Consider the following 144179-nt stretch of genomic DNA (forward strand, 5'->3'; position numbering starts at 1 on the left):
ATCCTAAAAATATTTTTTTTGTGAATAACAATTTGTCATCGGGCGACAAAAAGCACGGTTAACATTCAACCCGTTGCATGATTTGACCTTCGAAAATGTCCATCAAGCAAATGGGCATGGACATATTTCGTTAGTCGAATGAACAAGTGCAACAATTGGTTAAATGATCTCTTACTGTTTTGATTGATCAGAGAGCTTCCCAACCTACGATATATAAGGCTGATCTCCAAAGGACAATCAGTAGGAGACAGATAGACATCGGCTCCGCAACATAATTTTTCCACATGTGCTCGGAGAAAAACAATACTCTTCGAAAATAGTTTGTTGCAATATATGTCTATTCTGGCTGCGAAGTTACACTCCTCTCGGGCCCAAAACTCGAAAGCATATGGAATCTGAAGTTGGCTTGAAATGTACACCCAAATCATTTTATAACCAAAATGAAGTTTTCTACATTTCTCAATGGAAGCTATTTTAATATATCATTGTCTGTGAAAACATTGTATAAATGAATTTAGGAACGTTTTGTTATGTATTTAACTTTATTGTTAATAAGCAGAATATATTTTTGTGCCGATTACTGAGCATATTGACACGATTGAAAAAAATACAAGATAAAATGGATATTTTGTAGCAATATTCACGAATCGCCCTTATGTGTGTAGCTTAATCCACATAGCATGAGTACATTGATAAGTAAAAAATGACGTCATTTTTTAAAAATAACACTGATATGCTATAGAAAAGTAAATATGATATATTGAAGGAAAACACATATTATTAAATACTGATATCATATGTACAAGTCAACTAGAATTTTATAATGAGATTTTGACAATTGTGAATTGCAATGAATAAATAAATACATAATAGTTTTAGTAACAAAAATAAACTGTGTGATTAAAATTGAAAACATACGGATGAAATGTGCAGATCGGGAAATAAAATTGAAAAAATGAGTAAATCGTTAGTCAGTTGAAGCAATGATTAGTAAGAATTGTGACGTCACATTGCGTATGGAATTGCCGATGAATTCGTCAAGCGGTCCTCTCAATGGAAAATGGGCGTTGTCTTAATTTACGCAACTTAAACGAAAATCAAAATATGTAATCGGTGGCTTTTAGGCTTGGACATATTTTACATACCTGTTGGTAAGGATTCATGTCGAAGATGCGGCGGTAAAGCGGACGCTAGTGAGAACCGGGTTAGCGCAAAGCACGTCAGCAATGCAAGGGCAACGGCGATACAGTGCTGCCAGTTAAAAAAATGCACTCGTACATATGCCTAGCAAGATTTGGACAAGTATTGGTGACAAATATAATACAGTGAACATGTGAAATTACACGTTCAGTTATTTTTTCCTTGTATAATTTAATTTGTTGAGGAATATATTTTGTTTATTTATATATAATACATATTTAACTTAAAAATATGATACCAGTTTTGGAATCACTCTTCAGGTTCAATATCTATATAATATAATATTACACCAATTGTTTTATTGATTACAAAATTACACAACATGATAATAATTTATAATAAGAATATAAAACATTATAATTTTTAATTCAATTTCCAACGTATGGTCACCTTATGTTTTCATATCGGTCTAAACAAATCCGCGGAAAATATGCATGCGTACACGCACCCTTATTTCCAACACACAATGATGAGCGTTGATATTTTAGATGGACTATATATTGTTTTGCTTGCTTTCAAATATGTAAATTGAATACTTAAAAAATATATAGTACTTGTTAATTATATCGACACCACGCTCAAAAAACACCTATGAAAGTGGCCAACAACATTTTGGTACACGTTTTAAAGATTTATTCCTTAATAATTTTAATTCATTCTATTCGAGCACCTTTTTATTTTTACCGATAAATAAATTTATTATGATCATTATGGTACTTTGCTGTTATCGGATATTAAATTTATTCTAAAAAAATATTTTTTTATATCTTCATACATTTTATTTATTTATATACATCACTGCTCTGATCGACGCTTATGGTGTTGGAAATTTAGGCGCAGGGGTAGCGACGGGTGGTAATTATACACAGATTGAGCCGCTGCAGTAGTATTTTATTGATGATTAACGGTTTGTTTACATGGTTTACAAAGTACGGGGCGCGCGTCCGAATCGCCTGAAGATTGCCAGTTGAGGTAACCGTCACGCCAGTGCTACTCAAGTGCCGACCAGTTTTGGCCATAACAAATCTAAATGTAGATCGGCCCCCATAGAAATAACAAAAAAAAATATAGTTTGTGTGATATAGTTATATGCAACTAATTTACCTGTCATTTTAAAAAATAGAAATGTGATTTGATTTGAAATCACGATATATTATTGAATAAATTGAATATTCGTTGCATATCCTTTTTTTGAAGGAGGAGAGGCCTCACGCTTTCTTCTTGCGTAGCGTCATGCACTCGCCAGAGCCGGCACTGGTTTTGGCCCAAATCCAACTGCGATCCTCTCCCGGTCGCGACGCTGCACTTGCCATTCTTAGGCTCGACCTCTTACCTGGGTTGTCGCGAGCGACAGCTGTAGTCAGATAAATTATCGTTAAGCTGCTGACGGTCTTAAACACCCGAAACATTAATGGAGAGAAAGAATGGGAAGTTGGAATATGGGAAGAGGAGAGCTAGAACACAGTCGTTCTATGCTCAGCTTGGGATTTTTACATAAAATAAATAATTACTAGAACACTACAGTAAAGATACTTCGAAGGCCTCGCAGAACCTCTCAAAGCCCCAACTATTTCCCATCATATTGCTATTGCGGGAGTCCTAGTTTTTAAAGCAAAGACAGGATTTGAAATATATGTTAAAATATGATACGCTTGTATATTTTATATTTTCGTCGTTAAAGCTTTACGTGGCGTCCAGACGAAAGTTTAATATTTATGACGCATATTGGAGGTGGGATGATATTTGCCTTCCTTAGGGAGTATATTTTTTTAATATGGGTTGATAAAATAATTTTATCCTGTGGAGAAAATAAAAAGACGTACCGCGTTTTAGCCGCTGACCACTACCTCATCCATTACTGTGTGACTTCGCAGCCAAAATAGACGCCGGAGAAGCAAGTTGGCCACTCTGGCGATCGTTAACAAAGGGGTAGAAGAACAATAGTCTTTTGCGTAGGGTAAAACGCATTCTATATCACACATTTCTTACACACAAAAATACTAAAGTATTTTATAAGCGATTAACGTTTCGAGATGAGTGTGCTAATAGATGGCTCGTGAAATATTGACCATTAATAATGCAATTGTTAAGTCCTGGGATATCACTTCCATTGTTAGACCTTTCGAGACTTAGTTTATCTTTTCATGTGTTCGAAATGATCGTTAGAATAACTTCTAATTGAATTATGCAGATGGTTGTAACTCATACGGCATTTACCAGATATAACTATATTTTTTTTTGAAAAATATAAGTAAATTTGTAATTTTTATATGTATTTTACCTAAATTTTCACATCTATTGATAGTAAATATATACAATTTAATTTACGTAACTTTTCTGTATTATCCAAAGTAATTTTAAACACTTTTTCTATTTTTTTAAATTATATATTTGTAATTGATAACAAATAACATCGGTAAATTTTTCATCAGATAATTAAAAATTATTATTTGAACATTTCATCGTATCATCACATAAAAATGGATCTATATTTTTTTCTATTTCAATCGTCATACTTTTATATTGTAAATTTCATATCATGCAAATTTTATTATTTCTCTCTTATAAATTCAACTTAAAATATATTTTAATAACAAACACACTATAATAATATATAAAACAATTTAAAATTTACAAATAATACAGGGAGAGAAATAAAATTGCGGAACTCACAGCCAGCGAATCCAGAGAATAAAATATATTCTCCGGTTGCATTTATGAATTAAAAATGATTTATATGACGCTTTTTACAATATGAAAACGCACATACTTTGTGTAAATAAAATTCGCTTCACCTCGAGTTTCTACTTGATGTTTAATATCTACTCTAAGATATGATACTTTTTTTCATATTACATATTATATATAAGTATTTAATACTTTTTTAAATTTTATTTTGAAGAGACATAATTTTTCGCCACTATTAAAACTATTAAATACTACAATTTGACATAGTCAATATATGTAGATATATTATTTGTTAAAAATGTTTGTACAGATGTATCTCATATAAAATATCTTCCTCTATACATAATCACAACATATAGATATAGTTATTATTTTTCCATGTAATAATAAAACATAAATTAAAACAACATAGTATTATTGTAACGCTTTTTTGATTTTAAATTAAATTATAATATAATTAAAATTCTGTTTGGTTAGATTGTAAGCTCTTGTATTTTACAAAATTATATTATAATTTTATTTTTAATAATTTAAAATATAATATTATTTTATAATACAAGATAATAATATGAGAAAAACACAAATAGTTGATCTGTTCAATTTTAAGCTAATATTTCACTATTTATTGTTTATAATATTCAATTTGAGGTTATCGTAGAAGGCTACAAAAATCACTTCATTATTTTTGGTTTAAATTAGATCTATTGACTTAATTATTATTTTTTTATTCAATAAAATTATACTATTTCGTCCAAAGCGTTTTAGAAAAAAACTATTATAATATATTATTTTAAAATTGTACATATAAAAAACAATATTTACATATTATTATAATTACAGTATAAGGGTCGATTTTTTAATGGTGAATTCAGAAATGTATTATTGAAAATATTTTTATGAATTCTAATAGCTGTTGATTGACATTACATTTTATTTTATTTAATACCTAAATTCGACCCTGATTTAACGAGAATGTTTAACAAAACAACAGCAAAAAAACTTATATTATAATCAATCGTATTTTAATTCTTTATTTCGAATTATCTATGTTTTATGTATATATCTCTCTATTTTTATTATACAATATTAAATATTTTTAACGAGAATATTATGTTATAGTGTTATGTAATAATTTTATGGTTGAGCTACCATTTTATTTTAACGTTCATATACGAGAAATTTTATTAAAGGTAAATAGGTATTCTTTGGAAGAATGTTTATTAATGTATATATATTTTTTACAAATTATACTATGGCATTTGGATAACGAGAAGCGATAATTTGCTAAAGAAAATTTAATACCAAAAAATATTTGTTCATTAATTCAATTAAATGTATATTATTATTTAAAATATAAATCCAACCTTTTTTGAAATGCTTAAATAACAAGCAGTTTAGTGATATTCGTACACATAAATTATTACTCTAATTCTGTATGTACTATTATTGTTTTCTCACAGTCATGTAATTCTATTAGATCATTCAATAGTATTTATTTTTAAATAATCATCATATATGGCATAAATTTTTTTAGAAAATTATTTTTAAAAATCAGCTTAAAAAAATAAAATCGCTCAGCGAGAAATTTTTCTCTCTGTATTATCATAAAAATATAAAATTTAGTGTTATGCGAATAAAATAATAATTGTAACAATATTTTTCATGCTTTCTTTAATATATTTTTTATGTATGTAATCGCGCATTATAATGATTTATGAATTATAAATTATTTAGATTCATTGAAATAGGTATTATTAAAAATATAAAATTTAACGAAAATCAGTGATATGCATGATCCACTACGATTATAATTGAACGAAATTTTTCAAACTTTCTCAATCATTATTTTAGTTGAAATTCTTACTTATAAAGTTACACGCTCAACGTTAAAAACTATTATGTTAGAGAAACTATTTATTAATTTTAAGTTTTTTATGACCAACATAAAAAAACAGGCTGTGAAACAGGGCATTATTTTAATAAATTAAACATTTTAAAAATTGTCAATAAATTAGAATAACAGGGAAACTCTTTTAAGAGAATAATTTTAGGGGTTACCCTGTACTACAATATTTTTTTGTCTCCTCGGTAGCTTATCACAAATGCGCCATTAAATAAATATTAATTATAATGAACCGTTTTATATGTTAAAATGAACAGTCTTCCTCGAAACTCTATTGTTATAACTTATATAACATTTTTCAACAAGCACCAAATTTAATTACTTATACAATTCGATTTTCGGTTTGGATAGAAAACAATGAACGGGAATAATTTCACAATTTTTAATCCTGGTCTATTTTTAACGGTTAAATTAAATTTGGAACGAAGCCCGAGTACTTAACCGAAGAACATATTGGTCCAATATTTTTCTAATATGAATATACAGAACCGTGAAGGATTTCTGGCACTCATGGTAAAGTGAACTGAAATCACCATTTAATTGAAAATTACTTCAGTTATTTTTCCAATTATTTCTAATTATAAATTATCAATTTTATTATTACTGTTTAATATATAGCTTATTACTTTAAAAAAGAAATGCCTAATACGTTGAAATAATCTCAGGCTTATTAAAAGTTAACCGCTTTGAATACTTTTAATCGCGCATGCGGAGAAGATGTCCGGCCCATCTGAGGCGTTAAATTTCAATACAGATACTAGCATTATTTTTAGAATTTATCAAGAAAACTAATATCTTCAGTCAAGAATAAGTGGTTGGCACTTTACTGCCAATTTTGCCAATCCTCTACTCACGGTTCTGTTCATATATACATACAATAATTATTATTAACGAAATTTAGGTTCTGTTCGATACATGGATTTTGTGTTACATCGTTGAGATCAAGATTGCGCTTCAGCAGCTCAGTACTATCTCAGGTCGCGAGATTGTCTTCGATATTTTTTCATAAGTGCCACTGAATAATTGAACGACGCAATCCGTCCGATGACGCTCAACGCGGACAAAGCTTCTTTTGGCAGTAAAACTTTGTCACACCGTAGTAACACGGTCGATTTCCACGTACCGAACAGAATCTTCGTTATGTCAGCAAATCACTTCTTTGTCTCCAAACACGGCCGTGTCTGAGGACATGCTTTCCAGCCGCCTCTGGAAAGCCGTGGATCTCCTTCTTCTCCTGAAGCGAAGCAAATAGAACACGATTATGGAGCCTCCAGATAAAATGGCAGCGCAAAAAGCTGCCAAATATTGAGCGGGAAGCTGCATCAGGAAGGAGCAGTGGGTTAAGGCCTCGTCGTATCCCGAAGGGCAGTGTGATATTCCGTCGCACCACAACGAGGCGTTAATGCAGGCGTCCAGCTCGGGACATCTATATTTGCACTCTTCGCTCAGCGCGAAGAAAGTCGAGAAGGCGCTGTGTCCTCTGGAAGAAGTAAAAATAGAACTATCACCGCAAAAGGTTAGTCACTCATTAATCTAAAACTGTTTAAAATGATCCAAAAGCCGTGAAAGTCGTATAATATGCGATCTAATAAACGACGTTACGATGATTATAACATATTATAAGCATACTTCGCCGAAGTGATACGTCATCACAAAACCTACTAAATTTTACACAATATCATTCAAAATAAGAACCCAGAAAAAAAAATATCTTGGCAGAATAACCTCATTAACAATCCGCGACTTTTGGACTTGTACATAAATCTGAAATTCACCTTTTGGTCAACTCCAACCACGTAACTGTATAAGACCCCGTGTCTCTTCCGATGAATTCCACAGCTACACTCTTTGCTTTTTCCTGTCCCAGCTGATCTATAGCTGACATTGATGGTGTGAAGGCGAAGTCGAAGAAATTTCCACCGACCGACCAGCCTTCAGAGAACACTTCCACAATACTATGGCGGTGCTGTGACACTGGCGATGGACATACAACTATAGGCGGTAGTGTCCCAGGATATATGGCGATTCGATTGTGAGTCAGGCATAAGTTATTGTCCTCATGGAGTATCGTTATATTATTGGATAGATTGTACTCGTCTATCACCGGCTCTTTCATTTGGACACCTCTCATTTTCACGTACAGGTATCGACCGGACAACGGATCTATCAGCCATGGGTGATGCTCACAATTGATCTGAAACGATTAATCATTAATCTAAAAGGTTGACTACATACGTGAATTGTGCTGAGTTATCGATTATATGTTCAGTGGAATATTTTTTCCCCAACAAAAAGTTAAACGTGTTTCGTGTATAGAGGATGTAAACATCTATAGCGTGAAAATGGAACATTCCTAAGATTGTGTTTAGTAGCGAGGAGAGCTGTAAATGTGTGATTTTTTATCGTAAAGAATAATAAAAAACGTAATAAAAACACTGATATGAATGTAGATTATAAGATAAGGACATAGCATACATATATTATGTATATAAGAAACTAGATCTATTACGGTATCTTATTGTATACGCCAGTATGAATTTGTTAAGAAATTACACGGTTAAAACCGCTAACTATTATGTAACACTTTTGGATAGTTTTAAAGATGATTTCTTGTCTTCGATTGCGAAAATTTTTTTTTTTAACCATCAAGTTTATAAAAAAATCCGTCAAGTAAAGGCCGCTGGTACCGTTGGAATTTCTTTTAAATAAAATCTAATTTTAATTAAGAAAGATTTTTACTTCTTTACTTTTTCTTTAAGATTATTTTTTATGGAATCACGATTTTTTTTATTTTTTTTGTAGGGTAATTCTTAACGGAGTGATTTAAATTTTTTTTCCAGGACTTTTTTTACGAAGTTACGATTTTTCAGTTTTTATAATAGGCGCCATTTTAAAGTAAGATGGCGGATCACGCTGGCTAATGAACTTTTTACGAAGTCAAGAAAAAGTTTAATGTCAATATGTAAATTCTACGGCAGTAATCGCGTCCTCAAATTTTTAAAAATCAGGAAATATTGATGTTTTAGAATCAGATTAAAAATATGCTTTAGAGGAGCAGCGAGACTGTCTTTGCAACCCTTCAAAAATAAATTGGGAACCAAATCACTCCCAGAAAAATATGTAAATATGTTCTCTTCAAATAGTATATGTACGTGTTGATATATTTACACCTAAAATATTGGCATATTATTATAAAAAAATACTGAACTCATGAGATCTATTGATCTCATGAGTTCAGTATTTTTTTTCTCTTTTCTATTTTCTATTTTTCTTTTTTCTATTCTCCTCCAAAAATATTAAAAAAATTAAATGTAATTGTTACTCTCAATTAAGACATGTTTTTGAATCTTTGTTATAAATGTGTACTTACATCGTCAGGGGTGTCACTGGGTAAGCTGAGCACCACCTCGCCGCTGGCTCCGTTGCTCCTCTGTGGTTTGTTGCACATCGGTGATTTAATGAACTCGTATGTGGCCTCAAAGAAAATATTTTTAAAGTCGTCCAGCGCTGTCATGTTGGGAGCTTCGAATCTGACCTCCACTATATTTGCGTTGGATATGAACACGAACGGTAAGATTCCCGCGGGGGATGAGCACAAGCAGTCTCTGGGGAGAGCTGGTGTGCCAGGCCAAGGCACTTCGTAAATCTTCAATGCGGCTTTGGGCCTTCCCAGACATGCTAATCTCGAAGTTCTGGTGCTGTCTCTAGTGAGGCACCTACCGCTTTTGGTACCGGATGCTGTCAAGGAAGTTACGGTGATTTTGACCCTTTCGCCTCGTTGAGCTTCGAATCGATACACACAGCTGTAAAAATACTTTGTATGGATTACAAAGAACATTAATAAATAAAAAAAAATATGTTGACGTAATAAATTATTGCGGTACTTTACAGTATTGAAAAAGTAAGTATTATATGTAACAATAATTAAAAATAAATGACTGGTATATCTAGAATCTAGATACATCTCAATGGATATTGAAAAGGCGTTTGAAGACAACGGAATAATAGTAAATTCAAGAAATTTTGTTTTACTTCTTTATGGACTCGAGAGAAAGGCTATTAAAAGAACATGAATAATTTTTTTAAGATGGCAATGAAGAAGAATACACCGAATATTTTGAACAGTATCGAAAAGAACATTTCAGTTCTTTGGAAACATTGTCCTATATTCAGATTTAAGTGGAAGCAAGTTTGCATCCAGTTTAATTATAGTAATTGTTCTGGCTATGCTAAAATTTGCATATTTATTACTTGTTTAACAAAGTTCAGAGTATTTCTACGACTATACATTAATCACTAGGTTCTAAATCAGGCAAACGAAAATTATGTTATAGTGACTCTCATTGCAAATGATCTTATTCAAAACCGATGATCATTAGAGAACTTTTAAATGGTTTGTTATTAATCACTAGTTTACCCACAACAGCAATATTTTCTTGATTGATCATAGTATTTGGGTGACCGCTACGATCATCGCCTATAAGACTTGTTATGCCCCTTTTAAACCTGTTTTGATATATTCCTTCCATACAAAGAAAAGTATAGTTTTTTTGTGAATTATCTGCGTGCTTCAAAATTATTCAATTTTACTAGTATATCTAACATAAAACTAAACTAACGAGCACTCTTATCAAGTATGAATAATTACCTTAAATTTTTTGCACCTCCTCGGCCGTAAAGAAACACGTCTCTGGGGGCATTAAATCGTTGAGGTGGTTCAGTTGTAACGTCTGTGGATCTGCTGAAAAATCGACGCGAGCAATGTCCAGTTCCGTAGGCTTCGCCATCTTGCTGTAAATCGACGAATTCGTAGAGCGCTTTAAAGCTAACTGGTCTGAAAGAAATTAATAATATTAATTTTGAAAATACTTTAATCATAAATATATAAAATAAGCTTCAAATAGTACGTTTCTTTTTTTATGAATCATTTTGTATAACTAATTTTAATCCATTTTTTAATTTATTATTGTTATGGTTGTGTGGCAAAAATATATTTGGTATTACGATTAGCTAACTATTATTGCCTTTGTTAATTGTTAAGACCAAGTAAAACAATTAATGCCAAGAAAGGAGGTCAACGGATAACAAGAATACATATATTGTTCATTAACAATAAAAACATGGCAACGCATTTAGATAACCTGTATTAATTTAATTTAAATAAATAAATTAGTTAATATAAATAGTTACCTAATATTTTATACTATTTAATAAAAAAACATCGTTAAAGCGTTTGATTTAGTGAGAAACAAACATAATAACAAGCTTTGAGTATTATATTGTGGTATAGAAGATTCAACTATTGTACGTACATATATTATAACTTTGCAATCTGTTTCACAACAATACATAAAATACAATTTTCATTGACAAAAGCTGCGCGGGTACTCTTTTTATATCCTTGAGTGAATGTATATGGGCTTAACTTATGTAAGTATATGCTGTTTGTCATCAAATTTTATTTGTATAACGGTAGTTTCCACATTCCTAACAAATCTTCTAAATTGCTATAAACGGGAATATAAATGCTATCATTTTTTATATCAGAATGATGTTAGTGGGTTAATGTTGTAAGCATTGTAATTTTATATATTTGATTTGCTTTAGTTTGATAATATTGTTTCATGTGACATTTTGTTGAAGTATCATCGATTAAATATGAATGTAGGCACCTAATAAATATTCCACGTACATATAAATTCGTAATGTTTGTTCAGGTAATATCTTGACGTTACGACTTCTACATTCGAGTTGATACAAGATAAACACGATACGCTTTCGTACATATTAAAGGCGAGTGAGCGAGTCTAAAAGTCCTTCATTTTCCACATGCAAGTGTCCCTAAGCGACTTTATTCTGAAATCGTGAAATCTGGTTCGTTCTTTGGCTCTAATGATCACGCGATGTGTTTCTCACGTTGGTTTTAATGTTTTAGTATGGTGTGACATGCGACCGTTAGATGCGGTTTCAATACAAATAAAGTGTTGATCTAATTGCAACATAAAAAAAATATACAGGGTGTTAAAATAATAATAATAATGAAGCATTATTACATTTTTATAAGGTGAAGTTTTACCATACTATTGCTGCTCATATTTTAAAAACTGTAATGCTTAATTTAACCACTTATTCCGTAAAGGTTTGGGTAGCCGTTTGAAATCAATTTGATTTCTTCTGGTGAGTATGGCAATTTTTTTATAGCCCAACTCACCTAATGTTTGGATGGTTAATCGTGCAATATGTGACCGTACATTTTTGTGAAAGAGAATTGGACCTTTTCGATTGATTAGAGTCGGGACCAGAGGTCGCAGTTTTTATTGTATTTTTTCGTTACTATACATTAACTCTTATCTGTAATGGTTTCGATAGGATTAGAAAAATATTTTGTTGATTATAACAAACACATTCACCACACTTATTGGTATGATTTCAGTTTCGTGAAATAATTTGGGGTTTCACTATTGTCCAGCTATTGTACTTATTCATTTATGTGCTCGTAAAGGATCCACTTTTTTTGCACGTTCGAGAAATGGATTGCTTATGTTGCGTAAAATAATCGCAGTGATTTTGATCAGCGGCACCTATTTAGCAAGTTTTTTTTTATTTTCCTAGCCGTTTTAAGTAGCCAAGAACTGTTGAATTACTAGTAACAAACTTTTGTAAAAGTTCTCGAGGATTTGTCATCAGTATGAATTCGAGATATCTCAAAGGGTTAATTTGAATCTGATTCTTAATTTCCAAAGTTTTTGTGCCTATAACGAAATATTATATTTAATAACGGTTTTTAGGATAAAATAATTTACACGACTAATTAATTATGAACTATATTTTTATCATTGATATTTATGTTCGTAAATGAATTTGATTAAAGATAAGAATTTAACGTATTTTAAAATGTCTGACGAGTAAGTGGATGAAACAAAGTTTTAATTAAGCTTTTGGAACTTTAATTGGGAAATTGTGTCGTGAAGCAAAATTGCTTTCCAATTGAAAAAAATCTATTTTATTCACTTGCTTAAGTAAATACAAAACGGTACATTTAAAAGTACCTGTATTTATAATTAACTTTATAATTCCAGTTATTTAATGCCTGTAACGAATATCTTGATTAGAGTCTCGAAATAATAATTATGTTCCACAATGATAATCTTTAAATTTTCAGGTTTTGAAGCCGAAAAAGTGTGACTTTGCAGCCAAAAAAGATGATAACAGTTTATTTTATAAGCATATATAAATGACTACATATATAGAGAAATTTAAAAGCCTTTATAAGTCGATGGAGTTTAAATAGAAGATCTTGAAAGACATCTTCGCTGGCGTGTCGAGTTGTATTATTGTCAGTTGTGTTGTTTATATTCTTTCTTCTGTGTATCTTATCGCGTCTCTTCTCTGTGACCAAGAGTTACATATTTTAAAATGCTGGTTCGAAACAGCTCTGGCACAGATAAGAATGTTTGCGAGCTAATTATATTGCTTCTTAGACGCATCCACAATATGTGTTCACGTCTTAAAGTATATAGGTCTATATCAGGGTTCAGCAACCTATGACTCGCGGGTCACCAAATGACCCGTTTGATGATTTTAAGTGATCCATTTGAGTTTTGCAAATAGCATTTTTTAATATATGTACATGTGCCGGATTACGTGTTACGATGTTACAATCAGACCACCATGTATATGGTTGTTAGGAGCAAAAATATGTTTATGACCTGAATAGTCTTCTTTAATAGTCACATTTAAATTATTTTGACAGTCAAAAAAGTCAAAAAAGGTTGCTGAGACATGGTAAAAAAGGCCAATGGGCGATCGGTAACCGCAGGGTAAAATAACAATATTACAATATTATGCGAAGGGTAGAATGTATTGTCTAGTTTGCGCGCGAGTATATGTGATTGACGTCTCGGGACAGATGTGATATTTAATGGTAAATGCAAGTATTTATAATTATTAACGCAATTGTTTGGTCACGAGATCTCTTTTCCATCGTTGTTACTTTATATTCGAGACTTTTGATCTCTTTTTTGTTTGCTCGAAATCGTCGTTGAAATTACCTTTAAACTTTAAAAAATTGCGCAGTTTGTTTGTGACTCCTTACAAAATAATACATACATAGATGTCTCAAATAATTGAGTATTAAACGTTTTAAACTTTAAATAAATACAAATTTTCCTTTGAATTATTTCTACTGCTGAAAATACTAATTCAGACGCTGTTGCTGTGGGTTTTAATATAAGCTACGTGTTCTATAGTCATTTATTTAAGTTTTGCATATGGATAAATGATTCTTTACAATTAAAAAAATATAGTGTGAATTTTAGGAAAAATACAGTTTTTACACATGATACAGGTTACTCTTTTTCGAAATAAATTTAACTTGGTACGTTAAAAAAATAATGCCATAATAATTTACTTAAGACATACTTTGTATTGATTTTAAAGACATAAAAATTTAATATCAGTCATTAAGAATGTCCAAAGCAGCATAAAACTTGTAAATATAAGCAATTTTTAAAACAGCAGCAACTAAAAAGTATTTTGATTGCGATCATGGCTGTTTTAAATAACATAAAGATAAGAAGATAAATTTCGCAAAAATAAATCATAAAATTGTAGATACTGCAGCGATACATCAAGGGAAAATTTATTAGTTGCTTTTTTAAGATACATTGTACTTTTTGTAAAGATTTAGTTCTTACTTCTTTGTTAGAATTGGTGCAATATTTTCATAAATTATTTAACCACAATATGAATGAGTATTTGGATAAGTATTCAAATAACGAATAGTTTTTCGTATCACCCTATATTACTGCGTATTAGTATTTGAATAAATAGTACATACCTCAATGAAGTAGAATCGGCCAAACGTAGTTCTAATGTTACTGTATCACCAGTAGATAAAAAGCTTTCAGCAGCAGCACACGGTCTTGCACGTGGTCTGAGAATTGCATGCTCACACGCACGTGGCGCTTTAGCACGACAATATCGTGCCACTAAAGATGCATTTCCTGGTGGCTTTCCAACTGAAACTCCAGCTCTAGAAGCCTTCCATTTTTCTCGATCGCTACAATAGTTTACATAAGAATTATATAATGGTTTAAAAAATAGTTGCTTATAGTAGATCAGGTATGTACCAAAAAATGTCACTGCATCCAGGCGCTATTCTCAAAGGGCCGTCCCACACATTTAAATGACTAGCGCACACTTCTTCTTCTGGCAACAATGGACCCAGCGCCGAAGTCACGTGAAACTTTAAAACTGAGAGCCAAACTTTGAATCTCGGCGGAGGGTATGTAAAACCAGTCCTCCTCCAAGGATAAGGTGTGTTGGGTCTTATAGGACCCGCGTTAGTTGACAAAGAAGTGTCTATCCCTTGTAGATGATAAAGGCACGTAGTGTTCGGAGATAGCGAATGTTGAGGACTTTCTAAAACTCCTTTACCGATACCCCTGATCCAGAACTCACAAGCCCTCTTGTTTTTAGCATACGTCGGAGATTGTTGATCGACAAATTTTACTTCAACTTCTAATTGAAATCCGTGCAGGGTTTGTACTGGAGTTGGGTGCAAGAATGTCCCGTACGGCGATGTAGTAAATTCGACCAAAAGTTCTGGACCACTAGACACAGCTTCAGGAACTGCTTCTCCCCCACCGCAAAATTTTAATATCACAGGATCTCTTGTTGTATATCCATCGTATATGGTTACGTAATCTTGCACGTCGTCACATTCAGTCCATACTTTCAAAGTCCTGACGAAAGGCTGTTCTCTCTGTTGTTGCTGTTGTTGTGCCGGTGCATACAAAGCCGATTGACTTCTGATCGATATCAGTTGACCCTTTCTTTGTCTGACCGTAATAAGGGCGTGCTTACCAGGTGGCACCTCGTGTTGCCGGACTGCATAATAACAGGTGAGGTTCCTCGGGTACACTCCTGGGAAATTCGGAGATTGTAGGCGACATATCTTACGGTCGCAGTCGCTGAATATCCGAGAGCAGTACGTGCCGGATATCAGATCGCCAAGATAGTACTCCTGTCTGGGTGGCTCGGTTGCGGGGACGAAGTCGAAAGGGAAGCTGGTTACGTTGCTGCCGATCCTCTCGTACATAAAGAAATCGTTATCTGAAATATGAACATAGGTTACATAGGATGTTGAATATAAAAGTTTTATTATTAATACAATGGTATTTCCGAGTGCTTTATAGTAATCACTATAGGGCGATTTTACAATAGGGACACATTTTGTCTTCCTTTATTTCGCAAATGAGTCATTCAAAAGTAAAAATAGATATGGTCGGGCATTAAACATTACTGCTATTATTGTTTCGAAACAATTAGGAAAGCCTAAAGGTCGAAACTGTGGTATTAATTACCATTACTGGAACGTAACGAAAACGAGTTTTTCTCAAAAAACAACACTGGCGATGAAAAGAGGATTTATTACAAGAAATGGATATTTAATGTGATTGGAAGAGTATTGATTCCATATTTAACCGAACTGAAATAGGTCAAATTTTGCTAATATCAAGTGTAGTGTGTTCCACTAATACAATTTTTCGCCACACGTTTTTAAACAAATTTGGTTAAGAATGTTCCAACATATCTGGACTCATACATTACAGTGAATGTGTATTTTTTTAGTATATTAGCTTTTATGAAATGTGACGTACTACTGTCATTGAAACTCAATTTGATAGTTGCTTGAAAAATGCCAAATTAAATTTTTTTATTGAGATTTTTTTTGTTGAAAATTAAATTTGTACGAATATTTTGTATTTTTTTATACCACTGCATAAAAAAGGGCGGGTGTCATACGTTTGCAAATATGCATGCTTTCTTAAGAGTTTTTATGAAGGGTCGGAAGTATTTGAATGACAAAAAAATTAACGATTTTCTTAACTAAATGGTGATCTTTGGTATTGTAAGAATTAAATTAATAAATTAATTTATAGATAAGAAAAAATCGACAGATAGTCAATTCCACTTTAAATGGTATGTACTTTTTAAAAAGTTATTTCAAGAATAATGTGTGATAATGTACTCACTATATATGTTTAATAAAATAATAAATATTTTATCATTTTTGTATAGAAGTTATTTAGTATAAATAATATATTTAATATGCTTAAATAATAGTATATATATATACACACCAATGTTATAGGCAAAGTGCAAAATATTGAAAATGTATGCATTAACTAGGCAATCTATGCACTATCAAATCACTTCAGTTACAGTATATACAGAAGAATTTATGAACAATGTAACTAGTTATTTTACGCTCTCACTGTTCAGTGTTTGTGTTCATAATTTACTATCAATGCAAGGTAAATCTTGTTGCCAATTTATATAATACTTATTTTAATTAGATTAGTTGCAGGGATTTATTCTCACTAGTTAAAGCATACATTATCTTGTGAAAGTATACACGAAATTGAGCACTATGCGCACTTTATTTAAATATATCACTTGAACTGTAACATATATTAAAGTATATACAATATTATACTGTATTCATTTTAATTTAATACATTTATTTTTTTATTTATCAAAATTTCTTAGGAATCTTCAAAAAAATCGAGAAGTGAAAATGAGAACTTATATTTATCGAGAAATAATAACACAGAATGCCTAATCGTAATAAAAATTGTATAAAATATATTTTTGTTTAATAAGCCAAGATTTTGCAATGGTAAATTATACAAAAATATGTTTAGTAGAATAAATTTAACTGGTACTTTAGAAAATATTGCTATTATATAATATATAAATAAAACTTTATAGGAAAAAGCTAACGATACAACTAGTGTTTTTCATTTCTTGATATTTTATTTTTTTGAGAAATAGTAAATTGCTCTCAATTTCTTTAATATTATTGAGAAATTTGGACTTATGAAAAAATATATGCAGTAAACAGTATGTATTTATATTATTATAGTATATATTTTTGTAAATGGAAAATCTTTTTACCGATTTCATTTAAAACAAATTGGGGCAATATTTATGCATGCAAATAATATAGTAGTTGAAAATTAAAATATCAACGAACGATAAAAAAATTAAAACATTTATTAAAAAGTACGAGTACATAATCATAACTATGTTAATTTACTTTCGATATTATCATAATTCTAGATAAAAATATGTAATGTATGTTTAATAAACGGTCACTTTTCATCACATAATATTTTCTCTCGTATTTAAAAAAATACATCATCTTCTTGCATGATTTATAGCATATACATCGAAACATTGATACTTGTTTCATTTATCCGACAAACAAATCCTTGCCAAAGACTTAATATTATAATCCTTTTTAAGACATTGATCCTTACATTTCATATTTATTGTTGTCCGCCAAATGTTAAAAAAAGTTTAATCTTAATTCCTAGAGTCGGTAATACAACTTATATTGTTAAGCAATATTATCGGAGTGTTATTCGGAAATATCTGTACCTTTTCGTACTACCTGCTATGGATGCAGCTTTAAATTTAGCGTATTAAAAGCACCACTTGTTTTAAAATTTAGGTAGTTGTAAATCAATTAAAAATATTTGTATCAATTTATTTTTTAATAAAAAAAATTTTTTTACGAATTAAAAATCATTATTACAAATTCTAGTAGAGAAATTCTAAAATAGTAATTCTCAAGAAGAACACTTAATACAGCTAATATTAGCAATACATTTTAGATAAATATAAAACAACTTATTTTATATTTTTGTGACATACAAACGTATTGTTCTTATATAAATAGAGTGAAGCAAAACTTATGATTTTTTCTTCTTAATTTGTATTGCTCAAGATGGATATCGGAATTATTTTTATTAAACTAATCATTATTCTTAGGTTTCGATCAGATAGAATAATTTTTTTGAATTAATATTGAATAATATTTACTGAAAATGTGTCTTAGAGTCCATGGTCTATTAACGAAACTTTACATTCGGTATGTCTTACAAATTTCATAAATACCTGAGGCAGGTTGAGCACCTCCATATCGGACAGTCGCTAAATCTTTGCTGAGAGTCTTGTATTGTATTCTGAAGTCAAAATTGTAGCCAGATTGATCCTTCGAGAGGCGCAGGAGTCGAACAATGAGTGTGATGGAGCGCGTCTCGCTGTAGTAAACTGCCGGGCCCCAGGACGAACCACACCAAGAACCTCCCACGGGTGGTCTCCCAAGTTCACTTATTTGTAACGATCCATCGGGGCACCCTTCTACTGTGAAGGACATGAACCTCCCCAAAGTGAAGCTTTCCAAGGTTAACTGCAAAAAAAATACTTTTGAAAAAAAATATATGTATTATATTTTAAATAGAATTGATACTGGGATAGACATTTTTTATTAGATTGAAACCTTTAATTTTTAAGGGTGTTTCACTGAGTTGGCATTGTTCAACCGAAATCTTCACGCAAAAAAATTAATATAACAAACGACGCGATAAGTGCATTTCGCTGACAAAAAAAGTCTATCTAATAACTGATTGTTCAAGTAAATGCGATCGTTGTTTTTTCACTGAATGAATAAATTTGGGTCTACAAATAGTTTTATATATATATATTTATTTGCATATCTGTTTTGTATAAAGAACAATATTAAAATATCAAAGGCTGCAATATCAATACACTATTTAATTTAAAGCATTTTTGAAATATTACTGAAAGTCAGATTTGGAATCTCAGTGGTTGACATTAATACATATAAACATCCTGTTTTAGATGGATATTTTTGTCATTCGATTTCCAAAAAATATTATGCTGTTTAAACTTATTTATATTGTATAGAGTATCGATAAGGTATCTCGTTATTTATCAATCCATGATGTATACATTTGAAGGGTATCTGTGTTCGATGTGATTTATTTAGTACAACCCTTCGGTTCAGCTAAAGAAATATAACACCTATTGGATAGCATTAGGTGAACTTTCTTTCTGACTCAGCAATGTTAAATTTATAATAAGATCGGATAGGGGATCGCATATTCGAATCGTTTGGTCCTGAACGCTTGAATCAATCTTGTGTCAGCGTAAATTATGCGGGGTTGCACACTGCAGGGCTTTCAAGAGGGTTAAATCAATAGGATGTGTTATATAATATTTTTAGATGCTATGCTGTATAGAAGGGGTGAGTTATCCTTCACACTTCAAACCAATTTTTTTATTATTATTTTTAATTAGAAGCATCTAGATTAGCCAGAAACGCACAAGGTAAGTTGTGAGTGAAAGTATAAATATTTCATTAATGGTTTTAAATATTAGGTAATCCCAGAATTAATGTCGTTTTTTATTAAAACTCAAACTTATTTTTTTTTTTCAATTATTTAATATTTTTTTAATACAAAGTAATTTCTAGTGTTATCTACGACTCTTTGCCATCTTGTTACTAGATCTAAAATTCCTTATTCATTAAAGGCTTTTGGTTTAGATTCGAAGAACTCCGAAAGACCCGATTTCAGTTTTTGTCGAATTGTCGAATTTTTTGTTCCCTAATTGCGTTTCTAAAAAGCGAAATAAGTGAAAGTTGCTCGGTACCAAGTCCAGAGAATAGGGTGGATGCAATAAAACATCCCACCTAAGGTCCTGGATTTTTTTACGGGTAATATCGGCAACATGCGGCTGGGCGTTATCATGTTGAAGAATGACATTACTTTTATTCACAAGAGCAGGTCTAATTTTTTGTAACGTCGTATTTAATTTGTCCATCTGTTCACAATAGAGGGCTGCAGTAACAGTTTGCCCTTGTTTTAAAACATCATAATAAATTACACCTTTCGAATCCCACCACACACACAATAATGCTTTCCGAGGATTTAGTCCTGGTTTTGGTGTTGGAATAGGGGTTTGACCTCGATTTAACCATTGTTTCTATTTTTTTATATCATGATAAAGAACCCATTTTTCGTCTCTGGTGATAAAGTCATGGAGAAACGGGGTAAAATGTTGCTTTTCTTGCAGTATTTTGCATGTGTTGAGGCGTTGAGCTTTGTTGCGTCGGTGAGCGCGTGAGGAACCGAGATACCTTATTTTTTAACTTTTCGCAGTTTCTCAAGATAACGATGGGTGTTCGACCGTGATGTGCCGACTTTCTTCGATAATTCATCAATGGTCATAATCGGATTTGCTTCGATTTCCGCCTTTAGAGCTGGACTATCCACTAGACTGGGCCGTCCACTTCGAAGCTCGTCCTTCAATTTGAGATTGCCCGTTGGAAATTTTTTGAACCCACTTTGGCACTTTCTTTTTTCCAGTATATCATCGTAAATGTCATAAATGCATTCTGTTGCTTCTGTCGCAGTTTTTTTTTAATGAAACGAAAACAGCATACAGTTTCTTAAATGTGTTTCCGAAGGACACGTCTCTGCCATTGTTTGTAAATGGGGTAGAAAAGTTTTTTTTTGTTTAAAAGAAAGGCAAAGGATCACAGAAAAGAAAAAAATTACAACGCACGTCTTCACTGCTCATCGGACCCAAAAATACTAAGCCAAAGTTGCCTATTAAAAAAACGACATTAATTCCGGGATTACCTAATACATATCTTTATTATACATAGATATGTTTTATAAACAGTGATGCACTTATATATAGATTATTTAACTTGATTACGATCAGAATAAAAAAACAATGAAAAACTATATTCTTTGTAATATACAATGATATTTTTATGGAATATTTATTTAAATGGTGAAGCAAAGTGAATTTTTTAGATGAATTTCACCATAAGTATTTTTAATTTTAAGATATAGAAATGTACGTATATGTAAAAGTAAATAAAATACATTCACATTATACCAGTTAAATTACAGTGATTATACTAACATTATTATTAATTTATACTATTAATATACAGTGACTTAAAAGCGCCATGTAATAAATAACACAAAACTTATTCGTCTTTTTTATTATTCAATATCTTAACTCATTAAAACTTTTGACTACAAAGTGTCATTGCAAGAATTAGCTAATCATTTGCATATTCATCCGATTAATAAAACATATTTTGACGGTCTTAAATAATTAATAAATTGCTTAATAATATAAATTCTGATCTCACGGATACAATGGAATAAAAATGAAATCTTGAATATTCTTTTTGTATTAAATTATTATTTAAAGTAAAGAAAATGATTTTATATTTTACGACATGCTAGAAATACTCAGCAATTTAAGGTGAATGTATATTTATACGATAAAAAAGTGTTAAAAAACCCTTTTCGTACCTACATCCTTCAATAGTAAAGGTTCTAAGATATTGGACTAGTCCCGGGCAAAAAACTCGTTTGACGCTCATTGATTTTGTCATCATATAACACAATCTCTCTACCAAACCCTTAGCATTACTAATTTAGGATAAAATTTTATTAGAATGCAAATTTTGCGAAAAGCGAGCGAATCAAACGTTATGATAATACTACTTTACATTCGATGTTGTAAGGATTATCAATTCATTTATTAATAGCGGTTTCGATGCCGAATTATTCATACAAAGAGTCCAAAAAGGATCGGGATCCTCGTTTCCGTATGCATGACCACAGGGTCCACAAACCACAACGAGCTCAAACATCCCGGAGCTAAATGAGGTATTTAGAATAAAAAATTGTATATTTTATCATAATGTAATGCAGAAAAAAGTAAAAACTCACTTGAACGAGATCCCCTTGTAATCCTCCGCTGGCTGTTAAGGTCAGGTAACATATGTACGGAAGTCTTTCCTCTTTGGGGCGATGGAGTTCCAGATCGTAGGTCCTTCCCAAATCTCCATAATATGTCCTATTGCACGCTGTAATAGAGAAAAAGCATATTTTTTATGAATTTTATACACAAAAATGTTTCGTACAAGAATGAAATGTAGCGACGCTGATAAGGTGGAAATAAGAAAAGGGAACCGGATATTGAACGTGTCAATAAATGTGACACATTGACAGCTTTAAGGTACTTTTCTAAGGCAGAGATTGACGGTAAATGCCAATGAATACTCCATCACCGAAATATCTTTATTATTTGTATCAGTTGAATTTTTTTTAAATAATGTATTTTGTAGATTTTACAGTACGGAAGATTTATGTCACATATTTAAGATATGTGGAAGTATTGGATGGTTTAAAATCTATAGTTATTTATTCGTCCTTTACATTTTTATTCGATAATATAATTATAATTTTAATATAGCATGATACACAGTATGTACTACAATTTTTTTTATTCAGTAAATAATGATGGTTAGACAGATTCACTAAGGTATTCGATTTCATGATCTGATTCAGATATTAAAATATGCCCAACTAATCCATCATCGGTTATTACCTTATCAGTAAATAATTCTTCAATATTATTAATATTTAACCCTTTTCCACCCGATAATTTTGACAAATTAATAATTTGAGAAAATTCATTATTTCCGGATGTAACGATCACTTTTAGTCATATCTAAAAAAATATATTTAAAAAAAATACATTTTTCTTAACCGCGTTAAAGTGAACCGCGTAAATCGGGGAATGGGTGTATACTTTTTTTGTGGCAAAAAATTCCTTAAAACAGTTATATCAAAAGTGATATTTTATTATTAGATTTTTGAGCAATTTATTGTAGTGAATTTTAAACTTTAATTTATTTAGTATCTCACGCTTTAAAATGATAAAATTATACACTTTAGCATTACCAATGATATTCCAAGGGACTTACTACAGAATGCTCTACTTTTTCTATTTACAAAATCAATATTTCCTAAAATCTAATACACACAATGTAAAGATTTATAAATTAAGATAATAAAAACCAATACCTGATAATACTAAAATTAAATTAGAAAAAACATATCGGAAAAACAAGATTTTATATGGGAATAAACTAATGTTTTCGTTTGGAAAATGGTTTGGAAACAGCTTTTATTATATGCATTGCTTTTTTTAAATTATCTTTAATATTTATAATAATAGTTGCTAATTCATGGTTGTAATTAAAATATGACTCTTGTAGCGAAAAAAGTTTTTCGTAATCGATAGAAATCAAGAGCTTGAAAAGTGAATATATACACTGCGCTATTTTTGACACCATAATATACGATTTAAATGGTGTTTCGTATTGTAAACAACGATATTCCAACAAACCATTTTCTATTTTATAAAATATACATCGAATGTTACTTATTGAAAAATCAAATAAATAGGATTAAACTACCAGACGTCCTAGGAAAAAATTCCGTTTTTTTTTATTTAGATACACAGACATAGTTTTTCATTATTGCATTTTACCGAATGTACAAGTAGAATAGAATCGCACGGACGATATACAGCAAAGCTTTGTCCTACCGCGTAATACCACACTTTTTTTTTAATTCGCAGTCAAAGAGGAGGAAAAACATCAAAAGCCATTTTTTATAGCATTGTTTGCGAAAAAGGTCCTATCTGCGACCCACACACACTGCGAGCAAATATTCCGAATCGCAACGTTCATATTCGAAACGCATTGGGGTCCTTAATTTGAATCAAGATAGGACAAAGGGCTCGGCCTTGCTTGAATTTAACACTTAATATCGAATTTCTAAATTTTAACGTCGCCCCTGGGACTAGCAGGGGGCTTTACCAGAGATTTTATGACGTCAGATGGTCCAGCAACATAACGACGCTTATGACCTACATAATTCTGCAAAATTGTTTTCAAACTATACCGAGTATATTTATTATGTACAATATACACAATCAGATTTCGCTTTGGGCATGTTTAGTTAAATTATTAAATATTTGTGTTAAGTGGGTATGATTTTGTATATTATAATTGTAGTATAACATAATATAAATATTTTATTATAAAGGTATTTTTACAATAATGAAAAATACATTGGAACAATTATTTACGTTCATCTATAAATGTTGCTTTAATATTAACTATTTCTAATTGGCATAGTAAAATCATAAAGACATTTTATGTATAATAATAGTACACTAAAGAATGCATGATAAAAATCTGTTTTATTTTACAAAATACAACAATATATGTACGTATATCTCACGCGTCGTAACTAACTGTTCTTAAATATTTAGGATTTAATTAATAACCTTTAAGCTAAATTATATTTAAATAATAATTTTTATTTTCAATGGGTTGTACATATAGCTTAATGATTGGCAACCTGTTATTTTTTCAACAAATTAATATTAATAATGTTTAACGTTCTTATGAGACCGATATTAGAATATGATTGCGTTTTGAAAGGGTCCCATCAGGATGTAAAGAAAAGCTCACGTAAGTCACAAATAAGTCTCAAAAGGTAAACATAAAATAATTTAGGTCTATTGAAATCTCTCTTTTAACGTTTAATAAGCTTATTAATTCAAGTGGGCCAGAATGGAGGATATTTAATTCTTTAAGACAAAGTAGGGAACCGTAAGAAGAAAATGCTGGCACGTAAGCAATTTACAGGTGTTATAATTTTATAAGCCTATAAAGTATTCAAATTATTTTTGCTCCTCTTTTCTCTTTCAAAAATAAGAAAAAATCAAAGTTATGATTGAAAAAATAAAACAAGGTAAAATATTCAAACTTTGAAATGGCTAAAAATATTATTTCTCAGCAAAATAAATCAAAAATCTTCTTGCTTTCTTTACTTTTTATTGAAATAGTTTAATCAGATCATTTAGATATTTATTAATGTTAGAAATAATATCAAAGTAGTCACTTTACTATCATTAGCAATAACAAAAAACTCATTGTTCACAGTATTAATAACAAGGAAAAGATTGTTTTTGCTAATGTACTGGACATTACTTTCTGGATTTTTAATGCATAATATATAAGCCGAAAATAATATGAGTCTTGTAACAAATAAAATGAATTTTGCATCTTCACGCCCTTTAAGTAAAATAAAATTTATAGCATAATAGTTTATTTAAAAAAAGTGGTGAAATAATTAAATAAAAAACGAAAAGGTCAATGCTAAAATTATATTAGATATTTTTTATTCAATTATTAATAAATTTCTAAATTTATATTTTTTATTTTGTGGTCAAAAATAAATTAATTTGATTTTTGGACGTACTCAGGTATCAATGGCCAAAGCATGACTGACTTAAAACTTAAAATAAAAAACTACATTCATTTCGGGTTTACCTAATATATTGTATTTTTTTGTGTTTTGTAAATGATATTAAGATTTTTTATTTGTTTTATTTGGCATACATATTTACACTTAATAATTTACACAAGCTTAAAGAATCAATGAATTCAAAGATTTTAAGCATGAGAACATCATACACATCCATGATATATAGATCAAACCAAAATTATTTCAAGATCATTCGTTTTTGACATATTGTCTTCAATTAGAGATTTTCTTAAAAGCTGTTGACAATTACAGCATATCATTTAGCATAAAAAATAATTAAATATTTTTTCTTTCTTAAAAATAATTTTCTTCTTGAAAGAAAATATTTTTACAAACTCATTGTAACTTAACCTCAGGTTAGCTAACGAGCTTCTGCATAAAAAAAGTAAATATTGTTCCTCCAAGCCCTATTTATTTACATATTTTTGAAGTCCAGCTTAATTAAAACAACTATTTAAGCAATTTATAAATAAATTACTATAAAAACAATAGTTTTAACACGTGTTCATTTGAGAGTACGAAAAAGGGAGCATAGTCCGAGGGAAAGCAATAAAAAGTTTTATAGAAGGGAAAGTTTTCTGGGACAGCCGCGTTGACTCGCCGCTAATAAGTGTCGAAGGAAAATTCAATATTGAAACTGGGAGTCTTGGGGAATTTTAATTTGAATTTTCCGCTGCGTTGTTTCCGCTCAGTAAGCTTTTCCTACCTATTTGAGCTTTCACACATATTTTTCATATTTTGTATTGCTTTTATATATTTAAATATTGTATAACGTTAATAAAAATAAATATAAGAAAAACTAAAAATATTTTCATACATACAATAAATTTTGAACTAAAAGTTCATGACTTAATTTATATGTACAACATTATTTCGATATACAAAATCATATTCATATTTATAAATTGTAACAAAATATTGATCGTTTAGGAACTGCTTTTTTTTATTATTTTATACATACATACGTATGTTCAGAATTATGACCTTTTTAGCTAAAAACACATGTATAAGAGTGTGGTACCTGTTGAACCATTATTTACAAGTATCGTATCTGTTGACAAAATAATGGAAATTATATTATACTTTTAAGAGAGTTTCAACCACCTGCACAATTTGTTATAATTTGGAAGTCAAAGTCACTTCACTTCAGCATCAAAACCTGAAAGTTTATTCATAATGCACAAATAAATTTAAAAAGTATTGATCTGATTCTAAATTTTTACTGCTCGAATATTGTGTGTTTTGTGAAAACACATATGCGCAAATATCATTCGATAGTTTGTCCGACTATACTAGTTTATTTACTATTTTTATTTTTTTAAAAAGGTGCATGGAATTTCTAAATTAAAACATTAGGTGAATACACAAGATTAATTCGTGAATTTATGGTCAAAAACGACACCGCCGTGATGCCGCAGCCATGATATTGCTTTTGGATAACAATTTGTATGCTTTATTAAGATAAATTTTATGAAAATAAGTTAATATGTGAAATATAAATATAATATAAGGAGCTTGCAAAAATATTATTAATATATTTTTTTGCAAAAATTAATATTTTCATTTAATTTATCAAATTTAAAGTCTGTCTCATCTTTTCGAAAACCCATAATATAAAATATTATTTTTAGTCAAAATTCGTCCCGACAACGCCAAATGCCTACATCAACTCATTTAACATTCAGTTCGGCATTAAGGACTGCGTCATTCGCATAAATATTACACGCAGAGTGTGTATATAAAATTAAGCGATTAATTCCGTTTAAATGCCCGACTGAATAATTCACGCCCAAGTACATATATGCCCCGTTTCAAACAATGATTTATTTTACGCCATAAAGGTCGCATTTAATATTGTATTGTTTTCGAAATTTTTGAAGTGGGCGTGCGTGCGACGTTTCGAATAATGTGAACGCGCCCTTATCGCCCGACACCTTCTTTGGGTTAACAACCCATTTATGGCGGTGGTGAAATTGCCCACCGAATTATTGCAACGCTAAATAAAATTATGGGAATAACGACGGCGATACGAGAGAATTTCCAGAAGTGGTCCAGAAAATAATAAAAAAAGAGATAAAAAGTTTATTGGAGTGTCGTCTCTGAAGCGGGATGCTGCTGACTTGCTATGAGTATGATAATGTTATGTTGATGGAGATTTTTGTTCACATTAGAATGATTGTATTTATTTACAATGAACATATAACATTATATGAACTTTTTCAGTGGGACCGCCAATTACAGAAAAGTAGCTAGTTTTTTTGAAGTTACTGTTGGCCACTACAGCAGGTTAAGAACGGCAGTATTAAAAGCAATCTCAAATCCACGCAATATGTTTTTTGAAAGCGACGAAGCTTTTATTTATTTATGATTTATGTCGTGTACCTTGTAACTTATGCTGGTAAAAGGTTTCCCACTGTGGTGTCCCATTTTAACGAATAAACCTTTCTTTCTTAGACTTAATCTTAGTAATAGTTGTTATAAATAAATAAATAATTAAAATAGAAAGGGAACATTTAGAGAAAAGCTTAAAACTTTGTACAGAAAGAAAATTATGGTACTTATATAAATTTGAATTCAAGTGTAAATTTTAGTTGAATTGAATACGTATGTATTTATTTATTAACTCATTGCTTAAAAATAAAATAAAAAATGACAATTTGCTCCAAAAGTTTCTTTTAGATAAAAAGTATAGTGCTAGTTCCATTATAAAAAATTATACCACTTTCTTTTTATATTGTGTTGTATATAGACGTACATCTTTTACAATCTAAATAATACGCCTGATACTAGCAAGCTTTTTTATCTTTTGAATAGTGATTTTTTTTCAAAGGTAAACGATTATATACCGTAAAAGGCATTATGAAAAATATAACCGCCGATATGATAGCATTTTATTTGAACGCCCTTGAGACTGTTATAAAAACATTAAAATGAATAAATATCAAACATTTTTCGTGTTAAATAAATTACTTTTCATTCCATTGGACCATTCTGGGAATTAAATTGCCTTATATAATTGCGTCTATCGAAAAAAACGTATTATATAAGGTGATCTGTCCGTATATTTATTTTTTAATGCGCCCTACCCAAAAATATATATATATATACCCAAACATTAAATAAATTAATTAATAAATAATTATTCAAAACTAGTGGGTGGTAGCAGAATATTTTTTTTAAATATGTTTATTTCAATAACATAAATAATTTTACAGATAAACTAATTATATATACATGTTACTGGTTCATAACTATTTTCATGTTTACAAGTTGAAAATATGTTTATTAAATTTAAGCTGGAAATCCAAATATTGTCGCGAATTATATTATATAATATATGTAAATATCTAAAACGTTTTATTGATTATGATTAAATATTCTAATGGAGATTATAATTAATCAACATTAACTTGATTACATTTTGTATACGCGTCTTTAATATGAATTATAATTAACTTTGTGTGATTTATTAAACATATTTGATAATACAAATCTAGCTAGTTTTTTCATCTTAAAATAAGGTGTAAAATAATTTGCGTGACATTTTTGCGTCTAAAGATCAAAATTTCGAATAATGATTTTTTTATCTTATGAAATATAATCTGTTTCTATAATAAATATATTATGGCTTGACATTATATATAATACTATTTTGTGAGAAAAAAAAATACATTAACTGGTATTTTTTATTTACTACAACTTTTTAATCTTGCAAGTATATAAGTTAAACTGCCAATGCGTACAAATTACCCTTGAAACATTTTCGCTTGATTCGCGATATTGAACTTTTTTCGCTCGGTTATCAATCATCGTTCTTGTAGGCTTTGCGACATTTTTTTCTGGTGCGTCAAAAAAAAAAATGGTATCTGGGGCGAATAAGCTGACCGTTCGCATATGGCGACATTATTTAATTATTAATGACCGCGTCATTTTTTTCGGGCCCATCCGTACAAAAGGAGACAAAGGGCCGCGGTGCCTTAACGAGAATTAAAGCTCTCGTTTTACTCCCAGGGACATTATTACCGCAAACTCATAAACATAACGCATAAACGCTTTTGTATATCGTTCTCTTTGATCGCGGTTTCGTTCGCAAACGCTTTTTTTAACTGGTTTCGACACAGAGGCGAAATGGGAAACGACTCTTCTTTAAATTCAAAGAGACGCTTACCTTTGCATGCGGAAAGATTTCACCGTTTCGTTGAAGGCAGATTAAACTTTTGGCAGACGTTGAAAGTATAAGTAGAACATTAAATTACGTACAACTAGCAAAAAAAAAAACAACATAAAATTTTATATCTTTAATAGGCTAGATTTATTATAATGTCATATCTGTACAATACCTTTTTGTATTTATATTTTAAACAACAAAAAAATATTAAAAGCTGAAATTTTTGGCTTTATTAAACGATATTGTCCATTAAATTATTTTCATGAATTATAATAAAGTCCTTCTACCATTACAAATGTCGCATTAACTATTAGTAGCACATTCTAAAAAATCATCTAGTGTGTCACTAGTGAGTTCTTAGCAAAATAGAAAAACAGGAAAAATCTGTGAATAATAATTAATAGATATATTATATATCTGATGAAAATAGCTTTTACATAAGCAAATCTTTATTATCTATCTATATCGTACCATTAAAAACGAAGAGCAAAAAGTCACAGTATCCCACTTGATCCTCCACCTCTTTTAATGAAAAACCAAAGCTCACCTCAGCACGCGAGCTTAAAGCTGCGCTTAACACACCCCTAAAGTAAACTTATACACCACCTGAAATCGCTGACCAGGGAGAGCAAGCAGCACATCCCCTCTGTTTGCCTTCAGTTAACGCGAGTTTTCCAGTAGCGTACGTGATGAAGCCTAAATGAAATCCAGCCTCTGTGAATATACTTTCTTCGATCGCGGCCTTAATTGCTCACGTCGCAACGAAATTGGCGTTTGCAACTTTTAATTCGCTACCTACTTACTCGTGCTCACAGTGGAAATTAAATGTAAGGTTTAATTAGATGGAGGTTTTTTGGGACAATAAGAGAAATTATCAAAACGAATCAACTTTGTTTACACAAACTTAAAAGAGTGTATAAATATATATTTATATTAAAATGTTTTTAACCAAATAATGTACCATATTAAATATTTAAAGGTAGAACAATATACTTACACATGTTATATAATAATTATTAGTATGTAACATAACATACAAGTAATTAACTTTTAGATGACTTTTCAGCCTAAATTTATTAGATTATTTTAGCTATTTTACATTGGATCGGTATTTTAATCAATTTTTGCTCAGTATTTATATAGAATGATTAATATATGTGTATATTAATTGGTCAGTATTTCAATTATATGGTTTAATATGACAGATGCTTAGTGGTTATTATCAGTAATTATATTGTAATTAGTTTATTTTGACAGATGCATTGTAGTTATTACTAGCAATTATACAAAAAATAATTATTATTTACTACTAAGTTATAATTAGTTCATAATGTCTGATTTTGATTGCGGTTATTTATTTAGTAGCAAACTTTGAACATTATATAGTCCTTGACTTGATAAATTGCCAAAGGTTAAAAAATTCCGTAAGTCAAATTAAACTTACATTTCAGCAATTTTATTATTATATGGTTTATTTTAAAGAATGGGTGAGAATCAAAAATAGCTTTGAACTTGTTATGGCGTTCATGTAATATTGCATACAGTAATCATAAATTAAACGATATATGCATTTATTTAATAATTTTTTAGGATATTACATGTACAGCATATTTTGTCTGCTCTAGTTCTAAATTCCTGAAGTCGCAGAATCCATTAGCTGAATTCCACTATGCGAATTTATAGACAAGTTCTGGTAAGTGAACATTAAGAGAAAACATAAAGATTTTGAAGTTCGTTGATTGCATCGTGGTGTCTAAAGTCTGTGCGATATATATAAGCAGCTAAGGGTGCCTGGGTATTTTTCATTGTCGTGAATTTCACATAGTGCTACCAAAACGTCGGTGGTGGTTACAAAACCCTCCTTGTGTGTAAGTAATGGAAACGGCTTCAATGTGACGACCTACCCGCCACCCACATATTGTAGCCCATGGTATTTTCTTAAACGTTTTCACACCTTTTGCACGCTCAAAATGACATGAATAAAGTAATAAGCGTGAGAAAGTGTCATGGGAAAATGAAAAATTATATTAGGCCTATGTTTTCCGCATGGGTTTCATATTATATGATATTATGTTATAAAATAAGAATAATATCATAATATATTTATAAAGACTGAATAAAAAATATTCATGAAACTATTTTCAATAAGAATAGCTTTTATATATATTTTTCATGAAAAAATTATACATGCGATTTTCCTATCTTAGCAATGATAAATATCTATTTACAGAACCAACTATAATTTTAAAATATATAGTTTAAATGACGAAGCGCAACGTTAGTTATTATAATGACTTTTAAACGGCTTAAATTATATAATATCTCTTTTATAACTATATAAATATATTAAAAAAACAGATACACAATATTTCGGATAGTATATGAATTCATCAAAAAATGACAAAATCTAGCGCAAAGTTCATTCGGGAACTATAATTATTTTATGGAATACTTTGAAAACAACTGAACTACCCTCTCGGGGTAAGTAATATATGTATATATGTTACAGAAGTGTATTGTGATTCGGTTGTAATACATAATAGATCCATTATAAATTAGATAAATTAAATAACAATTTTTATAAATTTTTGGCAAGTTTGGTGATTTTTCAAGGTATGCTAATGGAATTATTAAATTTAGTAAGGTAGATCTTTATTTATCGTCTAAAAAACTTCTGACTAATCTCTGTCAAATATAAGGCTTTTAAAAACCATGGTTTTAGATGTTAAGCTTATAATGTTTTGCTTGCCGTGGAGTAGAGTACATGAAAAATCTCTAAAAAAGGCAAGCTTCAATGATTTGAAATTTAAAGTAAATTAAAAATAAGGCAACAAAATTTTAATTATTAAAAAATGCGTTCTAAAATAACCGATATGGTATTTTGTATGGTATTATATTTTACGGTTCTTTTGTCAGCGTTTTCGCAATTAAATTTGCCGAGGAATGCACACTTGCTTATTCGAGCGTGCTGTGGACTCATTATATTGCGTATATATATTTTTTCCAAAAGTTTTTTGTTCCTCCTGTACGGGTTTTTCTACTTGATCTTTTAATTATATCGTCAACAGTTTTTAAAAATTCTTTTGACAGCTAAATGTACTATATTGCGTTTTGTCAAGTAACCAGAACGACAGACGATAGAAATTGGTATTAGTCTCGAGCATTACACACAATATTTTAGTAACAATGGAAAAGAGATTTTGTGACCAAACAATTGCGTTAATATTTGTAAATATCAAACTACCTAATAACACATACATTCCGAGACGTGAATCACTCATAAGTACCGTTGAAAAAACTACCATTTGTTTGGAAAGGATGCGCGATAGATAATACGTTCTACCCGGCGCAAAATAGATCTTCCTTTTTTTACCCTATTACCGATCGCCATCTGAACCATTTATGTTTTAAGGGATGAAATTTTTTTATAAGTGTGTTGAACAATGGACGAAATTGCCCAGCAAATATCCTCATCTGCGATTTGCCAGAGCTGTATCGAATCAGTAATATTAAAGATGTTACACTTGGTCATATAAAGAGAGACGAGCAGAGAGGAGAGAAAAGACTTAATGGCTGCCTTGTCAAACAGCAGAGATTATGTGTTGATATTGCCTAGCAGATAATTTAAAAATATAATTTTTTAATTAGAATTTAATGCTTTTGCCTCAAATCATTAAAGAAATCTAATCTTAATATATTGCATATTGTCAAGTAACCAGAAGACTATGGAGATTGGTATAAGTTGCTGACTATTGACCTGAATTATTGTGTTTGAATATCATATGAACCTTACCGTTTTACTATTTTTATCGTGTCTGTGAAATTGCAATTAGTGATTATTATATAATTATAATTTCGATCTATTAACACAGATTATGTTTACTTAGATTTTTCTAATCTCACGGATGAATATCGTGATGATTAATTTAAATCAAGCTAGGTCGTATATATTAAAAATATTTTTTTTAATAAAAATACATATACGTATGTATTAAAAAATAGTAATAAGTCATAGTGTGAACGAACGGTAAGTAGAATATTTATTTATTTATATTAATTCAAGACAAAGAACATGAAATTCATCAAAAAATTGAATTGAATTAAAGAAGATCAAATAGTAGTAAAATGTATCTGTAATACAATTATACATAGTTTTCAGAATGATTTATGAATGTCTAAATATATTCCTTTATGATAAAGTGATAAAGGTATTGTTTTTTATATGATTTTGAATAGATAAATCAAGTACTATTAAAAAAAATATATAAATTATATCTTAGGCTTTTAAAGTTAACTTATAAAAATAAGTTTATGCAAAGAAATATGCTATTTTCATAATGAGTCGGTCTAGATTCTACCTGATTTTTAATCGATTTTAAAAAATAGATAACACTTTTAATGGTATAGTGATAAATAACATGATCATATTTTCAGACCTATTGGTATATATGTATAAACTTTCATCCACACGGATCACCCTTGTGTCAGTTTGACCCTTTGTCAGTCTGAAAGTCTTATTTTTATATTGTGACTAATTATATTTTCATCCCTGCAAACGACTCGCCCTTCGCTATCAGCCAGGGGCGTCTAACTCGTAAGAAAACAAAAAAATATCCAATACAAAATTTTATGGCGTTCGATAATTTTTTATTACTGAACATAACCGATCAAAAGGTCGGAGAGACTTTGCGCCGTAGAGTCGTTTATCTCTCCCGCGGTAATCTAGGCAGTTACCTCAACAGCTTCGCCCCAAAGAGCACAAGTGTCTTAGTGAGTAACGAAACCCTCGGGAGAACACTCGGCCCCTACACCGACGGTATGTTATCTTCCGTGGAAATTGTTAAAGTTTTATTATGATATGCAAATCGCCCGGGGGCGCTCGAGCCGACCCTGGCGGAGGCTTAAATACCACCCTGTACCTATGCTAATGGCAAATTTGAATGCCGTTAAACGCCTCTCGTTTTATATGTATGTATAGTTTTTTTCTATCACTCCGTCTCGAAAAGCACCGATGGCGATATACATATTTCAAGTTGACGCGTTAAGGTAGAATTAGTGATAGACTATTATCATAAAAATACTATTTAAGAGAAAATAGTTACATTTATATTAGTTACTAATAATGGACATTTAAAAATACTAATCAAATAACAAATTAATTATTTTGAATCTCATGTGCTTATGCTACATATGTAAGTAATGTTTATGTTTTAGGGAAAGTACAGCCTTATGGGGAAATTTAGAAAAGAATATTAGTTAAATAGGTATACTGAGTACCATAAATCACTATAAATATAATGCATATCAACGCCCAAAAAAAACACGTCAAATGTTTAACATAAGCTTTGAAAGCAGCTGAAATAATTCAGATTCTGCTGAGGACGACGGCAGTGCTTAACAAATTCCATCGCATACGGTAAATATTTGTCTCTTCAAGAGCAATTCAATTTTTCAATAACAATAAGCTTAAAATAATGTATTTAACAATCTACTTATAATGATGATCCAACTTTCACTAAAAAGTTTAATGTATATATAAAATATCTAGTAAAAATTAAATTAATAATATACAAAGTAATTTCAAACATTAATTTTCCTAATAATTTAACAATATGTTGTATTTCAATTAGTGTTGTTTATTACCTAATATTAAATGTAATATTATTGTTATTTTAAAAAAATAAATATAATATTATTATTATTATTTTAGAAATTTATAAGCAAACACTAAATAAGAGAATGAAACTCTTGGGAGATATAGAAGTATTATTAATAAAGTTAACCCACTAAAAAATTCATCTACATTTGCATAAGTTCATAAATAATAAAACATGTTTAATACCTAAAGGGGCTATATTGTTATCCTTATATATAATATTCCCCTTTTTTTTTTAATACGTTACATTGTATGGATATTTTATTGTTTTCAAAATAATAAATATGATATACGTAATTAGCTGAAAAGCTAATAATTTAAGTGAAAGAAAGTAAAAACAATAAATTTAGCGCTAGTTTTAGTAATTTCGCTGGAGATTGAATATGTGCTTGGGAATTTTGTGTTTATATGTAGTTTTAAAGTTTATTTTATTTTATACGAGATTAGTGTGGCTTAGCGATTTTTTTTTTCGATATTTTCTGGGATAAAAATGTTTTTTGATTGTTAGTATTTAAAGTTTTTAAGATAAGTGTAAAAAGGTTTATTAAATAATATTTTTTGGATGACTTGAAAATTAAAAAATAAGTAATAATGGTATTACTTCATAGCTAAAGATTGTTTTAAACGAACAATGTTTATTTTTTTAATTAATTTATTAAATGACGGTAGTAAAAGGATAACCGATAAAATATGTTGGATCATTATTGAGATTTTTTAATGAACGAATTAAATTTGTTATTAAATCTTCCATTGTAACCTGACAGGCGTAAGCCCAATGCGTTACAACGAGATAAATCTGTACCATATGAGCCAGTCAATCGAATATAATGAATACCTACAACTAGCCACCAAACTGAATGTCTGGGAATCGGTGACATCTACATTTTAATAATTATAAATTATTATCTGTAATACAATGTATAAGCAATAGATGTCACTGCAACTAGGCCGGTTTTTTTAAAAGCGTATTTTTTATTATAAATAAAAATTCGAGTGTTGAAACCGCAACCTTAGAGTTACTTGATAATTTAATGGATTACGAATGAATGAATAAATGGTCTAATTTTAATATCGAAATAAACATTTATATTTTTTAAATATAACATAAACAAAAAAAATATGTATTTGTATAGAAATATCGAACATACAAAAAAGGATGTAAATAATAATATTACGAAATAAAATTTATTACCAAAAAATTCATAAAAAAGTAACGTCTTTATCGTAAATGCGGAAATGTATTTATTCCCAAGTGGTCAGATTTTTACCCAGAATAATAAAAATAACAGGTTACTGCGAAAAATATTTTATAATTTACATATTTTAATTTTTAATACAAAATTGCATTACTTTATATCTATATTATTTTCAAGAATATAATATATTTAAATTTAAGCCTTGGAGTTAAATTGTTCGATTTATTCAGTGAAAAGCTTTTGTTAGAACTTATATAGTATCGGAGAACGAAAATATTTTAAAAAGTCGCCGCCGACAATGGAACGTTTTGAAACTTTTAAAATCTAAGTTTAACAAAGCGATTTCTCTCGGCATTCACTTAAAAACTCTTCTTAAAAATCGACTAAAAATTATATAATACACTAGCTTAGTGAGTGTATATTTCTTTGGAATTTTACATTTGAATTATGCTAATGCTCTTAAGAAATCGCGTTAGCGCAATCATCTTTCTTATTTTTTTTACATACTGATTCCACTTTAATAGCGTTTTGGTATATTGCCAAGGCATAAGAAAACTTTATGTCGACATATTATGCGATATGAATGACAACTTGAGCCTTTATTATTTACTCATTTATTATTCTCTCAATGGCCGTAAAACAAGGAACATTTTTCTTCAGAAAGAATTTTTAAAAATGCGCAAAAAAATCTCTGGAGAATTTACAAATATTAAGATTAAGATATTCCCTTCTAAGCGTTCATGGTTGGATATTGTATTATATTATGTTATACATAAAAATCGTTTTGTAAGGCAAATTTATTTTAAATTATAATTCAATCAAATTAATTCATTTTTACTAAAATAATAAACAAATTACTATCGTTAAGCATGATAATTAAATCAAGAGAAGCATCATAGTGTTTTTTATGACTAAATTTAATGTGAGCGAAATGTTCATACTATAATATGCTATTATATTATAGCATAAAGCTGGTTATAGCGAGTCCGAATATAACATCGTTTATATGGTTATGAAACGTAGCCGGAATTTAGGGTTAACATAAATTATGTCAACCCGAAATTCCTGCATAATCTTAAAATAGTATTAATCTCTCTAATAAAGACGAATGTGAGGTGTTGTGATATTTCATTTTATATAGTATATAATTATTCAAATTTAGGATTCAGATTTCTTTAAATTTGTAGTAACACTAAAATAATAATCAATAATATTTACACAGTTACCAGAAAATCCCTGAAAATCAAGCGAATGAGCAATCTTAATTCAAAAGCTGGGAGCACGGGGTAGATGGATGTGCATTACGTGACGAACATATTTTATCTTTAGCTATTATTAATCTTCCATTGCAGCATTACAGGCGCTAGCCCAATGTTATACAACGGGGTAAACACAATCAGAAACTACTAAATAATAGTGAGACACCAGACTAAAATAAAAGTAAATTTTATTAATATTAAACTTAGATTACTAATTACAATCGATAGGTGTTATCATGTACGACCTAGTTTGATTTTTTAAATTAATCACTATGATTTTCAAACGTGAGATTAGGAAAATCTATGAAAACATAATCTGTAATCATCGATCGGAATTAAAACAAAAAAAAGAATTACTAATTTTGATCTCCCAGACACAATAGAAATTAAAAAATACTTGAATCCATATGGGATTTAAATAAAATGGGTAAAACGCTAATTGGTCACCACTGGTTTATCGTAATGATTCATATATTTTATAGTCCCACTGTGGAACTTGTTACCTGTTGCTTTCAACTTAATATGGACAAACATTGTTTGACTTTTAGGTTCAGTTTTTTACAGACAATTTTTTAGAAATTGAAAGGATGATATTTATAATGTATAAATTAGTGAACCACCTTTATTAATTCATTTAAAAAAATTGCTAAGAATAATTGTTCAGCAATCGATGAACTATGGCAGAGACATAATTTCAGATTTTTACAGGGGAGGAGGGGGGGGGCAAAAATTAGGTAATCAGTGGTCGTTTATTTAATATTTCCATTTCATCATGATTCAAATTATTTCATTAAATGGCATGCATTTTTCTGGCCAAATTCAATGGGGCTTAAATTCAATGTCTGTTTATAATCCACGTCAAAATCAATAAAATCGTGCCGTCGCTGTCGAAGTGAAAACGAATCAGTTATTTAGCGTTTATATTAAGACTTTTTAAACAATATTACAACTTAAAATAAGAGAGAATCGAATGAAGCATATCTAAACTGGATTTTGACCAATGGAAGAGGGCAAAAAACAATTAGCATTTCTCAGAAATCAAAATTTCATATCAAAAGCAATAAAGTCGTGCCGTCGGTGTCGCAGTGAAGACGCTCGTTGACGTGAAATTTTGATTTCTGAGAAGTGATAATTGTTTTTGCGCTCTCCTATTGACGAAAATTCGGTTTGAATATACTTTGAAATCAGAAGATTTGATATCAGAAGTTCGTAGCAATATCGGTAAGAATATCTATTATATTTTTAAAACCAAGTGCAGACAAACTATGGAGTAATATGTGAGATGTCTATCTGTACTTTTTCTTCTGATTATTGTACACTGAGTCAGCTTAGTTTGCATTTTGGACTTGACCTAATGAATGTTCTAAAACTGTTATTAGTTTTAGAGTTTTTATTATCTTAGGTGTGGGTTAGGACAGTAAAAGGACGTTTCGCAACTGTCAAATTGAGTTTCATAAATATTTTAAAGCAGAATATTAGCGCTTATTAGTTAAATTAAATTTTTGTTAGTAGAAATATATATCTACTGGTAAAAATGTATTTGGACTGATTTACTGTAACATTTATACATCACATGTAAATAAATAATGATAATAAATATATATATCACTACATTTTGAAAAGTTAAGATCACATAATTTTACTAGCACCTGCCAGATATTTTTTAACTAGTATTCTTTCGGTGAAAATATATTCAGATATGATTTCACTGAAATGACATATTTAAAAAAATATTTTCGGGATAGATTCAAGGCTATTTTTTAAAGACTTTCTTTGAGGGTTAACCCGAGAATTTCTGGCTTAGAATTAGAGATGTCATTTCAGCTTTTTTGATATTTATTATTCATAAGGATTCATAGTATTTAATTAAATTACACGCAAGGGGACAAATACCATCTGTCCCATCCAAATAACATCCCTGCTATATGAACAATATCAAGAAGTACTTAGAGTTGCTTTATATGAAACCGAAGACTAGAACAAAACTTCAATTATAGTTTCACAATTATCGTGTAGACTTTTCATTTTAAGTTTCAAAATGTCAATAGCAATAGATAATACTCACGAGTGCAATGCCTGGGTTCATCAGAAGAGTCTCCGCAATCGTTGACGTTGTCGCAGTACCTGTTGACCGGAATACACCGCTTGTTTGAGCAGCCATATTCGGATATCTTGCATTTGGTGTCAACTGTAGCCTGTATCTGTACTGCCTCCGCTACCGGCGGGATGGGAGATGCTGCGCCCTGGACCAGTGGCAGGAGTGCCACAGCCAACAACACCCATTCGCACCCTGGAACACACAAAAAGGAAATGAGATGTGAGTTTAATATTTCATATTTACATTATTTCCTTCTCGAAAGGCAATATCTCTATGTCGCATGAGTCGACCATGAATCCTACGAAACAGAATATTTCATACTAAATATAATAATATATAATACGAGAGCATATACAAGTATATACGCTTGGAGGTGTGCTATAATGTGCAGATAAGTAAAAGCTCGTTCTTCCGAGTCCATTAAAGTATACGATGATAATATATCTAAGACATCCTTGTATGTCTGTACAGCCTTAAAATAGCAATTAGTAATTTTATAAAATTATTCATGGTTCTTGTAAGGTATTGTTATGACCAAGAAAATAGGTTAATGGCTTGTTAAGACCGAGTCAACTACAGATCTTTAAGGCCAAGAATTAAGGTTAAAGGGCAATGGCTATCAAGCGTGACAAAATTGGCATTATCCTTTCTAAACCCTCATATAAATGCTTATCGACGACATTGCCTTCGATTTCGTTGCCTTCGGAAGCCACCAGGTAAGCACTACATATATGTATATATATATATAACTTCTGTATTTCTTTCAGTTTATTAACGCGACATTCTACTTTTTTATTGTTTTGAAAAAAAATCATGAGCTTGTATATTATTAAAAAATCTCTAATTTTGTAACATATTCTTTATTACTATTATTTGAATAATTTGTTACTTGTATTTTAATAATTTAATGTAAATGTATCGCAATCAAGAAAAAGCTTCACGTTTAATGTTATTCTATGTCATTTTTTAAATAGTATATAAACATATCATAAATGTAATCTAAAGAGCAAATATAATTTTATTAGATTTATTGGGATTGATTGAGGGTATACATATTAGCAAAATATCTATATATGTATATAAACAGTTAATTAGTTTGGTAATAACACAAGCTTGCTAAGTATGAAGTAATACTAAAACAAATGTTTCTAAACTTACTTAAAATAATGAGAAAAAATATATACAGCACATCTGTATATTAACCTAACCACAATAATAGTAGATTAAATACTATCAATAAAAAACACTTATTTTAATACCGAAAAATATAATACAAAACCATATTAACCCCAATATTCTATAGAATCAGAGACTACGACAAGACATATTACATTGGGGGCGTAAATTAAATTTTCAGCAGCTTCATATCTATTTGTAAACATATAAATATATAAATCTTAAGATGAATAATTTAAAATTAAAACTAAAATATAGTATTTATTTGACTTTCCATTTCAATTTTTGATTTCTTAAACTTTTACTTCATATTTAAAATAAAATTATCTAAAAAAATTGCTTAAATATAATATTTTCTTTGTATTCTTAATTTTTAAATAAATATTCAGAAATCTACATAAGTATTGAAAATAATTAGAATATGGCACAGACCAAGAATTGTAAAAAATAGAATAACAACGACTGAAATTGCATCGCGAGTTCTTTGAACCTGTGTGTGTTCAAAAATGGCATTTCATAGTCAAACATATAGTACGAATTATGTTTAAGGGCTACATTTATTTATTATTTTTTTAAAATTAAGATCATCGTGACCTTAACAGGTTAGGCAAATACGCCATGATTATCAAAAATATAGTGAGAAGAAAAAATAATAATTTTTTTAAATAAAATAATATGAACTAGACCAGCTCCTCGTAGCTGACATTAAATATATCAATGTGCAATGCCAGCGTATTAACACTTAAAGCGCCGGAATCTGAAATTCGATCTCTAACAGACTCTTACTGACATCTTTGAATATTTTAGGGCACCAAAAAGATTAATTATATTTTAGATATTATATTCTTCTAACAGATGCCATTATTATAATTCTTTCCATACAAAATTAAATATTAAAAAAAATAGTGGTTTGATATTTTGTTAAAAAAATATTTTTGAATATCCTTATATTATATATTAACCTAAATCAGTGGTTTTTGTATTCTTAAGTTTTTGGCATTTTGTAAATGCCGACAAAAATTTGCATAAATTGAATATTTACGACCGAAAAGTTCCATATTAAGAAGCTGGATGACCGAATCAGCTAGTGCAGGCGTCCTAGCTTAACGGTCATTTGTACACTTTTAAATCATCTGCACCTAGAAAAAAACTTGAATTTAAAACTGTCGTCTTTATGACATTAATAAATAATACGAAGGTATAATAATAGACCCTTGAGGGACCCCCAAAAGGTATGAAATACTATTTCAACAATCGGCCGCCATATGTTACAAATTGTCTACGATCGCTCAAATAACTCGAGAATAACCGAGTTAAATCATCCGAGAAACTGAGGTTTGAATTTTTTTAATATTAAACTATGACAAACCTCGTCGAAGGCCTTCTTAAAAGTCGTATATACGACATTAAAATAACTACGATGTCAAAATTAACTTTAATGTATTAGCTTTAAAATGGTTTTGTTTCTGTGAAAAGAATTTGAATTGAGCTAAATGTAGTTAATCACATAAGAAAATGTAGTTTATCACAGTTGTAAATCCAAGTTAAATTGCAGGATAAATGCAATGGAGAAAACTGTGAATGAACATTTGTAAGACTAAATAAATCTATCATTTTATAAATATTCTTTAAATAATTTTCTCAAATTATTAGGGTTCACAATTTTAATTAAAGCTGTACATACATATATACTGTTTTCTTGTATATAAATCAACTAGAGATATACCCCCATTATGCATTAACTACTACTAATATTTTTAGCGAAGCACAGACAACTCCAATCTCCTTTAGGTACACCTTCGCAAAACGCTGGGACATAAACTCGTTCATAATTGATTTTCTTGTTCCGCGTTCTTGTTCATGAACGGTTCCAATTATATAAAATGTATGTTATGGTGCAGATGGAGAAAGTTTTTTTGTACTCAAAACCCATTACGATTCCGACGAACCGGCACGAGGGAAACGAGGGTTCGAAACTTTTCCGGAGAGTTTCAGCGGTAAATACTTCCCAAGGAGCCCCCAATCAATTTGTTAGTAACAATACGAATGTTACAATTCCCCTTCCAGAAACTTTGTCCGATCCCGCTGCTTAAGGCTGATAAAAAATAAATTATATTCGAAGGCCCTTCGGGTGTGAGAAAAGCACCTAAACAAAGACGCGTATTTACATTTTAATCCTTAATAAATTTTATAAACCTCCCATAAATGCTCGCTGGGTAGAAGTTTCTTCGTGTATCTTAAACCATGAAAGGGTTTATAGTCTTGGAAATAAAAGGAGCATTGCGGTATGTTATGTACAAAACGGTGTATCGTGTTTTGACTTAAGTGAAACGCGTTTACTGGGAACTCACACATGTTTCAAACTGATTAGGTAAATCTGATCAAATTGTTTAATATAGTTATAAATTGAGATATAGAAACATTTTTTAAATACAATGATAAGAACGATTTAGGTGATTTTTTTTTTTGCTGTAATAATGGTTTTAATTTATTTTGCTGTAGCCAAACTTCTTCAGATTTATTTATTTATTTATTTTATTAATTTATTTAGCTTAATAGCTAATCTTTACATCTAACAAATTTAGTAAACATATATAAAAATATATAAAAAATACATAACAGAAAGAAAAAATGAAAATATACAATAATAAAGTCTTAATATTATAATTTATTTCTATATGTACGAAGGTGTTTTTTTATTCCATTTATGAAACCCGTTATATTTTTGCTGTTTCGGATTTCTCTTGGAAGACTATTATATAAATCAAAACCTCCGTACATAATTCCCCTAGCCGTACTCGTTTTCTTATACTTAATTTTCTTTAAATTTTCTCTATTTCTAGTATTATATTTATGTACATCTTTATTTCTTATTAAATACTTATTAAAATATTTTGGTAATATATTATTTTCTAACTTATATATAAATACTAAAACATTCATACTCAATATTTCTTGAACATTCAACCATTCTAATCTATCAATCATACTTTTACAATTAGTTAATTTATTTTTATTTAAAATTACTCTCATTGCCCTATTTTGTAATTTTTGCAACATTTGTTTATCTAATTTATTTAACATATTTAATAGTGTTGCACAATAATTAAAATGGGGCAATATTATACTATTGTAAATTATTTTTTTTGTATTTATACTTAATATATTTCTTAATCTAGATAATAAACCTATTTTTCTACTAATTTTTTTTAATATGTAATTACAATGTTCTTTAAAATTTAATTTTGTATCAACAATTACTCCTAAATATTTTATATTATCCACTATTTCTATACTAGAGTTATTTATTACTATTTTGGTACTATTATCTAACACATTTTTATAATTAATAAACATACATTTAGTTTTATTCTCATTTAATTTAAGTACATTATTCTTTAACCATATTTCTAATATACTTAATTCATTATTTAAATTATTTACAATTTCTTTAATGTTATCACCTATGCAATAAAGATAAATAACCAACTGCATCACAATCATTGCCACGTGAACGTCGTGAAAGATAGTATCCCCAAATATCAATAGATTAAAAAATACGTTTTATTAAAATTTATACGGTTTGATCGACATTAACCTCAATCTTCATACGTACTAAGTATATATTACATGTTCACGTATAAAATATACCTGGCTCAGTCAAATTTAACGTATATGTGCATTAAATCAGAAGCAAGGATAATGTTTTGTATTATAAAAGAAAAAACTCACTTTTCGGCCTCAATTCAAAATTTTAAGATTTTACTACATTGTTTGTCTAGCTTAATCAATGTATTCTTCTAATTCTCAACACATTATGTATATATTTAATTTTCACAGTTATAACACACTTAGTTAATTTGCAATCCAATTATTTATATTTAGTCAAATGGAACAACACACATGATGAAAATTGTTTTCGCGTAACAAAATTTTATTATTATATAATAATTATTTAAAACGGTTGCCACGTTACTGTCGGCCATCTTGTTTTATCTCTGAATGCTTATTTTTTATTGTTCGACAACAAAAGAATAATAAACTGTTTGAAGTATCATTTAAATGCATTCTTTTACTTGAAAATAATAATTTATTGACAAAATTATATGAATTTTTACGATATTTGGCTGCAGTTTGTTGGTCTATTAAATTAGAATTAATGCGATATTTACACTTAATAATCTGCTGGTTAATAATAATAAGGGTCGATTTTTTTATTAAGAAAAATATTAGTCCATACTTTTGTTTGTACACATAAATTGCCCTAGAGCTTTCGTACCATTGAAGCCTAAATTTATACTTCAAATCGCCCCCCTACTTTATGCATGTATAAATCTTATCAAAGAAATAAACCAGCTAAATATTCAAGTCAGGTCATTTGTTTTGGGTGCTGTGTGCACAACGGCGAACAAAATTAAACCTTATATCACAAAGTATTTTCCAAGTATTTAACGTCAGCTTAGCGTCGGCCGGTATACTTAATAGATACTTGACCTCGGTGCTAAATACTTAAATGTTTAATACTGGAGCAATGCTAAAATCTATTTTCCCCTAACTAAAATTTTGTCTTAGCGCTGAAGAAATTTAGGGAGTATCTTATTATTATTTTTCAATTACGTAATAATGCGATTCTTTGTGATAAAGCGGTACAATAAATTACAAAGTAGGATTATATACTTGGTATACAAATTTGCCTTTATATTTTACTTTTATAGCTGCTTTCGACTGGCATAATTATTTTATAAACCTTTTGTTGGAACTTTAAACATATAATATAATTAATATAAATGTTATATTTATAGGTAAATTTATTGGTAATATTTGTTTTTAATGAATCGCTATAGTACGCAAAATACACAATACCAAAAATGGGACGAACATCAAAATCTTCCATGCAGTGGACCATGGATATAAATACTGAAACGTAAGTAACCATCATTTTCACCTAATATTTCTTCTTAGAGTTTTTCTCTGACACTTCTAGCTACATTTGAAGATTCACATCGGAGTTCAAGATATCTTTAAATCCCTTCAACTTGAACTACAATCACGAAGATTGCGGAAGCCGCCGCTTCTCTCTTTGCATCCATTGATCCAACTCAACGTCAGAAATCCAGAGCGAGCCCACTTCTGAAACATCTACAATTTACGGACGCATCCACGGACAACATGTTTCAATTGTTGCCCAATAAATCATCGTTGTCTTAACCAAATAAACACTCCTTGCCAAAAGGTTAGGAAAGTACATATTTTTTACCTGAACTAAAAATAAATGTAAATGCTGACAGATTTGATCGATTTCAACATATTATAATATTTACTGATATTCACAGTCTTGTTCTAGCTCACAATATTTTTTTATCGATCACAACCCTGTTAAATGGTTTTTAAATTTCGTATCTTAAGCTTGTCCAAATATTTTTTTAAGCGTCCTCTTGTACTATTTTTTCTGTGATTTCTTCTCTAAAATTATTAAGATTTCTTAAGAAACTGATAAATCGAGAATTCTCATATCTCGAAAAATTTGGTGATTTCTAAACATTATTATTTTGGTAAAAATTACATATGTACGAATATTTTAAAATGTTTTAGAATAGCTATTATTTTTTTAAATATGGGTGGTTCCGTGCTAGATGCTTAATAAGTATGTTAATAAGTATTTAATAAATAATTTGTTTTGCATGCATTTATTTTTAATCAAATTCTGTTTTAGTTTACTGGTTATATTTATGTCATATATGGGGTTTTATTTTTTATACAAGGTTGAATATACTACCCTGATTTATACCTGATATAATTTCAAACTGAGATATAGATCTATCATATTTTATATTTTGTTGAATTAAAAAACGTAAATATATGGTTTTAAAATTCACTAATAAAATAATTTTACGGTCTTTAAAAATAAAGAAAATCATATACTCTGATTTTCTATATTTGCACGCGTTCAATAAAATAAAAGTGTTACAAAATGAAAAAATGCCTAATTTTATTATATATTATTTTGGAAAGAGTTTTATAAGGCTTCAAAAATAAAAACCTTATGAATCGATCATAAATGTGCGCAGAATGCTGAGACTTTCGCAAAGAATTCGAATGAACACAGAATTCCAAACCCTTTCGTGTACAAATGCACTGGCTTAGTATTCAGAATAATAAATAACGGACGAGCGTTTTACAATGCCTTTTTTACACCGGGTGTTTTCAGAGAAAAAAAAATATACTTCGTTTCAGGACTCCCAATATCGCAAAACTGATATCATATCAAAATCATTATTTTTACAATTCAGAAAATCACATACGATGGATCGCCAGAGAAATCAATTTTTATATAAGAGGCGTGAAACCAAAGAGTGTAAATTTTTCTACAATCTAATTACTTTAAATATTTGAGGACTAGGTGTCGATATATCATATAAAGTCTAAAGACAAGACCTTGCATATTTTTTGTTATAATAAAAAGCAAGCAATTCAGATCGGTATTTTTTATTGATATCGTAATTTTAGATGATAAAATTTTATTTTTCTGCCGGTAACCAATACTTTATCGATACCTTATGTTGAATACACATGTACATATATACACAAACAGGTATAAAAAAATGTATTTAAAACTTATTGTTATTTAGGTGTGTATTGTTTATGTGGTATTTGTTGTATATTGTATGGTTTAGTATATTTATGAGATCACTTAAATATTGGAATAACATTATTATTAAAATTAAATTTTATATTTATATTTTTATAGTAATTTTATAATATTAATTTTATAATACTTTGCAATCAATTTATTGACCAATTTGTTGGGATATGTCTTTAGTCTTTCCTTAAATTTTTATTTTGTATTTTTCACTTTTTCCTAGACAATTTTCATTTTCAAGCCTTTGTAAAAAATAAAGTTTGAGACATTACGGAGCAACTACTAGCACTCTAAAGTTTTTTTTTATAACCTCTGGATTATGTTCGAGTTGTTTATTGCTCCTCAGAGTTGAATACCGTACATCTGAATTGGCTTAAGGATAGATTTGTATATTAACCGCTTATTATTCATTGTCAGTTTAGAGGTTTTGCCAATCAGCGAGTTATATCTTCTCAGTAGTCTATAGAACTATAGATAGAACTTTATAATTTCATATATATGTTAAGGCAGTGCTGCCTTTTTTATATTTTAATCTCATATCCCACTTTTTTTGTCAAAAGCTTGATTCATATTTAGGAAAGCAGCTGAGACATATTTCCTCTCTTGTAGATTTTCATTAATCTCTTTTTTGCCACTCAATGTATTTGTTCAATTGTGTCGTGTTCTTGAAAGCTGAATTAGTGGCTTTAGATTATCCCTCGTTTCTGTAGTATTGAATTTTTAACAAAATAAGCAATAAACGAATTGTACTGTAAGATTTCACGTCTTCTGGGATCATTCTTGGTTTTAGAATGAGGATAGCCTATGTCATCTTCCATTGTGTTTGAAAATATTGGAGTCATTTATTGCGTTAAAAATCTTAGTAATTTTTTTTATTCATTTTTTCGGTAGTTATTTAAGCATATTTTATGTCATTAAATTATGTCCAAGATCTTTTTAGAAGCTAAGGTCATTTTTAATTATAGAAATAACCTCTCTTATTTTTATTTTATTCAATGATAAGTCGAGTTGTTATGGTGCTTTCAGTAATCTAATTTTTTTCTTCTTTATTTTTTTAGAAAGGATGCTGGAAATCGTTTGTTAGGTGATCAATGAATGCAATAACTTTTTATTTGTTATTTTTTTAACATTTTGCATTTTCGAGTTTATTTATTATTATGTGTTTGATTTTTTTGTTGCTAAGAGGTAAAAATTTAATATTTTATTAATTACATAAATTTTGACATTCTATTTTAATTAATTACATCGATGTATTTGAACCCTAAATTAATATAAACTTCCTCATATAACCAGACAGAGGCTTTTGTATTTATTTTATATATCCATGTGATAAAACGTTTCTTTAAGTCATTATTTATCAAATAATAAAAGCTTTAGTATTTTCAATACATACTTTTAGTCTTAGTAAATTGAATTAGTAATAAATAAAATAATTATTTGAATAGAACATGTCAAATTAAAGTTGATAGCTAAATTTTTTTTATTTAGATCTTTATCTTATAGGTGAATGATCAAATAAAATTGAGATATATTTAGAATGTATTTTTTAAGAATATGCTGTGAAACAGTGTTAAATATGGTTCTGTAGAGACTATATAAATGTTTTAATATTGCATAATATTACTTACGGTTATTGTACGTGTACTCCATTTAAAACAATGGGTGAACAGACAATGTGCGAAATCTGCTTATGTTAATTTGCTTCATAATCTATATGTGAATTGTATACTAAGTTCTCACCGAAACGCGTGTGTTTCAACTTAAAGAGAAATATAAACAAAACATTCTCAGGCATACAGCCTCCGGAAATTTTCTCTCTATTCTACACTTTACCAGATGTAGTAGCAGAGGGGAAAAATAAAAAGCGAAACTTTTCTCCTTGAAAAGGTGTGCTGTGCTATTTACCGCCGAAGAACGCAAGAAAAAATAGGAGCAGAGTGAAAAAACGAGAAATACGAATTTGGACTTGAACTATCCGTCTTTCAGGTATACTTTTTATATAATGAACGTCTCTTTGTGAATGCTTTATGTACAAAATAAAACTGAAAAAAATAAATCTAAAAATATCCGCTAAGGTGGCAAATCAGTTAATCTAAGATATATTATATTTATTTGAGCTTATTAATACGTCAATAAAAATTTATATATGTTATAAATATGAAAATTAATTATTTTTAAATTAAGCATGATGCACACGTGTGTAATTAAATTACCATATTAGTCAGTCGAATATTAATTAATTTACTGTCAAACCAACACAATACTCCTGAATAATCAAATAATCTGGGGTCAGCTCGACGTGTCTAACATTATAATCAGATTACGTCACGTAAGCTCGTATTGTCATACAAAGGTGTCTATTACATTATATCATAGTATTAAATATATCTTTTCAGACATAGATTAATTAAGTTTGGGTTTGAAAAATGAGTTTAAACCCACATTATGATCCGCATCCGGCTCGCGTCTCTTTAGGTTTTTTGCCTTCCTTTCCCAATCCATTCAGGAAATTCATCTACCAGCATGCAGAGCTCAGATTAAAAATTCTCACCACGGCTGGACCTCAATAAAAAATGATTCCTATGCTCATCCGCCATGAGAGATTGGGGTTGAATACTAATTTGCTCGTTTCACAATTTTGCAACGTGTAAGAGGAGATTCTACCGACGTGTGTCTTCTTTTTTATCAACCGCATGATGAATTTAAATTTATATATAAACACAAATGATTGCATAAATTTACAAGAATAATATATACAAATATTGTAAAGTAAAGTAAAATAGAATTTACATGTAAATATTGGCATATAAAGAGATATACGTAATTAGATTTTTTAAATAGAATATAAACACAAAACGATAATTTAATTTGTGTCATTGAAAGTAATCGCACATAGATTTAACCATTAGACAAGACCTTTAAGATTGTATCTCTGTAATTTGGTAAACGAGCTGCTATCACGCTATTTTTTTATTCGTATATAAGTACATATGTTTTTAACTGTTGCCGTTCTCTCTAATAATGAGCTACTTTAGCTCATAGAAAATATATTCATCAAAAAATAAATAGTTCAACAATTATACATAACACAAAAAAATAACAATTAAAATAAATTAGATTTTTTAATATATGTGACAAAGACATACATATATATATATACATATAAATTATCAATAATATTTTAATAATATACTTTGATCAAAAACATTGCAAGAGTTCAATGAGAATTTGAAACCTTATACGTTTTCAATAAAAACTGCATCCACGTTCTAAAAATAATACTAGTAGAGCCAAGTTTATTAATTTTCCTTCGAAGTTCGAATTGTACGTGCATTTTTTTTCGCTTGAGTGGCAACTGTGATGGAAAAAGTTGGGTTTTTTGTTCTGCGAGATTTTTATTTCAGAACCCCACCTCTCGTCTGATCCGTTTGTTTCAGATGTGACAATAACGATTGGACGAAAGTTGAAAGCGTGGGTAGACTGTGATGAATACGAATATGGCACTTGAACCGAATAACGTTTGTAGACATTCGACAATGGTCCATCTATTTTGGCTTTCTTTTTATTCTTTGGACTTTCTCTTTGTGCTCATCGAGTTGCTTTCTCGCGAAACGAAAAATTATAATTAATTTAATTTTATCACGCCCCTCTTTGCTCCGAAATCGAATTCCAGCGAAAAGCTCGACGTCAGTAATTACGAATATTTATATTTTTATTTAAATATTTGAAGCATGATGATTTAATACTTATGACAATATCGTGTAATTTAAATAAATATCATTAGCATATTATTAAAAAACAATATAAACGAACTCATATTTTAATATTCATAATAATAAAAAAGTAAAAATACTATTCTCATTGCAGATCGAGTTGCCACAACTTAAATACTGCTTATTCTGAATATGTTCGTATTTTTTTATTAAAGTAAAAGATAAAATAAAACATACATAATTTGCTTATACATTATGTGTGTTTTATTTTATCGGGTTATTTATTATGATGTAAAATAACTGTGTATAGTTTTTCCCTTTCTTATCTATCCATTACGTAAATCCTTTTTATTATAGTTGTTGTATCTATATACGTAACCGTTTTTAACTTATATATTTATTAAAATATCTCGATAAAAAATTCTCTTTAATATTATACTTGTGAAATTTATCTCAAGAATCTGATTTGTAGCTTTTGGAATCTTTTTAGCTAAAAATAAAATATATGCATAATATTTTAGTTATATATATTTAATATTTTTTTAATACTTTTAAACCATTTTTTTTTAAATTTAAAATTCAATAAATTATAATTTTTAAAACTCTCTTAGACATTATTTTGTACCTATTTATTACATATTAAATAGTTGATCATCTTTACTTCTCAGTCAGTTGCTTAATTAATTTACTATATTATTTGAATTAGCAAAATAAAAATTAGGTTAATATATCATCTAAAAATATACTCAATTCGTTAATATAAGTTTTTTTTATTTGATGATATATTTTTATTATGTAAATACGTTGTTTTAGAAACGCTTAAAAAAAGCACAATCTATTTTGTTTAGGCAAAAGTTGAAGGTAAAACTATTTTAAAAATACAGTGAAATATCAGTATAGCGAAGCTCACGGGACCAAAGAAAAAATTCGTTATATTGAATGCAAGGGAGATGATATATTTATTTTTATTTAATTACTTTATTACTACAGCATCAAAATTACCTCTTACAAGATTGACAAATGTTTTTTTGTCTATTCTTAAGGATAATGTAATGAACACTATAGCATTTGTAAAAAAAAGTTTGAGGGTCGCATCCGGCACTCGCCAAGTTAAGGACGAACTGAATTCACAGAAATATTGTGTCAAGGTGTTACGTCATTCTTAAATTCGTATCAAAATATTTTGTTGTACTGAGATTTGTCGTCATTGCAATGAAAACCATTTATGTGAAAGTTTTTTAGGGACAAATTAAAGATTCATTTTACTGGGAATTTCGTTATTTCGATATTCGTTACAAAGAAATTTCACTGTATTATATGTCAAAAGCGACTTATAGAAAATAAAAAGCACATGGCCAAGCTAAATAAATATTTTTTTAAGATTTTTAAAAACTATTTTTAATACTTTGTTAGCTATAGATAAATTCTTAAAAAATACTTTGTGAAATTTATTATCCAATATAAAAGTAGTAGATCTCTGTTGAACTTACAATTTTTTATATTTTTTAATATTTACACGTAAAATAAACTTATTTTTTATTACATTCAAGATTTATTATCGATTTTATAAACTGTAATAAGCGAATTTTTTGAACCAATTGAACCAATCGCTTACACAACTTAGTTAAGTAAAGATTTTTTAAATTGGTACTAAGCAATTTTTAAGTAACTACTTTTTTATATGTAATATAACATAAATTATTAAATACTTAAAAAATGACTCGAAAAAAACATTTTTTTTCTTAAATAAATTGGATTTTGAAAATGATTTTTATAGTTAATATATGATATTTCATTTAATTTGTATGTCAGTATTTTTTCCTTATAGGATATTGCACAAAAATGTTCCGAATTATTTTTGCATTGGACTAAAAAAATAATAACTTAAAAGAGAAAACTTTATTTTGCTATTTAAAAGATTTATTTAAAGCAAAAAATTGTTTGACTAAAATAATGAAAACCAAAAAAAAAATATGTGATTTTGTATCGAACATATTTGCCACATTCTTAAGTTATTATTTATTTAATTTGTAAGTTAGTATTTTTGCTTTATAGGATATTGTACAAAAATGTCACGAATTATTTTTGCATTGGACTAAAAAAGTATAACTTAAAAGAGAAAACTTTATTTTGCTATTTAAAAAAATTATTTGAAGCAAAAAAATGTTTACTAAAAAATGATTACCACACTAAAAGGTGATTTGGTATCAAAAATATTTGCCACCTTTTTTACTCACTTATAGCAACTCTATGAAATATGTATAAATATTTATATTTTAAAAATACGTGAATAATTGGTTAATTGCCGATAAAAAAATAATAGAATAATAAATCAAGCATATATTACTAGTATTTTATTTCAGCTAATTAAAAATAAACCAGATAGAATTAAAGTGCTTTGCTTAATTTAAATTAAGTAAATTAGAGTTTGTGAATTTATAGAGAAAAAACAGCACAGCAAATTTAATTAAACTAAGTAAATTTGCTCCAAACACTAGTTAGAAAGGTAAATTTCGGTTTGTCTATTTATAGCTTAAAAAATAAATATGTATAAAATTTAAAATTTACATTTATTCTTATTTTAAATCGGATTAAAGTAACAACATATGACAGTCTCATCATAATTATTGTATATAAATAGCATACATTTTTATTATATAATGTATGTATATATATATGTATGTACATATATAATACGGCAAATTATCTAAATTGAGATTTTTCTTTTATGCTACATTTAGACATAACACTTGGATAGCTATTCCTTTTCCTCTGCTTTACATCACATACAGATAGCTTCTATAAATAATAAATCACCCAGGACCAAGGTCGAATAAATTGTTTTATTTAACGGCACAAAATATCACAGTCTGCTCTGCCATTCCGCCCGGTTTACGAGGTCGTAACAAACGTAGACGTACACATATATAAAACGTACATACGTGATATAATATATTATTTTTCGAACGTTAATGAGCTTGTTTTCGAACAGTACATATGCACACTGTGTGTGTGTATTTTCTGAAGTTTCACACGACCAACTAGGTACCCAGGCAGTACCTAAAGCTCTGGCAGTGACAACCGAACCAACTTTCGCAGACTCGCAGAAAATATGACAATAATCCCTAATGGCTCCCTCTTTCTTCCAGCCACACTTCTCAACATCCATTGTTGGCTGAAAGATCGAGGGATGCTCTCGTTTCCTCTCGAACGGCTCCAAAGAAGTTTTTTACGACGGGACATTTTTTCTTCACCCCTTATCTATATATAATAAAATACACATGATAAATCTTTCGATTATATCAACGAACGTTGGACGTCGTGTTTGTGTTTCTTTTCTCATAAATGATTGATATGTTTTAGATGTATGGAAAAAAATACTTTGGCTAAAGTTTAACGTTCGGGAGAGTAAAGTTTCATAATTTAACCGCCTGGTTTTACTGGCTGCGAAGTTAGAAACGAATTTAATAATCGCACAGCTTTAGGTGAAATAAATAACTATATTTATACATTTAGAAGTTCAATGTATATGTTGATACATAAGTCTAAACATATTTTATTTACTTATTAAAAAGTATTATTTATTATTAAAATAAAAATAGAAATATATTCGTAATTACAAAATAAGCAAGATAAATCATAAGTGTCACTAAAAAAATACTCAAAAGATCCGAACATTATTATCTATCATGTCATGGAATTAGAAATATAATTATAATTCGGATATATAACCATAAATCATATTATATCATATTGTAGAATTTTCTTATTCCAAGGACATAATAATAAATTGATTAGCTAACATTGAGCTATGTTGTATATATGTATAGAGGCACATGTGTATTTGTAAATTATAAATATTTTTTAAGTATAAACAAACTATTTCAATTGGCGTTTTTATATATTTGTCACCTAATAAAGCATCTTGTTTTACATACACCATAGAGAATTTGTGTTGCATATCAATGTTTTTGACCAGAACATTTGGGTTAGTTCGATGATTAATTTTGGATTACCATCACATATGACCATATTGGATTTAAAATAGCTTTGAATAATCACTATCATTTCCATAGAATAGATGGTAAATTTTACGTAAAGTATTTTTATTTTTGCTTTTTTTAATTTAATAATTAAGAAGAATTTTTTGCTGAGATTAATAAAAAACTAATAAGTCAATAACTTATTTTTATGCAATTATGATATTTTTTTAGATCTAATATTGTGATGATTGATTTAGTCTAAAATCAATAGATATTACTATGCACGATCTAGCTCGATTTATTTTTTAATATCTTGTTACAATATTTATCCGTGTGATAAGAAAAATCCAGAAAAACATAATATTTGATAATCGATTGAAATGAAAATTATATAATTATCACTAACACGATATAAATTTAAAAAAACTAAGGGTTCATATATGATTGGAACTTCTGGTCTTTTATGTATTAGTCACTGACTAAACCACTGATCTATCGTGCTGATAAAACTAAAATCTACGTTTAAGTATGAAGATTATTAAAATACAGTATCGAAATTATATATAATTGAACTATAAGATTTTTTAAAAACTATATAATAAATTATAACGCATCTTTGTATCGTAGCGAAAAATAAGTGAAATTTTGTGCATGACATCACATATCAGTGATGACATTGGTTTCAATAATTAATTTAGAGATAATACAAACATCATCTGCTTAAAAAGCTCGATACTGGATTTACATTTTATTGTTGTTATATAAATAACTTACCACTTAATATTTTTTTATAGATAAATTTGCAGCAATAGTTCTAGCAACATTTTAAGAGTTCCACTCCTCATCGCAAACAGTAAGATAAAATATTATAATTATAGTATAAATACATATTTTATATTATGTTTGTATATATAATATGATTGCCTTGAACTCTATAATTGTATATATTTTCAAATAAAGCCCTAACTATATTTGATTATAGTTACAGCTGTCCTTATATTGAAATTCCAATGTGTTACATTCCAGTCCGAAGGGACAAAACTTTTAAATTAAATATAATATCTGTCGATATTTCTTATAATAAAAAGGACAAATAGTTCAGTTCTTCCGCCTTGGGGCAAAATATTTTCAATTTTCTTTATAAATGTATACTGAGATTGAGGATTTTTTGTCCTTTATTTATATTTTGTCACGATTCATATACACGTATTATATGGTACTTTCTGCATGGTATCGCTTAATAATCTCATTGCAGAGGGTTACATTTTAATATGGAGAAAAAAGCCGGAAAATACGAACATGTGTAGAGATATCTGAAAGCTTTGTACGGAAACGGATATTATTAAAAATAACGCTCTGGCACTGGATGAAGGTGGCGCCAGGTGTCACGGTCCGGAATTCTGCACGAGTTCACATCTGATACGTCTGTGATGGAAAAATATTCACGGACGCACACACAAAACATTTTTACGATGCTCGGCAAAAATACAATATATTCAACGTATCAAACGCTAGGGAGCATGCATTTCTAAAGCTCAATTGTACCTGCCAACCAAAACAGATATTTTGACTTTCAAACAATTTGTCACACACTGGTTTATGTAATTGACAGATAAAGCATTATTAACAATCTGTATTTAAACTTCATATCATCTTTAAGCTGTGTTTGACAATACATGTGAAATTGAAAAAGTACCTCACGCGGTTAACGTAGTCAAGTGAACAACAAAATTAAATTTAAAATAGGCAAGATAAGAGGTGACTCATCGGTGAAAATCTGAGAAAAATAGTATTTTTTATATTTATAAGAATACATATTTACGTGATTTAAAATGTTATTTTATTTGATTTATATATAAGTTACAAACTTTTTAGGTGTAAAGATTAAATTCCACGATGCAAAAACTATTTCCCTATCGATGAAATAATTAAACGTTCGACGGGCTTTAGTCACCGTCACTGTTTATCCTATGGCGAATCACCTACAATATATTGTAAACCTCATAGCCGTCGAATTTTCCATTCACCATAATTAATCATTCTGGCACTTGAGCCGACGGCGCGAGCTTATCGTTAGCAATAACGGACGCATAGGGATCCACTCACATTATGCGATACCCAAATTTGGGACCCTGCCAGAAACCGACTGACGATAACAACCCTACACAGTCCTTCTCAAAATGTGAAACAACCAACCAATAGCTTTTTAAATTCATTACGTTGGCGGTAAACATGCACATAAATATCGAATTGTGCCAAAAAGAACGTGGTAAATCTCGCCCAAGTGGACTTCTAGCACGATTCAAAAAAGGTATTAATTGTAGTGAGTAAGACTTTTCTTATAGAATATAGATCAAACAGATTTTATTTTATATATTTTAATTTTTTTATTGCAAATCTGACCATCATGACTTGACAGATTTCTCCAATGCCTCATAATAGTCATTATACAAACAATTCGCCGAAAACATCCTTGTGTTGAGAAGCTGGATGGCTCACGCAAAAGAAGCTTTCTCGAGCGCTGACGTCCTGGCCACAAGGGACGCGATCATGACATTCTAAAGCTCGCAGCCGAAAGTCACTTAAAAATGCTTCATTGAGTAAGCGGTACGCCTAATTATAATTAAGTAAACAGTACGCCTATTATAATTCAATGAATTATATCTCAAAGCTCTTAGCAAAAATGCACTGGGATACAAGCATGAATTGAAATCTCAGAATTTCTTATGTAGAATTATAATAATAAACTTATGTATTTTTCTGATACATACATGTTTACGTGAAAAAATCTAATAACACTTATTATTTTGTTCTGAATGTTGTTCTTGCGCTGATGGATTGAACTCATTTATTCACTTATGTAACTAAGAAATAAAGTGTTGTCTAATAAGGCGAATAATGAAATGGAAGTGAATGGAATACCTCAAGAATAAAATAAAATTATTTATAGAATCATTACGATAGAAATTGTTATATTTGAGTGACACTGTATTCTTGATTAAATAAAATAATGCTTTTAAACATTGAATATATTTATTATTACATAAGCGATATTTCCCAGCTTCTGCAGATGCACCAGTGGTGTGATAAATTGAATAGAAGCTACGACACGTTATGAGCATACTTCTTTGCAAAACTTTTCCTGGACACTGAGAGCAGTGATACAAATTGGGTTATTATTATTCAAGTGTTCTATTATGTACTGGTACTTCCGATGTCTGATGCATTCGACTGTAAAGGAGTAGATACAGTTAGCATAAATGTGCTATATTAATATTTATGTCGTACTTTATAATATTATATTTATATTTAAAAGTAAAATCACATACTAGTAATAAATAGAGATAGCTATAATATTAACCATTTATAGTTATAAAATAGATTCAGCTTGATTGAGCTAGTTATATATTTAACAGTAAGTGTATCTATTATTCTATGAAATTTTGTGGACATTGTAGTTAATCCGATTGATGTTGTAGCTTTTAATAAATATTAAATTAATTAAATTGAAAATATAAAAGAAGCTTTGTTTATGTATGTAAAGGTTTTGTGGTGCATACTTTTAACGATGATAACTTTAGCTAATTGTATCATAGTTTTTACAGCTTAATATTTATTTTTTATTACAAATCTAACGATCATTGTTTAACAGACATCATCATGAATAAATAAGAATGATAATATTAAATATTAGGAAATTTCTCATCTATAATAAATGAGAAATTTTTCAATGCATCAGTCTAGTATATAAGGATCCTTAATTTATTTGAATGCCAATGAATGGTTTTTTACTGCTTTATTAATAAAATAAGGCCTACTTTTTATCTTCTTTGTGTATTTTTCGATAATAATAATAAGGCAGAAAATTGTTATCAAATTCTTTATATGAAAAGATAAATTAACGACTTATATGTAAGTGAAATAAAATAAATTATCCAAAGAGGAAGATTAGAAGAAGTACTTCTAGTTATCTCACAATTATTTTCTAGATCAATGACTCGTTAATAAGATTGCGTCTGTTACAGCTCTCTCTCTCTGAATATAATATATTCTTAGTAATAAATATAAAAGCTTTATTATGTATTAAAAAAGCACATCATAAAAAACATTTTTATATAAAATATTTAAACCTATATATAACCACGCGTTAAAAGTCTAAATATTTGTTTTTATGTTTATGTATGTAGTGTATATACCTCCATCAAAATTGCTAAACTCACGATATTAAAGTTACGGCCGCGCTAATTTCGGGCAAGGTCCGTAAAATCAGACCCACCTGTCCAAGATTCCCCTTTGAAGGTATCCAAAAAGTTTACAGGGCTAAATAACTTTGGAAGCCGCCGCTAGGGAGGCTATAATGACGCCATTATTTGTAGCCAGGGCGTCGGCCGACGGCGCCCTTTTTGCGGTTCAATGGTCGCTCGTTGTTTCAAACGCGGCAGATAGTTCTCCGGCTTTATGGTTCATACTTTTTTAACGGTGAGGTTTTTTTAACCCTTGTGTATATGTATATGTAAGGGTGAGTGTGCTTCGTGGAGATATCTCTCTGGAGGTGTCAAGCGTGTTTTTAAATTTTAACTCTCTCGAAAAGAAAAATGCAAACGGTGAAACGAGCAAAAAATTGCACGAATGCTGTGGCGATAATAATCAAAGTATATGATGAGTAAACTATGTACACGGTTTCAAGTTGAGAAATCTGATTTTAATATAATTTTTATGAAGTTTATACAGGTTGCAGCACAGGAATCAGAATTTTTTTTTGTACAATTTGTGATATCTAGATACACAATTCTGAAGATGCGTTGAAACTTTAAGGCTCGCTTAGAATTATCATCTTTTTCAACTAAATGGTTTGCCAATTTACTGATTAGATAACTCTAGACATCGTCAAAGAACAAAGGATAAAATAAATAGCCAGCTAAATTATGAGATCGGATGACTTCCATTAAAATTGAGAGTTAATAATGATTGATTGAGTCATAGAAGGAGGATATTTCAGCGATGTCCATATAACTGTCAAAACTTTTTCATCGCGATGCATCATTTTCTTTCAGGATCACTGATAAGAGAATACTTATATTCTTTGAAGTAATATCGGTGGCAAAAATCATTACTCTTTTACTTAAGCCCGCAAGGCACATAACTCTGTTAAAGAAAGCGGGTTTCTCGATGTTTTCCAAAACTTATGCACACTTTTTATTATATTAAATTTCGCCCCTGAGACCATTTTACTCTAAAGCATATTCATATAATTAAACACCGCTTCATTTCTTCTTAACGCGTCAGCTTTATTTTTTGGTACCCAGTGCGCCAAAATTTCCGATCATAAAAAACAATTCTAGACACTTTTATTCAACAATGCTTATTAGAACGACGTTTTTTAATTTTTGTTAAGTGAGCTTATCAATCCTTACATTTTCTTCTTCGTTAAATGTACGACCCCAATTCGTTACACGTTGCCTATTAATTCATTGCTATAAACAAGAAGAAGTTGGGGAATAGTTTCAGCAAAAGTATATTTTTCAGAATAAATGGATTTAATTAGACTAAGAATTATTACTGGCCTTGTATTTTACTTTTTAAATAGTCGAAGTAGATATAAAATTTATTAGATTAAACGATTAGAAATAAGTTTAGCAGAACGACGAGGACTTCTTTTTTGTTTGCTTCTCTAACAGCTCAAGACAGGTTTTGAAAGGAAAGCCACCTTAAATTATAATATAAATAATTTAAACTTAGATATGTTTGATTATTTATATGACTAATTACTATACGCCGTAGAGCTTTGAACTAAAACATGTTAATGCCATAAATAAACAATACTATTCATGTGTGCTATTTTTCAAAATTATATTCTATTTACCCAAGTGTTAATCATTTTTATAATTATTATGTGCTTACACATTTATGTATATTCCTTTATAAGTTGACTTTTAAATACTATTATTTTAGAAAATCTTTATAAAATTTGATAATAAACTACCGAAATATAATCTTGTAAGCCATTTGCAGCTTTGTGCTAATAATTTGAATAGGTAACGAAGCAGAAAGAGAGATAACGACTGGCTCTGAAAAAAGGAGACAGAAAGAAGACCGTTATTCAATTAGGAGCGTATTATTTTGTCTCAAACGACGTTTTGATAAGCAAAAAGGTTAAGTATGACCAAATATTTTAAGTAACGATTTAAATTGTCACTTAGATTTCGAAATTTATTATGATAAATAATCTGTAATATAATTAAAACATAAATAAATTAAAAATTATATTTTTTATTAAAAATGTTCAAGAGCTTTTAGACAAGTTAAATTGAAATAAATATCGAAAAAATATGGTTCGATAAGATATACAGTATTATTATTATTTATTTTAATGCAATCTGTCTATTTGGACAATAATATTTTTTTATAATAAATATATATATATAGGAAGTCTCGTACTTTCATTAAATAATTAACACATGATTATTGTGTTTTTAATTAAGTTTAATTATACTCGTATCTCTATCTTAATATAGATTAGTTTAAATATCACTAGGATCACAAGTCATCAACTTGAGGAATTTATTTGGGAAACTCTCAAGAATATTGATATTAGATATGGAGGTTACATCCCCAAGTCGTAGTCTTTTATAGCTTAGCTTAGCTATTATAAAAATACATTTTTAACTTTAGATAAATTATTATGTTAAAATACATACATATAGCAGAGATGTAGTAACTAAAAATATTTTTATAATACAAACATTAAACTACGAAAATACTATATCTCACAATAAAATAAATAAAAACGTTGCCATTTTTTTCAGAAACAAACGGCGAAATATTTTTATTCTGACGTTTTCGCTATTAATTTATGAATAATCATTGACAGCAGTCGAAAGCAGCCAAAACGTTAAACCTTGTCATAGGAAAAAACCTTTTTTGGTTTGCTGCCTTTTTTCCCCGAATATCTCGCGTCAGAAGGGAAGTATAATATAAATTTATGTGTTTACCTGTATTTCTACTTCGACCCCCATAACTAATATAAATGGATATATTTTTTGACACGAACTTATGTAACCTTAGCATCGACGTTATCATTCTTACAACTTTCTCATTACATTATCGGACTTTGTCCGTCATTCTTTTTGATGTATTGATCACAGAGTAACCCAAAAAAGTATATTTAGAATTTACATATGCGTATATAATTAAATTATCTATATCGACGGTTGATGGAATAAACTTAAATTTTTGGCAAATTGGCAAAGTTAAAAGCAAGGAATGGAACGGAAGCATAGACCGGTGGGATATAATTGAATTTTCCCAACACAGATTTTATTGCGTGAAATATGGATCGCGCGGTGGAAAAAGGAAATGCTGAATTATGGGCCAAGCTGTATTTGGACGCGTACAAGTCAAATCGAAATTACGGCCGAAGGGATGAAGTGTAGGGGCTCATTTATCTCTTTACGAGTGTACAAATAAAATATGTATACACATAAATATAGAATCATAAATGTGAGAATACAATTATTTTTGCTTACAGAATATAAATACATTTTTTCAATATTCTGATAAATATATGGCGTCGTTAAGTTGAAAAAAACATAGATAATCTAGCCGACATGAAATATGTCGATAGTATAGTTACTAAATCAATATTTTCATCAGAAATATATCAGACTCATTTAGTGAGTGTGTGACATGTTTAAGCATAATAAAAAGTAAAAAACATTGGTTTGAGAAACATATCAAAAATAAATATACACAAATGTTTAAATGTCATACACTAGAAATGAATTCTGTTTGATTTTCAGTAATTTTCCCTTACAATTTTTACCGGTAAATAGATATTAATATACAATTTCATTTCGTTTTACTTTTTGGTTGTTTTTTGATTGTTATTGTATGTTATTAAATTATGTACATTTTATGCTAATCTCAATAAATGTAAACGTATGCTAAGGATTTGGTTCAGTAAATATTAATGTCAAACAGATGGTTAAATGTTACATTTTATTTGATACAAAAGCAAAAATGTTAAATTAAAATAAATTCGCAAAATTTTCATATTGGTAAATAAACACATGTGTATTAGTTTTCTAATATTTAACTGTGTATGTTACAAATAAAGGTTATTTGATTTACATTTTAAAATTATACTATAAAAATATATTTTTATGCAGTCACTTGCTTTGCTCGTATGCATATTAAGATATCCTTTTTTTTACGATTGCAAAATAATACATAATGCAGCGCAATGCAGGGATTTGGCGAAGGTACTGTTAGTAAGAGAACTGTAAGGCGTTGGTGGTTCGAGAAATTTTACACTGGCGATATTAACCGTCAAAATAAACCTCGTGAAAGAACTTTGTTTGTTGTTGATGAAGAGATATCGAGTAACGTTTTTTAAGCTAATCCACAAAAAACTGTTCTGATACTTACCGCAGACTTAAAGGTTCATAACATGTGCAAATGGGTACCGCATGAAATAAATAAATATTATTATTCATCTAGTAAAAAGAGTCCAGGACAATAGTTAGCCAGAAAGTATGCTTCATAACAGGCATACAAAAACAAAAGTGGTAGTGGACAGTATGGTGGTATTCATTGATCTAAACGAGACTATTACACCAGAATCACATTGTAGGAAAATTTAATCTAGGCATAGAAAATTAACTTAAGAACATCTGAAGTTAATAAACAGACTTGGAGCGATATTTTTCCATGACAATGTAAGACCTCATAATTAATTAATTGCTATTGCAAAATTTAACGAATTATGACACATTTTATGAAATTTTGACTTATTATTTAACTTAATAATCAAAGGTTTGCTATGAAATATAGAGATATGTCTATACATATAGATAGTACTATAAATATTATGATTAGTTCTGCCACGTTTTATAATATAATGTTCATTCAAATAACTAAATAATTCAAGACCTATTCCATTTATTATATACAAAACTTCATTAATCAATAGTAACACCAGACCATTATTTTAGCGAGCCCCAAAATTGTATAGATACCAAACATTGTAGTCTTCGATAATGGTTTCCACTTCACCGCTAGATTCGTACGAACGATTTTTGCAGTAATAAAGAAAGGACGTGATTTCCACACCAATGTCTTCAGCTCGCGTTTTCTTGCTCTTACCATTCTCACAGACGTACACGTGTGTGATTAAGTTTCTCAGAGAGAATAGCTTTCGATATGTGGACAAGAAAGTTTGTTTCACGACGCCAAGATCGAAATACATAAATTCAAATTGAACTAAACCGCTCTATATACGTTATATCATGTGTCGCCGGAATTAATTGGAAAATTTATAGCGGGTATGTAGTACGTGCTGGGTGTCGATAATTACTGACCAGGGCAATCCAATTAGTGATATGGCTTTGCAAGAGCCCCGGGCCATTATCAACATTCCCAGTTCAACAACACAAGATGCCTGTGTGCGAATGAAGAATCGATCCAATGAGCAATCGTGTGCGCCAGGAAGCTACCCTTTCTTCTATTGTGACTTCTATGTCAGTCTACTAGTGACTTCGGAACAAGGGATACATTGACCAATCCACTGCCATATGAAAGCCTTGCTTAGGATAATTGAATAGGAAGAGACACGGAATCGACAATTCCGGCCACTAATGTAGTGATTTCTATTCATGAAATTAGGATGGGTGAATTCAATCAAATATACGCAGTATCATAATGTATAAATACATAAATGTATATATAAAGTGTATAAATATGTATGATATATTATGAGGAATGAATATTAGATATAAAAAATATTAAAATAATAGTACATTATTATAATATATATTTAATAAATTATATTAGTTTATTGCTAAAAGCTGTAAATACAACAAAATTAAGATATGAATATAAACGTTTATTTAATCAAATCGAACTAAAATGGCACATAATTTCATTTAAATACTAAACTTCTCTATTACTAGTTTAAAACATATGTCATAGATCCATAAAAAAATAATTGTGGCTTGTACTTATTAAATTTTAACTTTATTTTGTCAACATTTAATCCCATTTTTTTTGCTTCAAATTATGTATGGAAAATAAGCAATTATACGTAATTTTTCGTATGTGTTCAAAACATGTATTAAATCAGCAAACTGCTCGTAAATTGAACAATGCTTTTTGTGTGGTACTATTAGGGATTTTATTCAGCCTCTATTATTATATATTCTTTCGTCGCAACCTGACAGACGTAAGTCCAATGCGTTACATCGAGGATAATCTGTACCAACTTGGTAAGTCAATTAGACATAATAAACCACTATGCGTATTTTAATTTATAATCAATAGATGTCACTTTGCACTAAATAGGTTTTTAATAATAACACATTTTTATAACTAAAATTTAGAAGCCGCTGCCGTGGCTCAAAACTAAGACCTCTGGATTAGGGTTCTCAATAGAATATTCGAATAATTATTTACCTGATTTTTAACTATGCAAATATTCATAAAATACTTGTTTACATAATCTCGAATTAAATTTGAAAAATCTTAGAATAAAATAATTTTTATACTTAAGCAACACTGTTAAATGTATCTTTTTCAATATACCCAAGTGACTAGTACCGTTCCAAAATCCATAATTCTTTATGCGCCTTTATTTTGTTTTAATGTATTTTTATCTATATATATGTATTATACATTTGCTAATAGTTGAACGACAAACAGTCGAAAATTGTATAAAAGTGACATTCCTAATATTTGTCGAAAGTCACTCCTAATATATCCGCTGTAAATTTGCTTTTGACATTCTCGGAAATGCGTTACTGATTAAAAATTTTGTAAAATAATAAATTAAGCATTATATTTTTGAGGCTCTCACTGATAAACTCACAGTAAATTACATAGTATTGTGTTATGCAGATTTTATAAAATTAAAATAGTTTATAGTACATGAAAGTTATTAATAATTTACTAAGATAATTCTTGTTTAATTCAAATAGTGCTTAATAAGCCATTAATTATTTTTCTGCACCAATTGATTGAATAGTTTAATATCGGTATAAACCAAGAAGAAAATTACGAATATATTAGAATATTTTTTATTTAATATTCGAATAGTTGAAAACTACGAATATTTAAGAACCCTAGTTACATGTCTAGTAAGCCACAAAAAAATCATGATTCACTACATTTTCTTATTATCCGCAAAACCATTATTACCATATATTGAGAAAATATATCAATAACCGTGATGCATAAAAATCAAAAACGTTCTATTCTCTTAAGATTGACACTCCTAAAGTTGAATGAGTTGGGTTATGTTATATTTTACCAACAACCATACTCACTAGTTATATCGCCTATAAATTATCACTTGTTTAAGCACAAACATTCTTACACGGTAAGGTCCTTAACAAACATAAAAGTACCTAACTGTATATTTTTACACACAAATTGTGTTTCATCCGATTTATAAACTTAATTTTTAAGCAATAAAAATTTATTTTAATTGAAAAGTAAATATTTAAACACTGCAACTATCTTATTAGCAACCTAATAAATATATAATAATACTTCGATAGCATATTACATTCAACTTAAATATTTCCTTACCATCTATTCCATTCGTTCAAACATCCGTTTTCAACGTAACTATCTATCTGTATTTATTACTACATTCATCACAACTTTTGTAATATTACTTAATCTGCTTCACTGAACACATATTATATCGTTATATAATATGTTATAAAATAATAATATATTTCTTATATTATTAAATTAAATTTCTCATTCTAGAGAATACAACTATTTTTTAACATCTTTATAATATACATCTATATCTATATTTACTGTCAAAGAAAAACTGTATTGAGTTTGTTATTGTAATGAATCTACTACTTATAATAATAATTACGTATTCCATACTTACAGGAGACCATAAATTATATGCGATAAGATGCGTTTTACATTTATTTGCATTTCGTATTACATCTTGAATCCTTACGATACAACGTAAAATATTACTCTCACCTTTTATTATACTTAAATTTATTTTACTTTTTATTTTTATTTTTACAAAATATGCACTCCATAATATAAACATATACTATTTAGTGTAGCTAACATAATTTATCTCTTCAGAAATTGATAAATTATGCTCTAATTATATTTTTAATAAATAATTAAATTTATTATGTAAAATGTCCAGACAATGTACATTTTATAAAAATGTGTAGCTATAATTGTTTCGAGTGAAATTTAATTATTGCATTACTATTAAATATATATTAATATATTCAATAGTAATGAATTAAAGTATCATTTAAATGCTTATTAGCTCCATCTGTAGGAGACATACTACCTGTGATATATTATTTCAGTGTTATTATTATTATATTAATATTATTGGTATTGTATTTATATCTGAAAATTTATATGTTAATTATTAATTGTAAATATTTATATTAAAATTTTAATTTTTATATACTAAAACTTTAAATATGACTACAAAACACAACATAATTCGCGGTCGTAATTATAATAAAAACCGTAATCAATAGTCGAAAAGTATTTTCGGTACGAACTTCTGGTGCAAATTGGGTGATTTTTATTGTTGTATGGAATAATACGAAAACCCATAATTTTGATTTAATGCGTTCTTTGTATTTTTTATGAGTTACATTCTGTTGCGACGAAAATAGTGTAATGAAAAAAAATACTCGAACAGTTTTGACTGTAATAAAAATCCTGAATTATCCGTTATTATGACTAGTTCATGTATAAAAATATTGCTCATTTTTATTGATACCTTAAGATGTTGTGGATATTTTTTAAAAAGTTATTATAATAATAATAAAACTTTTTACGTAAATTGTTTAAATATTGAAACTTTATTATATTTTTTCAAGTAAATAAATAATATTATGACGTGTTATAACAACAAGTTGATAATAAAACATATTTATGATAGCAAAATAAATGGTAAACAGACTCTTTACAAGCAGCAAAAACATGTTTATTTTTTTCAAAATTGAAGACTTTATACAGAGTGGGCTATAAGTTTTTGCACTTTCAAAGATTTAATTAAAATATATTTATTTAAATTTATTAACACTTGAGCACATTGTGAGTAACATCAATAGACGATAAATAGCAAAATAAATCATTTAAAATGTTTTTTGGCCTTACGAAATAGTTGCCAAGCTTTTTTTGCTGAGTACAGATTGTTTTCAAGGTGCTCTATGTCAAATATAGTAAGTGAACTTTACAAAATAGCGAATTCTTCGTATAATTAAAGAGTTAGGTAAAAATAGTAACAGTAAGTATCCATTATTAAAAGCTTCTGCAAACAGTTTGTTACTAAGTGAGTTACTGGTTTGCACCTCATTGTTTGAAGTAAATAAAAAATTAGCTTTTATAAATAGTCTGCATAAAAATACTACAGACGAAAATATTAACGAAATACATTTTGAAGTGAAACCTAAATAGTATAATATCTGATGGTGATTGAATATACAAATAACAAGTATAGACTTCGTTAAAAAAATATGAGAAAAAGTGTTAAAATCCTCTGATTATTCATTGTATTATTCCCCAGAAAGTACTTTGTGGGATACATCTCAATATATCAAGTGTTATTGAACCAGTTATGTCAGCGGTGAACTTTATTCGCTCTCGTGAACTTAACCGTTGTCAGTTATGTGACTCATTTTGATCAGAAATGGTAGCCAAACATCCTAATAGCAATGTCCTAGTCATGTTGTTGGAGTTTTATTGAGATTTTTAAAACTTAAAGGAGCGATTGAAATTTTTGTCAACAAAAAAACATCTCCTTAGATATTATTATCGAATACCAAACGGCTTTGAAAATAAGCATTTGCCGCAGATATCTAAACGAATTTAACTTTAAACTACAAGTAAAAACAGTGCTCTATGCATCTATGATAATTTAGTAGAAATTGCGCTTTTTGAAAGCTCACTTTAATTCTACTTTCTGGCCCGCCAAGTCGAAAATATTTATGGTCTGGCCTGTTTGCTGTCTCTTAGCCTAGAAAATACAGTTACTACTCTACTTTAATTTTTATTATATAACAACAATGATCTTGACAATTTAATTGTTTATTGAAAATATCGATCTCTAACTAAAGAATTTAATGGATTCGAATGGACTGGTAAAATAATAAAGAAGTAAGTAAATATATAATTTTGCTAATTCAGCTTTTGTGTATGATTCTTAATGTAAATAAATTATATTTTGTTATTATATATATACCTGAGTTGTATTATTATGATTTTAAGGCAAATAAAGTTCATATATATCTGTTTATCATAAGCAAATATTATATTTAGCCATCATTTTATGGAAAAAGGTAATTATATACTTTCTATTTTTCACATTTTAAAATATGTTTTAGCTAGAATTATTTACAAATGATGACAAAAAAATGCAAAAGAAAATTCTTTCACCTTAATATGTAATTTTTAATGTTATTAATATAACTCCAAATTTCAATTTGTATATAAAAAATGACATTAATGCTTCGAATGCGAATTTATATCATTGAAAAAATCCAGCCGTCAGCATTTTGGATTATAATACATTTTTGGAGAATGGCAGAGGTCAGAGGCTGGATAATATCTACAGCTATTCCCCCTCAATTTATGATAATATTTGCAAATATAGGAAAAATCTCAAGATACGCATTGAACTCATAATTCAATCGCTTCGTAGCTTTGTGTATAGGCCGTTTTGTATATCAACCCGGGAATCTTTTACGAGGTATTCGAGAGGATCAGTGAATAAGCGAGATCCTCCGAGGACTTCGTCAGGTATTTAGGCTATTTAATATATTCCTGGATATGTATAATGTGAAAAAGGTTTTCGATTAAAAGTGTGAAACGATTCGGGGTAAAGTATTTTTTTTTTCACGTGGGTGGAAAAATATTTCCTGACTCATCCCATCGTTACGGCTAATACAAAGGGTGTTTTTATATTACAATAGCCAGGGCTAAGCTGAGATTCATCAGAAATAAATTGAATAAATATGAAAGTCGGCCGTGCAAAATTCGATAAGCTTGTAAAAATTATAATTTAATGTTGTTTTGTGAAAAGTAAAAATCGTACGCTTTGAAATATAATATTTTTAACTCTTATTTTACCTTTAATATATACAAACGAGAATGTGTATTGTATTACATTGTTTTTCCTAGAAAATTAAAACTTTATTTATGATATACTAAACCATCTAATGTATAGGGTGGCAAAAAAATCAAACCGATAAATTTAATTTTCATAAAATAATTTAATCTTTGTATATTAGCCAAAATACACAAAAACTGTTTTATTATTGCATTTTTATCATTAGTAAATACTTAATAAAAAAATCTTAATCAGTCCTATATTCAATATAGGTTTAAAGTAATTTAACTAATATATTAAAATAAAATATTTTATTTTCAGCTATTACTATATTTATTGTAGATTATTATTTTTCATAGTATAACCAAATAATTGTGTATTTTATATCACTATAATAATTACTTCACATCTCTATTTAAATTTTATTATTAAATATCACAAAAAATAAAATTAGTCATATATAAAATATTATTATATAGTGTATTTATATTGTAATGTCATTTTTATGTTAACGGTTAAAAGGTGTTTAAAGCTCATAATCGTACGGATTTAGTATAACGCCTAAAAGGCTCATCTCCTTTAATTAAAAATTCAGGAGAAGGCAAAAAGTTTTATTTTTATAATTGGAGTTTTTCTTAAGCAGAACTTGTCATGTATTTTCAATATTATTAATCTCTATCTTGATATTGTATTTTTAAATTAAATACTTTATAACGCTAAAATTTTTATATAAAGTATATTTTACTAATAAAAATGTTAAAAATGCTTTTTATAACACTGTTGATTAAATTTCTAAAAAACATATAATATTTTTTATAAAAAAAATTGTTGGTGAAAATGACATTTCATAAACGTTTAATTAAGGGAAGTAAATTTCTTTGACGTTATAAATTTATACGATCATAAGCCTTAAAAACCTTAATCTATTTATATAACATTAAATTGCCATTATGACAGGAATTAACAAAAACTTTCCTACGATGGAACAGAAATTATTTATTTGCTGATTTTTGTATAAAATCAGTTACATATTAAATTAGGTAGGGTTTCAAAATCACTCACACACACACAGAAAATGTTATATTTACTGCAATTTCTAAATATATCTGCCATCTTTTCATCAACCATAAAGGATTTGTTTAATATTTATTAAAATTTTGTCTTGAAAAGATTGATATCTCACATTAAAGTTTATAAAGCTTCATTAGTACTTTTCCTCTGGATAGTCATCACACAGTATGTAATAAAAGTGCGTTATGTTTACTTATCATTTGTCGAGACTTTACATAAATATCAATACACTGTACCCAACCTCTCGTATTTTATAATTTAATCATTATTACAGTAGTAAATATCTTTTCCTGTGTTTTTTATGTAGATATGTGCACATGAGTTAATCTTCTTCAATACTTCTCATCGAACTTTCGTTTTGGTCTGTCCATAAGTGACATTTGTTCTTTAATATTTAATTTTAAATAAACCTCAGTTTGTTTATCCTTTTCTTCTTAAGCCATAGATATTTTATTTAAATTACCCAATCGTCCTTTTTTAAATTTGAATAATATTTAAATTCTATAATAAGAAAAAATATTTCGTCAATATGTAATTTTTATGCAAATTTAAACAATTTATATTCCCGAAAGTATATAGGCCTAATGTTATATGAATAATTCACAAATGGTTTCCATTTTAGTTTAATTTTAATCATTTAATGGAACTCACACTTACATGTAAAATAGGTAATATTCCCACACTAGCTTTCTCCATAAATTAGACAGCGGTGTACTTAATACCTAACACGTATTTTCAAGCTATTTCTTCGTTTTTTAATTAGATTCGTAAATAAATTTATCAACGTGACCAACCAACTTGACAATCTTGTCGACAGATTAATGATCAGTCGGGATCGGGTAGCCAAAGAAAAACAATATTTGTACTCACTGGGTGCAAAATGATAGTCGCCTATTAAAATTAGATCAAACAAGTTAGAATTTTGTTCATGGAACACCAGTGTTCCACATAACATAGCTTAGGAAACCCTGCTTTTTTATAATATTTATTGCTATTCTATCAGTACGATTATAAACTTAAAACACACAGATGAGAAAATAATTATCTTAATATTAAATAAATATACAGAAATTTAGCAAAATATATGATACACTATTGATTTATTCTAATTTTTCAACAGTCAAATGAAACGATCACATAACTATTTAACGTCTGTAACCTAATCGTTTTATTGTTCTGAGACATGATATCGCTGAATTATAGTACCTATCCAGAATACAAATATAATAAAAATAAACTACTGTGAAATTTTCATAATTGAATATTTATAGTAAATTTCGATTGCCCTGAAACATGCCACGTAATATGTCGTTATGTAACATCTCTTGAGTTAAATGAATGACATAAAAGTAAGGTTTGCGGTTTGAGAACTAAGACTAATTAATTGGTGAGTGCACTAAAGTTAATTAGTTATATTCAGCTAGAGAATTACGGTAAATTTGTGCGGGGTGGCAAAAGCCGTTTTGTGTTATGTAATGAACCCAATTTAATTTGTAAAATTACACATTTACTTGTAACATTAAGCATAAATATTTAAAATACAGTATATACATACATACAGATTTATCAGTGTAATCTACTTATTACTACTTATATATTTTTTTATATTATAATATCATTCATATCTTTTTAATATTAAAAAGTTTTATAATACTTTGAAGCTCTAATATAAAGGAGTATATTTTGTACATTAAAATAAAATACACGGTTGCACATGGGTGCGATAAATCCAACCAATAAACATAATGTATGAAAATATGCGCCGTTATAGATGATTTTACTGGTCTATTCAGTTTCTTAAATTCACAGTATGTAGAGTGTATTTATATTATATCTATATCTTGTATTTATATGGCCCAGCTTATGGCCATGGTCATAAATTGTGCGAGTGGCGCGATCATAAAATTGTTCGCGAACGGTTGCTGAACCCAACTTTACTGCTGAATAAGGTTTTCCGTCACTTTCACGCTCTCCACAGTAAACAATTAATACAGAGACATATGCTATAAATTAAATTATTATAAGAACCACTCAGATTCCCTTGTAACACTTTAAGTTAGTCGGAGTTAAATAAATAATATAAGTCTGGTTTTATAAAATTAAATTATATTTTTCCCACAGGTGATAAACGTCTGAGTGGATTTTAAACATTTATAAAATACAGTTAAAAACTTTTAATAATTAGATTAATACTATTTTTTTAAATTATATATTATAAATAAATTTGGCTTTTGTATAAATGATTCTCTCAATTAACTTATATGCAGTCTTATTTCAATATTTTATCTATGTCACCAAATCCCAGACAAAAAATGAATATTATGTGCATTCTTAATTAAAACTTAACAATAACTTTACTAATAATACTATAAGCTAAATTCCATATATTGCTGTTTTATGTAAGTCATGGTTTCCCAAACTATGTTCCGCGGAACACCAGTGTTCCGCGGATCCAAAATAGGTGTTCCGCGGAGCCTAAATAGATATTTCACAAAAATTTAGAGTAGATTAAAAAAAAATGTAAGTCTTGCTAATACATAAAATTTGTTCATAAATCTGATAAAAAAGCTTGAAAATATGTGTTAAATATTCAACATTGATGTGTATAAAATCTGGAGGGAAAAGTTTCATAAGTCGGTGTTGTTTTTTTTAACTTTAAAATTTGATCGTATTTAAACAATATTTTTTTTGTTAATTAATCTCACGATATTAGTGCTTGTTATACGAATTTTATTTATGTGACTACATATGCTACTAGCAGTCACTGTATTTTGCATAGGCATGCACTGTTGTCTAAAAAAATTTCCACAAATTTAAAAAATGTTATGAAGTAGCCGTAAAAATGATAAACTATGTAAAATCTAGACCACTTCAATCCAGATTATTTAAAATTTTGTGCGATGAAATGGGTAGTCAACATGAAGCACTTTTATTACATACTGAAGTGAGATGGCTATCCAGAGGAAAAGTGCTATTAATAAGACTTTATGAACTTCGAAATGAATTATTAGTCTTCTTGAAAACACAAAATAATTTGCAACATCATTTTATAAAATTTTTAACAAATCCTTCCTGGTTGATACGTCTGCATATCTGGCGGATATTTTTACAAAGTGAAATGATGTTAACTTATAATTACAAGAAAAAAGTATTACAATTTTTAATATGAGATAAAATTGAATCTTTTGATAAAAAAATACAATTTCAGATTTTATCGGTTGAATCTAATAATTCTGATTGTTTTCCTGTCTTGGATATGAATGTTTAAATGAATTGAATTTTCAAGTAGATAAAAAAGTTTCACAAGTATTTTTAAAACACCTATATTACTTGAAAATAACTCTTTCGGAATATTTTCCGAAAACTAGTAAGGACGATTCCTGGGTTCGGAATCCATTTTCCGTAACAGTAAAACCAGTGGGCTTAAGGGATTATGAGAATTTAGTTAATGATTCTGATTGGAAAAGAAAATATCAGCCATTAAATAATTTCTGGGCGAGTCTGACTGAAGAGTTCCCCAAGGTGTCAAAACAAGTTCTGGTTTGTTTACTTCCGTTTTTCACGACGTATTTATGCGAAGTGGGATTTTTTAAGTATATTGCAACAAAAACAAAATACAGAAATATACTCCACGCCACGCAGATATGAAAATACAACTAACCAAAATTGTGCCTGATATAAAAAAAATTGTTATTTAAAAACCCAAATACATCAGTCAATAGGAGTTTTATTTATTTGTATTTTTATGTTTATTAAATAAATTTAATAACATTTCTTTAATAACATGTTTTATTTTATTATGAATTAGCCATCCTAAAAAATAAGCTAAGTGTTCCGCCAAAATTTTCGGATTTGCCAAGTGTTCCGTCGCTGAAAAAGTTTGGGAAACCCTGATGTAAGTTATAATAATACAGATTATTATTTTTTGCGTATTTTTACTTATTTATAGTGTATATTTTTTTTATACCCTATTTGAGATAATTTATCTCGGTACTTATTTTTATTTAAAAGCAGACATTTCGCAGGGAATTTCATATCAAATTAGACAAATAAAAACCAAATGGTTAGTCACGTGATAAAACATTAATTTATGATTTGATTATTTCCACGACGTCGATGTTTGTTAACTCGATTGTCGGTACCAATATTTGTGCGCTGAATCACATTAATCATTGTATTACCGGAATATAATAGAATTCTTGCTTGAAATATAACATGTAGATAATATGTAACTGGATGATTTTCGTATAATATATTATTTTTTTTTAAATTCATACACCGTTCAAAGCTTCAGTTGTTTCGAACCCAAATTATATCGATTTATAAGCTGGGCCGGTTGATTGAAAGCTTATCCCAATAGCAAAAGACGAACCAAATCAACATTCACAACACGTGCTAGCTTTACATACTCCACAGATGCCCTTTTCATATGAAATTGGCGCGTGTCATCATCGTTCATCGGTTACTTTGACGAGACGCATCTCATGGGAATGGGCCATATGACGGTGAATTACGCACGGCACACTTGCTAGGAGGCTCCCGGGACGGTTCTAATTTATCGCCTGTCATATTTTCCCGAGTTTTCCGCTGAAGGCTATGGGTTAATCACGGCATGTGGGCGCTGAAATCAGGAAACTATACGTATACGGCACGACTCGAATATTATTTGCACACTTGACGAATTCACACGCCTGAATCCGCGCCCGACATGCTCCCGGGACTCGAGGGTAAATTGAAACATATTCGTGTGTGATACAACACAAACACGGAGGGTTAAATAACTGAAGGGCATTGGGAGCTTTAATGGTTTTGTTACATGGGACAGAAAAGTGAAAGATATGATTGTATGACATGACATTTTAACCAGTGATATATTCTGTAGGATGCGACAAAGTTATCAGTTATCATTGTGCTTTAATTACAGTAGCAGAGACTGATATAATATTCAGTGCCGTGCTAATGCTAGATCAACAGTCAAAGCATTGATTTTAATGCACTGAATGCATTTGTGGGGGACTGATTTAATTGACCATAAGTTTGGTGATGAGTGGCATATTTAGTACAAAGATATTTTTCTATCCCACCGATATACTATAAAGCATTTTTTGTTCGCACTGATTCACTGTATGCTAAAAAACATTTGCTCCACTGACTTTAGAGCAATTCACACATTCATCAATGCCAATGTCATTCACACATTCATCAATGCCAATGTCTCCGTTTCTCTTCTTAGTTGAATTTTGCAATTATAAATTGATAGAGGGAACGCGGTGCTTTCGCATGCTCCCATCAGATTTTTTATAGCAGAGCATAGAGCAGCGTACGCCACAGCTTCTATTTTTTATCCAAAAAACACGCACACTGAACTAATACAATAATATATTATGAGTTTACAAGCAGCTACTGTGATATTATATATTATTGCTTAATTTTTTTGTGCGAAATGGGCCAAAATATTTACATTTATAGTCGGATGTGATATAGACGAAAAATTGTCTGAATTTGGACGGCTGTAGAGCAGCCTGGTACAAATCCGCATTGATATTTTTCCACAATCGAGGAGGCAAAAGAAGTTAGATCTAAATCTAAGTCATCCACAATATATGATCACAGTTAGTTTCCTGGTTCAGAGCTACTGATACCTGGGCTCTTCCGGCATCACTATCTTTTTTTGGAAATAAACTACTAAATGGTAGTACTATGAAGATTAATTTATTTTGCCACAAGTTCGGCATTCTGGCAACACTGACGTGTCGGCGACCACTATCACAGCGGCCAACCTGTGCCATTTGTCCATCAAACTTTAAGAGAATCATAGACTAAATAAAAATCAACTGCTTCAACACGACTATGCACCAGCTCACACCACAGCATGTGGCATATATTTTACAGATCTTACTTGTACCACAACTCATAATTCTCTAATTGAATATAATTTTAACAATTTATTTTAACGTCAGTTAAAATTAAAAATAACTACAATTAAAACAAAAAACGTATATTAAAAATAAATATATTGGATAAATATTTAACATATTCTTTCGATTAAGCATAAGTTAACTTTTATTTATATTGAAAGTTTTGAATTTAAACATCGTTAAATCTGCTTTTTATTTTTGATTTGTTTTAAAACATGAAAATTTTATTCTAGTCAAAATAAGCTTTGTTGCTTTTTTAGGCTTTACAATTTTTTTTGGCTCGTTATGTTTATTAAACCTTTTTTCGAAAAGAAAAACAACGTTACAGTATACTTTTAATTTAAAAAAATTAATTGAAAGTATCAATTGATGTAAGTTAAGAAAAAAATCTTTTTGGCGAATTTAATTAAATTTAGGTATATTTTTATATCAAATATATTTTAAAAATCAAATAAAAAAAAAATACAATATTCGATCCATTTAAATTTGTTTTTCATACAAATTTATCGTGAGCAATTTAAAATGTATAAATAGTGCAATGGTATATTGATATTGTTATTATGATATAATTTTATTATTCATTAAATATATATATTTATATATATATATATATATATATATATTTATATATATATATATATATATATATATATATATATATATATATATATATATTTTTTTTATCCAAAAAACACGCACACTGAACTAATACAATAATATATTATGAGTTTACAAGCAGCTACTGTGATATTATATATTATTGCTTACTTTTTTTGTGCGAAATGGGCCAAAATATTTACATTTATAGTCGGATGTGATATAGACGAAAAATTGTCTGAATTTGGACGGCTGTAGAGCAGCCTGGTACAAATCCGCATTGATATTTTTCCACAATCGAGGAGGCAAAAGAAGTTAGATCTAAATCTAAGTCATCCACAATATATGACCACAGTTAGTTTTTATATATATATATATATATATATATATATATATATATATATATATATATATATATATATATATATATATATATATATATATATATATATATATATATATATATATATATATATATATATATATATATATATATATATATATATATATATATATATATATATATGTGATTAATTTGAAATTTATGTCAAATGGTCAAACTATCCAATTAATTTCAGTTTGCTTATAACCGATGAACCGGCTTTTCTTGGGAACATTGAATAATTTAATAACTTGCTGGAAATATTACAATATTATTCGTAATACCTAATACAATTAGATTGCCCCTTTGCGCTGTTGCGAGAAATTCAATAACGAGCTTTCCTTTAATATTTATTAACATTCAATATTATTATAAAAATAATATAAATATCAAATTTCAACAATTTCATTATGTTTGAACGTAATATTAAATTTTAATCAAATATAATGGTGACTAAATTATTTAAAAGTGAACTGTGACATTTTATTGTTTTTTGTAATGACTTGAAAATATTTCGTATTACACCAACGTTTCTTGTTAATGTCTAACCAGAAGAAAAATGTTATCTCATTATTGGTTGCTCTTTGGCGATTCTTCGTCCATAAATACATCAATTAATCTTTTATTTCCTTCTGGAAAACCCACGAGTGTAACATTGAACCGGTAGAGAATCTCACTAAATCCCTCCATATTTATTCGTTACTGTTATATGTGTATTTTTTGCATTATAAACATTAGTTACGATTGAAAAGCTTACTCATACATGTGAAATATTGCATTAAAGAAATATTGTATAATAAAATGTGTGTGTGTTATTTAGGAACACATAAAATTAATTTATTATATAGCTACAGCTATAAATACATCTGACTTTATTGCGTTGGTTTAATATACGCTAAAAGTTTTAAGTAACAGTATTACAATATATATATATATATATATATATATATATATATATATATATATATATATATATATATATATTTTTCAGAAAATACACATTATCATTTTTTTAGAGTAAAATCTAACAATCTATATCAGCTTTTTGGCATTTATATCATTGGAACTCCTTTGTTGCATAGAAATTCTCAAGTAACAAGTTCAACAATATAACTGATAAATGAGTACCAGGTGAGTTGTTAAATTGTTGGACGTTCAAAAAGTTTGGAAACGAGCATGTTTACACTCAATATGGCCAATTAGAAAGCCACAGCATGGACTATTACTTTAGTTTTAACTGAGTAAGAGCCATGGTAATCATTTAGGGTCGTAAAATAGGTTTAATAAATAGCTTAACTCCTTAAACAAAATTAAAATGATGATTCTATAAATATTAAAACAAGTATTTTATAATTATTTTTAAAAAGAAAGAATGTGAAGATAAATAACAGGTGAATAACTGAAAACTCGATGGCGTTTAAAGGGTTAATATGGTCAATGATAATTGGATAAAGGAAAGAGTAACGAAACTAGTTGATGACGATGCAATAAAGATTTACATTTCATGAAGTATCACTGCATACTACATCAATAAAATGGATAATATTATAAACGTAACAAAATAAATTTATTTAAAATTAAAAGCATTAAATCACCATTAATTTTAAGTTTTCAAATCCTCTGAAAACGTGTTATGGATGCACTGTGTACTGTACTGCAGTAACCTTATTATGTCATGAACTCAAAAGCAAAACCTACACTTGAACTGAAAAATGAGTGATTTAGCATTTTTAGTGCATATCATTACTTATTTTGATCTCTTAGATAAGTAGCAGTTAACGAATTAAATGTTTCAAATATCGTCGGCATTGAAAATTAAACTAAAATTGCGCATATCTGAGAATAAAAACAATAACTTTATTTACTTTAAAATACTGTCAGAACAAAAATATAAGGCTTTTGTTGCTATTTTATCACATGAGTTATTGTAGAAAACAGCAACTGAATTTTACTATATTTGCTACTCTATTCTCAGTTTATATTGACACATTGTCTGCGAACTTGTAAATATAATGTATAGATTTGTAATCAGGCATTTAATGTTGAGAACTATTTATTTAATTGTCTGTATTAGACTTTTATACATTTATAACTGCATAATGAAAAATACCCATGCGCTCTAAGAATATGCTCTTTTTATGATGACTCTTTTGACGAGAATGTTTATTTTTTTTCGTATGAAGCACATTAAAGGTTAAATTAAAACAAACAATTTAGATGAGCATCTTAAACGTAACTTTCACTGTTAAATCAGATATTGATACACTGATATCGAAAAAAATATATTGATACACTGATATTGAACACTGCTGATATATAGCTTTAAAACCCTAATTTGATTAAAAGCACACACACATGTTTGAAATTGTAATATTTATTTTAAATATTTTTTTATTTCAATCTAATCCTTGAAAACTTATGTAAACTTTTTACATATCTTTATAATATGAAAAACAGATAGAGCTTTCAAATAGTTTTAATTTAGTGAGTTGTGTAATAATCAGGTATTGCAATTACAATTAACTTATTACTAGAATGTAAGAAATAAATAAGTACATCATAAAAAGAATATAACTTATATAAGGCTTAGTAAAAATATTTAAGAAAGTTTTATTCATATGGATAATTTAACTAATTTTATTATGCAAATCCAAACTCAAGAAATGGCTATACATTATAATAAATCTTGTTATAATTTTGATTAAGCTGATATAAATTTCTTTTAAAACTTAATATTTATTAAGTTATTCGAAAAAGTAATGTCTATTTATTTTTTATATAGTATGTATATATATATAAGTATATCGTGTTAAATAAGAATAAAAAAATAAAAAGTTAAAATGCGTATCGCAGGATCTCTGATACGCGCAGTTTTATTTTTAACTCGTAATGATTTAATAAAAGCAAACGTTCTACAATAATTTTGTTTAATTTTTTTATGATCCTTGTTGGAGCTCCTTACAAATATATTATTTTATTTAAATTATCATTTTTGTTGCGTTATCCATCGTGCTTTTTTACTATCGCGCATTGTAGAACTTTATGCTATACTAAAGCAGTGATGTCCAAGTGAAATGGTTTACTGAATTTTTAATATTCACAGATATTTTCGACGTCATCACCGTAATTGATTATTCAAATTGTCATCTGTCAATATATTACAACTCTTTATTTTTTTTAATTTGATTTAAAATATCTTTAATTTTAAGAAAAAAAATTTACACATATAAATTGCAGCTATAATGCACATCGTCAATTTTTTTTAATTAGAGAATATATCAATTCAGAAATATTTTTTATTAAATTGAACTTTGTCATTGGCCTAAGATATATCTGCAAATTTGTTGAAGCTGTTTCCACAATAATATAAAATTGACATAAAAAATATTAAACATATTCTCGTAATTCTTTAAATATAAAAATTTGATAAAGTTTGAGTTTTGCTATGAATACTTTTTTTGCAAATATTTCAATAACAATCTGTAATCAATTTGTTTTTATATAGCTGCTTGTTAAGTTCGTTTAATTTCATTGTGATGCGTGTAAGGAATCCAAAAGCCATTATTCATCGTGAAGTTTAGAAACATTTTGGTAATTTTTATAATTAAATTTTTAATTTTTTTCCTTAAATTCCGAAATCTTTCTATGCATTTTCCGCGATCGAATTTTTAAGTAAAAAGTTAATCGCTGTACTCAGAAAATTTTGAAACTGACGATGCTTCAAAAATCGTTTTTTAATTTTTAACAACAATTGCCATCACATACATTTTCAAGGTGCAAAAAACAATGGCAAATAAAAAGCTCCGCAGATTTAAAATTTTCTAATATGACATCTCTATACTAAAGAATTAATTTAACAGTTTCAATATTCTTGCCGATCTTCTGTGGTAATCCCAGTAAAATTTGTTAATTTCAGTCTATGGTCATGCATGTGTTTTATTTTATATTTTTTCTAGTAGATGTATTTTTGAAACTCATAACATCGAGACATTTTTCAGTCACATTTATTTTACAATCCACGCCTCGAATAAAAATATCAAGTCGAGCCGTATCCTTAATATGTTGTTTCATCCAAAGCCAGTGAGAAATACACAATCTTTCTTGAAACATGTTCAACGTTAAACGAGTTTTATTTGAAATCTTATCTATTCGTCATGCTATAGTTTGATGTGATAGACTGATTTGACTCAAAATCTAGACTTTTTCTAGAGAAAGTTGTTTTCCTGCAGCTATAATGCATTCTTTTATATATCCACTAACATAAAATGGCTTCAGTTTTTCCCAATAATATATGATATTCGTATTCTGACATTGATGATGGTGTTCAATCGAACTATTTGTTCATGAAATATGTTTTGTACTACAGTCAGACTTTCCTTAAGTATTTGTACACTTTCTATTTGTCGCAAATATATTTTCTTAAATCATATTTTTTTTTCATAATGTCTTCTTAAATTGTATGAATATAATATTAAAGCAGAGTCATGATAAATTAAACATTTAGCTTTGGCTTTTATCTGAACGAAAAATAAATGTTCTTGCTCTTTCAGTTTGTCTCCACAAGGATTAAAAATGCTGTTTTATATTTTTTCAATTGTAAAAAGTAATAAACTACTAAGTAAAAGATCAGAAATCTGTTACTCAGACCATGTCATAAAACAGTTTATACACATATATTTTTAAGTGCACATTTTGAAGACGAAAATAACAATTTTACGAATTTTTATTCTTCTTTGAATATTTATTTTGTGCCGTTTACTGGGCCGCACAAAAGCATTGAGTGAGCCGCCTGCGGCTCGCGGGCCTTGGGTTGAACATCACTGTAAAAAATGATTTTGCAATTTTCTTAGATGTAGTAATTCAATGAATATTTTTATGATATTATTATGGGTTATATTCTATTATATATCAAAAAAGTAGCTCGCTTTCAAATAGGCAACAATAAGGAGCATCAAAAACGTTTTCAATTTATGTCACTTATACTTCCATTTGAACCAAGGCTCTTAAATCAAATCAATTTGCGCGCAAAAAACACTGTATGGTATAGTGAAAAAATATTATATGTTAGGGGTTGAATACTGGGAACTAAAAATCACATTCGCAAAATATTGTGATTGATTACTGTTAAACAAAGAATGTCATAATATGAGCTTCTAAATAAATAAAAAGTACTTAAGTTTTTTTCTATTACTATCTGTAGCATTAAAATCTGTTATGGCGGTACTTATTTAAACGTTTACTGTGTCAATTATTATATCGTCTCAACCTTAAAACAGAGCTGTAGTGTAATATTTAATTGCGTATACCCTTTGGTTAATGTAGCGTAAATATGTGCATCTATCGCACCGCAAACTCACTGCTAAATTTACGACCACGGCACTGCTTTAAAATTAACTATAAAATCGATATTTTCCTGCTGGTTTTATTTTTGAAATACTTAAAAATAACTAGAGTCGGTAACTTTTCAGTTATCTATGCAAATGTAGGATATTTTACTCATTAACTAATATTTTTCTCAAAAAAGGGACATATATTATAAAGAAAATCTCCAAATCTTGTAATTAATATTCAAATTTATATTTGATTAAAAAGCGCAGAGGCATACTAGGCCGCGCAATGCAATTTTTATGTTATATTTTGTATTTAAAATTTACCGAAAAATACATATTTCTATATTTTTAAAATACATTTTTTGTTATTCATAATCTATTAATCTAAACGTACTGTTTTTTGGCTTTTTATTAGGATTTTTATTATATCCATAGTTTCGTGGATAACATTATAATATATCTAACTATTCATAATAATATTAACTGAATATTTATTCAAGTCTTTGTGATTTTATTTATATAAAGAATTTTATTGCATTAAGTTTTATAGACAAAATAAAGCGATATCGTCTTACTTGGCTTGGAAAATTTATTCTTTGCTAAAATTATATGGTATATGCATAGAGATTAATTAGTCTTATATTTTTCATATATATTACTTGTATTTGCATTTAATAATTTATCCTTCATATTGTACTACTTGTATTTGGTATTCACAATACATTGTTAATTTTTTTGAACATAGAATTAGAACATAGAATTTGATAAAAAATATGTATTATAATAATACATTTATGATATTCTCTGGGCTGAAATAGCTCATTATGCATAAAATATTTTTTTATATCTTGTATTAAGGACCTAGTTTAATTTGCATTTATCATCACGATATTTATCCATGAGATTAAGAAAATCTAGATAACCCAAGTCTGTGATGATTGAACAGAATTATAATTGCTTAATAATTACAAATTTTGATTTTTCAGACACGATACTAAAACGTCAGGGTCTATATGGGATTTGAACATGGATCTTTCGGGTAATAGTCACCGACTTAAACTATTCGTCTATCGTGCTGGTTTATGATGATTTATAAATTTTGCGATTTTAATTTTAACCCTTTGAACGCGTAAATCGACTAAAGTCGCCCAATTGATTTTTTTATCTCTTTACGCAAAAATCAGTAAAAAAAATGCTTTTTCAGAAAAACTTTTTTTATGAATAAACATAATATATCATTTTAAATAGGTAAAAATAAAAAAATCAGAACAATTAAACACAAAATTATCCAGGTAAAATTTGCATTTTAAAAAAAAAAAATTTAATATTTATTTTTGATTAACGCGTCCAAAGAGTTAAAAAGGTTTTTTAAATATTTAATACAACAATAAAATATATCGTCTAACTTAGCGTGATAATTTAGTTTGTTGCTTAAAGTGTGTAATATTTTATTAATTTATAGTTTGTAGGTTGTGTATTTATTATACCCATGTCACCGATAAATATGTATTTCTATATATTTTTTAATTTTATTTTGCCAATTTATAATCTGTAAATTTCGGCTCCTTGCTATTAGTTAAGAAAATTAATTTGTTAGTAAAATTTTATGTATTAACATTTGTGTAGTCTTTATGTGGAAAAAAAATACACGCGAAAATTTGCTGAAAAATATATATTTCTATATATTATTAATACTTTCTGGCTATTGTTTTTCAACTCCTCGCTATATTTTATTTAATTATGACGTTTATTATATTTAAAAAGTTTTATTGGCAATATCGAAATATATTGTCTAACTTAGCGCGGTATTAAAAGTTTGGGAGAAATAATTCGGTTCTTTGAGCCATTCTGTATATGTATTACTATTGCATATGACACTGCGCAACTTTGGTTTCGCGCTAGATAATGAATGAAAATTACATAATGCGTCAACGGCGGGGGTCTCATAATCAATCAGGGGTGGTTACTAACCTTTCCTCATCCCTCGGCTCCTCTCAGTGCGACTTGGGGCTCTCGGCCTGGGCCTTCGCTACCGAGGGGGCTTGCCCGCGGGCCACTCTTATCATTTGTCAACTGAGACACCGATATATCATCAATCACACAAACGATTACGATGAACACATGTATTATTATTTATTTATTTAGAACGCACAATTTTCAATCACATATTCAATGCAGTGTGCAACGTCCTTGGCTCGAAAGGGTGCAGTTGAAAATTTCAGGTCAGGGTCTTTATATTTTTAGACGTGTGATTATTTTTAGGTTTGTTTTGCTTTAGCGCGTTTGGCGCGCGCGCGACTTTACGAATGACTCGAGCGTAGTGCCGTCCGCGCCGGGTTAATTCGCGGCGGTGGTGGGGGGTGAGCGTGAGCGTGTGGGTTGGGTGCGTGCGAGTTGTGCGTGCGCGGGCTAGGGTTGCCGACGAGTGATTGCCAGGGTTGCCGACGCGAGCGGCCGTTCGCGCGACGCGCGGTCACCGAGTGGCGTGGCGCGCGAATACGAGCGGCGCGCATGCGCATTTGCACGATCGATGGTGAGCGTGTGTGAGTGAGCGCGGATTAGCCCCTCGGATTTGGCCGGGGACCGACACATGCAACTGCACGCCTCCGCGCCACATCTTGGATCTCTGAATTGGGTCATTGAGCGCTATCGGAGCTACCCCCGCGGTGCTCTCTGATCGAACGGTTGAAAATCGCCGCTTGCGTGTTTTTCAGCGCGCTGATTCATACGTTGGAAAATGCTTGGTAAACAACACCATAACTCGCTAGTACGGGTCGTTCCTTTCAGACAAATAGCACAGGAGCTTAATATTGATGGCTAAGCCTCGATTAAGATAAATGGATATTTTTTCTTTTAATGCAGAAGTGGTAGTGAGGTAGGACCAAATTTTCTCCTTATAGAAAAAAAATATTTTACTTTTCTTAATTGTATAAATATAAGATTTACAAATTAATCTATTTATACTTCTAACTCAGACAATATAATAAACTTGACAATTTATCACAAAAAATAAGTCAAAACAAATACAAATAAAATAATTAAAAAACTATTATTTAATCATGTTTGTACAGCATAAGTAGAAAACTGCCATTGGCTACATTTAATAGTTACGTATATTTTATATTTATTCCTTGTATGTAACAAGTATAAATATTAAAATAATAATTTTAATCTGTAGCAATTCATACTCAACGGGACACGTGCGTCTGAAGTCTCGCGAGCGGTGTCCACAGACCTAGCAGTCATCGAGACGTACGCCCGGACGTACAACGGGGTATACAACGCGGCACTAAGCCGGACTAGAAATATTCGACTTTGCTACGCCTCGACGTTCGGACTACTACTTCTCCTCTTACGCTTTCTTACGCTTCACCTTTAAGACACATGCTCGAGAACAAATACAGATGACATTAAAAAGGGCCTACCGACACAACCGAAGATCTACCACTTAACACATTATACTATTTTTAATCATTTATTTTTCATTAGTATTTTAATGGACTTACACGTTTTATATCTATCAAGTCATAGATAAATTTCAAATATAGCAAAATTATTTTAGTGCGGAAAGATAGGGAAAATCTGCTGAAACAAAGTAAAAAATAAAAACGCCAAAACAGATCTGAAAATTAAGGTTATATAGCACGTCCCCCCAAAAAATAAAAAAAATAATGTTTGACTCATAAACTGTGAAATAAATTTAATCTTAAATTCATACAAGTAGTTAAATTTTCGCCGAATTACCCCAAGAGTCTTAGAACTGAAACCGCACACTGTACATCGGTAACTAATATATCAGCACCATCAGAGGTAATAATTACCTGAAAGATATGAGTTAAAGTCCCATATGGACCCTATCGTGCGCGTGAGATTGAAATTATTGAGTATTTTTTAAAAATACATTTATGCCATTATGTATGAGGGGAAATAGCTTAATATTAGAAAACCTGACTTACCTACCCAATATATTTCCTTCCTCGGTCTCTAACAAAATAAAGTGATGCCGGGAGGCCATTAGTAGCTCTGGACCGGGATACCAACCGTGGCTCAGGTTGAGATTTGGCAGTGGACCATAGTCACTGATGGGAAGCAATTATGCTCAAGTAAGGGTCGCTAATGAGCCGACAGGTAACGGCTTACACACGACCTGAGGAAGCGAGCGGGAGCGCCAAACCCCACGGCCAAAAAAATAAAAAAATACTACTAAGCTTGATTTTATTTAATCATCACGATATTTATCTGTAAGATTAGAAAAAATTAGGTGATGCTTATCTATGATAATCGATCGGAATTATTTTTATATAATAATCACTAATTCCAATCTCCCAGACACGATAAAAAATAAAATAAAAACACTAAGGCTCATATGGGATTTTAACCCAAATCTTGTATGTCTCATCTCACTCGTCTATCGTTCTAGTAAATATGGTATAAATGGTATCGTGATTCAGAACAAGTAAATAAAAAAAATCCTCAATTGGTAATTACCGACCTTAAAGTGCGACACCCGAGCTTTTACATTTGAAGTAGAAAGCGTATTGATACTCCGACGCCAACGGGCGCGTTCTGACACAATACGGCTAAAATTTTGATATACATCTGAGCAAAGCTACTGCGAAACAACAGCTAAGAACTATATACTATATTACTATTATGACGCATTGAAAAAACCTGTCAAGTCATGATTGTCGGATTTGTTATAAAAAATAAAAATTGTACAATATAAAAAATCTACTTCTTTGATTGTTACCACTATTCAAATACACCATGTTAAATTTTAAATCCACACAGAAAAATGGCTAATCAATAAAAAGCAATTTAACTAAAATTAACGTGTATAATACACCTATGGATTATCAAAATATCTAGATTTTACATTATATTCTAAGCTAATGTGGAAATCACAATATGATTTAAATACTTATACCATAAACTATAATGTACTCAAAATTGATCCCAAAGGTACGATTTTTATATTTGACCTTTTATATACACATACGCTTAACTTTTTAAATGGTCCTTTTTTAAATAATTTAATATTTCTTGCTTCTTACACATAATATATGTACATATTTGATTACGAAATATTTGAGATCCTGCTGTGTGTTTTTAATGCTCAAACAAAAAGAAGGTATAAATGTAATTATTTAATATAAACGGAAATTTAATATGAAATATTTTTAAGATAGATTTACAATCTTATACATGAACAGTTTTTTATAAATATTATTTTATTTAGGTTTGTTTATTCATATTGCTTTAGTCGCATCCTATTTTTAAATAAAGTTATAAGGTAGATGAAATCTCATATGCGGTAAATCATATAATAATATTCGTCAAATATGATTAGGTAGTTTTCAGTTATTTCTCTAAATATAGTTTGTCTATGTACTAATTTATATTTTTATAGCACAATAGTTTTTCTCGCTACGAGCCGACAACAAAAAATATCAATAAATATGGATGCTGAGCGCTTCGTATTTGCAGGTGTATTACAACGACATTAATAAAGACAAATATGCTTTTGATGTATCTCATCTTGGTCAGAATGGAGAGAGCTAGTAATAAGCTGACTTTTAAGGTCGATAGCAATCTGATGACTGAAGGCCGGGAGGGAGTCTGTTATCGAATCAAATCTTCGATTTTTAACAAATGTTCTCTGCTGAGGACTAAGCTTTTATATAGAAAATCTGAAAGCGGTGCTAAAATCCTAGCATTATAACTGCTTTATAATTAGGCACTTATATGTAGCGTTCTATGGGTTATTTTTTATGGAATATTTATCTCTTTTAAAGTAGACGCCTTTTCACGATTGCCTATCTGCTTTTATCTTCAGATTTAGCATTGACACACCTTAAGTGGTTTTAAGCAATTATTTTATCCGTTTTAACCGTTATCTCGTGGATGACGGTCTTTGTGTTTTATTGATTGGCTTAATTGCTTTGTAAGTTTCTCACACATGTATGTCTTCAAACATTCCACACTAGCACAGTATAATCAGGGAGTGAAACAAACATAATATTTATAATATTCAAACTTAAAAATATGTATATGTTTTCAATTATTAATTTGTAATGTTTTTTTATGTGCCCTAGGGAGTCGCGATCGCGTTCCTTATTCTTGACCGTGTCGGCACTACGTCAGCACTCATAAACGTTCCTGTTGTATAAGCCATATCGCTTAAAAACATATTCTTAAAAAGCAAAGAAAATACTTTTTTACAGTATTTTTTCAAGAACAGTGTTGTTTTAATGTGATGGTGCTTTGCCCTTAAAATCATACATTTCTAAAAAATATTATTGTTTCAAAGTTTTGAAAATCATTTTTAATCTTAAATAAAAAAGAACAGAGGACTCTGATCTTTTATAAAAAATACTTTAATTAAATTTGCAAATTTTCTTAATCTAGAAGGTATAATAGAAAGTGTTTCTTTACTTTATTAATTTATATAAATTAAATTCATAACCAATATTTAAATATATTTTTCTGCAAATTACTAAATATAATATTTTTTTATAGTATTTTTGTTATATAACCATGAATAAACTGCACAACAACTACTGATTTACGATATATTGCTTAGAAAATATAAAGGTGTCAGTATGCCGGGACAACATAAGGTCTGACATGAAATTGCCTTGGAGAGGATCAAAAGCTTTGTGCTAAAATACATACATGGTATATAATCCTTTATCATTGAGTAACCACGTGTATGATTAACATTGAACATCCTGGAGCTACACCTAAAGAATAATATAATACATATAGTATCTCATCATCATATTTAATTGCTTTTATATATTGTAAATAATATTTGTAAATGTACTTTGTTTTCGATATTATTGGAATACGTGATACTTGAGATTTATAAGTGGACCTTCTAGGAAAACACGTATGTAATATCATATAACAACTTGACATCAATCTATCTATGGGCTATGTATAATAAATATATTTATAGGTGTACATATCGAGCTTAGACATTTTTTTTAATATGAATTCATTATACGAGCAGCAAAAAATAATCAAAATAAGCTTCTTAAGCAATATACTTGTATATAAATAGACTAATTATAAATATTTTTATTAAAAATAAAATTTAAATTTAGAGTAAATAGTGTATTTATTATTCAACTAATAATGGAAACATCGCGTTATTACGTTGTTAATGTATAATTAACTTTTATCATAGTTCGATCTAGTGACCGTTAAGTTGATTTATTACACTTTGCACGTTATACCCAACAGTTTTAATTATTGGGGTTAAGTCATAATTTATATTTTGCTCGCAAAAATACACAGCTGACCCGCAAAACTACCGCCGATAACGTTTCAAGCACGATGCTGGATACATTTTGATGAAAATTCGGGTTTGTCATTCCTGGCAAGAAAACAAAACCTCCTTCCTATGATATACATACACATATGTAGTTTATGTATTCACGAATATTGCTTACCATATAAGGGCGAGCGGCAGGAAAAAACAGTTTACTCTTGATACGTACAATATACATATGAATATAACGGCAAATAAATTACATAGGACAATATTTCATTCATAACAAATGCGAACGCTATTTCATGGGGAAGCCGGGACAATGATGTTAATTAATTATATGACGAAATTTATGACATAATAACGTTTCGGGTAATTTGCGTATTTTTCAAAGAGTCGACACTTCATCACGTCTCATTTTGTTATACGCGGCATTATTTTTAGTAGTTAAATTAAACCGTAATTAGGCGAGGTTGTATAATTGGTTTATGTTTTTACAGCGCACGTGTGAATATTTGCTTACCAAGTATATTTTAGAATGTTTATTCAGGAAAGTTTCGAGTTTCGTTGATAGTTAATGACCTAAGCTTACGCGTACATTAATTTATGTTTTATTTCATACAATATATTGAAAAAGTATATGGGAAGTATTTAGTTTTTTATTTCAAATTCTATCTTTTAAATTAGCAATGATTTTTTATTATTTTTCGAATATATTTAATATCAATCAACTTGTATGAAATTAATAATAATTGTATGTATTTAATAAAATTGCGTTTATAATAAAGTAAAATTCCGTACAAACAATGGTTAGATATTACAAAATAAATGCTATTTTTTAAACTAAATCATTCGTAAAACGCATATTAAAACATTTATTTTTGTAAATAAGTAATTTGTAATAATGAATTGCTTTTCATATTCTCATTTATATAACATTTTATAAATTAGTAAAAAAAAATTTGATTTTAATTTATTAAATAATAGTAAGCTAAAATAATCAGTTTTTCTACTCACAATTATATTAAGCACACACTCAGTTAATTTTGCTTGGTCAGGCGGTGTTTTTTAAAATATCAAACTGATTATGTGCACCAATATACAGATGTAATTCAGGAGTCAGTATCGAGTGGCGGTGTTAAAAGCGAAAGAAACCAGGTCAAACAAAATGTTTGTAGCAGGCCGTTTTTAAATATTTTATGTATAAATATTAGGTAATCCCGAAATATGTAAATGTATTTATTTAAAATTTAAAATTGAACAGTCAGTCGTGCTTTGACTGAGAATATCTTAGTACTAATTATGTTAAATCTGTGTTGGTACACACCTTAACTCAAAATAAATTATGCCCCAAAATTTACAATGGCGGATTTTTTACCAGGTAAACATTATATACAAAATTGTATGTTATGTTTATGTTATTAGTTTATTAAAAAAAAAGATACTGTAAAATAGATACATAAAGAATATTGGAGAGGCTTGAAGACAGGAATGGGTTCTACACGAATTGAGCTAAGAAAACAATCGTTGTATATATGTATAATTATTTTATATATATTGTGAGAATGCAAAGGGACTGTGAATTACAAAACTCTTAAGCCTGGCCAAACAAAAGCAAAAAAGCATCTATTGTGATCAGCTCGATTGTTTGTTCAAGGTCATAAAAAAAGCCCGCACTCGTCCACAGAAGTTAAATAGTTCTACAACGCAACGCATTTCCATGTGGCGAAATTTACGAACTTGGTTGTAAGGTTTTATCTCATCCACCTTATTTTCCAGACCTTGCTCCTTCCGACTAGCATTTATTTCGATCAATGCAACACCTAGATAAAACTAAATAAAAATACAGACGATGTACAAAGAGGTCTTATAAGGGGGGGGGGGGTTAATATTTTGCATCCTACTACAGTTTAATTTGTTGTTGAATATAAATTAAAAAATTTCTAACCATTTAATACATTTTAAAATTTTGATGTTGGTTTATACATTTTTTTAAATTAAATCATAGAGAAAATTGATACTAACAGTCATTGCTAATTTAAAATTTCGATTATTGTAAAAACGAGATTTAAGTTCGACCGCCATACATTTTTTAAATCTGTCAGTTCCCACCCGGAGCTTTTTCTTCTTATCTAATTATTATTGTAAACTAAAGAAAAGATAAGATCGATTAGAGTAGTTGATATAATCGTAAACAATTTTTTGATACTCAAATAATAGCAACCACTTTTAAATGCTCCTAAGAAAGCATGAATTTTTCAAACAACTGGCATGGACCTTTACGCAGCAGTATAAAAAAAGAAGCAATTGTAAAACATTAAAAAATAGTAGTACAAATTTTATTTTTTAACAAAAAAATATCTAAGAAAATTATCGATTAGATTAAAAAAAATCCAAAATGCAGACGATGTGAAAAGATTGAAATATTTTGGGCCTCCAATATTTTAGGATAATATAATTAAAAAGCTCATCTAGAGGTAGGAGAAGGTTATATCTTTTTAAATAAATTATATTTTAAATCATACAAATTAGCACCGTTAAGATTATATGTAAGAGACACTGATTTTGTATATTTTATACGATAGCTAAATAATTTGAAAAAATTATACTCATAAAAGATTTTAAAATAGTTTTTAGGAAAAATACTTTTCTGACACACTGTACCTTTGACCTTTAAGATCACTAAAACAAACTTCTCTGCTATTTTGTTTATTTTGAAAATTTAGGTAATTCAATAAAAAAAATCGAGAAATATTACAATAGAACTAAACGTAAGCTATTACATACATATATCAAACTAATGGTCTATCGTGCTGGTTTACAGTTAAAATTAAAGGAATAAAAATTAAATTCAACCCAAAGACAAATAGTGAAACGAACTAAAATAATGCAAATACCGAACTCGATAACGTAATCCATTTAGAGCTTCTGATGACACGTGCTCGGCAGCATTATGTCTCAATAATTCAGATCACTTCTCAAACACATGTCACGTACTATTATATTTTAATATTGTAACACAATCACGAGTTTGCACCGAAGCACGTTCTGTTCCGTTAGCAGAACAAACAACTCCCCTGCAATGCTGTTCTACTGCATTTTGCGAATATCGAACATTATGTAATGTGCAATATATTTAACGTAACTACGCTCTTTGCATAATATTAATTTTACAGCGGTTCATTGTTTGAACATCGATAGAGTTTAGATGAAACGATAGATTAAGCTATATATTAAGTTGTTTGATTATTTTTCTTAATTTAAAAATGCAGTTTCATACTATTCAAACCAATATTATACATGTTGAAAAATCAACGAAAAGTATATAGGATAATTGAAGAGTAAAATTACAGTGCTAGTAAAAATAATTATTTTCTAGATTAAGGAATAGAAGAGAGATCTTGTGACCAAACAATTATGATAATAATTGTAAATATTGCAGGGACCATCTAGAGACAAGCAATGTTATCATTTAAAATGGCTAGATTGTTTGCTTATGCATTATAATATTTTTTATAAGGCTCCAAGGAAATACATTATGTCCTATCGAGTTGAATTAATATAGCATAAGACCGCTCTAAACTTAATAAATAATGAATTTAAAATCCTATCTTGCCAACTTCTACTCTAATATTTTTTCACACCCCTATAAACATTGCTTGTTTATTGTCAGTCAACAACTATATTCTTAATATGGTACAAGATAAATTTCCTACATGAATTATTACACATCATCGCTACCATCAGCAACTAGTTTCCCTCTGGACGATTAGTTTCACAAATTTTAAACTCAATTATTGCTTTAACTTGTAGTTTAATTAGTTGAAAACGATACAGCCGAAAGTTTCATATTCAGTGTGCGATACGATAACCCAATTTGCACAAAGCTATGTACGTATAATCCAGTTTAGATCCAATTAATTACTATATTGATTATTTTTTAACGTTTAAAAATACTATATAGTAAATAAAATATTTTTACATTATATATCAAGATAAATAATGTAAGGAAAAGTAAATATTCCACGTCAAAGTATTGGAACGTTACCAATATCTGTAAAATATGTGTCGCGTGTTTTATCAAAAGCTAATCTTAAAGAACGTTTGACTTTAATGTTTATCTTCTTTTTAGATTGAAATAAGAAGCCTTCGACATTATTTATTTGCAATATATTTATTGAAGGATCAATGTATTCGTATTCGTTTGATGTATAATAAAATAATAATTGTGTATGTATGTATGTATTATATGTATATAATATTTTTTCTTGGAGGGCTTAGACCCAAATGCCTTAGCAGATGAGCTTTCATATTTAATAATTGTGTACGTGTCCATTGATTTATTGTTGATGTTTACCTGAATTGTAATCGCGAAGCTCATTGATGGTATTGAATATATTTACTTGCTAAATTTTATAATGGAATATTCATAAGCCTAAATATAAAATAGGCACTCAGAAACGTTTTCCAAAATCGTCGACGCTACCGGAAAATTTTCAACTTCGCTTCGAATATTAGCTTACTTGAAAATAGGTTCGTGTAAACACGGTTAGGTTCTTGTTAATAGGGTCATATTAAGCGCGGTGCCGTATAAAAAATTCAAGTGTAAAGTACGTCGCCGAAAAAGCGCATTAAAAATTCACGGTAACAAACCGGCATCGGGAAAGCATCGGTTAAGGGCTTGCCGATGAATAAATTGGGCCGCGGGATCCACTTGGTGACCCCTGGCCGCGTTGATTTTCCTGAGAGCGACCTTTTCCCGCACGAAATTGGCCGTAAAGGTCGCTCGAATTAATTATTCTGTCTTCTGAAGAAAATCGTCACGTGGGCGAAGAGCTTTCCCCGAGGAGTGTATACTGAGAAATATAATAAAAAAAAGTGAAAGACAACAAATGTTTGTAGATACTCATGTTTGAGCTCGAGGAAGGCAAACAAGGATTGTGAGCTGGGTTGAAAAAAAGCCTGGCCGTATTTATAATGGCATGTTGTATGATATATTATATAGTTACCTTACAAACATGCTATGATATTGGTCGTAATTTATGAAATATGTAAATCGGTTCATAGGAGCCATGATAAATGATCAATGTTAGGTAATTATTATGTGTACATATATTCTAGATTGAATGATAAATAATTTGTTGTTGTTTGTCACTATACTAAATAATTAATAAGATAAGCTTTATTTTTAAAATATAGAGATATAATTCATATTTAAAACAATAATCTGTACTTCGTTAAACTAGGAAATGTAACCGATTCGCCTGTTTATTAGGTGACTTTTAAATAGTTGAGAAAAGGGCAGCATAACATTGAATAAAATATTTTTAAAGAACAGCAGTTATGTTCTTACAATACTAATCGATTATTTAAAATATATTTTAACGGAAAAATACAAACTTATAATAGGTAAAAAAAACCTAAATAAATACATTTTAACAAATCATCATCCTATTGAAATTTGTTCTCTTTAACGATCATCCAAGTTTCTGATCAGCAATAATATAAACATAGTATCAACAATAATATACTGTAATATTATAATCACATACTATACATTACATATATTTATATAAAATTCTCGAGAATTTTAGAGAAAATATTAATTTTTATTTCTTGAGAAATGAAAACCATTGAGCTTTTTTTCCATTTTTTTAAACATAAAAAATAACAAGGGTAGCCATTTTTATTTTTGATATGTGCTTTTAAAAATGTATTTAAAGAACTAATGTACTTACTAACGTGTAAATAATATTTTTTTACTATATTATAAGTTATTTTATATTTAAATTACTATGAATAATATAATTTACATGCTTAAATATGTATTGGCAAAAAATTATTGCAAAAATAAAAACAAAAAAGATATTTTATATTTATAAAGATATCTACAATAATACATTTGATTATTATATTAATATACTATATATTAAAAATATATTTTTATCTAGATAAAAATATAGTTAAATTATAAGCTAATATTTAAAAAGTACATTTGTGCTAATTTGGACCTAAAATGTAAGCCAATTCAACAGATACATGTTTCGAGATAATTAACCTCAAAGTTCGTTAATTGTTTGAGATTAAGAACGAGCTAAATGGATGGGTTTATTCTCCGAATTTATCTTTATTATTCGTGAATTTTCGATGTTCATCTGACATAGTTTTACCGCATTGCTATATTATTTATTTCTTTAGATATACTTATTTATAATAAATATGCATTATGGAATCGATTTAATCGATTCTGAAAGTTTGGGAATATTTTTCTACAATAAAAAATGCCCCCTATATAACACCGCCTCATCTGTCGCGTAACTTTTCAGATGTTTACATACATTACTGTCAAGAGTTTATCCTCATATATTTCAAATAAGGTTATAATTTAAACGATGAATTTCTAAGTTTCAAAAGTTTAAAAGCAACATTTGAAAGTTTCTAATGCTTCTTCGCCGCATACAAAATAATGAATAAGTTCGCATTGCGAGCACACGATTCGATTTTATATATGTATTTATATGTACATACCTATGTATGTAGTTTTATTTCCTATTTTTAAACCAGATAGCAAGAGAGTAATAGATGAACAGTAAATTGAGAAATGGCCAAGGTCTTAATGCTCGCGGAAAAGTGGAAAGAAAATGAGATAAATGTGTATTGTGTCGAGGTCGAGAATGTAGAGACTTGAACCTAGACCCCGAGGAATAATAATTTTACAAGCTTAGCCGCAAAGCAATCGGCCAGTTATTAATATAGGATATGTACATTACGTAATTTGTAATATAGTTCTATATATATATATATATATATATATATATATATATATATATTGTGTAGCTTGTATTTAATTAAATATTTGCGATCAATATTTTGATTGCATTAATTATACGTTTTTAAAATAATAAATTGATTAAGAAGTAAATGTTATTTAAATACCATAACCTAATTATGCACAGCTGGGTAAAATTCATTTTTGAGGAATTAAAAAGCGTAATTTACAAAGGATAATTGCTTTATAAATTGTACGCCTTTTTTGGGATGTTTATATTCATAGCAAAATTGTTATTTACATTAGTTTGTGAATTATAAAAATTATGTTTAAAGAATGTGAAATATTTTTTAATGAGTCATTTTAAATTAAACATAAAAGATAATCTAACATTTAAATTATTGCTATAAATATCGTAAAATAGCTGCTTTATTTTATCATTATAGAATTTATTACATATTAATTTGTTTTTACTCTAAAGTCAAACATGATACTGAATTAATATTAGTAAATTTTATATAAAGTCAATGCCTATCCTTATTTATTATACAAGAGATAATGCTCAATCGCAATAACGTTGTATTTGCTTGGGTGTTTAAAATGGTTGTGACATTTATAATTCTGGCAAGTTCGTTTTTACTGAAACTTGCTTCTGATAATAGCAATGAAAAAAATAGGATGAATATAGCAATACAAATCATGGCGTTCTAGTGACAACACATCACATATTGTACAGAACTCTCATTTATGAAATAGTAATTAAATATTATTCTAACCTGTGCTTTGATTACCAAATTGATTTAGCTCTATGGTAAATATGAGTGTTATCTCGGTATTACGAATTAATTCCATAATAAATATTTTCTCGACTTGACATCCCTAGTACATGTATATAGATGTTTAATATAAAATATTAAATCTGATTTTGCATGAAGCGTATCGCACACCACAATATAAACAACAAAATAACACCAGACTACGTAATCCTTTGTCCCAGACTCTCAAAATAATTACAGAGCTTCCCTTTGGGCGGTATCTCTGCCCAACAAACGTGTCCTGGGTCTGCAACTCAAACAAACCACATTTGAGCACTCGTCGGACATTGCGACTTTTGACGCAAAAATCTCCCCCTTCTCGAGCGTGAAATGGGTCGATTTTAAGATAATACAACGAAGTCGTTTTCAGTAAAGAAGGAAACTCGTTAAACAACCGATATAAACTTTATTAATTGAATTAGCCGGCAAAATGGAAGCGGCCGATTACCAAACGTCTGATGAACTTCGAGCCTCGATAATTGACAAACAATGTTCCTAGTTAGCTTGAACTGGCAGATGGTAGGTGAGTTGATTACCAAATGAAATAAGCTTAAGCATAGAGCGTCAGATTTAAACGTTAAAAATATTGTGGAGCAAAATATTAAAACAAATCATTCCCGGAAAGACAAATTAAAATATATACACAAACAGTGTTTTTTATTTTTTGCTTTATACTATTTTTATCAATATATACATATTTATATAGTGATGACAAAAGTATAAACAAATATTATAAAAGCTTTGATTTTAATAGGTCGTGTTCTAAGAATATTTTTTGACAAATGTAAATTTTGTTTCTTATTACTTACATTAGCTTTTAAAAGTATGTTTAGAAAATTAGTTGTACGCTTAGACAATACTTTATTGATATTCTCAGATAGGGGTAGGCAAACTTTTTATTTTGAAAGACCAGATTCATAAATAAAATCATAATTTATTGCAAATTTCTCTGTATTTTAAGACAAATTCAGTAAAAAAAACCTAATTTTCTCTAAAATTGTTTTGGGAATAGAAATTTCTAAAATAGATTTACGTTTAATTTAATACGCCCCGTAATATTTGCAGAAAAGGTTTATTTATAAAATAGTTCAGCATTCGATAATATTAGCTATGGACAGGAAAAATTTCAATCGCTACTCTTGAGATAAAAAAAAATCAATATAACTTTACGTAACTAAACCATCAAACTGCTGTATGCTAAAACAATTCAAAGTATTCGGCTTACATTTATGTTAAGAAAATCACGGAGATAATGCAAGTTTAAATCTACAAAAGCGAATAAAATTCACCGCTGACGCAACTGGTTCAATAACACAGTACAAATTGAGATATTTGCCACAAAGTACTTGCTAGTAAATAATACAATAAATAATTTTACAAGCTTTAGAAAATTTTCTAAGTAAGTCTTAATGCGTTCTATATTGGATATAACATACTTTTGTTGATTTCATTTCAGATTGTACATTTTTAACGTATATCAACTTTATTAATCTGTAGTTGATCTATGCAGATTATTGGGAAGTATGTGAAAATTAGCTTTAATGTTATTAAAATTAATTACACCAGTTACTTTGAATATAGAATTTACTCCTTTAATCAACAGCAGTAACGGGGCACTCTTAGTAAAGCTAATGGTTATCAAAATGTGCACCGCTGTTTTAGTTTATTATTTTCAAACCAACTGTTTGTCGAATACTGTTAATATTTTTACTAACCCTTTTATTTTACAAAAATTGTATATTTCGCAAAGTGCACTTGTTATAATTTAACATGATTAAAAACTAAGAAAGTTTCCTTGCTATTAAATTGCTTATTGACGTTACTCACAATGTGCCCATCACTTCTAGCAACTGTTCTCGCCGAAAGGCTGCTATATTGAAATACCTATATTTTTCCTGGACCCATTTATTTGGCTGCAACAATCAAGCATGACTTAATTAATTTACCATCGATGAATGGGTTTCTTGTATTAGTTATTATAATAAATACATGTGAACTGACTTCAATTATAGCTTTATTTTGAATGTTTTTATTTTCGAAAAAAAAGCATTTTTATGTAAACTTTTTTGCGAGCTGTGAAAATTGCGTTAAGTGGTTAGTTTGGTAATGATTACGTATTAAGAATAATAAACATAATGCTTTGTCATCTATTTGATTCCAATAGTCTGTTTTTTTTTCTGGCTTTGACACTGAAATAATGAATATCCACAAGTAATAAGATGAAAGCAAAGTATCGCAAAAAGTATTACACGTGCTACTGAAGACGCTTTCGAATTATGAAAGCAACAGCATCACACACAGTAATGTCTCATAACTCCTAAACTTCGTTAAAGCACGTTATTTAAAATTTTAGTGCTTGAAAATGTAAAATATAATCCTTTCTTTCGAGCCGGATTAAAATATGCTGCGGGCTGTATTTTGCTAACCCCTGTTCTAGTAGAAAACACATTATTTAAAACTAGGAGAACGAGATATTATTTTATCTTATTAAGCTTTATAGAAACTAAGGCATATTTGAAAAATAATAGTTATAATAAGCCACAAGAAAATTAAAAACTTAAGCAAATTTAGGATGTGTAAGCACGCAGCCATATGTTGAATTTTACAGTAAATATATATTTTTTTATCTATCATCTGAAAAATGACGTATTTTTATGATATTAGTTCTTGTTGAATAAGAAAACTATAACTATGCAGAATAAAAGTAATGAGGTCAAAAAAGCATAAATACTTTTTTACGATACAAAATTAGGTCACTGTTTAGATTATTGTTTTATCTAGCTGCTTTTAATTATAGTCGAATGTAAATAATATATTTTCTAGATCTGAATGATATAAATATTATTTTAGATTTTTTTCCTCATTTGCTTCACATGGCTAGCCGTATTGGATCTACTCGTACGTCCAGTTAATTACAAAATCGCATAAGCCCTTCCCAGTGCCAAACTGGGTTAATGTAACGAAATTAAATACTATAAAACTCGGATTTGAAAAGCTTTTTCCTCCTGGCGTTCCATTCGCCATTTGCATTTTAATGCTAAGGGTTTTATATGATATTAATCGAGCTCGAATAGAAAACGGTAAAAAGTAATTGAAACTGCGCCTTTTTCAGTTATATATTTATATTATATTATTATGAATATAAAAAATGCAGATGAAAACTTTCCAGGATACGGAAAGTTAAAGTTTTTCGTGAGGCATAATAAGAAGCTTCTAAGTATTTTTTATAAAACTTTATTCATTATTTGTTAAAGTAAATATTTATAATTAATAGGTTAGGACTGAAAATTAGTTAGATGTGTAAGTTAGTTAACATACATATTATTCTATGTAAATATAATAATATTTAATTTACTGCATTGAACTTTATATTTTTAAAGAACATAATATAAAAGTTTTACTCAATATAAAATAAAAAATACTATACTCTATCGTACTGCTATATACTTATCACAGAATTGAAACTTGATTATTATATTCAATTAATTTATACTATAATAGTACCTTTAAGTTTGAATCTAACAATGCTGCTTTATTGAAAGTGCACTTTGAATAACTAAGTAATTGATGGATATTTGAATAAAGTTAAACCCACTTACTTTAAAATTAGGTATGAGGTATAAAGAGCTAGAACTTATGGAATTTCAATTCACAAAGCGTGCTTGAAAGTTTCCGATCGCATTATGCATGAGTTTTTAAAACTTCTCTATTTATTAATATGATAAATTTATGTACATACGTACGTTAGATTTTATAACATAAATGTATGAGCATTCATAGTAGAGGTGGTATAAAGTAGAGTAAAATGTAAGCACGTAAGGTAGGTGCGGGCATTAAGGCCTAGCTAAGGGAGATTTGAAATAAAATAAAAACTACATATCGAAATCAACTAATTTTAATGTAAAGTATACCTATAGATACATTACTATAAAATAAAAACAAAAAATGGCAACTTTTGCCGTAAACAAAAACAAAATTAAACATTTTGTAAAACTCTATCTTTAGGCCTTATTATACTATGGTCGGGTAATAAGGCCTAAGGCTTTAACATACTATAATAATCAAAATATGCATCTTATATTTGGTAATTATGATCAATAATCATAGATATGCATTAATCATGCATGAAGTCTTAAAAAAGCAACAAATTCCTTTGATTAACAGCCATCAGGACACTCAAAAGTGTCCGTATCATCTGCTGACAAACCAACGCACTCCTCGTGATACCACTTGCCGCATTTAGCACATTGCCTCATATCTGCCATCTTATCCTCTTCACAACCATGACAATACCAGCTCACTTGTTTCTGCTTAGTACTACTTCTACCTTTGAGATTCGATGTCTTTATTATTTTCTTTTCTTCTTTGTTTTTGTCAAACATATTTTTAGTGACTGGAGTTCCCCTATAATTTAAGGCTTTTCTCCTAACGATTGGTGTTTTTTCAGTATTTTTGACTGGTGTAGGCATAAGCTGCTTAAATACTGTTCTTTTTATTTCAGCGAGAGGCACATGATCTTCATCATCGTCCGAACTAGAACTACCGTAAACCATAGGGTAAAACCTTCCAGGACGTTTGTTTGGGGTTTGACCAATTAATTCTTCTCCAATTCTTGATGTTGATGGTCCCGATGTTGGTGGCCTAGGGTAGACGAGATATGGCGAATTTTCTTTGTTAACATCGTCAGATACAGGAGGAGCTGGTGCCTCTGTCAGTAAAGATTGTGCAAAAGCTGTTTCTGGAATAGCCTGTGGATTCAATGGATACAAACCAGTTGCCCTGAAGCCGCTTATAATGTTATTATGGGTCATAGATTTCGACCACACATTTGAGAGAATAATATTAAATCTTGCCTTAGTGAGTTTTTTATCTGGGTTTTGTTCCATAAATGTTAAAACTTCAGCATCCCAATGGTGCTCAAATGATCGAAAGACGGCTTTATCAAGCGGTTGGAGTTCATGAGTGGTGTTTGATGGTAAACAGTATAATGATATATCGAGTGAATCGGCAACTTCAACTATGGATAGGTCTAGGTGACAGGCTGCTCCATAAAATATTAAAAGGCACTTTCCTGTACTTTTGTACCGGGCTAAGTGTTTCAAGAAATCCTTGAAAAGTTCATTGGTCATATAACACTTTGTAGATTTTTGAACTAATGTTCCCGGTGGAATGTTGTCATATAACTCTGGTTTCAGTCGTTTACCTTTGAAAATGATCATTGGTGGTATTGCAATGCCAAGTGCATTTATACATCCGGCGATTGTGACACTTTCAGCGTGTTCTGAAGACTGTAAGTGCACTCTTTTAGCTCCTTTCTTTGCTAAAACAGTTTGCTGATGATGGATCGTTAGACGGCAACCTTTCTCATCCATATTGTAAATTCTTTCAGGATGACTTTTCAAGTCCAAATTATCATAAACTTCACTCAGTCGCTTGAAGTGATCATCAACAATAAATTTATTAAGCTTTTGAGCTCTGGCAGGGTTTATGAATTGAGCTTTTCTTCTAGATATTTCTGGATGTCTTTTCATGAATGCATTAAACCAATCTTTACCAGCAACTTTATGAGATGGGTTGAACTTATGATTGATGTTATTAAGTTCGCAAAATTTAAAGACCAAGCGTCGGAGAATCAGTGGTGTCACAGGCAATCCAATTTCAGCGAACCTTATGATTCTGCTTACAAGTTCAGTTTCCTGGTCATCACTGAGTATGGATTTTCGACCTAGTGTTTTTTTTAAACTGCCGGTCTGAAGATGATTTCTAATGGTTCTTCTGGGTACTTTATACCTCTCAGCAGCTTTATAGGTGCTCAGTATTCCTCTTTCTACCGCTCGAACAGCCGACACCAAGTCATTTTCAGACCACAATGCTCGTTTGGGAGGCATTGTGATTGCTGTCACTAAAAAAAAAACAATAAACAGTTGTCATTACTTTTTATAACACTCCTTGCATTTTAAAAAAGATACTAACTAAAGCTGTGAAATTGATACAAAAAGGAGGATAATAAGGCCTACGATCAAATTTTGTAGGCCTTAATAACCACCGACAACATGTGTAAAGAAAAATAAAAATAATATGATTCGGATCATGATATTATAATTTAAACTTCTAAGGTCATAAAAGTATGAAATGATAGAAATCTATAATGTAAAATAACATAATTATGTGAAATATTTCAAAAAATACTTACGTTTGTAACGGACGATTTTTTGTTATTCGTGTTGCGCAACCGCTTCCCACAATGAACGACGACGCACTTGCGAAATCGCACGAGCTATCCTGTCGTGACACGTTTGAAGGGCCATCTTTGAGTGTTAGCTACTTATGTTTGTAACCTTGAGTGATTTAAACAAGCTTAAATTGGATTTTTATTACTTAGGCCTTATTACCCGACAGGCTTTATTACCCGAACCTACCTTAGTTCTTAATCCCATAAAGTATACTTTAAAAACGTCAAAATCCTAAAATGAATGCTTCAAATTTATCAAACTTTTATCTTAGAAAATTGCCAGGATTCGGAATTACATTTTGGATGTATTTACATTTTATTCAATATTTGTTAACTATTATCAAAAATACTTTAAAGCTCTAGCTTCATTTCTGTAAGTACATATGAACTATGAATACAGTAGCGCAAAATTTGTTCGCAATTTACCTCTATTTAACTATAATCACAAATAAATGCACTCATTATCAATCAATTCTTGTTAATATTTCTACCTTAAGCGTGGCTAGCCAAGAAATCCTCACTAAATAACATTATTAAAAGCCCTAATTACGTCTTCAGCGTAACCAATGAAATCTAAGACGACTAAAACGGATTAAATACACATTAGGCGTTCTAAGTTGCTCCCGAGATAAATCATGTACTACATATTTAAGTAACTTTGAAAATAGATTAACAAAAACCACTTATTTATGTTGGTGTGTGTTTAAGTGTTTATATACATAGTACGAATGTTATTAAGTTTGAGGCTACGGCGTGTGTAATTCACGTTATTAAATTAAGGAATCGGCTGAAATGTGGCTCGTTTCTACATCCTCCTATCATAACAATAATTTCCATGACGTAGCAGCCCGGAACGAGAACCTAGTAATAAAGCATTCCCCGGCCGAGCTCACTCGAGATGCGTCGCAAGAGTAAATCGTAGTAGGTACCTCGGGAGGAGCGGTGTCAAGGGCCCGTTCCACTTGGACCTATGCCAAACGAATTTATAAAAACGTCAGCCAGCCCCTGGCCTCTTCCAAAAAAAATCACCAACCACGTTTTCGCGATTTTTTGGAAAAACACTCACGCAGCCAGTCTTAATAATGTTGCGAGATATCCTCGGAAAAGTCACTTTTAACGTATTATCTTTGTGATTTTTCAACTTCAACGAAATATAAATAAATGTATGTACACAGAAAACCCTTTGCCTGAAACACACGAAAGCTGGCATGTGCTTCATGTTATATAATATAAGCCATTTACCTCAAATGTCAAAGGTTATTAATTAATATAAACAGATTTTATTAATTAATTGCGTAGGATTCGTTGAAAAATAAACCTTATGGATAATTATAATTTATATTACGAATAAAAATAAATAAAGTACCTTAATAGATAATTAGGTTCTAATATACACAGAAATATAATAAATATACTACATTGAACATTAACATACGTATAATAAAAATGCAATCTGCGTTTCTGAACGTGTACGATTGACTCCTACCTATATATTGTACGTAATTGTTTTTGTTTATTTTTATTTAAAGTTCATAAAGCTACGGTAAAATTAAATTATTCTTTAAATGAATTAGTCTGAATTTTAAAGTAGGGATTATGTTACGGGAATTCTCAATTGAGATTAACCAGGAATAGATAAAAGCTTAATTTACAATTTTAATGAATATTGTAAAAGTCTTAACTACTGGGAAAATAGTCATTGAAGTAGCAGATTTACTAATATGCTGACTGCTGAAGTTAAATAAATTACAAATAACTTTAAGATCGCTTACTAATATTTAAAGAACGTAAAAATGAGCAACAGAAAAATAAAGAAAGTTTTTTTTTAACTTAACTACATAATTACAGATATAAAAAAATTAATGGCTTGCATATAATATTAGTAACTTAAATGTATATTTAATACGTCAAAGATTACTTTTACAATTATATAAATATAATCTTCCTATTACATAATATGTTTTATTAATTTAAACTTTAGGGTAATTCATTAAAAAAAATATTGACTGTGAAACTAAAAAATAGGTACTATATGTATACGTAAGTGATAAAAACTTTTTAAAAAAAGAATATTAAAACTGAATTCATTCAACAATATATTTTTTAAACTTATAAACATTGTTTTACTTTATTGAAAACTTGAGTTAATTAAGTGAAAACATAGCTTTTGTCATCTTTCATGCGATTAAACTAGAATTTAAGAGTAACGAATTATTCAATCACTTTTAAGCTTTTCGTTATTTGAATTATTCGTTTAATATTTTTATAAAAAAATATATTATGATAACGTGATAACTGCGATGTAAATATACAAAAGTATAAGACCCAGATAAAGAATATGAGGAAGCAAATAAAATATATTCATTATTTTTCAAAATAATTTTAAGGATCACTTTTCTTTGTATAATAGTCCTAATATTTTCAAAAATATAATAATATTTTACTATAAAAAATAATATGTATTTATTGCTAAATAACATTATTTCATATTATTGAGTTTACCATTAACAATAGTAAACTCTATGATTACATTATTTTTTGTTTCAAGTTTCATCTTAATTAATGTTTGAGACGAAAAACTATTATTTTTAATTTATGAAATATTTTATAAAAAAATACCTATTGTTCTTGCTGTAACATTAACTGATAGAATAATTTGGTTTCACTCTATTAACAGCAGTAGTATACATTTTTTATTTAAAAATAAATGATACAGGAAAAAAATACTAGTACTAAAATAACTATAACTGAACACTGAAATAAAAAATAAAATAAACTAGAAATAATCCTATATCGAATAAATATTATGTTTCAATGTATCGAGCAAAAATTCAAGCTAAATCTTTATAAGACTTCATAATATGTTCTAAAATTATAAATTTAAATTCTATTTAAAATATAGATTACAATTATATCAATTGTAGATAAGCCAATAAAAACGATTATATATATTTTATTACTTCTTTGAAATGGCTTATATTAATATTAAATAAAACAGTAAGAATAATCGAAATTAAACTTTGTATTAAATTAAGGTTGAAAACAATATATTTTCAATAAAAATAAAATTAGACTTACTACTTTTTTTAAATTTTTTATATCACAAAAATTGTTCGATCCTTTATAACTTTAAAAACATATTGATATACCGTTTGGTACTCGATATTTAAATAGTTAACGAATGAAAACTCGAGTTAGAGGTAGCTTTATCAAAAAAAAAAATATGAGAGTATATTTTCATAGAAACGGGATAGTAATATTTTAATCAGAATTGTCACAATATAAAAATAAAAATTTAATAAACACTTCAACCTATAATTTGTAATTTAGATAAACCGCAAACATATCAAGATGAAAAAATTTAAAATTTTAGTAGAAAATATATAAATTATTAAAGTTTTAATATCATTTTTTACCCTTTAAAAAATATCTACAACAATAAATATAATATTATATTACCTTAAATCAAAAGTAAAAATAAATACGCAAAAAATAGCTCAAAAAAAACAAACACAAACACAATTTAGAAAGAATAGTTGATTATATAAAATTATTAATGTAGACTTCCTTAACCAAAACGTTTTAAATATAATATTATATAAGAACTTTAATTACAACTTATACATATTAATATTTAAAGAATGCATTTATAATTTTTTTGTATTAATTTTAAATAAAAGTGATAATTTGTTAATATATTTATATATAATTAACGATTACATCAGAATTAATTTTTTAGTAAAATGACACATTGAAGCTTTGAATTTTGGATAACACAATATAATATCGAATTCCATAAGTTCCCGTAATTGTGAGGGTATCGATTTCAGTGATTTTAATTAAAATCAGAAACAGTATAGAGTTGTATATGTTTTGGTAACAATTTCGCGAGCTTTTATAAATCAACTTACAAGCTGTCGCTTTTAATGAAATAAAATGAAATGTCATAGAATTTCACAATCAACAAAACAGCTAAATTAATTATACATTATAACAGAAAACCCGAATTAAAACAGCTTCTAGTTTTGATATGTTTTATAAATCAAACTAATTGACCCATATTTGTAAGAGTTGGAGTAGATTTTAACAAATGTGTATTACCAAAATAAAATTAACTTTGAATGAACTTTCTTGTTGTGGTTTTTTATTTTTTTAATTAAGTAAATGTGTAATTTGTGATATATTTAATGAAAGTACATGAAATGTGCTTTTAATTTTGTGTCATTTTAATTTTCGTTTAAGGAACTAATTATTATAATTCATGATTCATTTTTCATTAGAAGAGCATTATATAATATGAGTTTTCATTAAAAACGTACAATTAAAGATTTACAAAGCTGGCGTGTTATTAAAACGCTATTTAAAACAAGAGTAAAGGTCCAAAAATAACTTTTAGGGGTTTCAACCACCTGCATAATTTATCATAATTTAAAATTAATTTTAAACAAACGAAAACATATCTCGAAAGCAAAGCAATAAACAAATAATTGCGTTAATAATTGAAAATATTGCAAAGATGTATGTCTTGAGGTGTTATGATCACCCATAAAAATCGCCGAAAATACTACTTTTTGTTTGGAAAGTACGCGTGCTAAACAATACATTCTACTCTGCGCACAATATTCTACTCTCGGTTATTGATCGAGTGTAGAATAGAGTAGGTGCAATGCAATTGGCTTACAAACATCATCATATGCAACATACCGCGACCCTACCGAAATCAAAACCGACAATAATACAACTCGACACGCCAGTGAAAACTCTCTGACTTCCAAGACCTGCGATTTTAAATAATCTAATGTAATGGTAATATATATGTTTATAAAATAAACTGTTACCAGCTTTTCCAGTCTCTATTTGACTGCAAAGTAACATCCCTTCGGCATCAAAACCCAAAATAACAATTTTTGATCCTAAAAATGACTAAGCTATGGGAAATACAGTACTTAAATATACCACTTTGTATATTCTCATTAATAATGCATAGCACGCGCTTTGTTAACGTGCACTATAGCATATTGCGACGATGACAATAAGCTATTGCTGAATGAATAATGAAATCAATTTGAGGCTATGAAGGCGATCAAAGCCTCTTGACATTCGTTTTAATTTAATCTCCTCACCGGTGTTCCGCGCCTCACATAATGAACATCCCCTTTGGCAATTAACGGCGTTCACCCCTATAGAACATCCCTCGAGATACAAACCGTGAAGAAGCGTAGTGCTCGAACGGGAACTGAACTTTTCCACTCAAGACGGATGAGAGATCGTATAAATTACATTAAGCCATTAGCCGAACGAAGACCGAAATCCGACTCTAGATGAAAACCACCGCACAAATGGCGGTGTTTCGTATCGGTGAAATGTATTATATGAATTCTCGTAAAGGTTCGCGTTTATCGAATCGTGTAATTTTTCTCTTGTGCGAGAGATTCTGTCACTGTCAAATTGGTTTAGTTCGGTTCCTTATGTGAGAAAACATGTAAAAGACGTGAAATTGAAGCTTATTTGTTTTGTTATGTCAATTTAAGTGTCGTTTAAATGTATGTTTATATATTTACACGAGACACAATAAAATAAGCTTTAATCGTTTTAATTTTATTATGAAAAAAAATAGTGATATGATTCTTCTTATAAATATAATTATAATAATAGGCTATAACATAATTTTTCTGGTTTGCTACGTTTACTACCGAAACTACTACACACACTAAAATATTATTTTTAATAAAAAATGACAATTCAGATATAATTTTATATTAATAAAACTGTTTAAATAATTTAACCTTGAGGTTTTTTCTAAAATTTTAAGCCTAACAAATATAAATATCATTTTCGTCGCATTATTTTTTTTCTTACAAATCTTTCGTTGGTACATGATGGGCTTTAATGCGTACAAGTATTGTGTCACATCAGACTAAAAGTTATTTATATAAATTTGTGACATTTGTCTTATTAAATTTAATCTAATATTGTAGCTGATTTTTATTTTAAATTCACAATATTCTGGTCTAATGCTATTTACTAGCAAAAACGTATCGTATAGTTGTCGATAAAAATGTACAATACTATAATATTATAAAAAAGTGCAAAAAATGGTTTCGAAATTTTGATGTCTCGCGAACAACCTGTCACTACAGAGGTGGATAAAAACAAAACGCCGTTTGATAGTGACCGCCATTTGACGACGCCTGAGATTTGTCAGTCTAAATACTACGGCCAATACTATTTTAAGAACTTGGGATAGTGAATTAGCTCTATACTTAGATGCTGCATCAATTAAACTGTCGGGTAATAATCATAGAAAAGTTGGTTCGATTTGCAATAAAGCGTTTAACCGTTTAAAAAAATTGATTTTTTAGTTAAAATGAGACACCGTGAAAAACTTTTCAACGGATTAAGTCACAAGGTACGTGCCATAAATCAGAAAGAAAAATTAAATCCACTGCTTTGAGATTAAAAAAATCAGAAAGATTACTAAATTGCTGCCTTGTATTAAAAAAAGATCGCCACCGTTCTGTAATTAGTTGTCCCACCGAAGAAGGGGCGGACAACAAAATACAAAGAGCACTCTGAAGACGCCTATGCTCTGAAGAATGAATTGCCGCTAACTTCTGTCTGTGGATGCAGCTCCGAAGGTGCTGATAAAGGTCCTTCCACGAACCAAAAGCTCAACGGCGGCAGTCCGCTACTGTGCTGCTATACAGCCTTCTGTTGAAGCACAATAAGCCAAGGATAAAAACCTAAGTAGGTTCTCTCTGTCGAATGTGGTCCTTACTAGTCGATGACTCAAACTCTACTGCTTAAATTCAGTGATATTCCTGGCGTCTGGCGGAGGTTTTGTTTTTTTGTAGCATTTTACTATGAAAAGTATTGCCGACAAGCTATTGTATATGAGTCTGGAAAGAAAAAACAGGTTTACATGTGCTTCTTGATTCTAAAAATTCATTAATTCTTCAAATCGCTACGCCAGTCATTGAGAAAACCGCGCCGTCCGCAGCTTACAATAACAACGAAGAGTCATTTCAGTAAATGTTACCAAACACAGCAGAACAATCATGCAATTTGAATATATAAGCTCTCAGTGGATCAATGTTATTTCTTAGTGGACTTGTGTACTGTTTCAGTGTTGGTGCGTCCGCATAGTATAAACCTTTTGTAATATCGTGATAAACTTGTACCCGTGCCTCTGCGTAACTGAATAAGTAACTTTGTGTCAGAAGAGAAACTCTCACAAAGTGGTGTCAAACAAAGGGCAGACCTAAAAAACTCAAGGTTAAATAAAGTTAAATCTTACGTTATTTCACTTAAAACAAATAATTTGATTTTTGGATTGGATATAAAGGACGACCGGTATAAGTTTGCTCTCTGTATCAGGTCCATAAAATCCTGATTTAAAATAAATTAAATATTAAGATAATTTATAAAAATATCGTGAGATAGACTTATAGTAATAAAACATAAAATAAATTTCAAATAAGCTCAAATTTTATAAGTCGCTTTAGCCGGAAATTATTAAATGTTATTTTTTTTATAATCTGTAATATAATTGCTAAGATAATTAGACAGCGTGAGTTGATGGACAGATTTTTTGTGTTTGTGTAACAAGCTTTTAGTCATTAATTTAAAGAGAAAACTTAGCTAACTTAATTACTGCAAAAAGACAGGATGAACGCGTCTCAAGATCTTTATTATTTGTATTAAACAAAACGTTTTTCTCATCGTATGTTTCTGTTAGCACTGGTAATGTATTTTAGTGCTTTATTAACGCATCTATTAATTTGGTGTTGACACATAAATATATTTTTATATAAAATATTTTAGAAAAAATATATTAGCCTAAGAAAAAACAGCGCTTTATAAGATCAATATGAAAGACTAGTGAGATATCTCGTATACATGGGAAGGATACTATTAGTAAATATATGAAGGTTGCAAAAGAGGACGTTATGTCGAATTTCGTGATATATATAGAAGATTACAACACCCTCTTTTTCATCGCCTAAGGCAAAGATGGCACGAGTATTTGACAGCATGAAAGGGCTAGAAAATGTGACATAAAAACATCTATCCTAAACTACACAATATGTATAGATAAACTATTTAAAATTCCACTTTAAAGCATATTATGCATTTACAATGTACATAAATATATAAGCAATTTATCTAATTTGTTTCGTATTAAACTTGAGAGTGACAGTGTCATTTTTCCTGAAATTAAAATGATTTTACTATCAGGATTTATCGTACCTGTATATAGTACAGTGGCAATAAGACACAAAAAACAAATTGGTCGCACCGATCAAACACTTTAATGAATCATCTCTTTCGCTTTATTGTTTTTGCCGCTTTTATTATTCATTCCAGGGACTCAATTACGTTTTATAGGCGTTTGTTCAAAATTACTTTTGCAATTCAAAGGGGCGTCGCTCGAGTAAACTCTGTTTTCGGTTAAATATTTTTAAATCCGTCTTGACCGGAGATTGGAAAAACCCTGGTAAAATTAAGTAAAACTAAGCCACGGCTAAATTTAAGATCAAATAAAACAACTTAACAATATAGTGAATACAATAAGAGAAGCCTGATTTTAATACAAACAGTATCTTATGTATAACTTTGGGAAAATATACAAATTGTTCTGAATTTAAGACCATATAAATTGGGTCACTTCACAATCCAATTTAAATATCTCTTAAAAAAATAATAAAGCGTTGATCAAAATTTTAGGATATTGCATAATTTTCAACAGATATTTTATATCAAAAATAAAAAAAGCTACATTAATATATTTATAATAATAATTTAAATAGGATATTATTATTATTAGGAAAACATTATTGAATAAATCATAACTGAAAATATTACACAAACAACGATAAACGACACATTTTTATTAATTTGAGTAATAAACGTAAATTCATGATATTTTTAATGTAATATATTTCATAAATATCTAAAGATATGTTATGTAAAAAAATTGTTTATTAGAGCACACATAAAATATATAAACCAAAAAGTTTTGTAAAGTTTTATTTATATCTTTACTGCATTGCTCAAATTGATAATAAAAAACATTATTGACTATTTTGTCTAATGACGGGATTCAGAAATATCCATCAAGGTGCAATCTAAATTTGAGCCCACGTATTTTTCCATCAAAGGGATTAAAATAATTTTTAGAACTGTGTAGATATCTTCCATTCCGAAGTAAAGAAAAAGCACATAGACATAGTGATAAAATTATCGAAAAGTCCATCAAAAGTTTTTATACTACTATATTTTTCACTATAAAATCAATAATATTTTTTTTCCTAAATTATGCCATTTATTTATTTTAAAATATACCATTTATGTATAGTATCTTCTAGGTCTATTTTAGTTAGAAATTTTTATTAGTACATTTCCATAGATATGTTTGCAAAAAAAGGGTAGATTTTTTTAAAATGGTAGAAACGATTCGCGGTTTAATTATTAGTGAAAATGAAGTTGGATAATTATGAACACATAGATTAGTACTAATTAATATTTTTAAGATATATGATTTTAAGTTAAAAAAGGTTAAGTTAAACAATGTTAATAATAAACTTACAATGCTATGGAATAAGCACAAGGAATTAGGCAAATAGATCAGATTTGTTTTTAATTGCAAAGAAAAATCAAATATAGCCAGTGAGGCAAGAGCATATATTTGCTTCGGTTAAAAAACAGAGCATAAATTTAAATAATAATTTCTCTGGAATCAATATTGCTAGATAATACAATGAAAACAATATTATAAAGTTATATCAAGTCCAAAGTTAAAAGATGGCGTTCCTGCAAACACAATCAAAGAAACAATAAACATCAATAGAAAGGGCTTTCAATTAACTTTTGTTTGCTTATATTTTTCTTACAGAACGACGGTTCATTAAATCTTGGCATTTGAAGTATCGTTCGATTAGAGTATATTTATGTGTACGTGGGTTATTCAGAAAGTAAATATATACAAATAATTGGGGAATTGACTTCTGCGAACCTTGCGGTGCGCGCGTTTTTTGTTATAGATCCAAAATTTTCAGTAATGAATTATTTTAAAATTTTTAACAGTTTGGAAAATCACGTATAATTATTAGTATATCTTGTAGTTTTACATCACGTAGTCTTCCAATAATGAATAAGATCTGGCTGAGCTCTTAGATGGACATGATCTGACATAGAAGCGAGTGCTTTCTCAGTCTTTTAAGAATATTCTTACGAATTTTCGTTTTCGAGTACTCTTTGCTCAATCTTATATACCCATTTATAATCTAGGTAAACCCAATGCCCTTTAAGTTGGACTGTTTCCCCAATGCGATGATTCAGAGCGGAAACAGACTGTTTATTATTGTCTAATAAATACATAATTATGTACTTTTTTGCGTAACAGTGCCCTTTCGGCTTTGTATTGACAACAAACAAATCTTTATTATCTGGTACATTTAAGTTCTGAGGCTGAAGGGGTGTGACTTTGCTGGTAAATATACTATATTTTTATTTTAGGTACAATTTACCACAAAATAGAAATACTGTCATATAACAAATGCGATTCTTTGATTTCTTCGCTGGTGTCTCGAGCTGTACTTTTTGGCTGATTGCTAGTGGAGTAGCTGAGATTGTCGTTATGATGTCATGTTCTCGTGATGCTCTCTGTATGATCCACTGATGTCTTTTGTGTTGATTAGTCTCTGTCTGTGTATGTGCAAGTCTCTTTGAGAATGCTTTGATGTGACCAAGTTTCACGTCTTTCATTTTTCGTTATCCAAGTGGTCGTTACGGTGACCTCTAAATTGGGACTGGCGCAGGTGGTCGAAAACTACCATAATATTAAGTTTACATAAAAATTTAAATTTTGCATATTGTTATTATACAAAAATATTTTGAAACGTTATTTCCTCAAAAATGTTATACAGTCGAAATGCATCCGAACAGTTTATTTTGCATATAAAATTGCGGATTTGCACACAGACGTGCAAATACGTCCAAAAATGCAAATTCTCTAGCAGCTCGCATCCGAGCGCTTTTACAGCCCCCAAGCCGCCGGCGTCAACTTCAAGCTCTCGAGCCCCACAAGGGCGTAGCCCTAAATGCTTCGTATGCAGAGTCTATTGCACTTGTTCTAAAACTGTGTTGCGCGGAAGAAGAGCGCAGAGTTAAGCATCCGGGAGGCAAGTGGCTCCGACGCGACTGTCGCACTTTTGAGAGTTTACTAAAGCGAGTGTTTTGAATTGTAAAAATAATTTTCAACTAGAACTCACATTATTCTTGTTAATATATTGCAATATAAGTATAAGAAACGTGTGCTACAAAAAATACAACAATTTTTTTTAAATATTAATTAATTCTTAAATGATATTGTCCTATTCAAGGTGTTCATCCTTTGATATATAGACTAATATCAGCGTTTATTTCAATTTTAAAAACATTTGTGGAATGCATAATTTTGTAGTTTTTAGCTCACACAACTTATTAACAACCAATTATATGTTAAAGATAAACTAAAATAATATGATCAATTTTTATTGTAATTAAAATTAGAAAAATGTAAATATAATTTTTACGTACACGTTTTTATTTTAAATATAAAAATAGTTTATTTTAAATACTTGAACATATTGCTTCTTTAAATCATATTAATCATATTAAATAAAATATCATTATGGGAACCATATGTGTTACGCCATACCGCTTTCAGCAGAAAAAAATATTTGGGGTGACTCATCTACATATATATGTTATTATAACATAAACATTACATTTAAAAAAATCAGGGAGCTAAGTTGTAAATACTGTGTAAATACAAAAGTTAAAAAAAATACAATTGATTTCATTCATCATTGAAATTAGGAAAATCTAGAAAACTCATCTTTGATGATGGATCAGATCTTTAATTATATAATTTATTTAATTAAAATCTTGTAGACATGATAGAACATAAAAAGCTTTAGGATCTATATGGGTATCAAACTGTGGTATTTTAGGTATTATTTACCGGCTTACTGCTGGTTTATCGAGCCTATAAAAAGGGGGCTATCTGAATATTTCGAATTCAAGCTTGACTAGTTTTATACAATTAGAATTTAAAAAATGCCCGAGAGGTGTATTAATAAAATAAAAATAATCATTTTATTTTCATCAAGAAAAACACATCTAATATTATATTGTTCCATGTTAATGGGTGTGGATAGTCGTCAATAAGGGGACTGGCAATAAAATACAATACGATACAGTTTTGCGAATGGTTTTGGTTACGTTTGACTGCATCAGCCTCACAACTTATAAATTTAACAATCTATTATATATTCAAGCTGAAATTCACTAAAATTTAGTCGTAATTTTAATCGTAAATTAGCCACCATGACGTTTATTATCAAACACTCGGTTGGGTCGCCTGACTGAAAACAACAATTTCCATTCATACACAAAATTCTATGCGGCGTTAACTATGAGCCGTTACTTATGTGTACATAATATACATAATGTATACGATAGTATAAATTCCCATGACGTGTTTCCATCGAAAATGATCCGGCGAAATGCCGAATCGCATTAACGTCGCACTTTGTAGGAAAATGCAATAAATAAACCTATTTTCATCTCGGCAATCAATCACCTTTTAACCGCGGCAATAAAATTATGAAGAGGAAATATATCAAGATTGTTTCAAAATTGCTTTAATTTATTGGCCGGAAAGCTTTCGCGACCCTTGTTGGCTCGAGAGTTTTCTTTGGCTACATAAATAAAAAAAATATATTTATAAACTTTGACGTTCATAAATATGATATAAAGTTTTCTTTTACTTACATAAAAATGTCAAATAATACTTTAAACAAATTTTGTTCTGTGTATGAATAAGAATGAATTTGAAATTGTTTTACAGTATAATAAGATACAAACCACGGAAGAAGTTATTTCACGATCGTTTTTTATATGGCGGGAACAAAGGTGAAAAGTTTTTTATGGTAAATTTTTCCACAAAGAAGTATATAGTTTAAAAATCGCTTTATGATGTAAAAAGTATTTTTTTTAGAAAGTTCAATGTGTGGATTATTTTTTTCAACATTTGTATATATTGAACTAAAAAATAAATTAGTCTCGAATCTCTGAACATATTTAAAAAAATCAAGATTGTGTTTATCTTATATTGCTATTACTAGCTACATTTGGTTGCTAGCATTAATTACACATAAGTTCTTTTGAAATTAAAAAATGTAATATAATCGGTTATGATAGTTTAAACTTAATTTTAAAACAGATATAAAAAAACTCATACGCGAAAGCATCATATAAAATAGTTTGTAATTTATATTATAAATATATTGAGGTGAACTTGTTTGCATTAATGATTATGATAATGATGACGAATAAAGTAAATATAAATTTGACATTAAGAACTGCAATGACAAAAAATCCTAGAAAAGCTTAGAATATTTTTTATGATGTTTTGTAATAAACGTAAAAAAAACAACTAAGGTATTTAAAAAATGCAAAATGAAATTATGTTTCAAGACTTTTAATATAGTACTGAATATTTTTCTATATGTATCCAATAATCAAGCTCTTAGAAATATTAAAATTGATAAAAGTTCATTCACATTTATCAATTTTTTACGGTTATAAGTAATTTAACTTTAACATAGATATGATAGACCAGTGGTAAGTCAGTGACTAAAACCTGAAAGATCTTAGCAATTTAGGATGAAAAAGATAAATTTATTGAAAATTTCTAATGTAAATATATAATCCTTGATAAGAATTAAATTAAATTTTTGCCCCGTTGGTATGCTTTAGCAGAAAAATATTATTTGTTATTGTAGTCAATTTTAATTAGAAGTTGCATTTATATATAATAATTAAAATATTTATTTATATTTAATTGATAAAATTATTGCAATCTCTGGGTTATGTTTCATGTACTTTAAAAATATTGTAAATAATAATTTGTAATTTTTAATTCCATTAAAATAAAACATTTATTTTGACACTAATAGGTTTCAAAGCTTTACAAAATACATTAAAAAGGCTGAAAATTCGTTGTATTTTTATAGCCTGTTTTATATTAAATTAAAAATACATATTTTACCTTTTATGTAAATTTTTAGGATATAAAATGCTGAAAATTTCTCGCAAGTTTATAACCTATTTTAAACAATAAATCGAAAAATTGGATTTTTTAAAACAAATTTTGTAACGTTCTATATGAGCTTTTGGGATCAACCACAACTTTTCAACATCTTATATGAGTTTTTGAGCAATTTTAAAATTTTATACTTTTGTATGGGTTTTGTATCGAAAAACCCCAAAAAAGTTGTACTATATTTTCTTCCATAAAGTAATATAAAAAGGTAAAAATTATAGTTTTTTTAAGTATTATGCTATTTTACAGATTGTTTTACTAATAAAATAAAATTTATTAAAAAATTATAAGTGGGTTATGCGTTTGTCACGAATGCAAAAACAACTATTTTTAAGTTTTACTGTATAGGACACAACAATATTTCAAACAGACTATAAAATAAAACACGTAATTTATCAATTTAAATCTAACCTGTTATAAAATCCGACTTCAACAGTTAAAATAATATGAAATGCATAAGTGAACTTATGCACCTATATTATATTATATCGAAGCTTAATTCAAAATAAAATATTTTTTTATATTCGAGTTTTAGCTTGTTGTTGAAATTTTATGAAATGCTAAGTAATTAATTATACACGAGCGGAAAACGATTTGAAAAACTCGCGTGTAATGATGTATATAGAAAATGCACACGTGTTTAACATGGTGTATGAATGGAATCCGTGTGTAGAGAGGTTTTTAATGCATGTTGTGTGTTGAACGAAGGCTTTCGAGTACTTTTTTGAGCGTGGACGTAATTACGTTTAAGCAAATACCATTTGGCCAACTCGATACGCAAGTAACTCTTTTGTGTTTGTCTCTGCGGAAGCGATTAAAAATAGATTTGTGTGTTCGCATATTTTTTGAGGGTTAAAATTTGAACGACCCTCGATCGAGTTTTGGATTGTGTTATCGACGGATTCTTATTCGCCATTGTTCTTTCGTGAGAAAGAATCTAAATATTGAAGTGATTCTGTCGAAATTTATTCTCAATTTTTCATGAGAATAAAAAATGTGCAGTGTTTTATTTTATTTAAGATAAATTTTTACTCGATAAAAATAGTAATTGGCTCATATTATTTTTATTTAATTTAATAAATTTATTAGCTCATTTTAAACTGATTTAAGCTCATACAGTTGTAAATTTATTTAAAATATTTTTTAAATTAAATATAACTAGTAACTCCATTTTAAAAAGTATACTTCATAAAAATTATACATATTTAAAATAGCAAGATAATTTGAAAAATACAACGAAAGCAAAAACTAGTGAAAATTGTGTACGTAAAAATAATAGCAGATAAATCTGAATGTAAAGTACAGTTAACAATCTCCTAAGATGAGTTTAACGAGTTATACTTAAGAACTTAAGACATGTAAATATGTTTTTTTATTTTTATTAAAATAAGCAAATTAAATTCGTGGTCTGAAACCGTTATTTTATATATGCTATATTAAATATATGCTGTATGTTTAATGTCATACAGTAACTATTCATAAACCTGTTTACTGAAGACCACATCAGACTTATTCTCAAATAGTTAGTTTGCCGCAAACTAGGCGCTGACATAGAAACGTCGACGGAAACTGCGGTTTGTGTCCGTCAAAAGCAAAAACCAAAATCTGTAGAGCGAAATTAAAATATTCAATTTTACCCTCGTCAAATGCGCATATCAAACGGGTAACTCTCCCTATACAAAATAAATAAATATCTCTAGTACTTGAATTTTGATTGCTGTAAAAGGGGTGAAAAAAGTGAGATTGAATTTGTAAAATCGCAATTTGTATTCGATAAATATTTTTTAACGATTTTATTCGTTCAGCTAATAAACTATTCACGTTTATGGGGTTTCATGGATACGCAATAATGGAAAGCTTAGAAAATAATTGCATTGTATAAACATTATACACACATAGAGAAATGAAAAAATATGTACATATACATTATATTATAGATGAAGAATCACAAAACGTATTAAAATATACGAGTGCATAATTATCACTATTATATTATGATACTGTATTAATTCTTACTAAAATATTTAAGGCGAACGAATCCTTGCCAAAATAATTAATATACATATCATCGCTTATTCGTAGAATAATTTAATTTATCGCTTATTGTGTTAGATTTAACTATTATATTTAATATTCCGCTAAACTTTAATATAAAATGCATTTAATTAACTAATATATGAGCTGAAAAGTTGTGATATAGTATCCGTAGTAAAGTATTTAACCTCATATTTCTGATTATATAAATATGTACCAGATATATGGACTATTTAATGTACCTTACGTACAGAATAGATATTGTGGTATTTTTTATAAAGAAAGAAAAAATACTTTTCATAAATGTATTCATCTAAAACTTTTATCATTATACTTAATAACATTTGCTTCTAATATTTATGATATATCGTCTTTGTTATCATGATTCTAATAAATATTTTAATATTTGCTATAAAAAAGGCACAGTAAGAATTTTTCCCAATATAAATTTATATTCAGAAAAATCATTTAAAGCGACATAGTTGCGCCACTGTGTTGTTGTAATAATATCATACATATTTAGTTGCTTTTATGAGTTAATCTGAAAGGTGTCCTGGCGGAGTGTCGACAAATGTTATTAACAAAATGATTCGCTTGGTTTTATTTGCAAATCGTGACATTGCATAGTTTATATTTGTCGTAATGTGAGATTGTCAACACGCTATATGATTCGCAAATTAAATATCTTACGCTCATTTATATATTATTTGTTTTTTTATACCAAGCTTTACATTTTGTTATCGAACAAACGTGTGCGACTTTCCTCTCTATTGTTGCAATTCCTTACAATATCCCTATTTTCCGAGAAGCCTTAGCTTATAAGAGTTTCATGGTACGTTTCTCGCTCCTGACACGCTAGAGATCCGATTGTACGGGCGCCATTAGCGAGTAGGAATTCAAAATATAAAAAAAACCTTACGCCGTTTCGTGCCTGAATGCTTAATAAAATCACAAAAGCGACTCTGAGAGTAGAATGAAAACAAAAAACCCTTCACACATACATAAATATGTATGCGTGTTACGTATGTGGAGCACATCCGTGCGAAAAGTTTTCGCGTAGGAAAAACATAGACAAATGTATGCTTTACTCTTATAACGCCAAGCGCGTTTGGATGAGAAAAGGTAAACATTTTCCTTTTTATGGTTATTTGAGAGGCTGCTCACCAATGTAAACGCCATATAAATAGCTTGAATAGGACTGATGTTAATATTGAACCAAAGAATAAAATGCGAATTTATAGGTTTTCAATAGATTATGTACATTGAATTACGATAATTTTCGTATAATTATTAAATAATTTTCATGTAAAGAAAATAATTTTAATTTATGCATTTTTAACTTAAATACATATTCTTTATGTTCAAATTATGTAAAGTGGTTTTATTTAACTATATCAATTAAAAAAAATACTTGCATGACTTTCCTTACGTTCAAGGATCTCGTCCTTAGTACAAGATCTTTATTTTCGGAACGTGGTGACTATTTCATCGTCTTTAAGATCTAGAGAAAAATGTTTTATAATGCTAATTTAAAAAATGATAAAGTCATGCTGATATATGTATGTATCTAATCGAAATAAATATGTAAGCAAAATCTTTTTATCGAAATATAATAGTATGAAACGAATAAAAGTATTAATGTTAAAGTTATCCGGTTCATGAAAAATGCAAATATAGACTCACACACGCACACGTACCCTTACGCCCGACCAAAATATATAGAGCTGACAGAAATTAATATAACGTTTTAATATTATAAAAAATATGTTAATTACCCGTATGAATGCAATCCATATTACACGTATAGATTTTTTCCTGTGCCTGAAAGTTGATAAACCGACAACATTTTTATATATTTTGTAACCCCAATTTTTTTTAATTAAAAATTTATCATTCAGTTGAATAACACATTGACTTTACATCCCGGTATTTAAAATAAAAATAAGCCCCAAAATTCACGATTGCAGAATAACCAAGTCAACAATTTATACGAAATTGCATGTTATATGAAATTCATTAAACAAAATCGGCAGCTACGGCCACTAAAAGCATTTGTGAAGTGATTCTTTAGATATTCGTAAATGTCGAAGATGGCTTTAAACAAATTAAACGGGAAATTATGGAAATTATGGCCGAGAAACTAACTTAGTCCGTTTCAACAGTGCATAGACACATTAAGAAGTTATAGATTTTAAAACTGGTTACCTTTTCTAGACCATTTTGTTGCTTGAGATGAGAAATGAGGCATAACATACAGTGAATATTTAATGGTCAATTATATTTTTTTTAATTTAACCTTAGGTTTAAAAAAATAAGAACTACAATTATTACTTAGTAATGCTTTTATTGTTATAGTTTTCGTTAGAGAGCTTCTCTGTTAAGTACCATGCATTAATAATTATTTTGTGTTTTTATTCTTTCATGCAAAGCGCACACTTTTCATACAAATGAAAATTATGAAGATAGGCTTAGTTGGCCGGAAAATGGTGTATAATTATACGAGGATTTTCATACAACCCTTAAATTCGCTGACATGGGTGACCGTAAAAATACTGTTTGCGGTGGTCTTTTATTATGTTTTAATGCAAGCTGTTTGTTGATGTGACTATGTAGCATTAAAATAAACAAGGCAAAGCTTACATTAAGTAAATATATTATTATATATATATATATAAAAGGATAAATAGAATTATATCTTTAAACGATATTGCTTACATTAATTTATTATTAATAAAGTTAAATTTTTATTTTTGGATAATAATCAATTTTATATTAGTTATGTTTCCCTCTTTCTCTTTTTTCTATGCAACTAGGTGCTTGAGGATGGAAAAATAAAAACAACGTGTAAAAAGTCTCACACTGGCTTTCGTTAAGTATTTAAAATACAATTAAAATAATTAAGTTAGTCTTGTTTATATTATAACCATTACGTAATAGTCCCTCCAGCAAAAAATATGTTTCTCAATGAATCAAAGAATTATTTGTTAAATTTAAAAAATATTACTAGAGCTATATAAATATATCTCGTCGAAAGGTATTTATATTACTGTCATAAAAGCACATAAAGCTAGAGAAAATCATCGATACTTCGTGTACTAAAAAAAATACGTAATTTACGGTAAACGTATAATTCATAATAAAAAAGTGATTCAAATTTATTTTATCAGCAAATAAAGCTTCTAAAAATCTTTTTAAGACAGCTGATTTATTTATTAGTGCTTACAATGATGGTCCATCAATAATCAAATAGTATTGGTCAAAATCATTATAATTATGCTTTTCGATAATATGCTAAGTAACTAAGAACAATTACATTTATGAATACAAATATGCACGTGCATATATCTGATTTCACCAATGCAGGTACGAATTTAATTGTAAATATGCGTACTATTCAAACATATTTGTTATATGCATACATTTTAAATAAAAATGATTGAAAATATGTATTATTATATAATAAAGTCATAGGCACACATAGACACTAAATTGTAAGTAACTAATTAAATAATTAATATTTTCAAAGGTAAAAGTAACTGAAAACATACGATACATAAATATCATTAATAATATTTATATTAAAAGCTTATTATATATAAGTTGGATTATCACTTTTTCTGCAGCGCTTTTTTAAAAACAGTCAAATGGATTCTGCGAATTGCTGACACAAAATATATGAAATATTCACACACCCAGACACGGTTGTTCATACAGAAATGTAATTTGAAAGTGTTTTTATGAATCCATTAATTCTCTATAATTCGTTTACAAGGTGAAAAATGATAATTTGCGCTCAACTTTTATATATTTTTTTAGTATATTTGATTCAAACCGTTGTATTCATGACTTTTAATTTAATTCCTTGTGTTGAAATATGGTCTCGCAGGACATACGGAGACAATCCCCGGGGAGACATCCTTTCACAGATCTGGAAGCACGCGATGTCTATTTTACGAGATCGCATTTCAACAGAGAAGCCAACGTGACACCTCGTGAGAGGGAAGAATAAAACGACGAAAAACTTTTTCATCAGCCTTATCGTCCTTTGTCATTTGCCACCGGGATAAGTTAGGATTACATCTTTTTCCGAGAGTCAGAAACACACGCGAATCCTATTTTCGTATCAGTATATCGAATACAATATATCGACATGTTTATGTTCTTTTTGTAAACCTTATAAAATATTTAAAAAAAATTTAGAGACTACTCCAGAATTTAGTAGTGTTGGTGGTGTTCGAAAAACTGATTTTTCTTAGGAATGACACAATTAAAATATATTATTTCGTGAGGACGAATTAAATTAAATTATATATACATTAAATGCTTCAAATACGAAAAATCTGACGCTAAGTAAGATAACAAAGAATCCTTATATAGTTATTGATACCGTAAGCCGTTTGTTATGGAGGTCCTTTTCATCTTTAAATCAAGACAAAAAGTGGTTACGAAGGTATAACTCATCATCAGTTTCTAGCGACGCAGCCTCTGGGTGGCGCGGGCTCTGTATGTGCCAGACCGGGCTGATGATCAAAACACTATCGATGACAGTGTTTTGATCATCAGCTGGAATTTAAATTTCTAACCTTTATACTCTTTTGTTGATAAGATGAGTGAAGCATTACCAAGAAGCTAATTTAAAAATGGGTTTATATAGAAAATTTTTGTAGTCTAGCACACTTGCATGAATATTTTTTGCACACATTCATTAAAAAAGTATATCTGAATAACAAATGTATCTGCTAAGCTTACTTTTTAAAAAAGGCAATAATAGGTCCGGATTTTTTATGATATTTCCATCCCGTTACTTAATGCATTACAACAAACTATCACTTATATCAAAATAATAATTTTAAGTCATTTTTCAATGAGTAATTTCTTGATCAGCGGATCTTTTTAAAGCCCGTTATTTCAGAGAATTATGAAGCAAATAAAAATGCAAAAAGAAGTGGCCAAGCTTTTTTAAGAAAGTACTCGTTTGTAATTGTATTTATATTAATAATTATAATTTTATTTTCCAAATCATTTTCTATGCAGAATAAAGATGGGGCACTGTGTGGACTATACTAGGGTAGAGAGATGTAGTTGATTACCGTTTTTATTATCCATCATAAAATAAACTAGTGAACATCGAGGCTTTGTTGTTCAAGCGTATTATGAGAACATCTGTTCTATGATAACGACACAGAGAGCGTTCTATACATGATTTGCGCTCGGATTAAAATACATCTATACTAGATCGGAAAACGAATATTATGGACTTGTATTCCTTGAGAAATATGATTCAGACTAAAAATAAAATTACCTGAAAGATCTAGAACTGTTAGAACGACAGAAGATGTGGAAGAATGTAAAGCATCTATTTACCAATCGTCAATAAGTTCCACCCATAAGCATGACATGGCACTGGAGATATTGAGTCAAAGTTTCGCTTGTAAATTTAAAGCTGCATTTGAAATAAGAAATATGGAACCAGAAACTATACATAACCAAACTATTAATAGACAATTGTTAGTAAGAAAATGGAAAGCATTTGAGAGATGTCACATTTCATACTTAACTATAAAACATTTTAATGAAATATATTTTCATAAAAAATAAATATAGTTAAATTATTTAACCCTTCAGTCTTATTTGAGCCACCCTGTATTACCATAAATATATGCTTAGGAATAAGCGCAACATTAAGAAATAATCACCTAACATGTTTTTTATATAAGGCGGTCATCAATGGTCGATGCTATAATGTTGCTATGTGTACAATTATCCTGTCAGGACCACACCGCTCAATCGTAAGAAAAAAATTGTAAAAATAAATAAGTCAAATGTTATTAGTTGTTACGACTTGTTAAGCAAGTGTATTTGTTGATGTTGTTCCCAACGTTGATGACGATCGGAGATTCAAACGCATTAAGAAATACACTTCCAAATGGACAATAACAAAGACCGGTCGGTGTCTTTACAAATACAAAATAATCAATAAATCACATATTTAAAAACCTGAAGTCAGTGGAATTTTCCACAACGATTTCATTACAGTGTTGCCGAATCTCCAGCTGTTAAAACTACGACCTAAAATATTCAGATAATAAAAATCGTCGCAATGGTGCAAACGTGGAATGTAGGTAAAGAAAAATAATTTCTCCTATCTCAACCAGTGTATATAAGTGTGTATATAATAAACAGCAAAAACTTCGGATTTTATTATTATGTAATATATTAACTTTGGCTTTTATAAAAATAAATGCACGACCGCTACGTCATAAAAATCTGAAGTAAAGAAATTAATAAAAATGGTTGCAAATAATTAAATAAAATACAAAAATTTGCTATTTACAAATTAATTATTATAATTGACTTAAATGTGCTTATTCTGCAAAGAATAAAAATATATCTGCAATGCATACATATTAAAAAAAAATAGCAAAGACTAAGAGAAACAGGCTGCAAAAACAGTTCTTGGAAACAAAGAACTGTCTTGGACAATATACAAAGAAACTGAATTTCACAATAAACAAAAGAAAAGAGTTGATACATATAAATATCGTACGACTATCGTAGTAGAATGATATTTAAAAACTAATTCATAGAGTTTTTGATACCCTTTTATTTTAAGTCGATTAACGTTATGTTAAGCTTAAAATTGCGTTGCTTCTACAAAATATAACTGCTATTTCGCTTGATATTCTTTAGATTATTCAATTTTGAATATTAATGTTTCTCCTCGAATATTTATCACTCTTCCTGTTTCTACTGCTAAGTGTGAGAAAAGTTTTAATCAAGTTAAAATTCGAATAATGTACAAGAACGATTATATAATCTTTCCATAATATTGATTTAATTTAATATCGGTAAAGATAGATTAAATTATCAATTAATTTAGAATTATTGCATAATATGAATAATCGTGTATATTAATTTTGTACACCACAGGATATATTGTTCTGTTTTTTTTATATTATTTACCTGAAATAAAAAGCTGCTTAGGGCAATGCATTTGTACATAGCGTTTGTGGGCACTAGAACAGGATATTTAGAAAAGAATATTGTATTTACAAACAAACAAGCAAGTACAATAGTGGAACGGTCGCTTAAGAGTTTCTACAACGAAGAGACACTCAAAAGCGCCTTCAAGCAACTACACAAATATTTGAAGTCTGCGACACTTTCAGCCGACAACTTTTGCAAATTATCCTCAGCTTGAAGTTCCGACATTCTCTCCCTTTGGAACACCCTTCAGGACACGCGTTCCGATGTCAAATGCCGAACCGGGTTTTCGCCAGTGTTTAACTACTCGCCCATTCGTTTGCGGCAATCTTGTTACGCGTTTTGTTTAAATGAAATTTTCACGATGCCAAATAATACATGTTTGAGTTTTAACCCACAACTCAAGTGGTTTAATTACAATGGGAACACACGTGTGATGTTAAGATTAGTACCGAGATTTCCCAGGTTTATATAACACAGTCTAGATATTTCTTCGGTAATAGAGGAATCCGAAAAGTATTTTTAAAATCACTCAAGATTAAAGATTCAATGTAAAGTGATGCTTTGGCTATTGACAACAATCTGAATTTAGTTTTTAAACAGAAATTACAACAAATTTAGATCACAGATTAATGTATTAAAAAATATAAAAGAGCGCTTTTAAAAAGTCCACTTCATTAGAATCACGTATATACATTCCAAAGCAAAGATATTTACACAAGTTAAATCTTCAAAGACAAACAATTATTACTTTACAATCTTTATCATATATCTTTTGAACAATTTTTATAGAGAATATTTACAAAAATGAATATATAATTTAATATTTAATGGAGCCGCCCATAGCCTTATATTAGCATTAATTTTCTGTAACATATTCTATTCATTTTTGTATAAAATTATTGATTTTTAAATCCAAATGCAAAATGATTTCAATATTTTATATTGTGGGGGACCAATTTATTTCGCCACAAAAACTAGGCGGGACTCTAGCAACACAAACGAGGCGAGAGCGAGGCGGGCCTCTAATTCCCACCCGTCATCATCTGTTTGATCGTGATAATAATGGCCGATACAGATTGAACCATTCACCGCTAGAATATTCCTGATTCTAACCTTTTTTAATAGGTTCTGAACATTTTCTGTTCGAGAAAGAAAAACTTATTAATTATAAAAAAATGACCAATTTTGTTGTGTAACATAAGACTCCGCTTGGTATAATTCCTTTTTTAATAATAAAATAAAATTAGTTAAAAATTTAATCAATAAAATAAATTTCTCGAGAATTCTTTAGAAATTTAAACTAAATATTATGAATTTAAACCAAATATTACAAAATATATTTTGTATATTATATAAGAAAAACATTTTATTGAACACATTGCATTGCTCTTTATGAATGTAAATTATATTATAGTTAATAATAAAAATATAAACGAAGGCAAATATTGGTTAAACATTATAATAATTATGTTATTAGTCTATTTTAAATTCTAATAAAAATAATTTAATTATTCTAAATAAATAAATAATTTATGTTTAATTAACCCTTGCATTTTGCAAAAAAAAAATGACAACATCCTGTTTTTTGATTTATATAATTTACATAAAAATATTGACTTTTGTCTAATTCAGCTGGCAAACAAATCCTTGCAAAAAACTTATGTATTTATTTTTTAGTCATGGATATTTCCACTCTTATTTTTTTGTTGACCAGCAAATGTATTAATAAATGTAAAGGCAAAACGAAATTTGTTTATTAACAGCTTAACGCCCGAGGACTCGTGTACGAGTCTTGAAAAAACATTGTTTAGTGGCCGTGAGCTCAGGTATGAGTCCTGCATCATGCGTCAAGAGATACTATTTTTACATAATATAAAATAAAATAATTAATTATATTTTACTTAAAATTTTTGTAAAACGAGTCGTCTTATTTTTGTGGCACGCGAATTTTTTTATGGAATGTATAAACCATAATTAATTATTTAAAAAATAATGATTTATGTTACACTCCTTGAACAGAAATAGATTTCAGGGGCAAAACTGTTTGGCTAGGTAAACATAAAATCAATCCAATCGAAAAAATCGAAATATGCAAATTGAAAATGGTTGCAATGGTTACAAACCAGTTATTTATAATTAATAATATGCATGTTTAAATGCTTCTATAATTTTTTGTATAAACGATTTGTACAAAATATCCGTTTATAATATAATATAATTTGCACTCACCAATTTATCGGCGTCCTTTTTCTGCTACAACTGCCACTGACACATTTATTTTCACCGTTACACTTATACACCACACTATATCACTATTTATATTTATTTTTATTAAATACACTTTTTTTACTTACACTATTCACATTTTTTGATACGTATAAAAACACTCGTCAATATGAAGAGGAATTTCACCACTTCTGCACATGTATTCTGTATCTTTTCTTATTCCACGTGCAGAACAAACACCACATTTTCTTCTCACATATTCTCCACTTTTCATTTTTATTGGCTACTGATTTTTCAACTTATCCGAAAGCCTTTTTGGTAGATTGACAGCACAGGCACGGCAAGATGTGGTAGAAACCGGTGAAATATCTTCAGAATCGATAGATTTTCACTGAATTCTGAATCGATCGTTTAGCCTTACTCAGAATTAAATCTTTGAAGCTAATTTTGCTGTTACGATTAAAATTTTTATCGACACTGAACGAATAAAACAATGCGCATTGAAATAAATGAAAAACAATCTTTTGTTTATTTCGTTGTTTTTCGAAATATTACGTAACTAGGTAACACCTTTTATATATTTATTACAGTCCATTATACATTGAGGTTTATATATTAATTTTACAAAAAATAAGCAAAAAAGTGGCAATTACTGTTCATGTTTCCTTGGACAAAGCTTAGAGGAATGAAAGAGTGAACTAATATATGAAAATTCTCGATAAATCTTCAAATTTCTGGACAAGTGAGAAATCATCATTTTTTTGGTCCAAATATTCTAGAGGATAAACACTTTATTGATAAATAAGGTACTAATGTATTTTTAATTACTTTTAAATATTGAATCTGTTATTTAGGTACATTTATAAAGTATAAAGATCCCAGAACTAAGCGAATAATTGCACTAATCTAAACGGTTCACAAAAATTGCTCACAAGGCGATTGCACATATGAAGATTGCTAAAACGAATATTACTCACACGATGATTGCGATGATAGAGATTTATTTGAATATATGTAAATCTAATATTGAGTCGAATTTTGATTATATTTTAACATAAACTTGGATAATAATAAAAATATATGAATATTTTTATTATTTTTCAAATTTTAATAGCACAATATTAAATTTATTGTTGTAAAGGTGCAGCAGAATTTAATATTACCTTTTAATTCAATTTATTTCAAGATGAAATGAAACAATTTATAAAAATTGAGATTTAGCCGTTAGACATTTTTTCAGGTTTTATTTTTTTTTAAATACACCTACGCCAGAAAAGTTGTAATTTATGGATTTATTCCGGTTTGAATGCTTTTTTAATAAATATTTAATTTGTGAAACTATTTAGTAGAAACTATTAATTAAAATTTTACTAATTTGACTAAATGATTCAATATATTGAAAAAAATATTTAATGAAATAATTACACCCAATTAATGGCCACAAATGAAATATTAGTATTAAGCTCACTAAAAATTTATAGACCTTTAAAATTTAAAATAAATCATATTTTTGCTACTTGAATGTACTTATTTGTTACAGCTTGAAGCGGCCTTCTAACATGAAAAGATTCCCCATCCCTGATTTAATTGCTCTTTGTATGGTGAACAATTAAACGGAAGCTAATATTGAAATATTATATTTCAAAAGGAAAGCTATATTAAATCACCAAGTCGTAGAGAATTAATCAATATTTTTTAAACGCAAAAGCTCATTTTAAAATAGAGCTATTTAACCTTTGGCCTGAAGGTTCATTTATAAAATATAAAATACATAAAAATATATAAAATATATATAGATAAAAAATTCAGTAATATTTTTCAACGTGCAATTTTAAAAAAAATAATAAAAATATTTGTTTAAAGCAATCAATAAATACAGAATTGAAAGGTAAAATAATATTAGATAAGAATTTTTTAACAATACTTGGACTAATAATTTAATTTTATTGCTTATAGATAATTCAATATGCTAAATTGGTCTTGAGAATATTTCAGTGATGAAGTCAAACAATATCTATATCACTACAAATTGAAAAAAACATGTAGAAAATCGTAACCGCTGTAATAAACCTGTGAAAGGGTAAGTACACATACCTATCAATTGATTCCAATCAAAGTACGAATATAAATGTGTCCATAGAAAATTATTTGTTTAGAAACATTGGCATATAAAATTAATAAATTGACAGAAAACGTCAAAATTAAATTGATTGAAAGTGGGATTGCAAGAATTTTCAAAACTATTCGATGGTTTAATTAGTCTATAAATATGTACTAAAAAAATTTTTACCATAACTCTAAAATTTCTGATACCACATCTCAGCTATGGAACAATTAAATACAATTTTGATTCAACCCTAAGCCGAAAAATATACTAAAAAAAAAATGTATTCACATAAAATCTTCTGATATAATATATGTATATTATATAAAATCTATGATACACCATAATCATAATATCATAATATCAATGTGAGTTACTTTATTCTCAGGATTTTAAAAAGTGAAAGAATCAGATAAAGCGATTAAATGAAGACATTAGTTTTTTTGCGTAAACAATTTAGATATAAGGTTTCATCATTTGTATTATACATTGGATTTTTTAATAGTATCATATTGTTTAAATTATTAAAATTATTAAAAAATATTTATTCATACGACAAAGTTTGTAAGCCAACAATATATTGATTTTTACTTGATGTGCAGCTAATTGAAAATTTACATCATTATCGCGGTCGAACAGTATCGCACGCCGCTACGATCATGTACAAAGAGATAAATCTGTATCCTGTCTCCGGCAGTCAGGTCGCAGTCACATAGAGAGAGAGGGAGATGAAAAGAAAGAGACGACCCTAACCGCAAACAATAATTTTGCCGCAGCTTTCCACGCTGTTTTCGTGGCCGGAAGTGAGATAAATTCGGTCCGGAAACGAAAGGAAAGCGACTGGAAGCAGAAACGAAAAGATTCAGCGGACCTGCACAATTTCTAAATTTATCGTAAGCGTGCGCCGCCACTGGACCATAAACTCGTAGATTTCGCTAATTACTATATATAGGCAATAAGCATTAAACGTGCTAGATCGTTAGCGGAATTTTTTATATATTTTATATATAAAATATTTTATATGTTAAAAATTAAACTAATAAAAATAATAATAATATATTATATGTACATACATATATTCTTAAAAATTTTCATTTATTGAATTTTCGAAAAAACTACTTTGTTTGGAAAGGATGCGCGCAAGACATCATACTCTACACTGTTCGTTTACTATTGTTTACCAATCGTTAGAGTGACTATCTGGACCGTTTAGGTGTAGCTAAGAAGCGATGCAATTGGTTAGCAAACATCCACATCTGCAATTCGCTAGAGCTGTCTTGAACCAGAATTATAAAATATGTAATATTTTGTCACTGAAACAGAGACGTGGTGAGAAACGTGGAAGACAAGCGGGAAGAGACACTACGGAGTCACAGCAAATGAGGCATCAGAGGGTCGTCTCGATAGTATCGCAAAAACACATCACGACAATGTCAGCCGCTCTACCAAAATCACAGATGAAAATAATACAACTCGACCTGGCTTCCAAGACCTGGCATTTTTACTTTACCACCTGATATCTATGTAAGTGGTTGTTTATATATGTTTATAAAATAAACTGGGACCAAGTTTTTTGCGTTTGTTTTGGCTACAAAGTCACACCTCTTTGGCCTAATAACCTGAAAATTAAACAATCTCAGCTTGTAACTAATTATTTAATTATTTTCCGTTTAAAAATTATAAAAAAAAATATTGTTTTGGTTATACCTTTGGCTCCCACGTTCACCAGTGCTCACTTCTACGTTTTATTTATGGGGATATTATAAGCAAGAGGTGTATATATCTAAGCCAAGCAATTAGAACGAGTTTAAAGCCACCATAATGGCAGTTATTGGAACAATACCCGACAATAAATATTTTGGTCAGATTTAGGGCTAATAATAATTATGATAAATAAAGTATACAAATGTATGTTAAAAATAAATATATTTTTACTTATTTGTAATCAAATATAAATAACAAAATACAGTAAAATCAATTAATGGACCAATTTTATTTTTTAAATAGAAATTGCATGATGATACCAACGAATTGACAATGGAATCAGACTATGTATTTCCAGCTGAAATGTCAAAAGGCTTTATCATAGCTCCTATATTTTATTTCTAGAATGCATTTTACAAACTGTCATTCACATAAAGCGTCATTATTTTTAAAATGCACTTCTAAGCTTATTCGTGTATATTGTGATTTTATATTTGAGTTCTTTTTTCTATTCTATATTTATTATTTGATATGTTTTCGTAGTATTAATTAAAATTTTGTTGAAATATTCAAATTATCTACTGAATATATTGAGAATATTTCAAATATAAATCTGGCATATACCTATTATTCAAAAACATGTTTTCTAGCAACATGCTACAAATTATCTCTAAGATAAGATAATAACGTTGAAAGATTTTCAATTTTATTAAGTACAACCTCTTGTTGATCATAACAACTTAATAATGAGTAACGTCGTGGAAAGCTACTCCCTTGCTACTCTATTTTTAATAATATTATTATTTTTTTGTATAAAATATATTGCTTTGATAAATATAAATTCATTGTATATGCGGTTTGTTTTATAAGATGTATCTTTTAAAGAATTTAAGGTAATATTTTTCATAGTGTAATCAATTAGTGCACAATACTACAAGCACAAGATAATAAAATCATAAAAATTGATACTGCTCCAATTAAAACATATTTAAAAATTTAATACCCCAAAATTCAGAAATCTTAAATTATATTAAATAAATTTAAAGTCCTTTTGTTAATTTCATATCTATAAATTCATCCAATATATACTTGATCAAAGTTATTTCCTTATAAATTATTAATTTCACCCCATTAAGAACGACGGCGAAGGGGTCGTCGTTTGATTTAATTTACGACCAAACACCAGAAGCAGTTATGATAAATTATCACGAAATTTTAATATCAAACATCGCGTTGGATTATATTCTTAAAGCCTTAAAATCTCTTTAATTAATTTTGATAATGTTAATTAATTATTTTGGGCAAAGTTGCGGGGATATTCGCTGTTCGAATGTCGAATACCTACTCCACCCAAGTCCGACAATAAAACCGTGGCTGACAGCCCAGTCTCAATAACGCAATTAAGGGACGAAAACTTCAGATTAACCCCACACCAACCCCACTACCTCCACCTCCCTCACACACCCTTATCGAGTCCAGGCGAATTTAATGGATCGAGTAAAGTGTAATAACGATCTCTTCTATTGAAGCGCATTTTTCCGCTAATGAATTACTCTGGCGATTTTAAGAGTAGCTTTGACAATTACTTGAGGATAATTGGCTTCGTTTTTTTAAGGCATCGATACCTTAATGCTTTTTGGGTTTAAAATAGGATATTTGATTATTCTTAAGTGCATATAATATTTTTTTAAAGTAATGTTTATCTATTTTAAAGTATTTAGGCATTGTTTATTTATTGTATTTGTGTTTTATGTGTAGTATTAAAAAAATGTATTAAATAGGAGACATCTGTAGATAAAAATTATTTATTATTAAAAATGGTTTAAACCTTGGCTAAAACTTGCATAATGTCTTACAAATTAAAAAATATATTTAATTTGTATTGTATTTTTATATTTTTTAGATTATTAAATAAACTTTTTTTTTAATATACTATTACAAAATATTTAAAAGTAATATTTAATAACATCGTATTTTAATATTTTATTACAAATATAGTCGGTCATCAATAGGTTATGTATAAATTATTAAAAAATAGTATTTTAGCATCTCAGCATTAAAAAGATATTTTTTTAAAAGAACATGATTTGCTGTTTTTCAGACCTGAGTTTCTAAAATTTTTTTTTAATAATTTAATATCTACGAGAATGTTTGTTATAAATTAGTAAAAAACAATAAATATAGGTTTTTATGACCAATTGGTGCAATAAATATTAAAGTATTTAAAGTGTAACTCTTGAAAATTTTAATTTTCGATCATAAGTTTGTAACTTTTGAAAGTTACAAACTTATGATCGCAAACTTAATTGCTATTTATTTGTGATTACAAATACAATGAGAAGATTTAAATTATCGAAACTTATTTTTATTCTAACAATTCGTTTTTAGAATATTATTTTACAGCGAAATATTTTATTTTTTTCAACTTCTATAAATAGCAACAAACGAAAAACTTGAAAGACATAGTCGATTTAGTCTTTATGTATTACAAAAACACAGTCATTTTCCCCCGGTGCACAGCTGCATTATCTACAGCCCATTTGTACTCATTTTTCTTTTGCAAAATGTATATTCTTATCTTTATGTTATATATAAAAGCTATGGTAATATTTCTTAGTTCATGTTGTACAGCTGTGGACTTTCTCGATGTATGATATGCAGTCAATATAAATAATATTAAATTTTAGGTCTGCTTAAAGTAATATATTTTGAGCATAATTGTAGTACTTTCGATTGAAGCATTTAATGCTTAATTATTTTTTTAATTATTAGAAATTATTGTTAAAAATAAAAATATAAATGACTGATTTAATGCTAGAAAAGCCATATTGTTTTCCTAAACAATTACCTTTCGCTCCACGTAAAATCCCAGCTGTACTCCAATGAAGTTTGCTCCGGTCATTTTTCTTCATTTTAAATTCATATAATATACAAAAATATACGTTGACGATTCAGCTATATAAGCGAGTGCTTACAGTTGCAAACAAAGCGTAAATAAATTATATAACATAAAAAAATATTATGAGAGGTGAAAAATTTAAATTATTCAGGTAGTGTTAGGTAGTTGATTAAATTTATATAACGAAGATGAACTTTGCCGCCGCTTTTTATAAAAAGAGTAGTAATGTAAAATAAAATCAAGGTTGAAATACCTTGACCGTAGTTTAAATTTTATAAATATATCAGAATTTTGCTTAAAAGAGCTTTCCGTCATTGCGGCTCTTAGACCCATAAATAACAATAATAACGCGTAAACAACAAAAAATGTACAAATTGATCAGACCCATTCTAAGATATGCTTGCTAGGTGTGGAGTAACACAATTTAATTATAATTATTTTGTTCCAAACTGAAAGTTTTATAGAGCAATAATAAATATTCTTAACTAAGCTAAATTAATAAAACTTCACAATATGCAATAAATAGTAACAAATAGAAACTATAAAAATATTTTGCGTATCTATACTAACCAACTAATGCCAAGTATTGTGTACTACAATAAAACATTTTAAAATTAAGATTTAGGTGCAAAATGGCAAATTTATTAAAAAAAAATGCTTACATCTACATCAATGGTTCCATATCTTAAAAATAAAAATATTTGAATTAGTACTTAATTCTTTATTTATTTTTTACTTTTTCGCCCCAAATGGTATAGACAATAAACCAGCAATATATTTAATTTTAGACAAAAATTAACAGCTTTGCAAATAAACAAAAAAGAGTCAGCGAGGTACTAATTTTTGGTGTAGGAAATTCCATTGTTGCAAGACTTACGCAACCTAAAACGATCGTTAAATTATAGTCATTATTCCTTTTTATTTCTTGATAAAATTATTAATACATGTTATTTTGCAGTAGTGCAATTTAATAAATAAAAATTTGAGTCTGCTGCTGTGGCTCGGACTCGTGACCTCTGGGTTACCAGTCTAAATCTTATTTCAAATTGTAAACTAGGAATTCGATCATTAAATTTAAGAAAAATAAGATAAGGATACATAATGAAAAGTATCTCAGGAATGGATACATACTTATATATTATTAATTGTAAGATATTTTTAAATCCATAGCAAAAAATGATAAATAAACATTTTGCATTATAATATCTATAATGGCCTGTCTTATGTATATGTACATTGCTTAAGCAACTTTTTCATTTATATTCTGCAACTTTTTCATTTCATGACAGGATCCTCTTCAATGTAATTTCTGTCACTGTCGACGTTTGTTCGGTGGTCATTGTCAGAAAAAAAATGGCAACCATGTAGAAAAATACCAAAGTCGCATACATATTTATGAGTTTCGAACATATCAACGGCTGCTGTGGTACGAATAATTTTCATTAAACAAATGCAAATTGCGCTAAAGATGGTCGCATAAATTAAATCGGTCCAGCTTGGCGGCGGCCATCTTGCTGGCCATGTCGGCTAATTATGACCCGCGACGCATTACCATAAAACTATATTATTCCCCGTGTATAGTTAAATATCGTGCAATCGAAACACGTATACACAAATGGACCGGTTCCTGTTTGCTGCACATTTCATTTACCATTTACCAATGAAATGATTTCTATGCGATAAAACAATGTGTTTCAGTGGCGTAGTTGATAGTAAAGGAAGAAAATCATGATGATAATAAAAAAGCAGTTATTATTAAATCATAATATTGTTAAATATAACCAGTGCCTTTCAGAGAAAACTGATAACTGAGCCCAGGATAACTGATGTTTTTATTATTATAGGGAATGAAAAGTAAACTTAAATGCTTGTTTATCTTCATTATTGGCTTGACAACTAAAGATAGGTCTTCTGTATAAGTAGAAGGCCTTAAACCTATCTCGAAAACTTTCCTTTAACCTAGAAACTGAGAAAAGTCACCAAGTATGATTAAAAACTTTAACCCTCGTCAAAATCTTCGTAACAGAATTCCTCAACAACATGCCAAATAGCAACATAAAATTTATAGCATCGCGCTATTTAATTTGTGTATAATAGTTTATGTTTAGGATCGACACTCAATTAATAGTCATTCTTGACCCCTTGTCAATTAAATAAAGTTATCATTTCTTTTCAGAATACTATTAGTCGCACTCACAGGAATTTCTTAAAAAAATGCAAAGCATGATCACTATATTATGTAATGCGTTTAGGAATCTATTTTCTATAATTTTTAAAACAATTTTGATTTTTTGATACTGTTTTGCCATTTCTGTATTTATTTTAAGTTTAGCCTCTGAAAGTACATACATATGTTTACTGATTTATTTGATTGTTTTATATTTGGTACAAGCGCGACTAGCTATTATTAAACTAAATTGTTTATTTTTGTGAATGTTAATATGATTTTTTTTTCAGAAGTTGTTTAGACTTTTAATACTGTAATAGTTTTATTTTCCGATGCCATTTTTTTAAATAGTTAAAACCAGGTTCTCAATATTATATTTTTATAATTATAAAATAGTAAAGGATTCTTGCACTTTATTAATAAAATTCGTTTGATGCTCTAGTAATTTGGATCAAATTGTGAACCTGTAAGGCATTACCAGTAAAATAAATTTTATTAAACAAGACTATATAAATTTCAAATCTAGAGACACTGGTTCAACAGTTTAATAAGTCACTGATTAATCTAAGAAGTCTGGTTAAAATGTTGTGAAAAGTCTTTTTGGTTTTCCACAGAGTAAATTTAAAACTTGAATGTACTGTCGATAAATTATGCATTTTTTCTGAAAGGTCTCTTTCAATCGGCCATTTGAAATTTAAGCAAATAACAATTTTTTTAATTTAAATGCAGCGAGAAAATTTAAAATGTTTCATTGATATTTCCTTAAAAATAAATGCCGAGAAAAAATTAGTCGCAAAGTAAGTTTTTTGAATAAAAAACATTATTTAGAGAAAATAATTTGGTTATTAGCTGTGTAACCATTTTTCATTAAGAAAATGTCAGATACAATTTCCAACTTGATTTCCGTAAAAATAAATAAACCACAATTTTCCGAAAGAAATATGTTTTACATTAAAAATTAAATCTTTTTGATGTCGAAGGAACGGATATCTGTAATTTGCTTTCAAGTTTTTGAAAAGGAGAATCCTTTTTTGAAAATATAAATTGATTCAAGCAGCAACGTATTGTATTGCTTCTTAGTGAGCAATTTTAAGTTTAAAGTCTTTAGACACTTGGAAAGATTCATATCTAACTTGTTCTGAAACTTAATACGTTCTTCATTGTTAAGTTTAACAGTTGCTTTTACATTTTTTTAATATTTTTTGTTTGAAAAAAATATACTCCTAATTTTTATGATTAGTTTCATTAATTTATTAAATCTTCATTACATCTGAGATTTTATGTTTACGACAAACATTTTATGACTATGTAAAATTAAGTCTAGGGTTAAATACGCCTAAATATTCAACATAATAATTTGTTTGTTTTACTCTAAGCCGTAAAAACGCTTTTAATTAAAACATAATGTTTTATGTTTTCATTAGATATAATGATAATTTGTAAGTTGAGTATCCAAAGATTTTCTTACGACAATCTATGTATTATAACAGAACTATTATTTTAAAGGAGAAATATACCATATTTTTTTTCTGGGATTTAAAATCAATTTTTTTGTTATAAAAAAAAAGTTTGCGATAAATAGCAAAAAAATGCAATCAATGAGTCTGAAATGTTTACAAGCCCCTGCGTTAGAATAGCGTCAGGTTAATAGAATTTTTACTTCTAGAGTCGCATTGCTGTTCGTTAATAATATGCAGATATACTTTAGTACTATAATTTATTTATAAGTATTACTGTGTATCACTAATCTATAAATAACTAATGCGAACCTTTATATAAAAATGTTAATAAATTTTAAAATATCAACAATGACATAAGATCGCAAGATCGTCGCGTTGAAATCAACTTGTACAAAATCTAATAATAAATTGAAAAAGCTAATGGATTTATTGTCTTTTTAGGCTTGGTAACCCTAAGGGGGTGTGACTTATCAGCCAGTAAGACGCAGGTAGAAACTAGTGAGAATTTTATTAGATTATATTACATATTGCGAAAAACTATGAATGGCGAAATGTGTTCTCCGAGCGGTGGTGGAGAATCTGGCATAGAGATGATAAACGTGGAAGATCCTCAGCGGTTTTGTAGGTGGCGTTGTTCTGCTACGGTGCTTGTATGGTGAAGTCCCTCTCAGCATATGAGCGTCCACTAGCAGCAGGAGTCTGCTGGTCTCTTCGAGTATCTGCCATAGTCTACAAGTGACTGCTTGTGACCCTCTCTTCCTTGAAGACAAGCCTTACATACTAAGGACTGCAGAGTCTCTAATATTTTCCACTCAGACTTATAGTGTTTTTAAGCGCGCTTTTACCCGTCTTAGAATAAACGTGTAATTGTGGAAAAACTATTTTAGAACAGGATAAATGTTGCGCAGTGTATGGTTCTGTTGTTATTAAATTGATATGGATTAAACGGCTAAATAAACCGCATCCTTCACTTCTTCATTAGTCTGCCTCGTCATGTATAAAAATAAAATTTTCTTCTGATGATCATGTCTTGAAAATATCCATTGAATGCGCCATGATGTATCTTCAAACGTGAGAAATTTCCACTATTAACATTTTGAATCCGACCACAGCCTTATCTATTAGCTTTTGTGCTTTTTATCACCGTTTTCAATAAGCAGTTAGCGGTAGCTGCCATTCATCACCGCCACACAATCGCTCTCTGTATTTCCATCTTCAGCAACCATCTCAGCATGGCCTTCCAAACGCGCATTAAAACGTCGATAGCATCGGAGCGCGGACCGCGCCCACTCCATTGTTAACCCCTGAACAACCGAAGGCTAGTCGTTCGAATCTGATTTCGCTGGAAAATTAACATTGTCCGCTGCTCCAGTGCTCAATGGCCACATTTCTTAGATTAATGGGCGCTGTCGTTTGTTTATAAGATTTCCTTGAAAATAATTTATCGTAGATCCATTGGCTGACTTCTTTCACTGTGTTTTTTTATTTATTATTATTTAACAATCGTACCGACGACAATGTACCAGTATTATTTATTGTTGAGGTGATTGATGGATGCGGCTATTGAGAATTGGGTACTTATCAAAGTTGGACGTTTTGTGATACAGGCGTTGCGTTCGATTAATGTTAATGGTTAAATTGAAACTGGCTCGGAATCGGATGAAAAAATATATTAATCTATTGTGCTGCTTTTATAAATTATGATAATAAAATATATTATATTTAAAATAATAATTTTAAAGGTATAAAATATATTATTTAATCTTTTAAGCTATTTATTCATATACAAAGATGATTTAACTCAAGTTTATAATTTACAAATCTGATTGCTTTTTTTATAGATTCACGCAATTAAAATTAAATTGATCCCATAAAAAATCGAATAAAACATGACCGATAAATTATTACCGTTATGGTTTATTACAACTGAGCGGATTAAATTTATCCAGAAGTAGTAAACGTGGATTAAATATGAAACTTCAGTGGTTACTTCTAGTTTATGGCGCAAAAAATTTCATTCATAAAAATTCTGATATCATTAAATTCTACTTAATTTATTTGTTATTATTGAATTGTCTTGCTAGCTTAGAGCTCAACTAGCGAGATATTTCGACTGTCAACCAAAATACCACTTTTCTCAACTCTTTACATGCATTCTAAGTCAAATACAAATGTTTTTTTTTTTGTTAGATATAATCTTGGCAATCAAATTGTATGTGTCAGTAATATAAAACGTGAATTTATGGTCGTTTTATATTTAAATTCAGTCAATCGGTCGTTAATAAGACTCGGGATCTGAGCCGGTCGCGTTAACGAACTTACATTTACATTTACGATTTATATTAATTAAATTACTAGTAGTTAATTAAAACTGTTTTTCTCTCATTCTAAACTAACACCTTATCTCGGCGGCTATCTGGCGTTAGATTATGTCGTGGTTTCGTAATCTAACAGTGGCAATTAAAGGATTTTCGTGACGATTGTGTTGTTCGCACCCGATTGACTGTTTGAATAAATTATTATAAACTTAGATGTTGATTTTTTTATGTTATTGGATTATTATACGCAAGCTTATATATGCATGCCGATATTTATTCTGACCACAAAAGGATAGATACTATTACTTTAACGACGTTTCTGAATGGGTAGATGGGTGCGTGGGATAAATATGTAATTTTGCGTTAATAGCGTTGTGCCTGAATCGGTCTTATTAAATATCGTGGTTATTAAATTATGTTTACCACCGTATGGCTATTAAACGACTGTGATTACTCTCAGTGTCAGTGTTAATCTTTTAAAGATCTTAGTATGCGAATTAATTGTTTTTATTTTATGTTTTTATAGATAAGGGTAGAGAAAAATATTTCAAATAAATAAATTTGTAATAAGCCATTTAGAAATTAAATATATTATTTTTATAAATTAATAAAAATATTCCAATTAATTTATATTGTTTTTTTTTATTGTAATTAAACATGTTTATGGCTGGTCAAGTCAGTCAAAGTATATATAAATATTGCATAATTACTTTTAGCTATATTTAAAATTTAGAACCGTTTGTTATATATCAACAAACAAATAATAAATTACATTAAGTGAAAGGACAGTGAATGCTTAAAAATAACCTTACACAATCACCACGCCTTATTGTTAACGATTTAATATTTC

General features: G+C 28.9%; 3 protein-coding genes and 1 long non-coding RNA gene across 5 annotated transcripts in view; 1 reads left to right on the top strand and 3 right to left on the bottom strand.

Moving 5' to 3' along the window:
- Positions 1 to 1236, bottom strand: part of LOC148236912 (annexin B11-like) — a 9289-nt gene extending 8053 nt beyond the window's left edge. For both annotated transcript variants that reach the window (XM_088182016.1, XM_088182015.1), the window contains exon 1: positions 1146 to 1236. In XM_088182016.1, the coding sequence (XP_088038142.1) occupies positions 1146 to 1163 (18 nt within the window). In that variant the 5' untranslated portion in view covers positions 1164 to 1236. The remainder of the gene's footprint in view (positions 1 to 1145) is intronic.
- LOC148236913 (uncharacterized) overlaps positions 1 to 1250 on the top strand; it is a 5467-nt gene extending 4217 nt beyond the window's left edge. Inside the window, exon 2 of the long non-coding RNA XR_015808955.1 lies at positions 1 to 1250. This exon is cut by the window's left edge and continues 1472 nt beyond it. This is a non-coding gene — a long non-coding RNA (uncharacterized LOC148236913).
- Positions 1251 to 4466: 3216 nt separating this feature from the next.
- LOC148236914 (uncharacterized) lies at positions 4467 to 86643 on the bottom strand. The gene is made up of 10 exons (XM_088182211.1): positions 86158 to 86643; positions 40232 to 40456; positions 22429 to 22565; positions 18761 to 19055; positions 14923 to 15907; positions 14631 to 14852; positions 10440 to 10625; positions 9162 to 9594; positions 7567 to 7985; positions 4467 to 7292 (listed from the first exon to the last, which is right to left on the bottom strand). Exons 1-10 carry the CDS (start codon positions 86165 to 86167, stop codon positions 6935 to 6937), a joined length of 3270 nt encoding a protein of 1089 aa, XP_088038337.1. The 5' UTR covers positions 86168 to 86643; the 3' UTR covers positions 4467 to 6934.
- Positions 86644 to 102929: 16286 nt separating this feature from the next.
- On the bottom strand, positions 102930 to 105324 carry LOC148236915 (uncharacterized). The gene is made up of 2 exons (XM_088182470.1): positions 105240 to 105324; positions 102930 to 104948 (listed from the first exon to the last, which is right to left on the bottom strand). Exon 2 carries the CDS (start codon positions 104932 to 104934, stop codon positions 103204 to 103206), a length of 1731 nt encoding a protein of 576 aa, XP_088038596.1. The 5' UTR covers positions 104935 to 104948; positions 105240 to 105324; the 3' UTR covers positions 102930 to 103203.
- Between the last annotated feature and the right edge of the window lie 38855 nt (positions 105325 to 144179).

Source organism: Plectrocnemia conspersa, unplaced genomic scaffold (assembly GCF_051122295.1).
Source record: "Plectrocnemia conspersa isolate PC_06_02 unplaced genomic scaffold, ASM5112229v1 ptg000003l, whole genome shotgun sequence".
Taxonomy (NCBI): domain Eukaryota; kingdom Metazoa; phylum Arthropoda; class Insecta; order Trichoptera; family Polycentropodidae; genus Plectrocnemia; species Plectrocnemia conspersa.

Bases quoted from the DNA above. Each gene is read 5' to 3' on its own strand.
- LOC148236915 (XM_088182470.1), bottom strand. From the start codon at position 104,934: ATGCCTCCCAAACGAGCATTGTGGTCTGAAAATGACTTGGTGTCGGCT.
- LOC148236914 (XM_088182211.1), bottom strand. The intron at 14,853-14,922 runs GTACATACCTGA...AAACTATTGTAG, and splicing joins GGATGCAGTGACATTTTTTG to CGATCGAGAAAAATGGAAGG. The intron at 7,293-7,566 runs GTGAATTTCAGA...TTGCGGTGATAG, and splicing joins TGGTTGGAGTTGACCAAAAG to TTCTATTTTTACTTCTTCCA.